Source organism: Brachyistius frenatus, unplaced genomic scaffold (genome assembly GCF_029030835.1).
Source record: "Brachyistius frenatus isolate BFR_SWC_R1_liver_20210118 unplaced genomic scaffold, ASM2903083v1 Contig_6, whole genome shotgun sequence".
Taxonomy (NCBI): Eukaryota; Metazoa; Chordata; class Actinopteri; family Embiotocidae; genus Brachyistius; species Brachyistius frenatus.
The window spans coordinates 6449692-6590720 of NW_027210605.1; the positions used below are offsets into that span (position 1 = coordinate 6449692).

The window sequence follows — 141029 nt, forward strand, 5'->3', positions numbered from 1 at the left end:
CTATTTTATATCCACTTTTATATACAGAGACAGCAGATACATGAGGGTACTTTAGATGATTACTGGGAGAGGAAAGAAGAAAAAACTAATTCGATTTTCAGTCTTAGTGTCTTTTTCTATAATCTTGGATTCTTGGTGACATGATGGATCATTTAAATATTTATTGAAATAAAACAATGTGCGAAGTTTAGAGTGGAAAAATCACTATATTTGCTGGAGCTGTTAACAACTCATAGACACATGAAATGTGAGTAAAGTATGTCTACCTCAATACTTTACTTACAGTACTTGAGTAAATATACCCAGTTACTTTCCACCAATTCTGTGTTGTGTAATCATATAAATAGAAATGTGAGAGGGAATACTTTGTTTACATGACCTTAAAAATTTGCGTCTAAAACAGAAACAAAATATGAAGATAAACAAATCACAATGGACAGAATAAATTGTTACTTCCTGTGTGTGCTTTTAGACCGAAAAGACAACAACTTTGTCAAAACACTTCACGTTACATCCACAGCTATGGCCACTGCAGCGTGGGCTGGAGTTGAGCACAGCGAACTGTCACACAACAAAGAGAAGGAAGCGTCTTCTTGTGTCAGCATAGACTCAGTGGCCTCCTTTGACTGTTTGTTTGTTCATTCCATCTGTATCCCTTCATCCATCCAGCCGTCCCCAACTTCCCACAGTCTAATAGGTGACTCTGTCAGGGAGTGTCTTGACTGTCCCCAGCTCATGTCTTCTCTGAATGAACATTGTGATGTCCCTATCGTCTCCTTGCAGACTGTAGGTGCCAGAAGACAAAAAGCTGAGATGAGCTTGCACCACGTTGTTGTCGAAGCCACAGAAAAGCAGACGTGAGAAACTTGTGTTCTGCGCAGCACGTCGTATTTACGTGAGCAGATCGCATTAGTCTTGTACAAAGTTTACATTATTCTCATGGGACTGTGTGAGAAGTTGCAGTTGTGCTGCTCCCGTGGACGTAAACTCAGCACTCTTGTGTGCAGAACAGTGAGTGCAAACACAGATTTGGGACACAAACGGAAATAGACGTGCTAAATTTAAATCCCTCCAACAAACTAGATCCCATTAGCACGAGTTTGCTCTGAGTACATATAAATATGACAAACTGTAGTGAAGTGGATGTAAGGCAGACCAAGGGCTCGTAGTGAATTATGCACGTGTTGCATTACTTTGGCAAGTTTATACAGAATCAGTAAAAAATCTTGTGTCATCTGTCCATGAGTTTGTAGCTGGCTCCAACAGAGACTTGAAAAGCAGCACAGAGCTGCCACAGTGTGTTCTACTGGTGGCACTGCACTATAGGAAGTCAGAACACAAGAATCTCTTGTGACCGTTCATTGAATTAATACCAATAACATATTTACTGCTGGTTTATAACACGAGCAAACAGGACAGGACATCAGCCGCAGGTGTCCCGGTGAGTCAGGACACGTATCTCTCCTTGACTATCTAGGTTATGCCAGTGGAACAGCTTGTCTCTCCTTCGCAGATAAATATAACCACCGTGTCCACTGAGAGTTCAGCCACAATCTCCGAGCTGATCGTGTTTACAGCAGCAACTGAATTTTTTTTATTATGGCTTGGTTAACTTCTATAGATCTTTTTGAAGAAGCACATGGGTTAAAAATGTTCCATTCATACAGAATGTGTACATCTTTCTTGATAGAAATTCTGAGAAACATATCATCAAATCAGATTTGGAGGACAGAAATTGAAGCTCTTCTGTATGACAATTTGTCATCCCTCTAGTAAATTACACTGTGAACGATAAACCTGCTTGGATCTGGTTGTCGCTTGAGTTGACAGCTCTGGAATAACAGACGATGAGTCCTCCTTTCTGACTTGGAGAAAAAGGCATTTACAGAAAGGCAGACTGTCAGTGTGCGATCACATGAACCAACACATTACACTAAAAGAAAAACAAGCCATTTATTCATTTTCCTGGAAGAGGCATTTCCACTACGGCTGTTCAGGCCCGCTGGTGCAGTCACATTATTGACATTTCATATAGAGAGATAGTAAGATTAACTTTATTGATCCCAAACTGGGAGATTCTCAAATGATGTGCTTGGCAGGCTTGTTCTTTCTCATCTGTACAAGTCTATATTTATAGAGTCCAGGTTTATGGGTCTGGTATTTCCCCCATCCAAAAAAATTACAAAACTCCCTCCACACTGACAAAACAAACTCGTGACAATATTCATCTGTAAATTGATAAGACTGATCGCACACAGACACAGTCTGAATAAAAAAATACAAAGACTGCTACTTTTGCTCCGCGCACCAAAGCAGATCTAGTGGCAAAATCCTGTCGGCCTGCCACGACACTGGATGATGGTCGAGCTCCACCACAATTCAGTCTTTAATGATCGAGCGGTTAAAAAGTTATTGTGGATCTGTTTCAAGCTTGGATGATGCTTTTGGCACTGAAGGCCATGTAGTAGAACAGGATACCGATCAGGGCAGCCACCACCTCAGTGGACACCCATGGGCCGTTCCACGCACCCTGTAGTGAGGGGAAGAAAGAAAAAAAAATACAGATTAGAGATTTACAGAAAAGAGACGAAAACGTACACCAACGAACCAAACACTCCAGGTTCAGCTGGTTTAATGGCGTGGATGACTGCTGAGATTGGAGCTTAATTTACAGAGTACACGATGACTAACTGGAGATCCGTTTCACGTATGTTATTCTTAAATGAGCATAAAATGAACTCATCTTTCTTTTTTTCATAATTATGAAATCAGAAGATTTTCCCAGGTTGTCAGGAAAAAGCTTTCACATGTAATCAGGTAAGGGGTAAATAAGGTGAGAACATTGTGTTGACGGTGAAAACCCTCTTATCAAATTGAATCCGAAAATCCAAACAATGAGCTGAAAGGTGGTGTACAGATAACTGCCGAGTCAGGTGATAATTTCATCACTTCAGGCAAACACCTTTTACACATACAAAGTAGTCTTGTTACTCACTATTAACATACAAGGACTATATGATTTATAACTCATGACTTAATTTTTCCAAGGCACAATTATCATATATATATCAGCATTCGCATGTCCAGTCTGAGGTTCAATAAGAGACTCACCCTGTGGTCAATGTTGACGGAGAAGAGAGGCTGAATGGCATTTACATCTTCATTGTTCCTCTGGGCCTGGATCAAACAAGAAGCACACATATAATTCAATTATACTCATGTTTGCTTCAAAAGACAGCACCATCCGAACCAAGTGGAGCTTACAGGAAGTGAAGTATGAGCTGTAGATGAAACACTAACCTTGCGCAGGGCACTGTAGGACTCCTCATCGAAGAATTTGACCTGATATGTTCCAGAGCTGGCCTGTTTGTGAGGAAGGCTCCAGGACACCTGAGAGAAGAAGGTGTATGTTCATTTGTTTCCCCCCCCCACAAGTGTCAAAATTTAAATTCTTCAGTCTTTACTCAGAGCCCGGGGGTGTATGTTTACGACCTGCTGAGAAATATTGTTGAAATAAGGACATTTACACAAACTGTTGTCTGGATGTGAAGTCGTAAAGAGAAACAAGTGTTTAAAGTTGCTCCAAATGGGAAATCTCAAAAGAGAGGAGATGAGTGAATTTAACAATCACACAGGTATTGTGTCGTAAACCTCGTGACACCACCGGTCATTAGTTGAAAATGAAAATATCTATCTCATCAACAATAATTGATTTTTTTTTTTTTTTTTATAAAAATGAACTCAATATTTGGAAATTGGCCATCTGAGGAGTTATTTACCGTTGAGGATTAAAACCAACAGGTCAAACACATTCTGTGACCTATAATCACCTAAGAGTCACTACACCTAAGATTTTGTATTTGAGACAAGGGTTCAGCGATATTATTTCATTCTATCATTATATGAGGCAAGGTATCATGTGTTTTGAATATCATAGTATCTAGATATAGACTTATTGTCCTTCCTTTCTGATTTTAATGGCAGCAGTACAGTAAAGCGATGTCATTTTCTGAACTTATCAGACTGTTTTAGCCATTTTAATATTTGTCTTTACCCATTTGGTTATTACATCCACATTATTTATGACTATTGATCAAAACTCTTGATATCTAAATATCCATCCATTATCTATACCAGCTTTATCCTGAACAGGGTCACGTGGGGGGAGACGGAGGGGGGGTCCACGTGGGGGTGGGAGGGGGGGTCCCAGTGCGTGGATCAGTGCCTACATTTGAACCCATACCTGGTATTTGCCAACATCCTGGCCTCTCGTCACAGGGAACTGTCTTCCATTGACATCAGCGTACAGAGTCACACTCTGCAGAGGACAGAAATGACCGTCAGTGAGTGGAAACATCGACAACTGACCGTGTCGGCTGTTTGAGGGGATGTCAGGGGGGGGGCAGCTACCTGCGCTCCGTTGGCACAGGCCAGGCTGAGTTCAACGATGAAGACGGACTCGGAGGAGATGACGGCGTCAGAGGTGGTGTAGGCCGACGGAGTGATCACCGGGTCTGTGCAGCTCTCTCCTGTCACCACGGACAAAGCAGAGCAACGGTTAGATAAAGCCTTGGGACACCGCTGCTTCGTCCGGACGGGGGGGGAGGGAGGGAGGGGGGGGTTCATGAATAATGCAAATCTCACAAAGGTTTAAATAAAAGTTAAAAGAAAACTGGAACCGAGTCGTGGGTGATCTAGCGGCTAGCTGAGACCGGTTAGCACGGCAGGCTCGTTAACGCCGGCAGATCTCTTCCTCCTGTTTTTCCCCCCGCGGACTCACCCGAGCAGGCGACCACAAGCAGTGCGAGGAAAGCGGCTACCCGGATCATGGTGGTGTCTGAGAGGTTGTCTGAGAGGGGGTTCTTGTTGTTCCTGAGGTCCAGCTACTGAGCTGCACTGCTCCTCTCGCTGACTGAAGGAAAGAAGTCCACCTCAGCTTAGCGAAGAAACACCACTGCGGCTGCGCTGCAATGACGTTTACCGGAGCGCCGCACAGCACTCTGGGAAACTACTCTATCGACACGTCATCTGAATCGGAACAGAAGGCGGCATTAAAATTTCATAAAAACATCCTTTAGATTAAGTTGTACCGCCGTCACGTTAAATTATCAAAGGACTTTTCCTTTGATAATTTCCCCTATCAAACTGTAATTTACTCAACGTTATTCATAATCATATCTCTACAATTATACACAGACAGTCAAACTTGTGGGTTGTGTATTTATAATTTTGTTTTCTTTATAAGCCTATACGTCATTTACCCTGTGTGTCTCAATTGTTGTTGTTTAAAAAAAATAAAAATTAAGCTATTAATTATTTAGGCTGTTTTGAAAATTACAATACCAAATGACTTGTGTATCTGCAAAAGCCATTAACTGCGAGTCTTCTGGCAGTATTTAAAAAATTTCCTCAAGAAAACAGAAAGCTGTAACTCCCAGCCAACAGTCTGTCTTCACAGAAGTCATGTTGACATGTCAAAACAGTAAAAGCACAGATGCAACAAATACGAATAATCACCAATGATGGCGAGATTCTATTTAGGTGCTCCAGTCCCAAGCAAGGTCTATTGTATACACTGGGTCATTGTGAAGTGGAACAGATGCAGTTAAATGAAACAGTTGTCATTAAGTAGCGCACATTAGTTAGACCTGTGTTTTTCTTGCTCTGGAAGACTTGTCTCATGTCATTTTGTGATAACTTTTGGGAGCTGGTGAATTTTATAATTCTGTTGCCATGATAAACATGTTAATTCTAATTGGCTAGTGTGGATTTTGTCCTGGTTGTGGCGCAGTGGATCAGCTGTTCACCCCTGCAAGATGACAAAAGGATTATGGGGTATCAAGTCTATTGATACAAGCCATGTATCTACCAAGAGTTTCCATAATCTTAGGAATAAGGAAGTGAAACAAAGTTGTTTGGTCTGGCCTCCGTCAGGGTTGTTCTTTGTTACAAGCTGTTTTTGAGCCTTATAGACAGGATTTTGATGATGTATACATGGAGAGAGTGAGTTGTCCAGTTTGAAGACCTCAGATATTCCTCTCTTCTTTATGATGATGTGATTGTGTTGGCTTCAACTGTGCACAACATGCAGTGTAGCAGTTTGCACCAAGGGTGTAAGTGAAAGTCAGCCAACTACAAGATCACGGTTATCTGCTGGTGGGAATTGCCGTGTCCAGGTTGCGAGTGAATGCTGTCCCAAGTGAAGGGGTTTAAGCATCTTAAGACCTTGTTCACAAGTGAGGGAAAAATTGGAGCAAGAGATTGAGTCAGGCAGATTGGTGCGGCATCAGTAATAAAGCAGTTTTTTCGCTGGACTATCAAGTTGGAAAATAACTGTAAAGTAAAGCTGTAGCTTTACACTTCAACCCTCATCTATGATCATGAGTTATGCATAGTAGATGAAACAATGAGATCGCTAATAAGAGTGGCCAAAATTAGTTCACATAGGTTTGTTATGCTCAACCTTAAAGATCGTAAAAGAAGCTTAGACATCCATAAGGAAGTCTCATAGTACAGCCTCCACACTGAAAGGAACCACTTGAGTTGGTTCAGGCATCCAAGGCACCTTCCACCGGAGGTTTTCCAGGGACAACCAGTAGGAGACCCAGAGACAGACTCAACACTGGAGAGGATAAATATGTCATCGTGCCTGGGAATGCTTTAGTATTCATGAGGAGCTGAAAACATTTTGCTCTGGACAGGACTATATTACCTATAATCCCAAATAATGATATTATTTATAATAAAGGTTAAAAAAAAAAAAAAAAGAAAAAAAGTTCTACCCACATATTACAGTGCTCATTTGTTTAAAATAAAAAAAGTGAGAATAAACAAATTATTTATTTGGCAGGTAGTCTAGATATACAGACAAATCATAAAGTGTGAAACAAGTTAGAAATAATTCATATATACAAATTCCTTGCAGTTACTGTATTCACAGTTTTTTTTTTTATCAACTCAGTGACTCCATGTTATTTTGATTGACATTTGATGAAGAATGTGTGCTTAGATATGCAGCTTGTAGGGAGCAAGGATTACAGAAAATCTGGAAACCGCTGAATGTGAACACCCACACAGATGCAGATATAAAGATGCAACACATCAGTGCATTTCAAGTAATTTTAGTTTCCACATTGTACTGCTGGTCTGCAGTCACAACGGAGATCCACTGCACATGACATGAATGAAAGGTCTTTTGCGTAGCGAGACACCATGTGGAAACGAGCCTAAACCAATCAAGGGAACCTCAGAGACAGGACTGTAGGTCAGTGATCTCAGTTTTCTCAAAATAGATGTGCTGAAAGCTACTGTCAGATCCCTTCACAGGACACCTCAGTTTTTATTAGTATCATCTCGCTCTCTCTCTCTTTTCATATCATCTACTATGCTAGTCCCATCAGTCCAGTGGCCCTACTCCTCTCCCCCTGTGTCCATCCCACCTCCCTCTCCTTGGGGGAGCCTGGGCAGAGGTTGAGGAAACAGTGGGGGAGGGATCCTGCAGTGTTTGCAGTGAAACAAGCTCCTTGAAGACCGAGTCCATCTGGCGACAGACCTCCTGTAATATGAAATAAACAATGGTGATGAGAGTAAAAAAAAACAAAAAAACAAGACAAAACTTTCTTTGTTCTCTCCACTTCTCTGATTATTGAATCAGTCATTTGGTGTTGCGTTCTAATAAGACACTCTTCATAAAAGATTTGTCATAATTACTTTAAGATAATAAATATTTTAATGATGCTTTACTGATTGCTTATAAGATGTGTTGGACTGCTTGGTTGTTATAAACCTTTTTGCCTTGTAATTTTCTTCTCTAGTGTTACACCTGCTATCAGGAATCCCTTTGTAAAGGATAGTTCAGCTCATTTACCCTCTGGGAAAATGTTGGAAAGGTGCGGCAAAGGATTTGGACCAAAATCTAGTAGCAGTTTAATCATTAATGATTTAACATTCTTAGTTCCAGATGCCTAACAAAACAATTATTAAACCCATGACTTTTATTTATATAATAATTTACAGATGTCAATTAAATGGTTCATTATCACCCAATGGAACCAGAAGCCTGATATCAAACAAAATTGGAAAGAAGACAGACCTTGTCCACTTTAACACCTATATCCTCAGCAGATGAGTGTTGCTGACATCTGTATGCAGAAAAAGACACAAGTACACATTGAAAATATATTTCTCACTCAGACATATCCTTTAAGCCAGTGTTACTTACTCTTTGCGTGCATAACCAGGAGACTGAACCCTCTTTGGTTTACACTGCGGCCCCAGAGGAATCTGAAGCAATAACTTTCCACCTGAAGCGATGCTGACCCCTGCTGGCCCAGCTGATAACCAGTTGGGGTCTAGAGAGCCGCTGCTGTTGGCTCTGGGGCGCTCTGCCTTTTTCTGTGATCCAAACACGCTGGTGCTGGAGTCAGCTGAGGATCTTGTTTCCAAATCTGTAGCAAGCCACATTAATATATTCTTCTTTATTTTACAAAGACAGCAGCATAGTTTTAATGAAGTGATGAACAGAAATAACAACTCACTGTCTTTGCTATGGGTATACTCCGCTTCGACGTCTCCCTCTTCAATAACAGGCTCACTGTGAGGAAAACACCATCAGATAGTCACTCCACAAAATATTTTTTCCATGTTGTGTGTACATGTGTGTTAGTTTAAAACACGTTTCACTGTACCAGTCATCCTGCTCTAGTGTCATGCATTTCTCGTACACCGGTCCTTGTACTTCACTCTGACTGGGGAAGATGTTTTCGTGCTGGAGGATGATGCTCTTCACCAGGGCATTGATCTGAGACTGCAGGGTGACGGCATCTTCTTCTTGAGCCCCTCTCACCAGGCTGGGGCCAAAACACACGGCCAAATTGTAAGGCTGCATCATGTTCTCATCACTATACTGCGACACGCTGGAGGCAGGGAAGAGAGGAAAAAACATGAGGACAATGATATCAAAATAAAAAGCTGAGAGGCATGCAAGTGACACAAAGAAACAAAAATTCCCTGACGGTCATTTTTTTCGCTTACATTTATCCGGTACAAAAACCAACAAATAGCCTATATAATTTTTTTTTCCACAACCCCTCTTCTTCATTTACCATCTACCATAACATTTTCTACATTTAAACTTTAAACTAGTGATTTGGCCTCCATGTCAATTTCTTGTTTCGTTTGATGGTTTATTAATTACCATGTGAACACAATGTTTTGTGTGCAAGCTGTTTGTCCTTCCTCTAGCCAGTTTTTTTTTTTTTTTTTTTTAATTTATAAAAGGAGCAGTCTGTAGGATTTAGGGGCACTTTAATTTCCTGATTGTCTGATGTGATTTCTTTTTTTGATTTACAATACTCACTGATGAAGGAATGCAAAGAGGTATCTCATGACAATGATGACAGGCTCAGGGTAGGAAGAGATGACTGTTTTGAGCTGAGCTGCTCTCTCAGCCTCGTTCTTTATTTCTGAGAAAAGATGATGAAAGAAAGATAAACTGCCGCTGTACATATTCAGCACCACCCATCACATACACATACACTCATTCACACTCACGGGCATGCTCCAGGAGCTGGCTGGTGCTGTCGATGGGGAAGAGTGGACTCTCCTGACCTCTGAAGTATAGCTTCAACACTCCAGCCACAGAGTCCAGGTCGTACCTTTGCTCAGCCAGGGGGTCCTCTCCTGCAGGGGAAGGTCATGGGACACTGCCCCACATTATTAATGTGCCTCAGTGAGCAGAGCTACTATTTAAGTACTCCTAACGCACACACACACACACATACAGGGCTACCTTGCTCAAATGCATGTCTCAGGTTATTGACCTCCACCATAGATCCCGGCACTCTAAAAATCCCTTCATGGTGGAGACCTAATGGGCAGACATGTTATAATTCCTCATTTCTTTGAACTAATCAACACCTCTTATATCCTTAAAAAAAAAAAAAAAAAAAAAAAGGTACCATGTGTAACATTTGACCTGATTTAACTGTTGTCAGACTATTGAATATGAAGTTATCATCACATGTGTTCCAAATACACAGTTAGGGCTTGTATGGGCTTACTGATACCCCAAGTGGCTCCATTAGGCTGCTCTTAATGATGTATATGACTGTTGGACAGCAACAGATCTTTGTCGTCATGGTAACATTTATAAATACATTGTGACCGTTTGGTTAGGTTTACTTGGTAGCAGGTTTAGGAAAAGATCACATGCCGTGTTCAGACTTTCCACTACATGGCCCACTATATAGTGGAGAATCAAAATACTGGAATGGTTTTGGTGAAAATAAATATGTACAAACGTTATCCAAGTTCACTCATGTACTTAACTTAAGATAATTTATTTTCACCAACAGTATTTTCCTGGGAAAAAGTCCTATGTTTGAACCATTGACCTACCTCCCTACAAGAACTTTTAGGTACTCTTTATACCAAGTCTCCTGACTTCCTCCTTTGTTCCCTTCAAATTACAACATCCACTGGAGGTTGTTTGTAAAAGTATCAGCTTGCCCAGTCAGAACATTAGATCAGTGAATTGAATGGGCGTTAACAACTTTCTGAACCTGCTAGTGGGGTTAGTAGGCCTCTACGAGCCCATATACTTGGGACAGATGTGTGATGATAACCTCCTATTCAACAGTCTGATCCCTGATCAAAGGTAGAAATGTGCATCTGCTGGTTTACTGTTCTTTCAGTCTTGAATACTCACCATTGAGGTTGATAAAGCGAATGCAACTTTCCACAACAATTGGAATCTGCTGTCCTGACGCCTGAATAAAACAAATTAAGGGATGAATTTCAGAAACAAAAAGTCTGATATGTCACTTCTGACTAATACTGGAAAAAGGAAAAATTATACTGAATGCATACTGAAACAGTAAGTGATGCGGTGGTGTAATCATTATTGTAGCTACCTGTATGAAGGAAAGCATGTCTCCGTTGAAAAGCTTGTGCATTAAACTGGCACTTGAGTGATTCTTTCTGACACGCACAGACTTTCCAGTGTGTCTGTAGAACAACATACCATAAGATGAAGACACAATTAACTCCATTTTGTTATAGAGGGACAGCAGTTTTCCAGTATACAACCTTATATGACAATCACAAATAAACATAATGACCCTATAAGAACTCTTAAAACATTCATTCATACCTTGGCTGATGTCCATTAGATGCTTCAGCTAAGAAGAAAAAAGGGATTTAACAAACATAACTGAACCTCTGAGAAATGTGAAATACATCTTAATAATTTGTTGGGTTTTTAAAAAGGAAGAACATTTCAGTGGAAAATAACTCCCCACCATACAGCAGCTGTTCTCAAGTGACAATTTGAGTCAGCGGTTTGCTTTGCGAGAAATGCAGAAGTGTCACCTTTTTCCACAGCCACTTTAAGCAGGTCGTGTTTGGCTTGTAGCTTAGACACCAGAGAGCTGCCAATGAGGTACTCTTTCACTTTCTGTAAAACAAATCAAGTCGTTTAAGTCATTATCATGCTGCCAACATCAGCCACTGTGGATCCATCAAACCAAAAAAAAAATGTGCCAACTATGCATCGGCAGTTCTTCACTTTAAAAGTCGGACTCACGGTGAAGTAGAGGTTTTCTATCTCCTGCAGATTGGCTCTGCGTCGGGCTACACTGGGCTTGAGTGGCAGATTCTCAATGCTGCTCTCCTGAGATGAACCGCAGACACTGCTGGACTCCAGATCAACATCACCGATGCAATCCAGCAGGGAAGTCTGGGCTGCTGACATGTTCTTACTGGCCTATATAACAGGAGGAGGAGGAAACAAAAACATGCACCTCAGGTTGGTTGGCGCAGCGGTCGTGGCAGCCTGTTGCAGCAGCTCCCCCTCGGGATGCTGCTGTAGCAAAAGAATTTCCCCTCGGGGATTAATAGAGTACAATAAAATAAAAATAAAAATAAAAAAACAACAACAACTGAGAGGAGACCTGCAGCCGAGGTGGATGGCTGTACTATACTCCGGTGAGAATATTGATGGTTCAGATGTATACAAAGTACAAACAAGCATTTTGTCCATGTTGCACAAAATACTAGGATCTGAGATGGGTGTCAAAAAAATAACATTAAGTTGCTTTAAAGTGCTTTTTAGACTTCCATCAGCCTACTTAGGAATATAAATTTGTTAAGAGCTGTGCATATGTGAAAAAGAGAGAAAATAAAACAGGGAAGAAGAAGTTAGTGCTTTATATTGTGGGTTTTTACATATTTTTTTCAATACTTCTCCTTCCTATCTTTATTTGAACTTACGACAATTTGACACTATTTAAAGCCTTGATGGTACCACAAAAAAAAATGCTAATGAGGTACTAAGGGATGAGTGATATACTTTACCTCCTCGGTTTCATGGGTAACGGTTTTGAGTCGGCTTTGTATCTGTTTGTATCTAGTCTCCATTTCGCATCTTATCTCCCCCTCTGCACTGACCTCAGAGACCTGAGAGACACAAGGAAATTTTGAGCTGTGCCACACTGCTGTATGATCCAGTCAAAAAGCATTACGTGTAGATTATTCACCTAAAATACTTACCTGGTCTTCGTCATGGGGCTGATAGGGGAAGCGAAGCGGCATAGAGAAGGTGTTGTCGTGGTCCTGCAGGAGGGCGTCTCTGTCCTGGCTCTGGTCCAGCCCGGACACGGTTCCCTGGAGCTGCTGCAGACCAGTGCTCAGGTTCTGCTGGGCCCGCCATCGTCTGGACACGTAGGCGTGCATCACCCGGCCCAAAGAGAGGTGGTACCCTACATCCGCACACTGAAAGAGAAAATGGCATCCCAGACAGTATCGCCTATTTAATGTGGGAGCTTTCAGATCCTGCTGTGTTCTTTAAACATGATATTTTATGTGTTAATCTAAGGCACCATGGGTGTAGTATCAAACTATATTACAACATTTTAAAAGGTTGTTGAATGACCCAATGCGGCGCTAATGAAAAGGCAAGAGAATACAAAAACTGATCATTAATTTCAGTACCGATTGGTCCATAAAGACTAAATGGCTCTAGATGTAGGGGATCTCAAACTTGAATAGTACAAAGTTTATGTTGAATATAAAAGGTAACAGAACTGATACACTCACATCAATGAGAGTAGAGATGTCTTGGAGGTAGTACTTATTCATGGAGGAGTTGGCAGCATCCAGGTTTAGGAGGTACTCGTTTCGGGCCTTGCTGCACTTCCAGTGTATCTCTTTGACCTTACCTTGTCTCTATAGCACAAACATTTATCAACAAGAAATCAAAGAGTCACATAAGAGACATGCGTGTACAGAATACAGCACAAAGGATATTTACTCACCTTCTCTATCAACCTCTCCAGTTTTTTAGCAGCACTCTGCTTTTGCTTCTCCTCCTGTTTCTCTGCCTCCCTCAGCTTCCCCTCTGCACACACATAGTCTGAGTGGTACTGGTGGTATGTTCGCCATGCCTGAACACACAGATACAAAAAGCTGTGCTTCCCTTTGTGTGTTTAGCAAACGGAAAATGCGCTGTGTGGTTGTTTTCTCACTTACAGTTTGTAACTCTGTGGTAACTTTGAGTAATCCATCTTGTAGTTGAGTACAGATTTCTTTACTCTGGGAACATAATGAAGAGACAGAATATGATAAACTGGGATGGTACAACACAGAAGACACACAGTGAGCCACTAAGTATTTTAATGATAAGGATGAAAGTGAGAAATGTTAGGTCTTCTTTATTTTGGAGGTGCACTTGTCTTAAATACATGCTGACAGGTTTTATGTTTGTCGTTGTTATGGTACCTTCTTGGCAAGGCGTTGTGTGTACTCCAAACAGTATGTTAGGGGCTGGATGAGAAGGTTGCTGCAACTTTCACTCAGTCCATTGTGGTCCCTACTTTCTTGGCGGGTCTGGGAAAGCAGAGCCAGCCAGACTTGGGCCGCCGAGTTACAACTGGGCTCCTTCCTGAGCACGTCCATGTAAAAAGAAGACAAAGACAAGTAAGACACAGGGACAAAGAAAGTTGTAACACAGTGTCTTCATTTAATATATTATGTTATGTGAAGGACTGCCAGTACCGCTTAATCCTTGACGTGAACCTTTCAGCAAGTTTTTCCAGGGAGCGGGCGTACTCGCTTTCAATCTCACCCCGTCGCCGCAGGTAGTCTGTCAGGTCTTGCAGCTGTTGGCTCTTCTGCTCAAGTTGCAAGTCCAACACCTTTAGTTGGTCTATGAGCTGGCAACGCACCTCTGAAAGACAGAGAAGAAATCAGGGGGTGGAGGTGTGGGCGGGGAGGGGGAGAATCACAGACAGTTAAAACAGAGAGACAATCATACAAGAGAAAGTATGACTCACTCTGAAAGACTTTCTGCAGATGGGAAACCGATTTACAAGGTCTTTTCCCATAAAAGAACATTGGTTGATCACAGCCAAGATGGGTTGAGATGAAGAGGAAAAGGTTTGCTAGAATGATACAGATAAAAGCTGTTCTTTTACCTTTGATCTGAGTGTCGTAATCCACCACACCAACCCTCTCCTTCCGCAGTTTTACATGAGAAGTCATTGTTGCTCCAACTGGGTGGAATTCTGTAAGTGTATAAATAAAAAGTAGTAAGTAAGGGAATACTTTACTTTGTCAACATCTAGCATGAAATATCACCTCTGTCCTGTTCCTTCTGTCTCTCCTTCAGAAACATGGTGGGGATCTGTCAGCATGCAGACTACTGTTCTTTTTGTCTGACAGTCTGTTAACAAAAATAAAGGCCTGTGACCCACTGCTGCACGCTAGCCCACCTCTACACAAGCTGTCACAACTTCAGTGTTGAAACTCCCCCCTCCACAGACCATATCAACTTCCTCCTGCCACAGAAAGAGCGAAAAGAGCATGTTCATCTTACTGTAACACATGTCTGCAAACTGGCCACCCTCTGCTGTCCTTTCCTTAATGGCAGACAACTAGAAAACCAGTTGGCTTGTGTTTCCTGCTGCAGCGTGATCAGTGCAGCAGGCAACACAAGAATTGCACGAGGTGCAGAAATAGCTCTAGCAACATCTCAGCTGCCCTAAAAATAGGGTGAACCTCAAGGCAACTCAGTGGGGACGTTTGTGTCATGGACTAAAGGGGAGTTTCTACTAGTGATACTCAAATTTACTGATGCACTCCCAAGTATATTCTGCATTTCTACTTATAAAGTGACAAATCCAGCATCTCTGACATCTACAATAGATAACCTACTACTCTGATGACTGTAAATGTTCTTAAGCAAAGTATTTCTACTGAACACATGGGGCACATTTGACTGAGACTTGACTCTAGACAGGATAAACATGAAAATAAACAGCCTCACCAAAAGAAATTCATGTGAGAATTGTTGTTACATGTTATTGCCATTTTTATCATCTTGTGTGACTGAATATTGAAAAAAAAAAAAGGATAGACGAGAGGGACAGCAACACAACAGTTATTTAAACACATGATCATCTGACAGACTTTGACAAATTGTCACCATAGTCACTGATGTCTGCAAGTCATCAATTAGTAGGATGACATTTAATGTATATTAGAAAGGGGAAGAAGAAGGTGCTTTCTTGCTGGATCATAACCCTTTGTACGCAGTCACCACACATTCTCTCACTTTCCTCCTGAACTTCCCTTTTTAATTTTTTTCAAAAGCCAAACATCACTCATCAGCATTCTCCTCAGCTGAAATGTGCACTCTTTGCTCCTCCAGCTGAGATATTTACCAGCTGACCTGCTAAAATGACTCTGCTGCATTTCAGAAAACCCCAAAACTCCCTGTAGAAAGGAGAGTGCCTTTTCATTTTTCCAGCCCGTGTCACCCTTTTCCATTATTAGCCCTTTCATTCTTTCTCCATGGGATCAGCAGTGAATCACCACCTCACGTCGCCACAATCTGCTGCAATATTTTATTACTCTTGTCTAATCCTTAATACAACTACAGCTTTTCAGCTGCTGTTGTTGCAATGCTGCTTGATTCACTTTAGACAAGTACCAACACATAGAGGCTTGTCAGAGCTATGTGCCGTTGATGATCTGAGGGCTATGTCTGAAGCCAACAATAACACAAGTGGAAAAACAAAAATCAAGCAGAGCACTCCTTAACAGCACAACAACATGCACTTTTCAGTACAAAGACGCGTTTATGAGGCCGGAACTGTCTGCCCTGCTTTGGCAAGACAGTCAATAAAAGTTTAATACATCCAGAAAAAAAAGAGTCTTACCTGATGAAGAGCAGTCCTGACAAGCCTCTTCTCCAGAGGCAACTAAATAATGCCAGTTAATAGCACAGTAAGCTCTCAACTGTTTCACCTCCCCCTCACGTTGGACACGGATGGATGTGGGTGGAGTGGAGCTCATCTCTGACTTTTTCTCTCTCGTTTTTCTCTTTCTCTCTCTCTCTCTCTCTCTCTCTCTCTCTCTCTCTCTCTCACACACACACACACACACACACACACACACACACACACACACACACACACACACACACACACACACACACACACACACAGTACTGCTGCTCTCTCTTTCTCACCCGTCATCTCACTCACACATTCAGTATGAGGCATCAGTGCGTGATTGTGCATGTAACGAGTGAAAACCCTTTTGTTTTTTTCTCTTTTTCATGCTGCCTTTTGAGCTCCACGACAGGTTTTCTGTCCAATTAAACACGAGCTGTTTTCACTGATGAGTCCTTCCTCACTGCTTATGTGCCCGCTACGAAGAGAAATCAGCTGCTATGGGGTTTTAGTTGAACAAATTAAACAAAACTAAAAGTTATTTTGTGGGTATTCTTGGCCTAAGAGAGCCACAAATGTGCCTACATACTGTAATGACCACCGTTTATAAGTAATGTAGCAAAGTGGGAAACATCCCATGTCAAGTAAAATAATGAAATAAAAAAAAAACTTGTCACGTTGTAAATTTGTCACAAACAACAAAATACCAGTGCTGCTATGAAATCCCAATGTCTGCAAGATGTGTTAGGTGCAGTGAGGTTGCTATCTTCTCACACCTATACACGTGAAAAGTATTAAATGGCTTGAAGGTGTGAAACTGAGTGACTTGCAGTTCAGTGAAGAGCAGACAAACTGTCTTAAAAGGTCAGTGTGCATAATTTGCTATATACCATACACTTCTTTCACCAGTTTCCTTCCTCTTAACAGACACAATGGTTGGTGTTATGTAATCAAACAAACAATCCCCTTAAGTGACATGTCTTCAGCCAAAAGATGCACTTTGTTGAGGGAAGTCTCTGTTGAGTGTTAATGCTTTATTTATGGTCTGATCAGATTACTTTTGAGCTTCTCGACACCAATAGAAACATGAACAGAATGTAGAGATGAAACATTCAGTACAGAAAGCACTCTTTCATCCGTTTGACTTTGTTCAGATCTCTTGTATCGACATTATTTCATACATTTTTATTTGCAGTAAAATGTGACAATGTTGGTGAAAACTTGTCAGTAAACAAGTTTTCACATGCCTTCAGCGTGTGACTGAATGTGTCTAATGGTGGTTTGCGGAGTTCACTGCTGATAGGCTTGTTTTGATCCCACCAGTAAGTGTCGCCAAAGTTAGAATTTAGCAAATTGTACATGCACTAGGTTTCCACAACCAAAGGGGGATTTAATTTGCATCTTCTATACCTCACCTGAATGTGTGTAACAGAAGTAATGTTTGTGACAGTAGATATTAAACTGTAGCCTTTTCATTTGCTATGAATATATTAAGAGATGAGTTTTCTGTCAGGACAATTAAAACATTATATTGACGTCATGACTACATTTTCCACAACATTGTTTGGCTGTTCGACTGTCTCATGGTTTATACTCTGAAGTAAATAAAAATGCTTTGTTTACAATCACTCAATGAAATAACTGCGATACAGTTTTATTTGAAAGATTTATTTGCAATAATTATTTTCAGAGATTAAAAGAGACCAAATTGAAAAGTACAGGTTGTCTCTCAGTTTAATTTAGGTAACACACCGATTCATGTCATTATCCAAATTTCTTGTTTGTTACTGCAGAAAAAAAAAACCAAGAATTAGGAAAAACCTGTGATGCCAATGTTGGAAAGGCTTTTGGTGCAGATAGCCACAGTCGGTAAAGCCGGAGAAAATGTCAAACCGAGATAAAAAGAGGGAGTGAGGGATGATTTCAAAACTGTCAGGGACTACAGTGTCATTGTGAATCAGAAGAGGAATCTTTAACGTCTGTGCTTTCTGTCGCCTCGCTGACTTCACTCAGCTCTTTGCTCTCTCCTCCGCTGTCTCTCTCGCTTTCTCTCTCCTGGTCACCGGAGGCTGACGGGCTCTGGCCAGAAGGTGCCTCTTGACCCAACACACGCACTCCGGGTTTCCTCAGCTGTCGGGACGCACAGAAAGGAGACTGACACAATTACAATCAGAATCTGCTCATTAGAGATGAGCGGTTCTACATGTAACGCAGAACTGGTAAAAATCATGCCAAAATCACCTCGTCGGCCATGTGGGCCAGGTCTCTTTTCATGGCATAGGCATCCTCCCCATCTGCATAGTATTTAGGCTCTACTTCACTAATCCTGTGAAGGAACAACAAGATGACATCAGTTAAAGTGACAATAACAAAACCCTGTATTCCCCTGTATTTCTTTTCCTGGGGAGTTTAGAAACCTGGAAAGAGTCTTAAATTTAACTACTTTTATATCAAAATAATACATGAACAAAAGATGAAGCAGTTTCTCACCAGCATTGTACAGAAATCTTTCAAACCCATCGAAACATCAGCTGATATTCTTATATATATATATATATATATATATATCACCATATATGCCATATATATATTTATATATATAATATATACATATATTATATATAACAAAAATAATATATATTATTAATATATATATTAATAATATATATAAATTATATAATTATATAATAATATATTATATAATCACCAAGGAGGAGATTTTACAAAACTTGTACACACACTTGGGCGGACTGTAAGAGCCAACTCTTTATAAATTACCTTATAGATATAATAAATGGATAAAGCTCTTAACACAGACAACAAATTTCAGAGCAGGAGGTTCAGCAGCAAATATTGAGTCAGATGAAACTCTGAGAAACACCCCTTGCTCTTATCAGTGTTAAAATAAAGAAGATTCCTGGTGATATATTTCCACAAGATGAGCACACATGGATGGCACAATCTCTGGTGCAGTTTCTTGGAACTTATCAGCTGAAATGTAGTCTGATACCAACATAACTGTAAATTTGTAATATTGGTCAATATACTGCATAAGTCCAGTTGACTTAGTGTTGCAGGTCTTCTTAATATGACCTCAGTACGAGTCCAAGCTGACAACACACCAACAATACCCAGGCAGTACATACACTATACAAAAAAAAAAAAAAAAAAAAAAGGTAATGATGGCACAGAAACAGACTTACTGGAATTTCAGTGTGTTTGAGTACAGGTGCAGAGCTGCTCGGTTGCTGCGGTGGGGAGAAAACATCGGTGAATCTCTTGGTACAAACACATTTCTTTTGTTGAAAAGGGATCAACGCAGCTGCACAAGTCCACAACAAGCCAACAGTGCACGCGTACCTTTTGCGAACATGAAGAGAGACATATTTAGCATTGAAGTTTTCGATCATGGCCCGGCTGGCCTGGTCCATCAGCTTCTGAGCCAGGCCGAGACGTCTGTGGGACCGCTTCACCGCCTGGAAGACGGAAGGAGGGGTTCAATTTCCCCCAAGAGATGTCGGTCAAATAGTCAGTAATGTACAACGTGAACCGTAAAAACGGTGAAAGAAGGGCAGATGTTGTCTTGATCCGTCTCACCAGGGATGTGATGTGTCCATGGGGTACATCATCAGGGTCTTCCTCCCTAAAAGAGAGTGAACAATAGTTTACAACGAACACACAACACACCCGTTCACCTGTCAGCTCACAAACACGGGAGACAGGACACTCACATCTTCGCCAGCACATATCCCACAATTTTCCCATTTTCATCCTCTGCGATGTACGAGAGCTGAAACGAGGAAGAACAGGCACCGAGTGTGAGACAGAAACGGGGTGACAGGAGCAGCGCCACGAACAGGGAGGCAGCTCGGTCGCTCACCTGAGGCCACGACAACCCGTGATAGAAATAGTATTTCATCTGGTAGTTTTCTGGAAGACACAGCAGGTTACAGTGCTGCATATTCATGAGGTCCTCCGGCTAAAAAAAAAAAAAAAAAAGCAAGAAAACAAACGTCGTAAAGTTGCATTACTAAAAGCATCGATGTGCGGTGTCCGGTCAGATGAAGTGCAGGCTGCGGTCTGTAACGTTAGCCTTAGCTAGCAGCGGAAACAGCGTGGCTGCCCGGAGGATTTCAGCACACTCACCCTTGCGTTTCGTATGTTCATTTTGTCGGCTGGTTTCTTATCAAAAGACTTTGGAAACGCAAATCAATTATACTGCTACGATCAAACAATTCATAATAGTTACGCTACAGAGTTTAAAGGTCTAGTTACGCTAGCTCGCTAAGCCGACTCGCTAGCAGGGAGGGGAGGGAGGAAGGAGCGTGCGGCAACACCGACACACATTTCCGGTCGCGGTGAGCCGGGACTTTCACAATAAAAGTTGTAATTCTTGCATCGGGAGTACAGACCATAAATCGAGGGCAGTCCTTTCACTTGAAGTAGCCTACATTTTGCCAATAATACTTCTAATCCTTTTAAATTTGAATGCAGAATAGGCTACTTTTAGTTTTTTTTAGTTTTTTTTTGTCATGTTATTCCAAGTTGTTTTTAGGGGGCAAGTTAAAGTACAGTCTCAAATCAGGTCAAAGGCCATAGAGGGCATGTTTCAAGTCAGTTTTCATAGGTACTTTTTTTTATTATTATTACTTTGACATTTTACCCCAGATACAATCAATTTTTTTTAATGCAACAGCTTCAACTTACACACAAACTCTATGCTGTTTATAATACTCTAAACGCAATTATTCAAAAAAATAAAACGACACAAAATATATTTGGCTATTATGACTACGTTCCAAAATATAATCAAAAATCGATTTTAAAAGAAATTATCCTCAACTAATCAGAATCAACGCTGTACACACACAGTGTGAAATAGAGTAAAATATAATAGAATTGAGTTTTAAAATTCATGATGTTCCAGTGTTTTTTTTGTTTTTTTTCATAAGTGAGCTTGTCATTTTGAATGAATGGCTGCCTTTTCCTGCAAGACTGATATTAGTTGCACTGAATATCTCATAATTGATGTGCCATGGTTGATGTCCACAGTACTTGACATGTAAACTTCCGGAATCCAAACAGCAGCGTAACATGCAAATCAGGCAGGTGTCACCAGGGGGAGGGAATGGAGAACAAACGGATTTTTTTTTTTTTTTTTCCTTAGGATAACACTCGCAGTGTCTTCAACATGTCAAGGGAATAATGAAAGTGTTTTACGTTCAGCTCGAGCAAAGATGAAAACTTTCACATGTCTGATGAGGACTCTGGTGGACGACTGAGGGCGAGATCAGATTGTCAACCTGCTGCTGGTCCTCTCACAGATGTAAAAGTTGTGCGTGTGAAATGTGATCAGGAAGGTGTTTGGGGACGAGAAAGAGCGATGCTGTGAGAGGAAGCGTTGTTCCAGATGGAGACGAATTTGAAGTTGGAGTCAAGTTTGTGGGTCGGGAGTAAAAGATATCGGGCGGCCCTGACTGGCTGGCATTTCAAATGGACCGAGGTAGATAAGAAGAATCATGATAAGGAAACAGGTAAGTGACTCTGAACTCTCCCAAACTGTCTAATATCCATTTAATGGCGAGATATACCAGAATACAGGCTTATAGTTAAATAAGAGCACCGCAAATGTTTACAATGTTATTACCTTGCTTTGGGTTTGTTTTCAACTAACTTGACACATATCATTAAATCATGCACACGCAGGGGAATACTTTACAGCATAACACTTGTTTAAAGCCATCCCCATCTGCGTATACTGGCTTGGACAGGATGTTTAACAGGCAATACTGCATTCATCCTTTATAGGTAGCCAAGGAAACACAATAAACAAAAACATTCATGTAACCCTACATGTCATTTAGGACTATTACAGGGAGGGAGTGCTTCTATTGGGCCTAAAATTGCCTTGTAGAAAACATGAAGAACGAGTTGAACGGCACAAACATGACACCAAACCTGCTGAGGTAGTTTACTGAAAAACACAGGCTATGGAAAAAACAGACACACACACACACACACACACACACACACACACACACACACACACACACACACACACACACACACACACACACACACACACACACACACACACACACACACACCTCCTGGCAAGACACTATAGCCTATGTGAGGTTTATCTGGGAAATATCAAACTTTGTTTGTTTTTTCTCAACAGCACAATGCCTCCAATGTATATATATATTTTTTACCTTCAAACACAATGTGAAGATAAGAAGTGTATAAACAAATCTATAGCACATTCTGATTTATCATACAGGCGTTGCCACTAACGATGACCCCGCTCCTTTAAGGTGCGTCAGAATGCCAGCATGCACAATAGTCCTTTTTCTCACAGCAGACATTTTGGCAGGTGTCCCTAATAACACAAACAATGGCTCAGTTCTGTTCAGGTGTCCCAGTAAGCCAAGACAGTGTGACCCTGCATAAACCACACCAGAATCTGAAGCAGCTGAATAGAATTCGGCTATCTTTGGTTTTATTATTTATACCTGTGCGTTTCCTGCTGTCACGTGTCTTCAGTGAAAAAGGTCTCTAAGACGGCCCTGACTACAGAACAGCTAAATGGGATGTATCTATTATTTATGCTCTTGATTACACCTGTGCATTAACTTCTATGACGAGAAAGAAATACCATCTGTGAGGAAGGTTTACTGTCTTTCCAGGGGTCAAAATGTCCAGTGTGTGTGTGTATGTGTGTGATTCAAGTTTCAGTACCTGTGGCAGAGGTGGTTGGAGTGGAGGAGGGCCGGGTGAAGATCCTGCCCCAGAAGTCCGTTGAGGACTCAGACAAAGATTTCACAGGTGGGTTCTCTTTTGAGACTCTCGAGTATCACAAAGGCCGAGGCCACTGTCAACGCTCAGGTTAACAATAACACAACTTAAAGGGAACCAAGTTTTAGATAGGTGAGAGTTTGAACAAGAAGCATACATGTAGAATTACCTCTTACTCCATGGTGGCTTCAAATACGTGCCTGTACTCCCCCGTGGTGCAACGGTTGATGTTGTGGTTTCACAGCGTGTTTGTTTTTAACTTTCATCCACTTCTAGTTTTCTACGTGAAGCGTAGCAGCGGTGGGGGCTCTTATGGGTTGCAATGGAGACTGGGCCGGACCCAGTTCAGCTGCCCCAGTCGGGTCCTCAGAGACCAGTGGACAAAACACCTCAGGACTGCTCTCAAAACTCACAGTAGGGATGGATAATTGGATGAGGCACTCGGCTGACATTACAGCTCTTATGGGCCACTATGTTACTACTAATGTTCAATCATTTTCAAATCCTCCATCAGCTGCATGTCAGAGGTTCACCAACCTGTCATATTCCACTTTTCTTTCAGGTCCCTTGCGTCCACATAGACTTTTGGTGTTCATTAACCCGTTTGGAGGAAAGGAAAAAGGAAGACAGATCTACCATACTCTGGTTGCCCCTCTGTTTGAGCTGGCTGGCATCAGCTCTCATGTAATAGGTAAAAGGCTACAAGCAAAGACTTCCTTTATCTGTTTTGAGAGAAGTTAATATGTTACTGATGAAGACTTGATGCTCTTCTGGGTGAAGGGTTATATTTTATCTGACAGAAAGCCTAAAACTGACCCACTTGAGTACAACAAATATAATGAATGAAACCAATTTTCAATGCGCTTGTGATCATAATACTCATTGTTTAGTGACTGAGCGGGCGAACCAGGCCAGAGACCACCTCCTGAAGAAAGACCTGACAGGCTTTGATGGGTAAGCGCTCTCAGAACCACAGTGTAAATCCTGCATTGTTACAGCTAAGCTTGCTGGGAGTTGTCATAACAGAAGCTCTTGTGTTTGTTTACAACAGTGTGGTGTGTGTGGGTGGGGATGGCATGTTCAGCGAAATACTTCACGGTTTGATCGGGCGCACTCAACAAGAGGCAGGTCTTTGTGAGAATGATCCCGCTGTCACTTTGCAGCCTTGTCCTCTTCATATCGGCATCATCCCTGCAGGTTACTGTGCTGTTCACAAACTGATGGTGATAAATTCAGAGCTGTGATGCACACAATTTGATGTATAATATCTGCTGCAGGTTCCACAGACTGTGTGTGTTTTGCCACAGTGGGAGTGATCGACCCCGTTACTTCTGCTTTGCACATTGTCATTGGTGAGGAAAGATTTTCATTAAAATGAAGTACTTTTGTCAGTTTGGTTAACTTTGAGCTCCATACTGTAACTTGTATGTTCCCCCTGATTTCGCACAATACCTCGCAGGAGACTCTCAGCCTTTGGATGTGGGTTCAGTTCATCATGCCTCTGCTCTGGTGCGGTACTCGGTGTCTCTGCTGGGCTACGGCTTCTACGGGGATGTACTGGCTGAGAGTGAAAAACACCGCTGGATGGGACCTCTCAGATATGACTATTCAGGTCTATACTCATGACTCATTTAGAGAGCGGAGATGACTGTATGCTCAGTTGCATTAGATTATCTGTATTTATTTATAGCATGAAGTGAAAAATGTATGATGAAACTATCTTTGATATGACGAGGATGAAAGGCCTTCATGTGACCGATGTGCTCCTTTTTTTAAATAATTTTATGTAACAAACTCGCTGTGTATGTTCTGTTTTGAAAATGTGTGTACGTCTGGTGTTTTTAGCTAACCTAATTGCTCTCCTTTGTTTAGGCACCATGGTGTACCTAAGCAACAGAAGCTACACAGGCGTAGTTCAGTATCTACCAGCAGACCCACTGCTCTCCAGCCCCAGAGATAAAACACGCTGCCTCTCAGGGTAAAACACTAACTACTGACAAATAATTACACACAGAACAGTGTTTACACAGCACAGTTAACAATCAATACAACACAAAGACAGAAAAGTGAACACACTAGATTATTCTCTGTATTTTAACTCCATAAAACAGCGTGGGAGTGTCATGTGTTGTGCAGTCTCTACTTCTCCATTTCATAATGTTATTTCCCAAGCACTGAGTATTTATTAGGTTCATGTTATTTCCTCTGTACATTTCAAGTATAACAGAGATTAATTTAACCATGAATTGAGGATCACTGTTCTCTAAACTTCCCGATATGATGGGACTGTGACGTGAAATTGATTTATTACTCACCAATACCACCTTAAGAGTAATGACAAAGAAAAGGTGGCAGCATTGGAAGAAATCCATAGTAACAATTTAAATTGTGAAAAACTTTTACATTTTTTTGGGTTACTAATTCACTCTCAGTCTATCTGTGAGTCCTAACTCAAGTTATCCAAAAATGAGGAGGGTTTTAACCTTGTTGTAATCACTAAATCATTTAATAAGAAATAAAGTGCCAGCACCAGTGAAATGGTTCTAATTCACTGTTTGAGACACCGTAGCTGTTACCACCTGCAGCAGGGACTCAGGTGTTTGATGCACCTTAAGGAGGGTAGGAACCATGGCAAGAGGAACTTGATCTTGATGAAAGGTGAGCCTCGGTCTCCTGTCAGAGTGAGCAGTGCCTTAGTCTTTGTCTGAGGCAGCATCTTCTGACTGTCTGCAAATGGTTTATAATGTCCTCATGAACGGGTGTTAAGGTCGAGGAGCTTGTTATTTCACAGAGCAGAGGGTAACGCTTTGTGTTGTGTGTGTTTGTAGGTGCAGTGTGTGCTCCAGAAGCACAGAAGGACTTTTTCCCCACTCTTCAGCTTCAGGCTCCATGTACAGCTCCCACCTCAGCAAGTTCAGTGTTGACACAGAAGGTAACAGCACAGACACCATAAATGTATGTGAGGTTTGTGATTTGTATGTTTTAGCTCATTTAGCACCAATCATGTATAATTTAAAGCTGCACGTGCTTACGTCATAGGCTCCGCTGTGGTCTCCTCCGTCACAAGTGATCGCAGTTGTAAAACTGAATAATTGTGGATAAATGAAATAAAAGGCATCACAGCCCTCACAAAAATGACTGGTATTACTGTTAGAATTTTATCCATTTGGTCTGACAATATTTGTAAAATCTAGAAGAGCTGCGTGATTGAAATATTCTCTCCTGATTCAAGCAAGCCTAGTGCTAAAATGGAAATTAGCTAGCTTGGCTGGCAGAGGTCTCTGGTGCTCTGCTCATAGAGCATGGCCAGTTTGCATTTATCCAAGAATGTAACACCAGGCAACAGATGTAAAAAAACATCTATACTTTGAGATGTACAGTGATATTTATCTGGCGGTGGAAGGTTCAATCTGCACTATGTGATCGTTTGGGAGGGCCTTGAATATGAAGCCCCACACTATAGCTGTTAATGCAGCCTTTTTGGCTTGTGACCACTTTAAAAGTCACATTGCAACCTCTTGTGAAGTTGTACACTTTTATTTGGATAATGTAAATGAGTCTAAGGTATTTCACTTGAATGAATATTCTAAAACTTAAAAGAACCCTTTTGTACTAGAAATATGCCATTTCTGCTCCCCTATCCTAAAAATCTATTCACGACCATTCAAGTATCTCGCAACTTTTTTTTTAATTTTTTTTTTTTTATTGTAGAATCACGTCTCTCTTTCTTTGTCTCTTCAGGTGAGTGGGTGAGTGTGGAGGGCCGTTTCAGGTGTGTGTCTCTCACCTGTATGTCCAGCTCATGTGCTAAGAGTCCTCTGGGCCTCTCTCCCTCTGCTCACCTGGCGGACGGAACAGGGGACCTCATCCTGGTGTGGGACACTCACCCACTGGGCTTCCTCAAGTTCCTCTACAGGCACACAAGCACACAGGACCAGGTACGGGCTTTTCACATGAAAACAAAGCTGGACTGACAAGTTTAAAAACTGCTTGACCCAATCTCTACTTCTCCTAGTTTGACCTGCCATTTGTGGAGGTCCATCGTGTGAAGGCAGTCCGTTTCTACCTGCCAGAAGGCAAAGAGGAAGAACATGAAGAATTTGTGGGGCAGAGTGGCAGTATAGACGAAGAGAGAGGATCTGTGGACACTGTAAGCAGAAACGGGTCTCAGCTGCACCTGGCAGAGAGAGTCGTGGAGCAAGAAATGACAAACGAGCAGAAAACAGCAACACCCTTCCTGTGTGGTCTGTGTTGCAGTAAAGCTCCTGCTGTGTCAGTGTGGAATTGCGATGGAGAGATTCTGCCTTTCACCGAGATCCTCTGCAAGTAAGAGAGCAAAACTCTACATGCTGTGTTTTTAGTAATCTCTTACTGTGTATTATCCTCACATGTTATGATATGTCAGGTTAAAAATGAATTAAAGCTCAATTACCTGAGGTATACAAAAATGATTTGTCACCGTTTCACTGTATTCACCTCTTGCAGGATTCATGGCCAGCTGGTGCGTCTGTATGCCAGGGGCATTGAGGACGGAGAAGCCATCAACGGCTGCAGCTAGGAACGAGACAATTGTGAAAGAAGATGCTTCTCACACAAATAGTCTTACCTAAACTTTGGATGATGAGGAAAAAAGTGAAGAATGGACTGAGTATGGGGAGGCTAATTTGTGAATTCACCAAAAGAATAGCCAGCCTTGCAGTCTGTCATGGCCAAAGAGTTCCCTGATATTTCAGGTACTTTTATACATTTTCTAATTGTCATAAGGAAAACAACTATTTATTCGTCGATGTGTTTGTTGAATACCCCTCTTTAAAGAGGACATTATGCTCCTTTTCAGGTTTTTATTTTAATATTCTGCTTCCACTAGAACAGTTATCTATGATTCACAGTTCCTTGTTGATAGACGTATGTGTGGGAAATGTGCTAACCATAAAAAAAAAAAAAAAATCAAGTGTTCAGAGCTGTTACTTTTTCATACATTTACCTCATTGGCCACCTTTAAAATGAACATCCAACAGTGTAATATTGTATATGTATGACAGAAAATATGTCAAAGTATAATAGGTTCTCTTTAAAAACACAATTGCATACTTGCTAAATTCTACACTTATCTATAGTGCAGGTTTTTTTCTGCACAAAACTATTTTAACCTGATAATGTATTCAGTGTGTGTGCCAGTTTTTGGTCTGTAAATTTGATCCACATTTTGCCCACATTTGCTTCCAGAGAATAAAGTCAAGGCAAATGACAACAGAAGTTAACGAACAAAAAATATCTTTATACGATAAAGACCTGACTCACTTTATTGTTGTCTACATTAGTTCACCAGTGCTGTTTGTCTTTGACATTGAATATAATCAGCAATAGCTTCCTTGTTTTTAACATGAACAATCATGCCGTTGTAACATTTTCTTTTCTTTTAGTTTGACTCAAACTAATCTGATTTATAAATGAGTAACTTAAAAAATATATATATATATTTTTTAACTTTGCTATGTTCATACTAATGGACCATCAAACTATTATTGAATTTAGTAAATGTGAAAAAAAAATCAAATGAGACGGGAAAGACAGGGAAAGAAGGAAAGTACAACAGTCCCAGAGCTTGTTTAGACACATGTTCGTCCTTTCTGTATTTCCCACAGCCCTCCGAGTACTGGCAGGATCACTGAATGGGCTGTTATTGGTCAGAGAGTGTGTGAGAAATTGTGTGCATGCATGTGCTATTCCAGTCAGCCCACAGACCTGGTAGAGACAAAGTGACAAGACAACATCAGTTTGATGCAGGCAGCTGATAGAAATCAAACTGATTTTAAAATGTAAAAGAGAAATGTTACAACTCACTCATGCAGTTTTAGAAATTAACAACATGTTATTAAGAGTTATTTACAGTTTTGATTTGAAGTTAAGCTTCAAAAACCTACCTGGAAATTGTTCTTACCTGACGCAGGACATTTTAATGTGTCTTCTTTATGACTGTTATTAAGAGGGCCCTCTGTTGTTACAAACCAGACCAACAAGTCGTCCTGGTTTAATAATACTTGGTGTGGCTTTATGTGAATCACATTCTACATCATCATAGTTTAGTGATGACTGTAAACAGAGACCTGCTGATGATAAATATTATGCAAGGTGTAGCTCTTCCAGCTCTTCGTGACTGATCATAGGTGTAACAATTCTTTAAAAAAAAGTACAGACAAAAGAGTGATTGATCATTTTAATTAGTCATTTCAGATCGACATGTTAAATCAGGTTGTTAGTTTTTTTTATATTTCAAAATGTATTCTTCTATGATTAGAGGTAAGTCAGTGGTTTCTTTTGTTCATGCAGACAAAATCAAAAGTGCTACAGCAGTGACTCGGGTAAACGTTATTGTTTGTGAACTTTCTTACAGTGGTGTTAATGTTTTAATGTGATTTAATGCCTGTGACGGACAGCATCAGGATGTGTGGGGCTGCACCCACTTGTATGTTCCCTTATAGCGAAAGCCCACCCTCTTCACAAGATCGTCCGCTTCGTTTGGACCACGACTGTGGACACAACAAACAGGAGGAAGAGAAGTGATCACTGAAAAATGTTCATGTGCATCATGAACTGGACTTGTTTCTGTCTCATAAAACACACTTTACCTTCCATATATGTAAGAAATGGGGTTTGCCCTCTCTTTCTCTATTTGGTGGAGGAGTGGGGTGAAGATTCTCCAGGCCTCCCGCAACTCATCGCTGGGACAGAAAGACAAGCAGTTCAAATGGAAATAACTTATTTGTGAACCTTTTTCAAATCTACCACTCAGCTGAGAGCTGGAAAAAAATGCAGTGTGAATCAGGTTTATGCTCATATAAAACTCTTGAACGCAAGAGACACAAGGAGATAAGTTTGAAAATGTTTGCATCTTTTCTCAAAGAACTTCAACAGCAAATGATGCTACCAACCTGCGGACAAAGTGCATCTGATTTCCACAGAAGACATCCAGTATCAGTCGCTCATAAGCATCTGGGAGCTTCACATTCTGCAAATAGATGGCAGCTGTTGAAAATTACTTGAATGCTTATTTCAGGTTCAGTGACCAACATTAATTACACAAGGATGAGTCCTTCATGATATTCCACTATATCAGTGTAAACAAGAAGAACTACACCCTCAGCCTTTATATTATATTTCTTGGCATTATATTATATTATCCATCCATCTATTATCTATACCCACTTTATCCTGTGCAGGGACAAGGGGGAGGGATTGGAGGGCATCTCAGCTGATATAATAATACATATTTAATAAACGTAATTAATCTCATCTCAACATCTTCACATGAATTTTACATTCAAAAATTAACAGCATTAGTTTTACTTAAATTGAAATTAAAAATTGTGATCAATGTATATCAAGAATCAATTGACATTTGCATTGCTGACAATAACTAAGTTAACACACTAACAATACAAACTTGATTATTTTTAGACTGATAGTTGGACATGAATGATTGATTACAGTGAATACTTGGAGTTACATAAGGCTATAGCACCTTGTATCTGCTCTTGTAGGTGAGGTCCAGCTCAGTCTCCTCAGCGCTGAAGTAAACCCCCGGCCTCTTGGTCATCATCTTCAAGTAAATGGCTTCGTCTGGCTGCACACGCACCACCAACTCGTTCCTCTGACAGCACTCACCAAAGATGTCTCCTGGCACGTCAGTGAACTGCAGACGAACCTCTGCTTTCCTCTCATTTAGAGCTTTACCGCAACGCAGAATGAAAGGAACTCCTGAGGGATGGATGGATGGACAGGTAGAAAAGCAGAGAAAATCAGTGGTGCTGTCATAAAATGTTGACTAAAAGACGAAAAAGAAACAAAGAGCTGGAATAAAGCCTCACCATCCCATCTTTCATTCTGGACATAGAGCACTGCGGTGGCGAAAGTTGGTGTGCAGGAGCCTTTTGGTACAGTGGGATCGTCAAGGTAACCCAGTTTGGACTGACCCTCCCCCTTGGGGTCACCGACATACTGGCCAAGCACCACATCAGACACTGCAACAGGAGCTATACACTTCAACACCTTCACCTGCAGCACAATGAAAAAAGTTAGTAAAAAAAAAAACGCAGGACAATGAGATTACAATGACCTGATAATCTCATTATTGAAGACAAATTCCTGTTAATTCCTGGTGTTACCTTCTCATCCCTCACGTCATCTGGATTGATGGAAGCAGGTTTCTCCATTGCAACCAAACACAGCATCTGAAGGAGATGGTTCTGCATGACATCTCTACATTAAGAGGAAAGGACTGAAATCAGTGTTTCAAGTTTCCATTGTGACAGCAACAGTTTTTTCCACATCTGTCTGAATACACGGTCTCTCACCGAATGATACCAAAGTCATCAAAGTACCCTCCACGGCCCTGAGTGCCAAAGGGCTCCTTGAAGGTGAGGACCACACAGGCCACACTGTTCCTGTTCCATATGGGTCCAAAAATACGATTTCCAAACCTGGAAGTGAGAGAATAAAACACTTCTGAAACTAAACAAAGAATGGAGATATAGTGGAATGAGTACTTTGTAAATTTTGCTATCCTCTGTGACAACCTTTAGGTTTATAGCTGTGATAAAGTATTAAAAATGTGTATGTTGAGCTTCTTACCTGAGTACCATGAAGTTCTGCACCATCTCTTTCCCCAGGTAGTGATCTATACGGTAGATTTGGTCCTCGGTGAACATGGAGGAGAGGTGGGCTGACAGCTCCTGTGAGCTCTGCAGGTCACGACCAAAGGGCTTTTCAACAATGACCCTGTTCCAACCTCTGCCACAAACAAAGCTGATTTTAATAATGCGATCAAAAAGCATGTTCATGCGTCTTTAGAGACTGAACAGATACTAACTTGCTGCTCATGCAGTGGTTTCTGATGTTTGTGCTGACATGGTGGTAGACACTAGGTGGCAGAGCCAGGTAAAAAAGTCGGTTGCCGTCGGCTCCCCCGGGCAGAGATGACAAATGGCTGTCGAGTTGGTCAAAGGAGCTGCTATCATCATACCTGCCGCTCAGGTAGGAGTTCCTACTGAAGAAGACTGATAGACAGTCCCTCTCTTCATCAGTGACCTGGGGGAAATATGGAAAATGATTCCTCAAAACACACTCTGAACAATCCACAATCTTGTTTCAGAGAGCCAAACAAGGAGCCTTAAATGCAACACCTTCATATGAGGCAGACATGCTGCCTTGATGTCCCCGACCGTCAGGTTAGACCGGGCATAACCCACAAAGTGTGTGTTGTCTGGTAGCAGGCCATCTCTGAAGAGCCACCTAAAGAGGGACAGAGTCAGTCAAAAGCAGTGAATCAGAACACTTTGACCAATGGTCAAACTCCAAATAATATGAGGGCACCAACAATCTCAAAGCAACTCTGTCGTCACTGTGTGTGTTGCAATCCTTCACTCACCATAAAGTTGGATAGATCTTCTTTCTAGCAAGATCTCCCTGTGAAAATAATACAATAAACAACACAGAACTGATCATTAACTTCTCTTGCTAATCACAGTGACATAGTCCAAAGAGTAAGTACATTTTGGAAGAAAAAAAACAGTCACAGTGGAGTGAGAGGATCTGCTGAGTAATACGAGATAAAAAAACTAACCAGAGATTTTCAAAGAACTTGGATCACACACTTCGAGCAGGATTCCTTTGGGATTTGTTCCTAGCTCAACACTACGAACAGTCAAAATGTTTTTGCTCCATAATGATCCCCTTTTACTGGCGCTTGACAAATGAAATAGTAGATGCAGCACATTTCAGTTAACATGTGCTCATTCCCTGGCCTTCATTCTCTGATTACCACACTTCAATATTGCCCAGTGAATTGTTCTGCAGTGAGGCTTTGTGTCACCTCTGTTGGGCCCCTTTCACTTCAAACACTCCACTAAAACTGTTTGGAATTTGTTAAGTCTAAAAGGGAGATGTGACAATAGAGCAAACAAGAGATCTTTAAACTGTTAGAAATGGAAATTGTATTAGTAAGAACTTCGGAGTTTGTACTCACAGACGCTCCCAGGATGATGAATACGTGTGTGCTAGAATGACGTGACTGCTCCTCTCCATAGAGCTCCCTCCTGAGCTGTCCAAACACCTCAGAGCGAGTCAAAGGCTCGGCGCTCATCTTGTGGTCCATCTGCTCTCAGTCTGTCCCTACTGTGAACACCTATTTCCCTATGGCTACCTGACACACATTGTGTGGTGAAATTTCAGTTGTCCTCCTTGCCTTGCAGAAAAACTCAGCCACTCTCTGCTGCCACCTATTGTTGCAAAGAAAAAAAAATGCCCTCATGTCAAGTACAACTCAACATGAGTTGTACTCAGCCCCTATAGTTCAGCAGGTTGTGTGTATGGTACACATTATAAATATCTATAGTACTCGCATTCCATCAGATCTGGGTTGGACATCCTGCCCATTTACTTTCACTTTCAACCCACATCTCAGGTCTTTTCAGATGAGGCTACAATTTGCCAGGAATGTTTTCTTGCTCCTAAACTAGTTATTGAGTAAATGTTGCGCAAACATTAACAGGTACCTCTGACAAAGTCTTGACACTTTGTTTGCAGAGAGAGTTCTTACCAGGACATAAACTCCGGCGTGGTAGTTGACACAGGTTGTAAATTGAATCATTAATCTTGTCACGTTTCCAGGCTGGTGACTTAATGCCCCCGTGGCTTGAAATCCCAATGATTTAATATTTGAATAATATTTAAAACGACTTTTTGTGGTGGTTACTGAACCACCACAAAAAGTCGTTGAGTTGGGTCATTCCTTCAGGAAATAGTGCACTTCATCAATCAATACTGACCAAAACCAAGGTTAACCATAAAAGGAAAGTTCTAACACTATAATAAATTCAGTACTGTATACACAATGTAATTGACCATGACTGACCAAAGACATTAGTAATAAATCCAATATTTACCAATGAAACCTTCAGAAATGGTGTTCTAGAAAACTTATGGTACAACAAATATTCATCATTTATTGTACACAAATGATCACTGGTCAAATGAGACAGAATTTCTTATTTAAAAATCAAACATCTCTCACTCTTTGTGCATATTGTTACCTTTTTAACATTCACCATCAGACAGCATCTGTCATTATTTGTTACTCTCCAAGCTGGAGTGTAAATGCAGTGAATTAAGAACATTGGCGTTCAAAGCCTTTTCATGTTTAGCTTTGCCACGATGAAGCTGCTGCTCCTAAATGCAAAGTCCACACTCTGTCTGAAGATCCCCAGCCACCGTCAAATGTCCATCTTGAGCTTCTTTCATAAATACATTTAAAATGAGTTAAGACCAACCCGAAGGTTTTCAACAGATGTGACTGTCTTTCCTTCGTCCACCTTTCATTGTCCATTCAGTACGGCCAAATGTCCAAAGCTCCACAACTACTGCATCAATGTTGATCTGGCTTCTTGGTGCCGAGTCTGAGGAGGGGGACACAAGGTTCCAGGGGTCACCTGATGTGCAGCCTCGGAGGTCAGCTGAAGGTCCAGTGCTGATAGAGATCAGCAGCATTACAGTGGTCCATCTGAATCTGGGCTCCTTTCAGCTGTAAACATTTCCCACTGCTAGGATTCTTCAGAAGATTTTGCTGGAGATTAACATCAGACAAAAAGAGAATCAATAGCAAAGCTTAAATCAATAAATAAATACACTTCATAACATTTGTATGTATTCAACAAAGAATGGTTAAATGAATAGTTTGACATAGGAGAGGGAAATTCCCCTTATTTTTGGAGTTTGATGAGAAAATCACTCATGTCTGTCTGGTACATATTGAGCTAAAGCCAGTAGCTAGTTAGCTTAACTTAGCATACAGGCCTCACCCGGAAACATTTTGAGTGTATAACACACTTACAACAACTACAAGTATCTAGATGGTGTTCTCATAACCAAAAAATTAAGTATGAAATGCTGGACACTTCTCACACTTGATGGTTGCTATCTACGTAGTAAAAGGGGCAAGACCACAAACTTATTTTTAAATTGTGGTGGCAAGTGAAGCTGCAGCTGTTGTGGAATGTCACAATATATCGATGTTGCACACGTCCGGACAAAAATGTTTATTTTTTTTATCAAGTAGCAATATACTGTCGATGAATATAAACCATCCGTATATTTATTGTGTGTATGAAACAGAGAATGAAAATAGCCAAATCGAGCCGACAGTTATGCAGGTGATTCATTTAAACGTTACATCCATTTCCGGTAATTTCACAACAGCCGTGTGCATTCTTAGACAGCATGCAAGAGGCTTATAAGCCACAATGTTTTTGCTGGTTGCACTGACTTTCCAGACTGCACACTGGTTGTACAGCAATCTCGAGGTGACAAGCAGAAACAAGAAGGTGGCATTTTTTTCCATGTTTTAAGTCACTTTAGTAGGCATAGCTAACTGGCAGATAGCTGTAGCTTTAAATTAAACAGACAGATATGATCATGTTATCTATCCTGAAAGCAAATAAATACATTTGCCAAAAATTTTAAAGTTTTGCTGTTGTCCCAAGTCCTCCTCACCTCTGTGAAGACCCACTCCTGTTGTGGTGTCAAACTGGTACCCTTCCCCTTCAGATGGCACAGCTCAATCTTCACTGGCTCTGACTGGGCCGCTGCATGAAGACACAGCTGCTTTCCAATGTTATGACGCAACTCCTTATGAGATGAATATTCAAAGTACTGGAAGACACCATCATCAAGTTAGATCCAAACTGCCTCAGCAGGCATTCAACTATCTTCAGTTCTTAATTTTACATCGAGTCATGGTTTCTGTACCTGGTTGCCTCCCATGTTGTGACACTGATACATGATCACGGGTTTACCTCCGTGATTGGTCTCACCGACATCCAGGCAGGTGTGAGACCCTGAGTTTCTAATCTGGTGCAAACATGAGCACACAATAACAGTGAGATACAGTCACAGTTACGCAACACATGCAGCGTGCTATATCTTTGCTATTCACAAACTTGACTCACTGCTCCAAATTTCTCAGGGGTTAAGTCTGGAATGAAGGCTTCTGGGTAAACTGTGTTTAGGTACCACGTGAAGTTCTTGCACTGAAGATTCTCTCTCAGTTTCAGGCGTTCAGAAATATCCCCATACTTGTGCTATAACAGTGAGAAAGGGTATAAACAATTAAATTAATATATATCAACTTGTTGCATCAGTCAAAATGTGTCATGGGAATGGTCATAAACTCGCACTGCATCCTTGAAAACAGACCTCACTGGCCATAACAGCAGCATTCTTGTTGCGGCGATAGAAAATGTTCTTATAGTCGTCCATCCAGACTTCCGCCAGGCGCACTTGGTTGCGAGTGATGACTTCTGTGCCCTTGGGGAAGGTGTGGGGACTCTTGGTGCGGAAGACGTGGCCCACCAGAGAACAAGGGAGGATCTCTAGCTGACCCCCACACTGCCACACCTGGGAATCACATATGACACGGTTAGAAGGCTAGATTCAGACTCAAACTTAAATCATCACAGGGACACTTATTAACTAATATGTGGAACTGTGACAGCATAGACAGACACAGAAGCTGACCCTGAATGACATTTCCACATTTTCTCCGCCCCAGATCTCCATCTTGTCGTCGTATGTTCCAATTTGTTCAAAGTACTTCTTCGACACTGAGAAGAGACCACCGGCAAAAGTAGGCGTCCTGACGTTTGCAGACACAAAAGCATTAGGCATTTAAATGATTCAGGATGTTCAAAGTGAAACCAACATGATCCTTCTTACTTTACAGGGTAGGTTTCATCCTTGCGCAGCTTCTTTGCATCGTCAGGGATCGCCTCCCAGCCGAACGTCAGGCTCCAGTCGAAGTTGCCTCGGTTGAAAGCGCGGTTTGAGGCCACAGGTTTATGGAACTGAAAGTTGTTCAGGTCAATGGTGCTTATTTCTGGACTGACCACTGCAGTGGGCTCCTCAACAATGCGGGCCAACAGTGGCTCCAGCCAACCATGAAAACACTCACCTAAACAGGGAGAAAGAGAACGGGATAACTTCAATGTAAAATTTTAATTACTGCAAATATTCAGGATCATAGCTCGGTATCACAGGTGTGCTGGTATTATGCTAAGCAGAATATTTTGTAAAAAGAGGCAATTATTTATAAATTTGTTTGTGTCAGTATCGTCACAGATATTAAGAGCAAAGTACTTTAATATATCTCCGTTGGTAGAATTGTTGGACTAAAATAAATAGAACTCAAACAAGCAGGTGAAGAAAAGTGGAGGATATAAAAAGTAACTCACCATAAGAAGAGTATTTTAGAGAATAGATTTTTTTATTCTACAAATGAAATTGATAAAGTGCCTCAAATCAGGCACTCCCTAATTACAAGTTCGTTTTCTGACTAAATACAGATATCTGCTTCAAGTATGTTATAACTAACCCCCCTCATTTTCCAGTATTAACTGGCTGTAAAAGATATTTAGAGTGAATCTATTCATGCAAACGATTTTTACTAATAAGCATCATGTGAAGGCGAAGGTAGTTTTCAGTGGTCCAAAAACATGACAAATGATGGATGGATCTCAAAAGTGTATAAGAAAATTAATCATAAAATAATCTTGATCATTTTGCCAAAGTCAATGTATTGTTGTTGTGATGTTTGCGTGTGTGTGTGTTTCCTCACAGTGTGCATCAAGGAAGGTGAGAACTTCCCCCTGAGCAATACTGGCACCCAGCAGCCTGGCTGTGATGAGGCCCTTCCTCTCCACCTGCCTCACGACCCGGACAATCTTCAGCTGACGCACATACTCCTCCAGTTGGCTCTTCAGATGCTCTGCGGAGATAAAACATCACGCGAGTCTCGTCTTGTCTCGATTTAAAACAAAAGCCGTCTTACGTGGCTTCCAAAGTGTACTGAGGGCAGAGCTTGACATCACTGTTGTCAGCGCGACAAACTTTAAACTTAGTGGTCAGTGAAACAACTCGGCCTGGTGTTTCATGAAGCACCTCACTGTCCCCGAGAAGAACAAGTTAAACATTCATCACATTTATACCCAGGCGACGACTGTCAGAAGAAATAGCAATGAAGTGGAAACGCTGCTGGTAAAACTGGGTCACACTTCCCCTCTTAGCGCTTTTACAACCACAATCAACGCCACATGTTTCTCACGAGTTTCGGTTTGAATGAATCTACAAACCACACGCCTTGAACGGTAGGGGAGAAAGCTGTTGCTCTTGTAGCCAAAAGACAAGTTTGAATACAGTAGGAAACGTTTAAATACACATGAGAGTTAGGTTACGACAGAAATAACTGAAAAAAAAAAATATTTCAAGCTCAGCCACTGAATATTGTCTATAAAAAAAAGACGTATTGACGTTTCTGATAATACATGTGGCTGTGTGCATGACTATCTATGATCACTCAAAATCATTCACTCAAGAGGGGTGGTCGGTGTAACAGTAAATGTTATGGAGTGTGTATTCAAGGTGTGAATACAGAGCTGATAAATCACTGAATGAATTACATCTGCAGTGATCAGTATTTTAAAAGGCAATGCACTCTCTTAGGTTCTCTTGGCAAAAGGACTGAAATGATGGGATTAAATTAGATTCAACCTGCCAGTGAATATGTAACAGCAACATGTAACAGTACATGCAGTTTAGCAAAATAGTACATACAGAAGGACTGATACACAGGTGGGGTACTTTGATTAACAAATGACATAACTTGAGCATATGCGGATTTTCTCTGCTGTACCATGTGTACAACATATTTAAAAAAAAAAAACTAAAACACAAGAGCTTCCTGGTGATTTTCTTCCATGTCTATTATTTACAATAAGTGTCAGTGTTCATGTCAAATATTACATTAAATTATTTTTGTATTTATATTAAAAAAAAAAAAAAATTCAATTTGTAAAGCAAAACTAATGCAGTACCCATTGGAAATATGGTATTATTGCCTGGCTTATGGTATTAAGTAAGTTACGTTTATTTATATAGGACTTTTCACACACTGTCATTGCTATGTATTTTTCTTGAGAACAGCTCACTACGGACATAGGTGAAGACATGCTGAAATACTCATTTCATGAAGTAAATTATATCAATTTTCAATATTTAAAAGCAAAATAAATATTGTTTGCATCAACTGTTGCTCAGAAACTACTGGTATTGCATACTATTACTCACCTGTAGCGTAGCTTTGGCAGCTCACGTTTCACTTTCCCTCACACAAGCAATAAAACTGAACTCTAAGCCTCTAATTGTCTATTGTTAGACAATTGCTTCACCATTGAAGCAAGGTCATGTTTTTTTTTCCCCACCTGCAATACTGGCATCATCTACCAAGATGATTTCTTTGAGCATGGCGGCAGGGGACGTGTGCAGGACGCTGTAGACCGTCCTGAGGAGTGTGGACCAAGCCTCGTTGTGGAAGACTATAATGACACTGGTCGTTGGCAGAGGTGGACAGCGACGAAACTTCCTCTCCACACACCTGGGCGAGGTAAGCCACGTCAGAACAGACGGAGAGACAAAGAAGTGAGTGAGAGGTATATCTGATGAAATGAAAGTCACAGAAGGTCTTGCAGAGACACACATAACACACCATAAGGCTGCTCACCAACACTGAATAGCTCAGTGTGCGACATTCACTCACTATCAGCTCGTATTTAAAAGCCACTTGGAGAAAAATGTCTCAAGGCCTGTGAGGGTGCACAGATATCAAGATGGACAAACATTTTCAGTCAATGAAGGTATTTAAAACACCAATAATGCCTCAGTCTGAAATATCTTGTGTATTGCATGCTGTGTGTGTTTGAATGGTCACACTCTGATTCGACTTTTTAACTAAGTGAATTTTTTTTTAAAGAACATGAATGTAATAATTTACCTCCCTGAACACAACCCTGGCTGGAATGCAAGGTATTATCTGGCCTGTGTACATTTCAGCATACTTGTTGATAAAACAGTGATAAGTCAACTATGATGTATTTTTCTGAGAACATGCACTTACTCCAAAGGCCTCGTGTCATCCCCAAGATTACGGCTGAGTGAGATTCGGTCACTGGCAAACTGGTTGAAACAGTGTCGTGTCATGCCGTCCTCCTTCTCCTTCTCCTCCTCTGGGGTCATGTGGTCCTTTTGAAATGCCTTCCCACCTGCCCCGGGGCTTTGGGGGTCCTGAGGCGGCCTCTCTAGGTGAGGTTTGAGCTCAGCCTGAGTGTAAAATCCAGTGGGGCAGTTGACGTCCTGGGTGGGCTGCTCCTGCACCGGTGGAGGCTGTGGAGCTCTGATCTGGAAGCCAATGTTGTGGACAGCCTCTCGGACCATCACCAACACTTTGTCCTTCTTGTCCACCAGCTCCTGCAGCCAGGGGTCCCCGCCAGGCGAAGAGCCAACATCCCTCTGGAGAACCACTAGGACCACCATGAAGAGAGTTCCCCCAAGGAGCACCAGTTTTACGGGGGACATTCGCCGGCGTAGAAACAGCCGCATGTTTCAGAAAGGGTGTTGCTCTTCAGGCTGTGAAACAGACAAGAAGAAAAATTCTGTACAAACTGGCTGACCTGAAGGTATACCGCCTAACACACGCTCCTCTGTAACCTTTACCTGCCTTTTCTTGCTACACAATCGCTGAGCTATTCCTGTAGTAAAAGTAAAAGACAAGCATGAGAAAAATCCCTCAAAACTGGTTTGTGCGTCCATGCAAGTGTCATAGCAGCTGGTGATCTAGCCAACCCTGCGCCTCCTCCCTAGCCGTCTCTTTAGGAAACAGTCCCGCAGGGCAGGTACAGAGAACAGGGAGGAGGGGAGTGTGAACAAACACACCACACCTCTGAGTACACACCTGAATTCACCTGCTGCGGCCAAGGTCCTCCAGGACCCATGTGGCAGCAGGTGAGCTGTGACACTGCAGGCTCCACCTGCAACTGCTAGTTAATAAGTGACACACAATGCCTTGCTTAGACATCTGTCATCTGCAGCAGGAAGTACACTTGGCTACGTGGAGCATGACACAACCATAACTTCACCCAGCATTGGCACAATAGGAGGCGGTTTCCTGCAATGTGAAACAGGATATAATTGCAATGCAGGACATCTACGTGTCCTTAGGTGATCACTGTTCAGCAAGAGACTCACTCTTACTTGGTCATAATTAATTAACTTCATTCTCAAGCCAGCTGCCTTCATAATTCAGGAAGATACTTTTTGTATTCCAGAGGATGGAAACAAACAGACGCTCTGGGTTGTCTAATGGACATCCACAGTCATGAAGACAAGTCACACATACAGATAAAATCAATGTTATGTGGGCATGTACATCTGAACATAAAAAAATACAGTTGTGCCATACAAGTTAGTTTATTTTTTTCAGGGAAGGGCATAACAGCATCATTAACAAAAAAAACACATTACTCATCACTGTACGGCTTTAAAATAACTTGTGGCAGAAGTGGACAGACTGTAGTCAGACAACAGACAAGAGTCCGTCAGCAAAACGCATGAATGAAAGAGGAAGAGTTGGTTGCACACATCCTGCTTTTACTTGGCCCATTCAGGGCCGTTCAAAACTTGAAACATCACGCGAAGATAAACCTTATCTTATCTTTTTTCAAAACCGAATTAAAAATCACATAGTTGTCAAATAAATATCTAACAATCAGGGGGTACAAATGTCACGAGACACGTGCAGATGGATAATAACGACTTTCGACCTTCTGAAATACCGTCTCTTACCTAAAACTGAGGAGCAGTCGTCGTCTACACCTGTTCCGGCTGGCCTGGTATTTCTCTGACTGGATGTGAAGCTGTCAAGTGTTCACGTTTCGGCCTTTCCAGTTCTCTGAAGTTGTGAGACAGGAATTTACAGAGGACCGGACTCCCGGCTTTTGCTTTCAACCCAACAGGTGCCATTTGTTCAAATAATTAGTTAGAGTGAGTCCCCTGGTGGCCGCTTGCGTCCTGAACGTCCGTGCATTACGTTAAAGGCGGATTTATAATGGAAACAGCAGGAGCTTCTGGAGATGTTATACAATTTCAAACAAATAACCCCCCCAAAAAATAACGTAATATAATACATACTAATAGTTATATAACATATAAACATATGAAGATATATATATTTCTTTGAGTCACATCTTTTGTTATTTTTCCGCACTTTGAAATACATATTTCTACAGTATCGTGGTTCTTGAGTGCAGTAGCTGTTCCTCTGATTGCACTCTTCTCAAATGTCGTTCCTATAATCTGCCGGAGATTCTCTTAATTTGGCGGTCCAGCCCCTCATGCTCTTATCACCACAGGGGCCACTTTGGACTGAACCTCCCACATCTATATCTATTGTTCCTTCAATCCCTGGTGCTTTTTGACCTTCTTATGCTCCTCCCCCCCCCCCCCCCCCCCCCGATGATACGGTCAGGTTTGCCACATCTATCACCACTGCTATCTTCTGCGCTTTGTTAACCATCACTATGTGGTTGGTCGGCCAGCAGCTGCTTGTCAGTCTGGAACTCGTCCCACAGGATCTCAGCTCTTATTTATTTATTTATTTTTTAAAATAATTTTGTTATTAATTGCAACACAAAAAGACAATCCACGAAGGGAATAACACAAAGACAATAAGAGCAGTCAATAACAATAAGAACAGTCAATACAGTTATAGTTTGTGTTAGGTGTTGTGTGAGTTGATGTTAATATGCTGTTGGTGTTAGTGTAGCCTTTGTGCTTGTGCATGTGTATGTGTTTACTAAGCAGTCAGTCTAAGTTTGGTGTGAGTGTGCTTAAATTATGATTGTGGATATGCAAAGAAAACTAAAGAAAGATAACAGGATAGATGGGATCAAGTTTGTGAGAAATGAATGAGAGATGACCAAACTGACTGAGGTTCTCTTGCGGAATTTTTGATGGAGGATGATCAATTTTCCATAGAGAGGTAATCTATTTGATGGGTTTTTTTTTCCAGTGTGTAATGTGTATGATGTTCCTTGATTTCCAAGTTCATGAGGATAGTTTTCTTGGTAATAGTTAGGGCCACAAGGAGCAATCTACTGTTTGTTTTATTCAGTTTGATTGTTGATAGGTCACCTATTAAACAGAGTGTGTGTGTGTGCGGGGGGGGGGGGGGGACGACGACGATGGGATGTGGCAGCACAGGATGATGGGCAATGACTGTGATTTTTTTTTCCCAAAAGTGATTAATGGGTGTGCAGTGCCAGGTGGTGTGAATGTAGCTATCCTGACTGTTTTTACGTGCAATGTGAACAGATATCTGATGAAAATCCCATTTAAAAAATGTTTTTGCCCAGTATAATGAATTATGTGGAGTATCTTATATTGTATGAGTTGAAGGATGGTGTTTTTTGTCATGAAGTAGATGTTTTTGCAAATTTGGATCCAGAAGTTGGCATCAGGATTAATGGACAGGTCTTGTTCCCATTTTATTGACGGTATGGATAACATAGTGTCGGACTGTAAAATGATTCTGTATATTTTGTAAAGGAGCTGTTTTGAAGAAGTGATGTTAATTAATTCTGAGGTAGAGGGAGGAAGATGTAGATTGGATGGGGGTGGGGGTATGGGTTGGGGTCATTGTGAATAAGTAGGTTATTTTGGGGAGTATTGTCATTTTAATGGTCGCTATTCTGCCCATAATGGATAGTGGAAAGTTCATCCTGCGGAGGAGGTTGTCATTTATTGTTTTAAGTAGTGGAGTGAAGTTGAGTCTGTACAGCTCTGACAGCCTGGGGGAAATATTAATACCCAAGTATGTGATGTTACCTGGATCTCAGCTCTTCTGTTCTCAGCCACTTTCAGTAGTGTGTCCCATAGGATCCTCTAACCCCTTACCATTATCCCAGCCACTTTGGCTATGTATCTCAGTATATGCTGTCTGGGCTTGCATCTTATATCCTGCTACTCTGAGCTGGGCTGTCTCAGGGGTATCTCTGCACAGGCTGCACCTTGCGCATGCCTCTATGGATCTGATGCCTGGGGCCTGTTCTTGTGCTGCCACCATCCGAGCCTCTGTACCAGCCTTTTCAGCCACTGCTAGGATTTCTTGATGTCAGCCACTTCTCTATCTGCCGATGTTACATCCCAGGGTAACATTAGTGCTTTTTCATCAGGGATTAGGAGGAATTTATGCCACTTAATTAATGTTCAGCATAGAGTGTTGTAAGTGAACATTGCCATTACCTCAACAGAAATTCATTATTCATGAGAAAGCAATTAAATACTCTCTCCTGTATCACCCTCTTGAAACTGTAGACTGATTTATTCAGAGAAGGAGATGAAGGCAACTTAGGTTACTGTCACAGGGACAAATCTTGATTGCAGGTTGCTGATTGACATGAGAGCTAAATTAAAGCTAACAAATATAGCACCACTACGCAGGCTAACGCTGTGTTGTGAAATTAACCTTTTGTTTTGTTTTTCTTAGAGAAAAGGTTAAGTGTGTATACTGTAGATCTAAAAACAAAAATAAATAGCAAACCAACAAAACACAACAAATTCAAAAACTGCCATTTATTGATTTCTAAACCAAGGGGAATTTAATCAAATCAACCATTGCACTAGTTAACGCTGTCATTATTTAAAGGAAAATGCAACAGTGTTTCATGGACCTTTCATTTTAAGGACAGGGAGAGACAAGCCAAAGTGAGGATCTTTTTTGTAGCCTATGAAGGCAGCAGTTTTGGGCTCTGACAGAAAAGTGAGCGTAACCACACCAAGTGTAAATTTAGTTTGAATGTAAAATATTCCTTAACCTTCAGCAGACATGTCGTCAAATCAATTTGACCTGGAGTACAAAGATTCAGTTCCTTCTTCAGTACCAAAGGCAATACAGAGAGTAGTTTTCTTCAGTAGTCTCATTGTGGAGAGAAAAATTCATTATTACATACATTCATATGATAACTCCTTCAAACGACTAATTCTGGGGAGGGGGGAGGGAGGGGGGGGGGGGTTACAAGCCTCCATGTGCCAAATACAAAACAGGGTGAAACACTGTTATGTAAAATTGTGGATATTGGTCCATGAAGTATGCGGACATTGGAACTGCATAATCTCAAGGCAATACAGAGCAGACAGAGAATTTCTGCATACACTTCATCCTGAAGCTGTCAGGAAACCAGTTTACCTTCACATGTTGTAACACAATCCAAAAAAACATACGTTTCGTAGGCTTTCGCTTATTTCAGTTGGAATGAAATCAGTCAAAATCACAGTCCGGTAAAAGGCGCAGAAGACATAATTCTCTTCAAATAATCATTTTGAAGAAAACTAAATCAGGAATGGACACACAAGTCTGAAGAATAATATAAAACATGCCTCGCAGCAACCAGTTTGGCAAGAAAGCATTATCATACAGTATCATAAAAACCTCACAGTGAAAAGTTACAGTATGCCCCTTTATAGATAAAGATCAGCATTCAGTTACATGTGCTCACGCCCATACATACAGCACTAACACACACACACACACACACACACACACACACACACACACACACACACACACACACACACACACACACACACACATTGTATAAAATGTTTCATAACAGTTTAACAATCTCTCTTCAGTTCTGTGACACTAATGCAACTGTTCTTTCTTCATTTCTTACTTCTTGTTTTTGGCTTGAACCCCCCCCCCCCCCCCCAAAAAAAAAAAAAAAACACTGCAAGGAGCGAGTGTTCAGTCATACATTTGAGTGAAGCCAACAGCTCCATGTCCAGACTGTGAAGAATCACAGGCTGGAAGAAACAAAGAAGGCCCTGATAAGAAACAGAGAAGTCCAAGCCAAGGTTGTTTTGTTTTCTATCTGCGTATGTGTGCGTTCTCCTTTATTATAAGTCCACAGCAAAAAAAAAAGAAAAAAAAAAAGAAAAGAAAAAGAGAGTTCAACTCTGTCAATGACAGTGACATTTCCGTGGCCTTTGCTCTCAGAAGATGAATAATAAATTATTTAAGGTTTCTGCACTTTCTGAGAAGAATCATTAATGTGTTTTATATCAAACATTTGTTCTTTGGTTATTGTCATTCTTCATGTTGTCCTTGCATATTTTGTTTTTATGAAACATAATTTTCTTTCACGAAAATAAATAATGACTCCAGAGGAAATACTTGTACTATTGCTCATAAACACAAGCATATAGCCACTTCAGTCCTAAGGCAACTGGGCTTCATTATCTCTCGGGCAGCTCGGGGAAAAGCCTTCAAACTTGAACGATGCCCTGTGTGTGCGGATCTGAGAAACATACAGACTCTTCTCTGTTGGTGGTCTCCTGACCCCAGTGTGTTTGCACTGTGTTTCAGTGCTCATTGCCGAGCTGACCACGCAGTCTCTCTGCAGTCTCTGCCTTGTCAGTGCAGTGGGAGTCACTGTGCGGTCGCCTTGTCTGTTGTTAACTGCCCGGGGGGCCGCTGGTGAGGAAGTAAGTGGTCATCTCCCCCTTCCCCTTCACCTTCACAACACCTCGACAGTCCAGCTGGTATCCGTTGTTGACCAGCACGTGGTACAAGTCTGTGGTCACCTAAGAGAGGACACGGACATTTGACACTCGAGATATGAGACATTCAACCCTTCACCAAGAGAAAGTGTCAGCCCCAGTTCACACTGAATTATCTCCTTAAAACTAAATGATGGACGCATAATCCATAATAAAACCAATAAAATTGTAAGGAAAGCTAGGAGAGCTTGAAAAGTAGAGCATTTAGAATAAAATTTAATGATTATTTTTTTTAATTGATTGATCACCTAGTCAACTGACAGAAACTGTATCAAAAAAATGTCAAGAATTGATTAGATACAAAAAAAAATCTAAAGCTAGGAAAAAATAGCTATTATTTTCATGTTGTTTTTTATTTTTATTTATTTTTTAATATTATTATTATTATAAGCTGGAAACGTTGTTTTTTTTATTGGATCAAAATAAAAGACATCTGATGGGCATTTCATTTTTATTTCACAGACTTAATGATTAATTAATTAACCAAAAAAATAATGTCAAGATTATTTAACATGGACAATAGTAATTATTTGAGGCCTGACTATTTTCAGTATACTGTATACTGTACTGCGTTTTGCGCAAGGTATTTTGATTCGCAATAACACACATTGTCCAACAGATGGCAGCACTATTCTATATAATCTTTACAGAAGTCAATTTATGGATTTGATTTGGGGGCAACTCTAAAGCACAATGAAACTACGTTGCTGTTGCTCACACATTTCAAAACAAGTGTCAACATCTACTGTACACCTACAAATCAGTTTTTCTTCTCAAAGGAACATGCAGTGACTTTTTGCCACTGAAGATGATAATATTGTGGTAAAAGCATGGTCTCTGCAGGGCTTTCACATTTAACGTTCTGCCTTCCCTCACAGGGACATTAGCACACCAAGAGAACAGCCATGATAGAGATCCTTGCTCAAGGGCACTTCTGCAGACTAGATGTCTGAGCCTAAATCCTATAAGCGAGTGAAGGACTGTGAACCGATTGCATCTGTAGTATCGGTATCTGCGGTGATACTTTCATACAGACCAAAGGTGTTCTTTTAGATTCCACAACAATACTTTCAGTTGTATGCGCTGTGGAGTGAGAAACATCGCCCAGTTAGAGGAAAGATGTCTGAGGTGTTGACATTGTTTTCATAATGGTTTTGGTATGACTAAACACAAGTGACACACATGTTGGAAAAACCTCTGCTAACCACTTAATGACTGATTTCATAAGTAACTGGATTGGTATTCTGAGTTGGCTGACAATAACTAAAACTGCAAAATGCTTCTTATGAACACAAAAGTACCAACTGCTAAACTGTTACTGAGACCAGTACCTGGATGTAGTCCGGTACTCCTGTGCTGTCCATCCGGCTCGCCACATTGACCGTGTTCCCCCAGATATCATATTGGGGTTTCCTGGCTCCAATCACACCTGCTACCACAGGTCCCATGTTCAACCCTGAGAACAAATCATCTGGCTGTGAGACATCATACCAGTTACACCATTTTAACGAAATATTAATGCAGTTTCTAAGGTAGTGGATTACTGTAGTTCTCCATTCAATAAAACCTATCCAAAGATTTATCAGATAAGGTTTCAAGATCAATTTCCACTACCTTCAAGGCTTACCTATCTTCATCTGGAAGTTGTTGAAGGAGTGCTCATTAATGTATTTCATCTGCTCTCTAAGCCGCATAGCATAGTCGGCCAAAGCCAGAATGTGTGAGCGGCCCTCTCTGTCGTAGGTGGAGTCGTTGAGGCCAGAGGCTGCCATGTAGGTGGAGCCAATGGTTTTGATTTTCTCCAGCTGACGGAACCTATCCTCGCTGATGATCTGGGAACAAGTGGTCGGCCGTGTAAATGAAAAGGAAATGAGAGAAACAAAAGCAGCATACTTCAGCAACAGGTCAACAGAATGCAGAAAAACACAGACAACCAGGAAAATGGTGATTATTAGCTGCATAAAACAAATACCAAATATTCAAATTCTAAATACCTTATCAAATAAATCTTCCTTACATTAATTTAATTTGCAGTAATCGTATATTTTTCCTTTCTTCTCACCTCGTCAAAGTCAGCGATGATCTCATTGAGCAGCCTGAGACACTCCACCCCTTCGTTGTTAGCCTCCAGCTCCACGTAAAACTCGGAAAAGTTGCTGATGGATGCGAACATGACAGCGACACACTCACACGACTGGTAGTATAACTCATCGTTCCGCCGCTCCCGTGCAAGGAAGTGGGCGGCTACGTCCTTGGGTAGGATGTTGTGGAGCAGGCGGCGGTTGTAGGCCTGCAGCTCCTCCATCTCCTCCTTCTCCTCTGTGGCCTGAGCAAGGACAGGGAGAGATGTGGTTGCTTTGTCACATTGTCAGGTAATTGTTTTTCTGAAGTGCTCACAGCTTTTGATATGAGCTTTTGTCACACAAGAGAATGTCAGTAGAGAAAATGATTATTATATTGTATTATATATATTATGATACAAATCAAATGAACGTTGAATTCCATTGAACTCCCAAAATTTCAGTGCCGATGTCGTGCATGCTGGCTCACTGACATAGTGGCATAGCTTATATAGAATAGAGCCATTGTAAATGTCATTACGAACCCGTGCTTTTCCTGCTATAACAAGTCAACATATCTGCTGCGAAAAACACATTTTGTTGAGTTTAAATTGTAGTGACTTTACTTTTGTTTCTGGTTTATACACAAAATTCTTTCATTTACCTGCAGCTTCCAGAGGAAATCAAGGCGTGCAGTGGACTCCACCTGCTGGCCGTGCAAGTAGAGAGCCAGAACAAAAACTGTCAGGATTACAGGGGTCATGACCTTTAGGGATACCTTGGTCACACTCTCCAGGCTGTGGGGGGAGGCAGGAGTCATGAGTGAGTGTCTTGCATGGGAGTAAAAATGTGTTATACCAGAGTGAAAGCTACTTACCACTGTTCTGCAGTTTCATTGAAACCAAGTCTGGAATATGGAAAAGAGAAAATCATGTCTACAAACCATATGAGTCATCAAAATTAAGTACCACGAACCATAAATACAACTTACTGTTGCTGGGAATCATTTCCAGGTGATAATTGCCTGAGGAAAAAATGAGACCATATTCAAAAAATAGGACTTAACATGAGAAAGTAGGTCTTTTACAATTTAAACCTTATCATGAAAAAGTAGGCCAATTCCAACTTTACATTATTGTGTTACAAAAGCTGAACTATTCAGGTTACAAGTTGGGAAAGACTGAGTGCATGTGTTTGTAAGACTGCGTGTTTGTTCCTAGCAGGGGGACTCACAGGGTGTTGGCAATGACCAGCAGGTCTGCGTTGTCAAACAGGGCCACCTGAGGCCACTCCACCAGCAGGACGAAAGTGAGCTGGATGAGCAGCATCAGAGCCAGCTTCCCTATGCTGCTGATGTGGAGGAACATAGAGCAGGCCAGCAGGGTCAGCACTACGCTGTAGCTGAAATACTGCAGCACGGAGGAGACAGAAAGCATGGAGGAGGAAAGTTCAGGGTGAATATTCCAACATACTTTTCATGCACACAGAAAAACAAACATGAACACGAGCACATGGACACGCACCTGTGCCTCCGTGTGCACACACAAAAGGCAAACACTATCGCACACACAATGTTATGGGGCTAACCTCGGGGAAATGGCAGGGCATGGCCTGGCTGGAACACAGAGTCAAACCATCCTCTGCTGTCCTGGTCAGGTTGTGCAGCAGGCAGAGAGTCACTGATGTGTTCAGCTCCTTGGATACACAGTCCTGCAGTTTCTCTCTGCTGCAGGTAAACTGGCAAGAAAGGAGAAAACTGTCAGTTATTTAACAGTCTGTCAATGACGGGAATCAGCAAAGATGAGAAATGCACACAAGATGCTGAAAACAGAGAGACACAATTATAAAACATGGACATATTTTATTTTGCACCTATTGAATGACAAAGGAGCCCAAATGGTACTGGTGGTTTCAAGAGGCAAAATCCATGTTTATGGATTTGTAGTATGTCTTAGCACATAGTACAGCTTTCATAAAAAAAAAAAAAAAAACATAGATAATGGTTAGTAAATAATTCTGATCAATATGTACCTGGCTGGACATTTTAAAAATAGTTATCAGTGCTCTCTGATGAAAACACATAATGGTGTTTTGAAATTACATGAAATATTCTACATCTTCCAAAAATATACCAATGAATGGGGCCATGTTCTAGCAAACAGCCCTGAGGCCTGTCATAAGTCAGTATATCATTCCTGAGGTGTAATTTTAAAGGTTTTGACACTGTTAAGCTGCCTAACAAAACAAAACGCTGCACTGTACTGTAGGTGCTCACCTAAATAATTTTACAAATTTTGAATGTATCACAATACTGTAGAATAATAATGAAACTAAGAGTCCAAAACCTGTGCAGACTGATCATGTCAGTCAACAGCAGCTGCTGGACTGAATAAGCAACCTGCTGAATAAGTAGTTATGAAATCATAAATTGCCCAATTTTATGTTGGAGCTTGAAGTGTATTTTACATTGAGCAACCAATCACAGACTGGAACAACCCTGTAGGCAGCCAATCAAACATGTGGATTAGCACAGAAAGCTGTAGCTGTAGCATGAACACAGACAGCAACACACAAAGTCTACAATCAAACTTGACCTTTTGAAAAATAGATCAAGTAAATACAGTAAAAAAAAAACAACAACATCTTATCCAAACTGTGATCACAGCACAGCTCCAGTTGGACAAACATTTCGCATATTTAATGTTGACTATGGATAGAAGTGACATTACAAGTTTTCCTCTGCCTTTCTCTCAACCATGGTATATGTAGTGTGGCCCAAAGTGGCTCTGGCATTTAATCCACACATACGCAAACAGAATGCTATATGAGCCTATATAATGTTGATAAACAGTAGGATGGTTAAAAATAGGCTGATTTCTACAAACCCATGTGTCACAGAGGCGGATTATGATTAATTACAACTCTGCCTCAAATTATAGCGCCCCCCCGGAAGCAAATTGGTCTAATTTTAACATGAAGATGTTGCCGAATTTCTTCAACTGTCATAAAAGTCTGATCGGCAACGTTTCAGAGTAAGTGTGTGATCGATTTATGGGTGAACATATCATCATGTGGGTCATGTGAAAAGAACATTAGCATGAAACACTGTTTTACGAGGTGTGATACAAAAAAAATTACATGTAGACTTGCGCTCTTTACCATGTTAGCAAAAGAAGTTATGAAGAGGAGGAGGATGGTGAAGACGCCCACCAGTGTGCTGTTCGCTCGAGACTGGACTATTTTCTTGGTTAACGTCTGCAAGGCAGCTGGGAAGAGCTTTAAAACAGGAAGCAGGGTGAAGATCAGATAAGAGAGTTAATACCATTAGTGATGCTGACTGAAGACATGTAATAACGACTCTTATCTAAAGATATCTGCAAGAAGAATCATACGAGTGGTGAGGGCCTTTGTCTCTTACTTTGATACAGGAGTAGATGGCACAGATGAAGAGGATGTTGGCGAGGATGATGAAGATGCTAATGTAAAGGCCAAGCATAAGTGTTGTTCTGTGAAAGAGAAGAAAACAGGCTCATTAGGATCTACATCACTCTCGTTAACTCTTCTTAAACTAATCAAGACCATATTTCCTGTCCACAATTTAGTGTAACTGGGAAAGACAACTTGTCAGAGAGAGATACTTACTTTGGGAAAATAATAATCTGAATGACACAGATACAGCAGAAGACAAGAAGTGTGCACGCCACGTATCCCCCAAAACGATCATCCACCTTTTTGGAGTACTGAACACAGAGAATCACTGAGAAATGAGTTGCACTGCAGCTCAATCGAAGAATAAATAATCCTTTCGGTTTATTTTACAGAGGATTCTGGTGAATTTCAAACAAATTCTCGTCAAACACAAACCTTTTTCTCAAGGTCGACGGTTTGAAAAGTGAGCAGAAACTTTTTGACGTGATCTTTCCTTAGCTGGTCAATGCTGCGCGCGTCAATGGCCCGACCAAGGAACTCATCCACCTCGTCCTCGGGGTTCAAGGTCTCCTGAGCACAGCGACTGTGAGGTACATGGAACGATAGGTCACGGTGTGTTGTGTGTTTGTATCTGTGTGTATGTGAGGGAATTGGCCTATTCTGTGACTGGCAGGATGACTCAGAGCTAATATGGTATTAGTGCTGTGTTGGTTTAGTCTATATGAAACCAGTGGCGGCCCCTGAAGTTAAACTGCTACAGTGACAGTCTGTCAATCAACCACTGATAACAAGAGCTTTCCTAAATACAAAAACTGGGGCCGAAACACTTACTTGTCTTTGCTGGAGGCTGCATCAATGCCCTGAGAAAGACAAAAACAGGGACAAAGTGAAAACGAGCAAAAAGCAGAAAAAAAAAAACAGGGGAGGAAAGGCAGAGATTATCATGTAGCCACAGCACAACTGAAAAATAGACAGAGACTCTGACATCTGCACAGCTAATCCCTGTGAGCCAGACTGATGTTTTAATTAATGCTCAGAGGCTTCAAATTACACCCTATTTGCCCCTGGGGCTCAAACCCTCTGGGATGGAGAGGACAAAAGGAAGAGGAGAGGAAAAGAATGTAGGAAAGAAAGGAAATGAGACGTCACCCATAGAGGGGAGAAGGAAGTGAGAAAAAAGTGAGTGAGAAAGAAAACATCTACAACTGCAGCCTCATCAGATTAGTTTAAGTACGATGAACTAGGAATCCCTGGGAGCCCTAATATGACTCCTGTTCGTTTGACAGAAACAGATCAATATTCCCTCTCACATTCCCATTTATTCTTTAAGTCCTGCACCATGAGTTCTGTACATATTTGTCAGATTCTGGCACTAGAATTCACAATTTACAGAGCACCTTCCCAAATTAATGTTAAGGATACTCTAAAAGAAGAAAAAAAAAGAGTGTACAGCTCTGTTAGCAGCTCTGCACGGCTGTCCTTAGCCAACTTTATGTCAGTATGCTGACATACTATCAAGAGCGATGCTAACATGCAGGTATGCTCACTCTGAGCATGTTAGAATGCTTACACACGCGGCGAGCCTGTTGGGAGAACAGGGACATTTCCTGGTGGTTAACGCCTGACAACAACAGTTATCCGGACCAGCGGTAGTATAGCAAGCAGTACCAAGTTGATAGACCACTGAAAAACTACACATCAGGCGCGACTCTCACTCTCGTAGACTTAAGGTGCGAGTATTATCCCAATTTCTGCCAGCCCACAAAAAAATTGCAGGCACATTGGGTGATTGGCTCCACCTTTGGCAAACAATGAATCTACTTTGTGACCTGATTTCTGGAGATCTGTGAACCAAATGGTTTTTATCAGCACATAGTTTGGGCTGTTTTTTTTGGACAGTCTGAATTGAATACATTTATAATTGCCTAAGCTTGAGAATAATAGGGGATGCATTACTCGGCAGCAACAATTATATCAGCAGAATCACCTTTTAAGACTCAGTAATGAGACTTCAAATTAAAGTTGGGTGGGAATTGGTTATTTAAACCTTATTCAATCGACTTTCACAGTGTAAATTAGAACCGCCAAATGAATTTGTCCATATTTAAAAAGTTGAGATCCAAAGTTAATCTTTAAAACAGAACATAAATATTGTAGGCTGAGCAAAAATTATAAATAATATTTATATAGTGTAAAAAGGCCTATGTATTTATGCTATATTTATAGTATAAATATTGAGAAGGAAACCATGTCATGTAAATTTCAGATACTTGTACTTGTATCAAGGAGATGCAAGTATTAGGGCCGCCAAGTCTAATAAAATACAAATAACTCTAAATGTTCAAAAACTACAACATTTCATAAAGTTGATCATTACCTGGAAAAAAAAATATTACATCGTTTTAAAGAAATCTTTACAAGTTCTGCTATCCCCTTTAGCTGTACGCGGTCCTGCGAGGTGTATGCTATCTTTGACTGCATGCAGAATTCGCCATTTAAAAAAAAAAAAAAAAAAAAAAAAAATGATGTCATTATGTCTCCGTGATGGACATGGCATCAACTGTCAATGTGAGACAAATTTTTCGCTGGGCGAAGTGGACTGTTAGAAGAAATGGAAACATAAAGCAGTGGCAGAGGATAAAAGAGACAAAGAGTCTTGTCACAGACGCAACTACTGTACATGCTGTAAAGTAAGCGACACGTTCGTCAGTAAAGCAGCAATTTAGTCAAAACCACGATCTAAAACACACAGACACGCGCCGCACACGCTAGCTAACAAGTAAGTAACAGTGTGTGAGACAGTGGCCCGCAGGCTGCACTGTTTGCACGTCTTCGTGGACAAATTGTATCATAGCAATTAGTGCCTATAATATGACTTTGAAGGCATTATGTCTCAACTAGTAAAAAATAGTAACACAATTATAATATATCCATGAAGGTAAAACAGTGGCCTGTGTGTGATACAGGCAATGACAAAGATCATTAGTGCCACTTGTAGGTACACTATAACACTACAAGTTACAATCATAACCTACTTTACAGTATTCATGAAACCTACTGATACACTAATGCCAGTGACAATGATAGTCGTGTCTTTTCAAATATTTTAGGATCTTAACATTTGCCGTGTATTGCGTTATCTTATCTTATTGACACTGTTAAAATTGTGCTCTTTTTAAATTGTTTCTGTTTTTGTGTGGACCTCAGGATATCCTCAAAACTCAGTATTCATATAGGCTGCTAGTTGGTCAGTCCCAAGTTTTTGTATTGTGTAATCTGGCTACCTCTCTCCTGGATTGACATGGAAGCCACATTTACTAGTCTGGTACCCTGACATCAATAAATAAGGTTGGCTGACAAAAATCTAGTTTGCATGAACAGGGTGCCCTGAGATGGAGTTCAATTCCCAGTCTAAATTATTGTTTCAGTTCACCTACAAACCTTAATGTCTTTCACTGTATGTGGCTTGTGTGTGAGTGACTGAGTGATAGAGTCCCACCACTTTGGCAAAATGCTGCTTGACTGTATTTTCAAATTAAAAGCCTTTGTTTCAAATTAAAACCTCTCTAGCATTTTATACACAGCACAGCCAAATACTAGGTTTTAACCTAGTCTTGTTTATTGGTGTAAAACAGTAAACGGAATAATTTTGGTGATATTTTGGTGCCTGTACTGTAGCAGTGACCTAAACTGGTAGTCATTGCTAAGAAATTAACAGCATTAAAACGTGTAAAAGAAGTACCCAGAGTGCCTGTACAAAATTTCATATTGTTTCGTGTACTTATTGAGATATTTCAGTGTGGACTAAAGTGGTGGACTGATCAACTGGTCAACCTAGCCAACAATCGACCTGTGACTGTCACCAAACTGCTACTTTGAAGAAAACAAAAACAAAAAACAAAACAAACAACACATTTTCCTTATCTGTTTTCAGAGAGGAAAGGAAGTTATTATATTAGTGCTTGTTTATTTCACCATCTTCTTGTAGACTTTGGACTCCTTGGTTCTGGAGAAAGATCTGTCAGGTACCCATCGTGGCATCAGTCCCTCTGCAGAATTTGCACGTGCTCGCTGCATCTTGGCCATTATTGCCTTCTCTTCTTTCTGGAGGTGAAGAAACCCCACCAGAGGACAAAGGTCTTCAGTGCCACGTGACAAGCCATTAAATTGTTTGTGTGAAATATGCCACTGGTGTGATGTTTCGAAGAGGTCAGGCAGATCATCAAGGCTGCGTGTGCGTGTTTGACCGTGCACTAACCCTTTTTTGGCTGCAGCCCAGCACCAAGAAGGTTTCAATGTTGTGCTCCTTCAGGTAAGCGTTCCTCTCTCCTCCAAATCCTGGTTCCACCTCATAGTCCCCGTTAAGGTACTGCAGTGTTGCTTTGGTGATGTGGATACGCCTACACACAGACAAAAGATAGTGTCAGAAATGACTTATGCTGTGGAAGTATACTTAAGCGCAGGAGCAGCTGGAGTGGGTGGGATTTACCCGGCCTCTCCCCCGGCCTCCATTTGGTTGGCGAGCGTCACGTCATTGGACCAGACATCAAACTGCCACTTGCGCAAGCCCAGCACCCCGCAATGAACGCGGCCGCTGTGGATGCCAACCCGCATGTTCACGTTAACGCCCGTAACCTCTCTCACCAGCCTGTAGACGCACACGCACACGCACACGCACGCACACACACACACACACACACACACACACACACACACACACACACACACACACACACACACACACACACACACACACACACACAAACTGTTGTCAAAAGAAAACTGGCGTCGTATTTAACTTCGCAGGGTCTCTTCCGAACTGTGTGGCAACAACAAAGCAAGATTTGTTTTACTTAACATTCAGTGAAATATTACTATGTGTCTGTCAGAGTGTGTGCTTTTGATTTGAGTGCATAGAGCTTTGCGTTTCAGTCCATTAGTGTGCGTTTCACTTACGAGATGGCTTCAATCATGTCTACTCCCATCTCTACACAGCAGTGGGCGTGGTCAGCCCGGGGCTCAGGCAGCCCTGACACACAGTAATAACAGTCCCCAAGGATTTTAATACGCAGGCAGTGGTTTTCCTGAACAGCAAAGGCACACAACACATCAAATATTAGACCTTCAATAACAGCTAATTCACAGCATGCTCATTTCAAATATAGAGCTTTTTTTTTTTGTTGCACAATTTAGATGACTCATCAGTCTCTGCATAGTCTAATTGGTGTGTTACACAATGCTTAAGTACCCCCCCCCCCTCCGCCCGCCTAACAAGCCCATCATGTTGGCTTTGTAACTTTCTAACAGTGAAAGCTACAGACTGTACAGTTACATAAGAAGAAGCAGCGGTTCAAAGCACCGCTGTGAAAATGGCGGCAGCAGGTGTCAGTGCTCACCGAGGCCAGCTTGTCAAAGCGGGCGAACAGCTCGTTCAGCGTCATGACCAACTCCTGGGCCGTGCATTGAGAAGCCAGGCTGGTGAAGCCCTCAATGTCCGCAAACAGTATGCTGCAGGAGAGGTTATGGTGGTAGGGGAGGGAGATGGAGAAAGGGTGAACCGAAACAGACAGAGGAAACAAAAGACAAAAGTAGACAGAGAGTGAGACCAATCAATAAAAGTATGAAGTGAGTTAGCATGGTCTAGCGCCTCCCTCCCTTCTCACTGTCCAGCTGCCATGGGAGCTGGGGAAAGAGAGAGGCAGACATTTGTTCAGCTCTGGCTCTCATCATGTAGGCCAATGTAGGTCACCTCCTCCAGTCCTTCCCTCTGAGAACACCCCCCCCCCTCCCCCCGTGCCCCTGTCTGCATGCCTTTCATTGCAAATTTTTGATAGTAATGAAAGGCGAGGATAAACAACACCAGAGACAAAAGTTCCAGTTGAAGCCAAGAGATGGCGCTGTGGGTCCCGTGAGGTCATCCACTGGGGGAGAGCTGGCCCTTAATTACTGTACAGCAGTTCAGAGCTTGTCTTTGTCTCCCACTGTGACTGAGGCTGTGAGCAATTATGCATTTGTTTATCTGTAAAGGATGGATTCACCCAAATTTTAAACAACCTGCTGGTGGTATTTCACCATGCAGTGCATGTAGTTGTGGCATGCAATCTTATTTGTCCATACACTGAGATTTCTGCTCGCCAATGTCAAATTTGATGTACTTTGCATTGTGGAAATAACTATACAAACTGATAGCAGGATTTGTTGATCAGCGAGAGATGTTACTGCGTTGTTTCAGCAATACGAACATCATGGTTGAAACTCCATTTACCTTCGCTGTACTGGGTTGCAGCAATAATCTGGGCAAAGATACTACTTTGAGTAAGTATGAAAATGGGTTTTTTTTTGTTTAGGTTTTGCCTTTAAAAAAAAAAAAAAAAAAAATCCAATTTTCTGTTTTATCTCAATCTCTTAAGTGACCATAGTTTGAACTGCAGCACTGTTTTTCCAGCATCAGTGACGTAAACACATTTTCAGCGCCTCAAAACATGAATGACTCGGATTCGGTTTTTGTCTATTGTTAGCGCTGTTATAAAATGACCGTGTATTCATTTGGGACAAAGACAGCAGGTTTAAATCTTGTGTTACTAATGGATTGCTCCCGTAAATTAACACCTTGGTAGAGCAGTGGTGTTGCAACAGATTGTTCCACGCAGTACATCGCCTGTACCTATTTGGGTCACCTCTGACAGGAGATTTCTGCTGCAACCTTGTTTCATTCTCCCCCACCATCACTACAGCCTGAACAGCAGTGGCTGGGCTCAGCTGTAGGCTAGTGTATGGAGAGTTTAAATAACCTGTTAGCATTGACTTAGTGATTTCCACTCCGGAGGGGAAACCCAGTGGTGAGGGCTGAGACAGAGGGCCAGCAAACTTGAAGTCTGCCTTCTATCATTTGCTACAGAAAGCACAGCTGTCTGCCTAAGTCAATATCGTTACTGCAGACGGTGCTGTCAGTGTCAATAAACAACAACATGCATAATACATGCTGTCAGGGAAATAGCTGTTGGAGTGACTCTGTAACTGACACATCAGTTAGTGGAGTGAGGTCAAAGCCACTGGTGCTAGCTGTGAAAACAAAGTAGACCAACACTCCCAACATCTTCCTGGGTGTGTGTTTGTGTGGAAGCATGTGTGCGTGTTTATCTGCCTGTGTTTACCTAACGTTGTCGTGTTTTTGGATGTAGATCTTGTGGAACATCATATCTTCCTTCTTGGCATTGATATCAGCCTTCATCTCCATGGCAACATGCCTTGGCAGCACTGACAGCAGTAAGCGCTCCTGAGAGAGAGACAGAGAGAGAGAGAGAGAGAATGAGAATGAGAGAATAGACAGAGAGGAATAAAAAAAATAATAATAATAATAAAAAAAAAAAAAAAGAAAGACAGTGAGCGAAAGAGAGTCCATTCATTTTCATCATTTTCCACTGTTCGAATGTTCAATGAGTCACCCTGCCGCATTGGCATCTGCGTGGGAACGTGTTAGTCAAATGAAGAGGAGTGAAGGTACGCGTGTTACTCCAGAACATATTATTGACCTTGAAAATGGAGATAAACAAATTAGACTAGAAAATGGATCTGCCCATTTGTTGCTCTTTTGCATTTGTGTATGTGTTTTCCTTCAGGATGTGGGCATGGTTGGCTTCCATTCTTATTTTGCTTGAGCTTGCAGGTGACTTTGTGCGTGTGTGTGTGTGTGTGTGTGTGTGTGTGTGTGTGTGTGTGTGTGTGTGTGTGTGTGTGTGTGTGTGTGTGTGTGTATATATATATATATATAAATATATATATATACCTGCTGCTGGTTTTCCCTCTGCAGGTGTAGTCTGGCCTGTATGTATCCTCTTGTCTCCTGGAAGGCTTGTCTCTGGGAGACCTCAGCAGGGTAGTGGGTACAGATCCCGATCATGTTAGTGCACAAGAAGATCAGCACGTTGGCACTGATCTGAAAACACACACACACACACACACACACACACACACACACACACACACACACACACACACACACACACACACACACACACACACACACACACACACACACACACACACACACACACACACACACACACACACGTGACAAAGAGGAAAGAAAAGACCCAAGTATGCACAGGTCACATCACGAGAATACAGTTAACTCTGTCTGACCTGGGTGAGGTCACTGAGGGAAATTGATAACACTCTATGTCATTGGAATAACTGCAAGGCGAAAAATTCCTCAAACGTCTGAGGGGCCATTAGATGTGATGTGGTTAGAGATGATGAGCGTGGCCTCATGGTTGCTCTGAAAGAGGACATTTTTGTCACTTCATGTTCTGAATGGAAGAAAGGAAGCCGAGAGGGTTTGGGGTGACACACGAGTGGAGACACATGAAGATTGTGTGACCCCCGTTTTTGTTCAATTTCAGCTGAACATTTATATTGTCTTTATTGTGTGTGTGTGTGTGTGTGTGTGTGTGTGTGTGTGTGTGTGTGTGTGTGTGTGTGTGTGTGTGTGTGTGTGTGTGTGTGTGTGTGTGTGTGTGTGTGTGTGTGTGTGTGGAAACTATTCATTCAGCTTGTTTGTCAACAGACAAATACAGATGATATGACCCAGCAAAACAGCTTTTTCTTGTCCGATTGGAGCGATTTGCAGAAGGACTTAGAAACTTTCATGCAACTGGTACTGTATCTGAATGTAAATAGAAACATGAATGTAACTTTGCTGTGTTTACCATTGCAGTGAGCTATGTTGGTTGAACAATGGGGCTCTGAGACTGTAGTGCTCAATCTGTATAACATTATCTGTGGCTTGTGTAAATTAAGTTTAGCTGCAGTGTACGGTTAGCTTTGTGGGGTCATTGACCTTAAAGGCATTCTTCTGTGCTGCTGCAGCCACTTTCTGTGTGTTTTTGGTTGCGTGTGCTGAGCCAGTGTTTGAGTCTGTTAGCGATTTCTCTTCTCACTAGTCCACAGCCAACGCCGAACATCAGAAATGGAGCCTCAAGCTCTGGACTTCCCCTCTGCTGAGAAACACATGGACATGCGCACACACACATCCTCTCCATGTTCAGAAACACGCTCCAGCCTGGGAAAGTCACTTGACCCATGACCAGAGCACAGACTGTTTCATCTGAAGATGATATCATCAATAATTAGAAAAAGACGTGCAGGCACAGTACAAACATAAAGGCTGGATTTCAAACCGTCATAATGATAACATTATGACTAAACTTGAGGACCTACAAAAATCTCATCACCAGTACCAGTATGTCTGAGCCAAGCCTGGTATGTTGCCAAACCAGTGGGTTTGTGTGCATGCTTGTGTTCATCAGAAGGATGGCAGAAGAGAGATGGAGTGTGGAGATAGAAGATTATTATCTGTATACATACATACACCGAATATTTTTAAGGGATGTGACCTTTCTCTTTTCAAAAGAAGAGAAGTATGAAACCTCCGAGGCAGCATCCACACGTTACGTAAAACCCAACGTGAGAAGACAAACACAGCGTCAAGACTCGTAGAGTGATGGGAGACTTTCTTCCACGGTCCTGAGATGAGGTTTACAGTGTATACACAAGAACTTATCATTTGTTGTCACAACAAGACAGTAGAAAAGATAATCTAACAACCTCTGTTTGAAACAGAACACCATTAGCACAGGACAGTGGCATGCAAATGCCACTGTGTATTTGAAGGGAGAATCAGTGTTAGCCTCCTATTCCACTTGAAAACAAATGGCTAAACTAGATTAAGAGCACAGCAGTAAGCAAAAATAAACACACTGATGGTTCACAGGTGCAGCAGCAAACATACTTTTGATGTATTGGGTAAATACCAATCCCTGATGTAGCAGAAGCAAGCAGAGAGCCACAGCATAATTCAGGAACTAACAACAGAGCATGGAAAAATATATCCACATTTTTTTTTTTTAATTCTGAGGCATATGCATACAACCAGATTAATTTTAAATAGGTTTTTAGGTAAGTAAGAAGCACTTTTGTCCTGAACTCTTTGATGCAGTATGACAGAAAATAGCTGATGACTATCCATCAACTTTCAGGGGGGACATGTTAAAGCTGCCGAAAGGTCTAAAACATGGTTATTTATGATCAGGTATAAGGACCTCCAAAGGGCATACAGTCATGTTCTTTACACATGTGATTGTTCTTTAAGTGCAACATTACATTTGTGCCACACCAGCGATCGATAAATGATTAGCCTACTGTGTTCATAAATCACTGACAGGCCAGGGCTTCCTGATAAGTCCCACATTGTAATGTTATAGACAACCAGTGGAGACCTGACACTCCAGTCTTGAACAGCTCTGATATAACCTGATCACATTAATCCCAAACAGATGGCTCTGAAAAGAGTGAGTCAGATAATTTGGTTAAGTGGCCTGTCTGAGGTACAGGGCCATTTGCAGCTACCAAGACCACACTCCACTGCAATGCACTCAATTTACATGCAGACAATTCAGCTGATTTCGACCCAAGTAAAGACAGCCGTAGCAAATTGATTTATTGATAGTTTGGCAGTAGACACACAGTTCTTCAATGCAGCTTAGAAGGTCCAGCATTCAGAATTTAGTGTATTTTTGTTAAACAGGAAAACTCATTATAGCGCCGTGCTTGCATGGATGCACATTTGTTTGCAAATGTGATTCAAATGTCGGGTTGTGCTTTTGTGTGAAAGTTGCAAAAGCCCCAAAATACCAGCAGGTATACGGAGGCACTCTGGTTCAGCATTGTTGGAGCTGCAACAACTGGCTGACCACAGCCACAGGATCACATCCTGAAGGACAGCTCAATATAACAGCCTGATCGATATGAATAAGTGAAACTGACTTACGGGGAAACCTGATGAACAAAGCTGGTGTTAATGCCAAATTATATGCTTAGTCACCACACGGTCTAGAGATTAGAGGCACAAGCATTCACAGAGGTTTTGAATGAAACTTGAGCGTGAGCTATGCATGCGTGTGCGTGTGACTCCTTTTTGGACTGGCAGGCCTTTGATCCTGAAGCCTGTTGTGTCTGTTGCTGCGCTTAGATCACCCAGGCCTGCAAATCCAGCACAGACCCATGTCTGACACTCCCCTCTCCAAAACTTGATGTGGTGCAAAGAGAGCAGAAGCATCTTCTCCCCATTCGTACAGTGCCACTCTCGTCATAAACCCTAATCTCTTCCATGGACGTCTCCTGACCAGTCTTCCTGCAGACTTTTGGCTCTCTAAGATGAGCCTCGCTCAACATTTACTTAAACAGGAACTTCTTGGCGTGGAAGTTAAAAGGAGTCCAAACATTGGCTTATAAGGTGCGGCTCAGGCAAGGTGCTTTACAAAGTAAGACAGAAGGACAGCATGTTAAAGAACAAATGAAAGAAGGGGATGGAAAAGATTTCTATGTAAACACACAGCAAATCCATTTGGTCTTTATTAATATCCCACCGGATAATTCCCTCAAGCTCAAGCACGCTGGAATGCACATGTGCACAGATCAACTTCCGACAGCCAGAGCATTATCCATTCATTCAGACACAAAACCAATCCCACAACTGACATGTTCTATTGATCAGTAAGAGATATGCTCATGGCATTTCATGGCAGGCCTGCTGCACTGTGTTAACTCTACAAGTGTTTCTTTTGTTTTAGATTAGTTAGTGAAGTTCATCAGAGGTGACTTTGGAAGCTCAGACTTTAAGCAGAGCTGAGGTGGTCACATACTGATAAATTTGTAACTATATTAACTTCATTGACAATACAGTGAAGGGAGTTAAAAACTAAGAACTGATAATCACAGATACAATTTACTGTCACTTGTATAAGGGCATTGTCCGCATGATCAATGTTTGGATTTATTATCAGAAGTATTTAGAAAGGCTTGCAATGAAAGATAAGTTCAGATATTCCACTCACCCCGAGCTCCACAAAAGCTGAAGTTTAAAGTTTGAAAGGCTACATCCCAAAAGTCAACACAGGCTCTTGGGACACCGACCGGTGTTGACATGGGGGCTCCTCTCCAGCTCGTGACCTTTGATAGGCATCTGGAGCTTTTATAATGTCTTGGGAAGATGAAGGTCAAAGCTCAGTGGTGATCGTAGTCTGAAGAGACAACATGTGGTACTAGAGTGCAAAAATAGACAATACTTTGAGACTTTGTTGTACTCATCCCGATCCAGTCGGGGGTTACTATAATGTGTACTTATTGACATGAGAAAGAAGCTATTCCTTGTAGAGATAAATGTTGCAGTGGGGTGGGGGTGTCATCTTGGGTCCCTGCCATGTGGATCGAGAGCTCCGTTTTTGTAATGACTTGGGCCAAACCAAAATTGGTCTCAGACGACCAGTGAGGCCACGGAGTAATATTTGTGAAACGCTGGAGCAAATTCCACAAAGCTAAATAGAGCCGGACCCAAGCTGCACATCTGTCCCAAAAACAGATCCCGAATTTATACTCGCATGAGGAAAATCTTCCAGCTGTCCTAAAATTACTGAGTAAAAAGAACAAACTGTAACCCCCAACTTAATCTTTATAATTTAATCAATATATTCTTCCTCAAATCTAAAGATTATGATGCTTATTTGTCCTTCTACTTCAATATCTCAACTTTCAATTTATTCTAGACTGACTAAAGTTTAAATTAGCAGCTCTTGTTGAGGACAGGAAACATTAGTCTGGCTATGATTTCACTACTTTTCTTGTTACTGTGTCTCTATTTACCTTTAGAACATCAATAAAGACATCGAGGCATCAAGATCTAACAGAGCAACAGACGGTTTACTGGCTCCAAAGAATAGAAATGACAGAGAAAGAGAGGAACAACTTTGGTAAAACTGGACAAGAACACTCTTTGTTGTTTCATTTTTATTTGATAATCTTGAAACAGTCTTCAAAAACAAAGCAGGAGGGTCACGTTGTGGTTGATTATATGTGGCTGAAAAATATCTTGTAACATCTTTGGGGTTGGTCTGCAAAAGTAAGTTAATCATCCGTCCCTCTTCCCTCTCTTTCCCAAGATTTTGTGTCTCTTTGCACCCTCAACTTTGGAAGGGTTACATGCACATTGCTTGACGTGTTACTAATGCTTTAACCAGTGTCTGTTTTTCTTGAAATTGAAAATTTTAAATAATGATTATTTTCTTTTAGTGTTGAGTTGTGTAATATAACCATAGTGCGCATAACTCAGACATTTGAAATTTGAAACTTTTCAATCATTTAACACAAGTAGTAAAATCACTCTTTCAGGAAGCTGAAATGAATTAATATTTGGAATTTTTGCTTAAAGGTAACAGTAAATAGTCAATAAAACTGCAGTTTAATTACCAGTTAATTGCCCAACAGATAAATTGTGTATTAGTTATTGTTTAGTAATTGCTGTTATTTTACTTCTTTCCCTTACATATCCATTTACTTACCCAATGCTCATCTTTAATTGTTGATCATGGAATAAGTTTTTATATCTTCTTGTTGTTATATGTTGGTTTTATCTGCGATAAAATTCTATTTATGTGAAGGCTTTATTTTTTGGCACAAATGTTTAAGTAGACTCGAGGATGAACTGATTCGATGTTGGTAGTCAAAGGTCACTGTGTCCTCACATCTGTCCCATTCTTTTGACTGCAAACTCAGGAAGAGATCGGGACACTGTGACCCCATTTAGCCTCTGGTCAGATATTGAATTGGTGACCCTCGTTGTGGGTGTCCACCTTGAAACTGGTGATTGCATAGATCTTCTGTGCTGTCAGGTTGAAGACGTGTGTGAAGCATCCACGTTTTAGAAATGCTAGCATATTTGCCGAGACATCAATATCAGAAGCATTGTCTACTGTCAATTGTACAAGTTCTTTCGGGAGCTCTGTTGGCTAAGCATGTGAACACATGAGGATTCCTTCCAAGTCTTCACTAATATGAGCTGAGACAAACATGGATATTTGCAACTGCAGAACAGCTGCAACTTAACTGGCTGGCAGAGGCATACAACTGTGAGGCAATAATTCTAGTTAGTTTACATATTTAGTCAAATATATTAATACATATTGATTGACAAGAATATTACTGTATTAACTGGAGCAATAGTAGTATGAGTTGTAGCATTAGTAACAGCACCAACTGCCATTGCATGTTGAAGCGCACTAGTTGCTGTTTGTCAGTGGTCTTGGCTGCTCAGTATCCTGGGGTCAGTGTTTGGCTGGACAGATAGAGAGAGGGAGGGAGTGGGCAAGACTGGTCCTCCCAGCTGTGTCCTCACTAACGCTTCACTTCCTGCCTACTCACACCCTCACATGCACAGCTGCAATTACAGCACAGCGGCTGAAGGAACACAAAATGTGCTTAATTAGCTAACCAACCAGCCAACCAGTTTTGCCACATGAACTCTTCTCTTGGCTGTGCTCATCTATTTGTGAGTCCAGACCTTGAACTGTGTGACTGTAAGCTAAACATCCAGGAATTCCCTTTTTTAGTGGCTATTGCATGTCCTGTTAAGTACAACATGATCCCGGGGCCACCACTTCACTTAGACAGAGACCAATGCAAAATAAATATAAAGAGATTACTCCAAAGCAGAATAATTCCTGCTAGGCCTCAGCTACTAGTACAAGTACACAGTACATAGTGCTTGGTTATGTTTTTTATTCTTTTGAAAGGGTTGTCTATAAAACTGTGTATTGGGGAGAGGACATTAAATGATATAGTGTGTATGTGCCAATAAAAACACACAAGAGTTTAGACTAGTGTTTTGACTGTCAAGTTACATTAGCATCTGCTATCAGTCACTGCAGTTGCAAACACTGTCTGTCTCTGTTCTGTCTCCTCAGCCATACACAATATTGGCTTTTACTACAAAGCACACAGATCAATACTGGGACAAAAACAGGTTATCGTTTAAGCAGCAGAAAAGACCTGTCTTCCATGATTTGCTCAGTCAAGAATGAGCTGATTACTGAACTTGTGCATATTACACACTCGCCTCCAGGGCCAACTTCAGGAAACATCACGTGACATTTTTATGAGGGCTAATGCATAAGCAGTGTTTCACAAGCATAAAAGGACAGGTGTTGAGTTTCAACAAATTCTTAGAAAACAACAACATGAACTGCTTCTGTATATGTCTCTGTTTTCTGGCCTTTTACATTTTATCCTGATCATCTTTGCACAGCCCATAAAGGCTGTACATACCAAAACAAAGACTCCTGGGAATGTGATTCAGACATATTGAATGTTAATTTTTTTTTTTTTTAAAGGAGCTCTGACTTTCCAGTAAAAGCTGTTTTTCCTGCAATTTAAATGACAAGGAATTAATTTTGTATGTCTGAGGAGGAAGCAGCATAAAAATAATACAATTAAGACAAAACAATACACTTTTTGAGCATTTTAGTGGGAGGTTCCTGTAAAAGCACATTATTGGTTTAACCCCGAGTGTGTGAAATTATAATCATGGGACCAGGGTCTTGTTATTGTATGACATCATTGACTAAAAATGTTAAAAAGGCATACTCGGAGACACCAAGTCTCAGCAGATGGAAAGTAGCAGCTAACAAAAAGAAAATCTACACGAGATAGACAACATCATTAGAATGATCTGCTCTGTCCATTTAATAAGCTTTTTGGGGAAAAGTCAAAGAGGCTGTGCAGGTTTTAAAGGCTCTATAATGTCTTTAACTATAAAGGCATGGATTGTGAAGAATGGTGTGGATTTCAGAGAGGGGAAGGTGTTGCCTATTTGTACGCTGATAGTAAACTTGTTATTACAGCTTCACTCCAGTAGCGCGTTCTCCTGCTGGCCTGACATATGTTGTCACGGTTTTAACAGTGTAATTGTAACTGGGATAGTGTGGGATAACAAGACAGTTGGCTGGTGCGACGTTGACCTTTGACAGAGAGCCCTTCACCTTCCCTTTACCAGCACTAGGACAGGCACTACACTCAACGGGATCCACAGTAAAAATGCCCTTCAGAGCCCTGGGGCATGCATGCCACACAGATCAAGATTTAACACCTCTAATGGATTTCTAATATATATCTCTTGGCTGTCTGCCATGGCAGTTCATACTTAAATCCCTGTATCTACTTTTTCAGAGAGCTGAGTTGTTAGTAAACCATGAACTGTTTTTAGAAGCCTGCACTTCCTCATCCCTGAGTCACTCAGCTATTATTAGCCTGGCTATTATTTCCCTTATCATTGGCTGTATTTAAAGAGCAATGTTTCGCCTATCGCTAATCCTAATTTCTCCCACCTGTGTTGATGGAAGCTATCCGGGTTTATATCATTGCCTGTGGTTGTAATACAATAAGTGGATGAGTCACAAGCTCGCTCCCTCTCAGCGAAGAGGTGGGGTTGGGAGTACAGGGGGGAGCTATTATTTTAGCCACTGCGTTGTTTGGGACCCAAAGTACCTGACGGTGTGTTCTCACCATCTGATAGCAGCCAAGTGAGCTGCTCCGATCCATGCAGACAGACACAGATCGCGCATTCCACTTCTGCATGCATTTGACTATACATAACATGTGTATACAAGTACAATATAAGCAGGGCTGGCTATCAAGCTTCAATACTTAAGAGTGCTGACCAAAATATGTCATGACATGTACTACATGTTGGCTTAAAATGCATGAGCAGATTCTTAGATCTTGTTTACTTGTTCTTTGATCACAAATTTCTTGATTTATCGTTTTGAATCTTATGTTAATTGATTTGATTCACTCTTTGCTCTATTTGATTTAAGTATTACTGCTGACACTTTAAGAGATCAAACAGTCTGTTTTGTTGTTGGTCCTAAAATAATGATATTAAAAAGTATAATTTTGGTTTCAGAACTAAAATTCAGGCTCTAATTGGCTCTCCCATCTGAAATAAATCCAAACAGCAAGTCCCTGTGACCATAGATTGGTATTACCAGAGCAAACTTCACTGTAACTATATTGGTCTGACTGGGCTCTACTGGAGATTGTTTCCAGTTGCATCCTGATGGAAATAGGCCTCAGGTTCATTTTGATATTAATGGAGCAGCCTTTAACCGATTGCCATTGACCACCATATCACATATAGTGTGCGCCGAAACTCACCAAGCTGTGAACAGTGAATAGTTTTAGGCGTTGTTCTTGCTTCGGCTTCAACTCCTTAACATTTGCTTGCATTGCTACAACAGTTTGTATTGGTTCAGGTGCTACCACTACCGTCATGGTTTCAACTTCAACTTGAAACAAACGCTGGACTTCACCATCATCACACTTAGCCACCCTCACTGGTTGTCGACTGGTCCGCCCTTCAGATTGGCTGAACGAATATGCAAACAGAGTTTCCAGACTATAATCACAGCTGCTGAGGTTGTGAGCAGCAGGCGGGCGGAGCCAGGCTGCTGTGACCTCTGACACAGTTCAAAGAATATTAAGATATATCTTGTACATTGTTTGTGATGAGACAGAGAATATACAATTAATGTCTTGATTCAGTTTTAGTATCACTTAGAGCAAGAGAGCATGGGGTATTTCCTTACAGCTCATGTGAGTGTCAGACACAGCTCTTGTCAAACTTTCCAGGCAAGCATCATAAATCACTGCATAAAGGTTAAGGTAGCTTGTGTATCTGCTTTCAGGTTTTTCCTACATAACACCAATGTTCTGGCCAAAATGCATCTCGCATGCCTCAGTCATGCTTGTGACATTTCATTGATTGGCATCTTTTTCACCAGTGTTAAGCTGAGGGATCAGTATGTTTCCACTAGTCCCACATTCGTTGACCCCATAACAATCTGCCAAAGGAACAGGTTTTTCCTCTAATGCCGCATCACAATAACCAAAGCACGGACTACATGTGCCATTGAGACTTTTCTCTGTTTTTATTGAGCCTGTCAATTCCACCTCTTTGGAGCAGTATTTGGTTACCCAAATTTATCCTACTGCACGCAAAAGTAGAACCTCTATAGTTCCTTGTTAATCCATGTATGACATCATGATATACACTGGGTGGTTATAAATTCTTAGAACCAAACAATGGTGTGGTAAGTCACATAATCCCACTTAAGACATAAAGGTATATGGATGCACAGCTGGTCATGCTTAATGTATGGAAATACATGTACCAAAGCAAAGATTCTCTGCACGGCTCCAGATGCCAATCGTGAATGTTATCTGTTGCTTTATCTACCCACAAGAGAGGGTGACATTACAAAAACACTTGGGACAGGTGGTCTGTGATGTGTGTGTGTGTGTGATTGTAACTGCCTGACTTCCAGCAGCAATCCAAGTGCTTGGTGCCATGAGCTAAAATCATAACTCAGGTGACTGGAAAACAGCAGACCAGTGAGAGAGGGTGTTATCAACTTATGATGCAGTTAAATTATTTTGTAAAAACTTTAAAATCACACTTCTATGCCAGCATAATGACGAGAAGAGGCGATGGAAGTCAGATACAGTCAATTATTGCATGCATGCACCAAAACCTACACACAAGAAAACAATGAAGCTCCTGGAATGTAAGATGCTCAGTGCCTCTGGCTCTGTTTGTTGTGTTCATGTGCTCAAGTGCAGATCTGACAGCAGGATGTTCAGGGTTCAGTAGACGAGCAGAGATGTCAGAAAACCAAACATGACAACAAATACTGACATCTTGAAAATTATAATTGGAATTGGATGGCTTCTTCTAATCTAAAGACCGCTGGTCATGAGCCAGCTGTCAAGATTTGGGAATAAAAAAGCTTTCACAACAAGGTCATCTGTCACAGCCGCCTTTTCATACCAAACGCAATTATTGGGATGAAGCATGCAAAATCTTAGGAAAAGGAAATATTAAATTGTCCTTTCTGTGGCCAAGTTAGCACACTGGAGGGCTTTCAGCCAATCAAGTATCCATAGAGTTTCCAGCAACTTAGGTTGAACTCAGTTTGCCATCAGGATGTGCCATCTGGTTTACAGTAAGTGAAAGGGAAAAAAACAAATGGTTAGAAACAGTAAAAGTGAAGACTAATGAAGTTGTGTGAACTGTTTCAAAGTGGTGAAACAAGCTGTATTAGGATGAGAACATTCTCATCACTCAGGACGAACATTATTACTGTACATATACAGTGTCGACTGCAAGTTCAGCTGAGAGTTTTAATATTAATTGACACCACAATTGTGACTTAAACTAATTTTAGGAGGATAACGGAGAACAAATTGGATGTTTTGAGGAGAGAAGGCTTGTTTTTTCTGGTTTAAAAACTGGGAGAAAAATAACAACGACAAGCCAGTGAATGATGATAAACCCTGAACTGATGAAGCCCCAGCCCGTGCCTTTTGAGCCACCACAAACCATAAACTACAAAGTCAATACATTGCTGCAACAAATTTTTCCCTTAAAATCTTGACTGCAGGCACCACCTGTAAGAATGATTGAGTCCCCTATGAACCCTGCACATGTGGGATAGTGGACGCACTTAAAGTGAACAGGGGCAGTGTAACTTGCTTCTTCCTGAGTGCAGTTACACCTTCATCTCTGTATTAGTCTGAGAAGGCCCTTCAGAGCAGCGCAGAGCGGTGAAGCATGGAGATCTATGGAAGCTATCCCCATGAATAGGGTGAACTCAATCTCAGCCGGTTGTGAAATAAAGCCACTCCATCTGAGAGGGATTTGGTGAGAATGGAATTATGACTCAGAGAAAAAGAGTGGAGGGAGAAAAAAAAAAGATAGAGGAGACTGGCAGCTCTTTTACAGCTGAGTGAGTCAGCCTCGCATTATTTCATGCTCTCCGTCCGTGGTTGTCCCCTTGTCACCACTGTAACCTCGACAGACCCCCACCTCCCCTGCTTCATCGTGGAGGTCCCTCACAAAGAGCGCTTTTGTCCTTGCTGTCATCAGTTTCACATCTTCTCAGCTCTGATCTTGCATGAATATCTCCGCAGGGAAAATACGAATAAGGGAAAAGGCCGGGACACACAGAGGGCTGAAGGATGATGAGGTCCCAGAAGAAGAGCGACGCCAGGAGTCATGGAGTTTGTGCAGGCTTACATGTCCGATACAGACAGTGTGACAGCCTCAGTATTCATACAACTGAGTTGCTTGAAACCGCACTGAGAGGCACCTGTTGAGGCTGAGAGGTGACTAAACCATGCATTGTGTTCTTCTTTTTTTTAGGCTAAAAACAAAGAAATCATCCTGAAATTCATCTTAATTTGAAAAGATTTACGTACTGATGAGCGGGATATGGTTCATTACAACAAAAGTCTTAAACAACCCTAAGCCAACCCGATGTCATTTCCTCAATCTCGACTAAAAGTCTGTGAGCCCCAAAGAGCGCGAGAGAGTCACGCTCAAGCAGAACAGTGTGATGTCCACGTCCCATCATTGATTGTTCAGACCACTGGAACATACTGTGTTGAGGGTCCAAGCCCTCAGGCAGGGCAGTAGTCCATCATCAGAAGACCAATGCAACCAGCCAAGGCCAGAGCACATAGTGCTTTTTCCAGACTGTGACTGTAGTCACGTTGTCTAGTCTGGGGCATTTAATACACAAGCTCACTGGACCAGTAGAGTTATGTCAATATTGCCTTATTCCTAGTGGCACCACATTCATCTGGTTGCCTAACAGCAAGGGCTGGTTGAGAAAACCAATAACATATCAGAGGGTTCAGTCCTCATGTGTTTTCAGAGTTATCTCGTTCAAGTATTTGTTGCCTTTATTAACTAATAACAGCCAGTAGGCCATCATGCAGACATTAAAATCCCCTCTGACACATGTACAAATTACATTTTTTTTTTAATTATTATTATTATTATTTCTCTGCACTGCTCTTAATGTCAGGGTAAGCTATTGCACTAATTAAACGGCAGGAGAATTGTGGGGGTACGCACATACAATAGACCCAATAAGCTGAATGTCAAATTTAGTTTTCAGAGTTGGAAAAGTGAAGGCATTACTACTAATGGAGCGACGCTTGCGAGCTAGTTCAGGCAGTCAACTCGAACTGCTACGCTCTACACCACCTGACATGCCACATACCCAATAATCATCTGACATGTACGCCCTCCAAATTTGGCGGTCAACAACACTGCTGCCTGCATCAGTTCTGCTGGCTGTTTGCTCAGCCCCACCACCACCCCAGCATCCACCTGCAGGCTACGGTGGGGTTAAGATATTTGCTCATCACTCCCCAAATATATCTGTGTAATGCCATCGACGGGGAGTGATGAATCCGGAGCCTAGACGGCAAACTCAAACTATGTTCTGCTGTTGAAATAAACATTTCAAACATGAGTTGTCTGACTACCAAAGGCTTTGATCCAATTCAGCGTAAAATACGCTAGTATAAACAATTTTAGTACCATCAGTTAGAAAACTACAATTTAAAGGTTTGGTGATGAACTATTGTCTATAATCTAATAATAGATCAACAACAAAAATTTCAAAAGTAAATTTAACAAAATAAATTTGCTTGTTTCAGTTTCAAAATTTTTCTTTTTCTTCCATATCATGGAAAATTCAACAGATTGCTGTTTTGGACTGTTTTTTTGGACAAAAAAAACAGTTATGATCTGCATTTTGTACTATTTTTGACATACACTTATCACAATCAATTAATCATAAAGAAGCTTGACAGTTTAATTGTTGATAGTAAATAATTGTTAGTCGTAGACCTATCAAGGAAATTCATTGCTTCTGTTTTGGCGGTTTATATTTGGATTTTGAAACCTTAAGTACGATTTAGGAATACGGTCTGCTTCAGTGTACATCTAATTACTACAAAAACACTGTACATTATGAGAAAATCAATGAATGACTGGTAGCACGTGCAAAAAGAATAAACACACAAACGTAATGAAGAAATATTTCCACTGTGCTGGAAGCTGACGCATTATAAATGTCAAATTCTGCTCTCTTCTTCCCAATATGAAGAAGTAATCATCTTGTTTTCCATAAAACTCATTGCACAATCCAAGGATCCCCCTCCACCCCAATTCATTTTACTACAATAGCCTCCTTGTTTTAAGGGAATTGCGGCCTGACTGGCACCATGCTACATTATCATGATATTCCTCCACAATGCTGCTAAATGGGCTCATTCAACCCTGATGACCTTCTACAAACCCCAAAAGAGTTGCCAATAGTTGCCCTGCAGCACAAAACATAGGCTCATTAAAAATCTCATTTGAAAAGCTGCGGAGATCTACAGCACCATCTACTTTTAGTACAGCACCTTTGACATGGAAAAGTGGTTGAGGAGTATGTACAATGTTTGTCCTATATTGATGGGAAGAGAAAGTAGGGCGTTTCCACTGGTGAATACAGTAACAACATTGTACTCAATTGTATGGAGATAATAGTGGGCCTCGACTAGCACGAGTCTGACATATTTTGCCTTGTTTACTCATAAATGTTCCCTTAAACTTTCACAGATGGTTGAATATTTACCACCAAATGAGAAACTCAAAATGAATATCAGGAAAAAAATGTAAAACATTTTATATTTTCAGGGTTTTGGTTTTTAAATATGAATATGACTGTCGCTACAAAAAAGTAACACTGACATGCCCATATGCACAGTACCAAAGTTACTGGTCAGGGTTACTCCTGTTTCTGCTGGCTGTGAAGAGATCCTTTCCTAACATGACTTCATTGAGATGGAGAACCAAATCCACAGTTGTAATTTTGTTCAATTATGCATTGTGAAGACAACTGATATGAGGCTTCAGCACAGACTCTCACAATGAAGTGGCTTCTTCTAAAGTTACCGTCATTTTAGGGTGAATTGTGGAACTACAAAGGCCATAACACTGGAAGATACCCACTTGATTCGTTAACCTCGGGTTTGGATGCCTAAACTTTAGGAGGATTTTTTTCTTGTACAGTAAAACTGTAGATTTTGTTTACCATCACAAGACTTTAAGAAGCGACCAGTATAGGCAGGCAGAACATTTACAGCTACTTTTGCTGCACATATGGGTATGCGAGTAGTGTACTAAGATGGACTTAAAAATGTGAAGAGTAAAGTGCTTAAAGTATTAGTAAAAGGGGCTTTCAGCTCCATTATTTGCCTAATCTCAGAAATGTTGCCAACCATTTATACTGAGGTAACCTAATGCTTCATGGCAATATTGAACTTTTCTGCATAAATACAATAGAGTACTTCAATTTGTTAGTTATCTAATGGACAAAAACATTAATCTTCATGTTTTATTTTATCTTCATATGTTACCTGCAAACACACTATTTTCACTATCTCAGTATCCATCAACATTTCTTTGAGCTAAAGGTGACACACTCAGATTTGTTTTGTTCAATGAACAGTCAAGCGATTCAGTTTTGCAATTATATGAAAAAAGAAATATAGTTGAAGCTCATACCTGCAAATGTTTGTTTAAAAAGTGACTCAAATTTGTAATCACTAAAGAAAATAGGAGTTGATTACTTTTTTGTCAAATGATTTTTTTTTTTTTTTTACCTATAGTCTCCATGAATTTTTAAATCAAAATACAAAATCAAATATTTTGTGATAGGGGAATATCTATATGGCCCACTCAATACAAACTAACAAATGTAATGTGTCTCCATTTGCAGAACTGATTTCTTGTTCTCTATTCTTCCGGCTGTCACGTACCTGTTTGGAAATGAACTTGTCCTCTTGGTTGAGCAGCCAGGCAGTGACTATGTGTATGGTGGACAGCACAGCTCCACTGAGCACAGCAGCTCTCATCCTGACGGGCAGCAGGGTGTAGATAATGTAGATGAAGAAGACCGTCCACCAGATGCCCTCTGAAGCACTGCGCGGGTACACCCTCAGTACCCCAAAAACTTGCACTACAATCAGCACCACGATCACCAGGTAACTCACAATCCACATGTAATCTTGGTGGAAGCCATTGCGATTGCACACCACCATCATTGCCAGGAAGAGAGCCATGGCCACAGAGAGTACCGAGATGTAGGCCACATTGACGGATGTGTGGATGCAGTGGAAGGCAAGCATGACCCCACACACCACCACCAGCACTCCCATGAGCATGGTCAGAGAGCTCTGGTTGAGTCTGAAGAAGTAGCGCTGGTACAGACGCTCCAGCTTGTTGGACTGAAACTTCTTAGATTGGAAAACCCACGCAACCCGCATCCAGCAGTCTGCAGCCGTCATCGTCTTGCAGCTGCTCTCTGCTAAATCCCCAAAGTCTTCCCCTTTTCTGCCCTTCAGCTCACCGTCTTCAAAGCCCAGGTCCACAGCCTTTAGACCCAGATCCCCACCACCAACCATCCTTTTCCCATAGTGGTCCTCTTGCCAGCCGCAACGCAGGCCAAAGCTGCCCCCACTAGTACCTGCTCCGCAGTGGTAATGCTGAGAGGCCGCATTAGGGGTCTCTAAGTCCTCCGGGTCCCTGAGGCAGCTCATGTAACGTGGGTTGCATAGTGACGAGCTGTCCTTCCTCTTTTTGCCATTGCGCTCTCCCCACGCTGTCTTTCGTTCGTCCACTCTGCCTACGAAGAGGCCTCTGGCCCACGACATCCTAGCCAAAGTGTAGGGATGTAAACAGAACGTATGAATGGAAATGCTCCACATAAAATAATGATGAACATTTTAATCTGAGCATTCTGGATGCAAAATGACAGATGGAGAGATGTAGAAAGTGAATGATCCTCTTACCTGTGTGGGCTTTATTCTGTGTAGCAACTCTGCGCTCTTCAGCCAGGCCACTAGTTTATCCCAGCGGGCACACACCATGAGCTCGGACTGGCCAGAGGCATCAGAGGTGTGTCTGTTTGAGCCGTCCTTCTTTTGTAGTAACAGTCAGTGTCAAACCTATACACCACCAAGTGCCCCTTCACACCACCTGTTGTCCTGAGAAAAGAAGCACACACAAAAAAAACGTGTTGTTGATAAAAAAAAAAAATACAAACGATAAATCACCTTAGGAAATATCACCTGGGGGTCAGGATCATTATGGATATGTAAACATCAGAGATAACCTGTATTTGTTGTATTACTTCTGCTATTGAGGTTCTTTGTTGTCGCGTTCATGTCTTTATATATGATTCCATGGCAGAAAGTTTGACAATCCTCAGCTGAAACAAGATAATATGTCTAGTAAATGGCTTGTCCCTCCCTCTCTCCCTCATCATCATCTGCCCCTGCAGGCCTGGGACAGCATTTCTGTGGAAATTATTTTCTGTTTTGTTTGCAAAACACTTGATTGTAATGGCGTAATCCACTTCAGTTATTGCCCCATGCAGCAGGTACCATTGGTGAATTTTGTCATCAAACCATAACGATAAATTCAGTCCCAATTCAACAAACTCTCTACTGACTTTTGGGTTTTTGAATAATTACCATTGAGGGGCTTTTGGACAACTCTTGTTGGTGGATAGCACTCTGCTGCGCTCTATCACTGCAATCTGCCCCTGACTTCTTGAATAGGCAGGGATGGGTGTGCTCTATTTGACAACAAAGGCCTACTGAGTGGGCACCATCAGAGATCAAGAGCTCTCCAGTCCAGATTAAATTGTCCATGCTTCCCCCATTAGCTTTGATGACTCACTATGGCTGGCTTCTGGCAGCACATGTCAAGGACACTGCTAACCTCTAAACTTAATAAGCAAATCTCTGCTAGGCTGACTGAGCTGAGACTAATGGTGGGAAGAGCCCACATGAACTGCACACATGGACATGTTTATCATCAACAGCAGTTTGTAATATGAGTTGCTCAACCGCCACACAAAACAATCTAATGGAAGCAGTAGCTTCAAATACACATCAGGGTTCAAAGATTGTCTTTCAAATACATACGTCATAAAAAAAAAAAAACTTCTTCAAAAGCTATAATACAATAAACTCTCTCTTAATAATCTAAACACAATAATTACAAACTAGTACAATAATCAGCATGTTGTTTCATATTAAGTGCATCAGTTTGGCACATGACTTTCTCTGGCATAATGCAAGTGGCCAGTTCACCTTCTTCTTCCGGCATGGATAACAGGTCAGGCTCTTATGCAACACAAGCATGCATCTGCCATACATCATAAATTGAATCTGTACCACACACGGGCTGATCAAAGTCAGCCATCCTGCATAGAAATTAAGAGGGTGATGCTTTCACTTTATAATTCTTCTTCTTTTTTTCCCACGCATTACTCTGACCAGGCTGCAGTCCTGCTGTCATCACTGCTAACACGAACCTCTGATATTAAAAATCATGTTTCGCAATTACGCGTGTAGGCCCTGGCTGTCTGGTTGCGGGCAGTCTGCCGAAGCGCATTACATAACAAGACGCTCAGAGTAGCCTACAGGGGAAGTCGACAGCTCTCCGTGTTCAAATGAAGCCTCTTTTGAACGACCACAATTCACATGGACACGGTGTAGGAGCGGGATAGCCTGGACTCGGTCTGTGGACTGCAGAAGAAAGTGCAGCTCGACACACACATCACCGCCTTTTACCAACTTATCAGGAGTCAAATATTCCGTCGGGTAACTTCATTGCTGACTGTAGACCCCCCCCAACATGGCAGGGATGTGCAGTCCAGCTCACAGGACTACTGATAAAGGGGGTCCACTACTGGGCCTGTCCAACGCAACATGACCGTCATTATGTTTGGACACCAGACAGGTCACAGTGAACGCGGAGAGTCGCTGTAGGTCTGTCACACAGCTGATTGACCGTGGCTTCGCGCTAAGCAAAGTGCACATGAATCGCCTGCATAAGGACCAATGTTTGTACAGTCCTGCAGGACAGTTCAGGCAGCTCAACACCGCCGCAATCATCACAGCACAACAATGTACTACAAGTCAGCTGTTGGGCATTTTTTTTCCGACTATGACAGCCTTTTTCAATTTAGGCGACCTGCAACAAATTATGGTTTTGCAGAGCAGTTACCCAACACAGCCGCGCCAAAGCTCCTCAGAGCCAGTGTACTTACCATTGGATATCCAATAGGAGTAAGAGTAACACTGCAGTGGGACTCTAGTTTAGCCTTGTCCTCTGTCTTCACGCAGCCGCCGCGACACGCTTCAGAAGCGGATCTGTCCGCCTGGACAGGGTTTTGGGAAGCGGGGAGAAACTGCGATCCTGGCCGGACAACCTTCGCTCTTCCCAGCCAGAGCTACAGTACTACATTCCCAACGCCTCTCTCTCTCTCTCTCTCTCTCTCTCTCTCTCTCTCTCTCTCTCTCTCTCTCTCTCTCTCTCTCTCTCTCTCTGTCTCTGTCTCTCTACACACACACACACACACACACACACACACACACACACACACACACACACACACACACACACACACACACACACACACACACACACACACACACACACACACACACGCATTCCCACTCGTGAGCACAGGAGTCCCCCTAGAGGTGGCACGAGCCTGCCTCTGCCTGTGGTGTGATTTCTACACCTCTGCTGCCATGCTGTCCATTATCTAACTACTTCTTTCTCACTTTTACATCAGCCCGCAGTGTCGCACAATATGCAGCTCGGAAGCAGGCATGTGGCAGAGAACAAAATGAAACTGAGACAGTAATGTCAAGCATCGTATTGCAGATAGTATTATCAGAGCACCACCTAGTGGCGAGATCTCGTACAATCACCCCCAAAGGTCTCCCACAGAAGACACTGAAAATCTTCCACATTGTTTTACAGCAAGTGTTCATACTCATTAAGACGTGGCTGTTTTTAACAGTAACACAGTGAAGGAGAATAGAATCCGGTTCAGTGGCTGTACAGCCAGCCAGTTAGCAGGCAATCACATGATTAAGTTTAATTTGTAAACCAGTGAGGCAACTCTGGTGTTGACACAGAAGAATCTGTTGACTTTTCACCCTTTAAAACAACTACACACCCTAACAGATCCCATCAGGAACATTAAACAGCACGCTATAGTAAGTTATGTCGTGCAAAAAAACACCTCATATTATTGTAAGTATAGTTTTTTGATTGGCTTGTAGAATCACTTTTCTATTACTGTGTACTTTACTGTGTAATTTCTGTGAATGATAATACAAGATCCATGTATTGATCCCACAGCAGCAGAGTCAGAGGAACTCATGAATTGACAAGTTACTTCTAAAAAAAATTAATAAAAAGAAAGGATTTTATTAAATACAAAAATGCTATGTTAGGGAGTGAAATTTGGTGGTGGGCAAAGAAAAAACATTTATCTGAAGACAGTAGTGTTAGCAGCATAGAATACAGTTTCACAGTGTATTATATAGTTACAGTTAGTAGAAGTTAAATAGCCTAATCATGATTTACATTAGCTTTGTACTCACAAGTATGCATACAATTATGTTAGTATACAGTGCAAAAAGACTCAGTCCTTGTATTAGTCAGATTCTTTTTGTTATTTAGATATTTTATGTCCACCTCTTTTGACAGTTCTTTGGAGAGATGTCTGCCATTCTTCACTCATGATTCATTTTAGTTGCTCTTTGCTTGAGGGTTTTACCTTCCAGTTTAAGATACTGCAAAGCTGTTCTATGAAAACTCTAGTATTGGAGCATTTTTAACCGCATCATAGTTTTCACTTTTTCTCCATTAAATCTTCTCGTGTTGCTGCAGTGTGTTTGGATGATTGTCAAATTTGAAACTCTCTGGTGGAGCCTCTTGACTCTGGGACTTCATTCAGTAAACAAACTTGTGCATTAGTGCCATTTCTAAATGTCGTCTGAACGACACCTTCTGCTCTTATGTGGCTCCATATCAGCCCACTCCCACCTCCGAGTTTCAAGGTTGACACCGTGCAGTCACTGTTGTAGTCCTGGCCGGGTCCACGTCAAACACACTGGACCCCCTCTGATCCAAGCAAATTTAATTTAGTTTCATGTGACCAAATTTGCTGCCAACATTCATTATTTTCATATTCTCCATTATTCATCATCTTTCACGGTCTTTGGCACACTTTGTGGTTTTGTGGTGTTTTGTGACCAACTATTTCCTTCTTGGACATCGTCTGTAGAGGTTTGCTTCACGCAATGTCCTTCACACTGTCTGAGCAGTCCCTGCAACACCACGTTCCACAAATCATCCTTGTGCCAAGTCAGAACATGTACCATCTGCTTTTCAATGCAAATGCATAAATAGCAGCCATCTGTTATTGTATGGCTCTTCTACTATCGCCTAACCACTGCTGCCGCTGTTTTTCAGCCTGTGTTCAGATGCTCCTGTACCCACATTAAGAAAGTTGTGGTGTTTGCAGATTTTTTTTTAGCCTCATGTAAATGTGGTAAATTTGGTTTACCTTAGCTGAATTGATTCTTTTGATGTCATCTATCTGACCATGTTTGTTTTTAATTATACATTCAATTCAGTTTTATTTTTGAGTGCAAAATCAGCTTGGTCCCGATACCCTTTAAAAGCACAAAAAAGAGAAAACAACCACATTGATATATTAATGTCCAGACAAGCTAGAACAGAAATGTGCAAACAAACATGAAAAAGTGTCATCCAAGGTCTTTTCAGCATTTGTCTAAGTATAAGCATCATCAAACAAAAAACAGTCAAAGATCCTTCACATCAACTTCAAACTGATATTAATTATTGTAAGATAATAAAAATTTTAATCAGTTTTTGTGACGTTTCACAGGAGTGTACACTGAATGCACACTATGAATGCACATTAATATTGGCATGCTTGTCAGTTTGCCCAGCAGAGGGTGCCGTTGGTCATCGACTGTCTCACACATATCTTGTGTAGGAAGACCTATTACTGTAAATTATTTCTCTGCAGTGAAATTAAAAGGCTTGAGGAAACAGAAGATATAAAAAACAAAACATACAAATAATAGTGTGTGTGTCTGTGTGTGTGTCCAGGTGAGAGAGAGTTTGTTACTTGGTGTGAAAATCCAAGAGTTGATAGTCCTTTTGCGCAAAAGGTCTTTGTTGCTGTCTTACCACCATTATTTTGCGTTCTGTTGGGCGAAGCCCTGTATTCAGGATGGATAGCTTCAAAAAGTGTGTTTCGCCAACTGTTAAATGGGATATTTGATCTTCACTGTGCAAAATGATGCCTGTACAGAGTTTGACTCTGCATGCATTGTATCTACAAAGGGGAGAATGTTTGTGTTCACCTTGAATCTGAGCTTACAGACCTTTATCATTACGGCAGACATTTTGACTTGTCATTGTAGGGAAAACATAGGTGTATCAGAGATGGCTGTTCCATTTGGTGTCCCAGTAAACCTTGACAGTGAATCAACATGCACAAACACAGGACTACTCCTGAGTGGAATGCAGCCTTCATTAACACACCTGTGTTTTTCCTACAACGACAAGTCAAAATGTCTGCTGTGAAAAAGGTCTACAGCATCATTTTGTGATATCACAAGTGGACAAACTAGCTGTGGTCTAACGATTCCCCCAAAGTAATTAGGAATCTTGAAACTGTGGGGTGGCACAGTGGAGCAGTGGTTAGCACTGTTGTCTCACAGCAACACGGTTCAGGGTTTGAACCTCAGCTGGGGCCTTTCTGTGTGGAGTTTGCATGTTCTCCCTGATCCCATGTTGGTTTTCTGAAGGTACTCTGGCTTTCTGGCAATTTTGAGGGGAAAACCTTATCAGACACTAATTAGGCCATTATAGGCTACTTTTAAGCACACTCCTTTATGTCTTATGTCTGCAGTGGATCTTTTCATTTGACCTTGCCTTAAAAGTAGCTACATTTATTTGTCCCTGATTGTCACCAAGCAGCAATGCTGAGATGTATTCTTAATCTCAGCCAAAGCAAATCAAAGGCAATATGAAACAAAGCTAACCAGTTATGGTGCTTCAATGTAGTTTCAGGGCCCCCTCCGTGGCCCGGTGTGTGTCTTTGTCTGCGGTGACTCTCTCCTGTCTGTGTGACATTGGCAGTGTACTGTATAGATGCTACCTGGGGGAAGCAGTCGATTGGCCCTTTGTAAATGGAAGGAGTTTACAGGATGTGAGGGGGCCAAAGTGCTGGATCGGTGAAAACCGAGAAGAGCTGAATCCAATCTGATCCCGAACACAGAGAATCTAAAAACAGCATCCCAATCAAACATAGCTCCATGAATCTGTGGGCCTACAGTAAATATAAATATCTGGATGTGTGATAATTCAATAAATTGACTTGCATATTTACATGTGACATTATAGACTGTTTAATTTTCTTCCAGTATGTAATGAAATTTCAGGCTGATCTAGGGTTTAAATTAACGGCACCTCCCATTACATTAATTTCATGCTGAGCAATAAATCCTGCTGAACCTTGAGCTTGAGGGGCTACATATGCTTTGTAAACATTTAAAAAAAAAAAGCTGGTTTGAAAACATATTGAGCCACACACCGAAAGGAAAAAACACAAAACGTCCAGTTTCACATATATCAGTTGGGACACAAATTTAAGAGGGCTGACACCAAACTCCCTAATAATAATCATGTATTTCAGATTCAAAATAGAAATCCAACATGAAGCCACAGAAATCCTGGGGGACTGGGCTGTGGGAAAAGTGCAGGTCTTGCATAATTTATTACTAAAGCTGTAATCTATCCATCCGTGTGTCCGTGCGTATATGGCTTTGTGTACAGTCATTGATCATGTCGTCCGTGGACCCAGAAACTGGAGATTTTGCAGCGCAGATGCTGCCGGAGATCCACATCCCCATGAAGCGCTGAGTCGCATCCGAGCCGTCTTCTCTTGTGAAAATGTTTGGACTAGGCGCGGTGCTCTGCCTTTAAGTTGATGCATTGCACTGTAAAAAACTGTAGCTTTTCACTTAAGTTGGGCTGTGGTGACCGAGATCCCTGTTAACTGCGGATGTCCCTGACCAATTCAAGCGTCTTTCTGCTGAACGAGGTGGGCTATTTTCAGTGTTTTCCTCTTCTTTTTGGATCTCCTTAGAGGGTGATCAAGGTAATTAACGGTTTTGATTGTCACTGTGCTGTATGGTTTGAAGCAGCGTGCGTCGTGCAGTCCTTTATTACTGTACAGTCCAGACATAAATAAGCGGCGAAGGTAGGAGCTGGTCCGTGTTGCGATACTGGTAATTAAATTAGACAGTCTGACCTCACTGGGAATCTTTCACTTCGGTGTGGAGGAGCCTTGACATGCATTGGCACTGTCAGTGTGCCAGCAGAAATTAGACACAGATGAGCTGGGCTTTTAAGTGTCCATGATATCCATTTAGACCAAAATAATAGAAGTGGTCAGCTGGAGCAACAGATGGACTGTGGGTCTGTTTACGCTCCCACTTTATCTTTTATTAGGTAATCGGAGAATAATTGCGTTTCTGCTCCAGGATAAGCAACAGTAATTGCATTCAGATTAAAAAAAATTTTTTTTTCTTTTATCACATATCCTGTAAGGGTGTGATAAAACTGTTTAACTCTCATATTTGCATGTGAATAATTTTCAGATTGCTGTAGCTGTACAGACTGTCCGTTCCCAGCTCTCCCTCACTGCTTTACTTAATGAGACTCGCAGTGCCTTCTGCACATTTGAACTTTTTTGCTCATAAAGTTAATGATGCAAACCAGCACACCAGACATCTAGTTGTGAAAACCTCAATTTAGATTCTCATTAGTCTTTTGCAGGGAGTGACATCAACAAATCTACAAATGCAGTTTTTCAAATAAAGACAAAAACCGTCACAAGTGAAAGCCATGCCTCTGTCTGAGTGACAGGTGTAAGGCAAAAATAAATAAATGAAATGCTTAAAGTTTCATATTAAGGTTAAGTTCCCACTGTAACATTGTTGTATGTGGCAAGTGATGATGTAATAGCTGTGCATTATATGTAATAACATTAATCTGAATATTAATAGTAATCAAAGTTGTAATCTCTTATTTTTTTTCATTAAAAAAATACTTTTTGATAATACTCATAAAAGAAAATTAGTTTTTTACATAGAAAAGTCTGATAACATAACGAGATAGATGTTGTTGCCGAATTGCTTGTTTAAGCTTAAGGATTTTCAAATCAAAGGAAATCCTGTCGCTCTTTAGGTTGTTCCCTCATGCTGGTTTGATTTCTGAAGACTTGATAGATAGAGAGACAGATACTGTATCTTTTCTAATGAACGCAGTCTCTATAGGTTTGAAAAGTGTGTTTTACTGATGAGATAATCCATCATCCTGGACACCATCAGGGCGTCCATCTGCATCTTGTTTCCCACCCAGAGGGTCTGGACTGTGTTAAAGGTGATTGAAAAGTCAAGACACACGGTTTTGACCATGCTGTCAGTGTGTCCATCATTTGCTTCAGTGTGTGACTGGTAGTCGTCATCAATTTCAGCGGAGAGCCGATTTAATAACATTTTCAAGATTGGTTGTGTGGATTTGAAATATGATGTTGTCATCCATATTTAGCAATTTTCATTTAAGTTACATGAAGACCACCTTTATTTTGTTTAAGGCTTATAAATTACCCTTTAAAATTTGTCATTTATGGGAACAGTATTTAAGGCCACAAAAAAACAAATTTGAAGCTTGCAGCATATGTGTATATAATAATGCCCATGTTCCTCATGGTCAGCACCCGTGTAACACATTTACACTGCATAAGTATGTTAATATTATTATACTCCTCTCTTACAATACAGTCCATGCTGCTTGGTTTAACAATGTCATTATCAATCAAAAAACATAATTTTTTGTGACTTCAGACTAATGTGCGTTTTCTAAAATTACACTACATTGGAAGTTTAAGTCAACTTTCTGCGTCATGGTTAAATTACCTGCTCAGTGAACGACCACAACACCAGAGATTATGTATGTGTGTGTGTGTGTGTGTGTGTGTGTGTGTGTGTGTGTGTGTGTGTGTGTGTGTGTGTGTGTGTGTGTGTGTGTGTGTGTGTGTGTGTGTGTGTGTGTGTGTGTGTGTGTGTGTGTGTGTGTGTGTGTGTGTGGCTTATCGCTACAAAATGTACAGTGTCTGTTTGAGATGCTGCTTGGTGACACTCTCACTCGCTTCAATGGCATTCCCGGTCTGTTTACCTCCTCCCTCCTCTCTGCCTGTACACTTCAAACAGGGATCAGGTCTGCGCTGGAACACATTCTGTACCTGCATGTCTGAACCCATCAAGTACTGTACAAACCTCATGAAAGGATTTGGCAGCAGCCAGGTGTCATCTCCCTCCACTCAAAAATCAAAACAGAGCATCCCCAGCGCCTTAAAATAGCCCCTCATCCATAATGCACCAGCAGCAGCTCTGCCCACAGAGGCGCTTCATATGGGACAGGCTGACAGACATCTGCACTCAATGCTTGGGTGCAGCTCCTAAAGCTGCTCTCTCCTTTTTCTGCCTTTTTCCTGCTCAGTGCAAAGCACAGTGGAGTTTAACTTTCCAACCTTCATTCATTCATATTTTATTCACATCTTCTGCTCATGCAGAATTCGAATGGATGCCTCCTCCGTCTCCCTCTCCTTCTATTTTTTTTTTCTCCTCTGCTTCACTGTTTCCCGCAATCTATCCTATGAATTATGAATCTCAGCCTTGCTGAAGATTTCACATCACCCATAGTCATGGTTTTATGGTTTCAGACTGGTTGGTTTTTAGATGCATGTTGTTTGATTTTACACAGTATCTAATGCAAGGCGTTCTGAGCACAAATTAACACACAAAGAAGACACACCCTTCTTTTCTTGGTTGGTTTATACGGTAACAAGAAGTATCTGCATCTTTACACAACCATAACGCACACGTTTAGCCGCTGAGCAGCTGTCAGAGTACAGCCAGCCATGACATCTTACAGAACACACCCGGTGAACAAAGGGCTGCGCTGGGGATGCCGCCACATGTCGAACATAGCCCTCATATCCCCTCATCAACATCAGACTCTCTCCCCTCTCTAAACTTTTGACTTTTGACATGTTGAAATCCACAGTGGCCGAAGAAAGACGTGATGGGACTGTAGAAATGGTTGATGTTCCCCTCTGAGACTTTGTCTTTGTGTCAGTGAGTTACACTTCGTGGTTATAAACAGACACTGCTGTCCATTTAGTTGTGTGTGTAGCTTTAGTCTGGGTCCATTTTACCTGGTTTTGGCAGGGACAGTTAGTTTTAACACAACCCTAATGATCCCATACACAAAGTGACAGAAATATGTTTTTATTTGTTGTAGAAGAACTTGACTTACCTGCACAGTGAAGAGTGGGGCATATTGATGCAAATGGTTCTGGAGTGATATGTTCAGGAGATACTGTATGTATGGGTGTAATATTCAGGTGTCCACATACTTTTGGCTATTATGTTCTTGTTGGAATTCTGAGAACTGACTAAAATTAAAATATGTTGCTTTATGAATACTTTGTACTTAATTTTTGCTTGTGTGAGTCTTTGGATCATGAAGTGTGTTGTGACTTTGCAGTTTTTGTATCTGATTGTGGCTGTACGATACAAACAGCATCCAACATACCATCCCATGGTCATCTGAAACAGCGCAGTGGTCCATTATGACAGAGTCCTGAATGAACTTAGCATGTGCTTGCGATACAGAGTCCCATTGGACAGGCGAGGTAGAGAAGATGGGAAGGGAGGAAATGAGGAGAGAGGGTGGGAAGGATGATATGCGGAGCAGAGAGAGCCTCACTGACGTAGCAAAGGGTTGTGTACTGAGAGTGGTGGAGAATGGGAGAGGAGGAGGGTGTGTGTAAAGAAAGAGAGAGGGATAGACTGCTTACAAGCACGCTACAGTACACTTTAGTGTTACCCAGGAGAGAGCGCACACCATGACTGCCTAGCAGAGAGAGCAAGCAAGAGAGACGGGGAGTGTGCTCTCCAACCTCTATCTGAGTGAGTACACTGCTATCTCTTCGACATCTAATCTCTGAGCTGCAAATTGCAAAGATAGCCGCGATAAACCAAATAATCGGTCTCCATATGCTTTTTAAAGAGTACCTGTTCAAATGGTATCACTGATGTAGGTGTACTTTGGAAAATCTTTCAACTTGGTTGTGTTAATTTTGACTGAAAGTTTGAAAAATGTGGTTGATGCATGCAGCTGTCAATGAGGAGAAACACGATTTTTTTTTTTTATCTACATTTGAGCATTTTCAACAAATCTGATAAGTATCCATATTCATCACCGTCAGCACTGACATGTCTGTGGAAAGTTTGAATTGCATTAAAGCAGAAAATGGCATTTAGTGTATTTGTGTGACAGTGGAGCAGTGTTGGGAAGCTGTGGGCATACTCGCAGGCGTTCATGCTTTCTGTGTTGGTGGGGGGAAGGAGTGCATTTGGGACCGCTAGGCTTCCTGTGTGGGGTCAATTAAATACTGCATGAGACAGAGCACTAAAAGCCTGTCCCGTGAGGAGCGAAGTGCTTTGTATGTGTGTGTGTGTGTGTGTGTGTGTGTGTGTGTGTGTGTGCGTGCGTGCGTGCGTGCGTGCGTGTGTGTGTGTGTGTGTGTGTGTGGGGGGGGGTGTTGGCACTTCAGTGTGCAATGCCTTGATTAAATTTGATGAACCAGCAATGTTGGGAGGGCCAAAGATTCCAGTTCCAGCATCTTTGAGTTCCTGTTTAGAAGCTGTGTCTCAGTGTTTTTGTAATTAACTTACTACACGAAAATAGTCCGCACACATGAAAATATGCTCTCATTTATGCATGCGATGGGTCTAATCTAGGACAACTTTCTATTCTACCTGATCAAACATCTCTGGTTTTTCTTCATCTGGCTTTCTAAACTGTAACATCTGTAACATCTGCAATCACAAATAATTAGTATTCTGATAGACCAAATGTGTAGTCACTGAAAAGGTTTAAGACTTAAAACGTTTAAGACTTGAACAAAAGCGCAGTTTTTTTTCCGATGTAAAGCTGGAAAGTGTGATTATGTAGGGCACCATTACATATTGATAAGTCTGACATTCTCTCAGTTAGCTCAGCCCACTTGTCAAGATGCAGCAATTAGGCCTAACTCAAACCTAGAGCCTAAATCAGGTCAGCTTCTAACAAACACATCTGATTTAATGAAGGATGCGGCACTGTGCAAGTCTGCGCTGCACCGTAGGTACACAGCTTTATGTGGGTTAGCTCCAGCCTTCTCTGCGCTTTGAAGCAGTTTGGTGAAGTCAGGTTGAGGGATCCCTCGGGGGATGAAAGCCTAAGTATGCACAGCGTAGCCGGCAAGGCCAAGTTGACAGCGTGGATGAAAGATAGCGATTCCCAGCTTGGCTCGCTGCGTCCTGCTTCTCTCCCTCCACTGTATGCCATCTTCACTGTCAACCCATCTGTGATGATTCACATCTTTACATCGTCATCGTTGCATTAGTGGCACTGTGTGGTTGGCTAATACGAGATGTGTTCTGTCCTCCACATAGACTGGAGTTACGGCAAGAACTTGGTGTCCTTGGTGAGAAAACAGTTAACTTGAAATGATTTGGAAGTGCTTATTTATAGGCTGCAGGGCTCATTACAGACCGGGAGAATGTATTCTGAGGTAACAATAGAGCAGGAGGAGGGTGGAGCTGCTAAGGACAGTATGGAGTATCAATTTGGGTGGCTCTCGTATTGATCCACTCTGCCCTGATCTGGTTGCACTTCTCTCTGCCTCTGAATGATCCACCTCTGCCTGTAATGCTGCCTCAGCTCCGACTGCACACAGATAGCAAGGTGCCTCTTCACAAGTTAAAAGGCTGGAAACACGGACAAGAAGATCCTGTGCTTAAATCTCCAGATTTTTGGGGAAGATCTGGAACTCAGTTTGTTCTGAAGTGCTCATTCACAAGCCACTTGTTCCCAGTTGGTGCAGACCTTTTCAGTTTCTTGCAGAACAAGACTATGGTTGTCTTGGATGGCTTTGCAGTGCTCAGCAAAAATTAAATTAAGGGCTGGGTATCAAACCTTAATACTTTGTTTTGGTACAAAATGTACTTTCAGTACTGAAAGTTGGCATTGAATCCAAGGTCAGATTTGTACCCATTCGACTTGTTCTGTTCAAACAACTTCTTCTAATGTTCAGACTGCATTTGTTATTTGAGGCATTTTTAAAATGAAAAAAGGGAACCTGTGAACAACAAAAGAAAAAAAGAAATGTTGTTGTCACCATTAGAAGTCTATTTTTGTATTTTGCCAGTAGATCTTTAAAAATAGCCATCCCTTGATGAGAGTTGGAAACAAGCATGGCTGAAATACAACAAGTTTTAAAAAAAATTGTTCCGGTGTTTGCATACATGTTTCTCTCTTTATCGTGATTGCAAATGCCTTTGTGAACGCTAAAGAAAAGTCCCCCTGCATCATCGTGTAAGACTTCACTGCAGAGACAGTATGCATGCTGTTAGCTGATTAGAAACAAGTCTCAATGGCTGTCTGGTCTTGTTTTTCCATATCAGCACTTAGTTCACATTCAGATGGGCTATCTGGCATCAGTGAATGCAGCTGAGCCCGTCTCAAATCTGCTTTGCTCTTTCTTGAGGGAATTCATCAAAACTCAGTGAACTTTGACAATCCTCCACTGTCTTCTCCCCACTGCCAATCCCAGTCTGTCAGGAGAGGAGAGGAGAGGAGAGGAGAGGAGAGGAGAGGAGAGGAGAGGAGAGGAGAGGAGAGGAGAGGAGAGGAGAGCTAAAATTAGAGCATTTGAACAGCAAAAAAAATAAAAGATTCTCCTGTTAATCTCTCGTCCTGTTGTTCCAATGGTTTCGTAGCGTTCTTCTCTTTTCTCCTTAATATCTATGTATTTTTCTGATTCGTTCACCATTTCCTCTTCCATCTTACTCTGTCTATTTCACTTGAGTTTAAAATAAAAAGAGAAGAATTACCCATTCCAAGGCAGATAAATGACATGATCTTAAATATTTATTACAAATTCTCGTGTTTTAGTTTTCGGTGTTGCTCCGTTGTTCAAATTAGCATTTTTTTTTTTTTTGCTCCTCTCTCTGTTTCTAGCTCTATTTTTTTGTCTGCTCTGTTTTCATTCCTCTGCTATTGTTTGGTGCTGTAACTCAACAGTGGCTTCATGCACAGCACTAATGATGAAAATATAATCACCACATCTTCTTTGTACCAGAGGCATCTGAGAGTTATTGCAATAACTACAATAATGTGTGTGTGTGTGTGTGTGTGTGTGTGTGTGTGTGTGTGTGTGTGTGTGTGTGTGTGTGTGTGTGTGTGTGTGTGTGTGTGTGTGTGTGTGTGTGTGTGTGTGTGTGTGTGTGTGTGTGTTTGTGTTCTTGCCTGCTTACTTCCCTTTAATTTTAAAAAGCCGTGCAGAAATACAGCCCTGAGACATTTTTGCTAAAAGCCTTGGTAGAGTGCACTTAATTCTTAAGCAGGCAAAGTTGAATGAGGGTGGGATGTGAGCACGCTGCCAGCATAATGGACCCCAAAGTAGGGTCCTCAGGTCCCGGGGCGACCTGAAGAGCAGGCAATACAGCTCCGGCTTCCCAGGAACTACGAGGCTGTCTCCTACAGTAGAGAACTCTCCACTGGCTTATTAAGACATCTGATGGGCTCTGGATGGCTGCTTGCTGACTCACCGCTGCATTTCTGTTCTGTAGGCTCATGCATCACCTTCCTGTCAGGAGGATGGTGCAGGGCAGGCAGACAGGCAGGCGGGCACAGCCCTGCCCTCCTCTACTCCTCTCCTCTCCCTGTTTCCGTCTCCTCACTCATGTCACCTCTCTTTCATCCATAACTTTACTCCGACTTGGTTTTAGACTTCAGATTTTGCTATTTTGCTGTTTTTGTTCAGCAAAAGGAGACACTAATTGACAGCAGAACGACGGTGACAGATTATTCCTCAGAATTTTCTCGCTCATCATTGTTATTATCACTTAGCATGGCTGACGTGTTCAGTCTTTGTTCTGTTTTATTTATAGATGCTCTGTTTGTGCCGGTACAGTGAAAAATGATACTCTGCAGAGTAAACACCAGATTTTATTTAATATTCTCAGGATCTCTATACTCAATTCCTGACATGAGAGGAATATATGTAAAAACTTGAAAGGGAAGTGATGCTGGAGAGGGATATATCAGATTTGAGGAGAGGAGAGGAGAGGAGAGGAGAGGAGAGGAGAGGAGAGGAGAGGAGAGGAGAGGAGAGGAGAGGAGAGGAGAGGAGAGGAGAGGAGAGGAGAGGAGAGGAGAGGAGAGGAGAGGAGAGGAGAGGAGCTCCCCCTCTCACAGGAGGACTGGCTCGAAGCTAGAGAAACCCACCACACACTACCAGTATGCGGGCGTGTACCCAGCAGTGCTGCAGTCAGGGCATCAATTTTGTATAGGAAATGACTGTTGAGGCAGCAAAGCAACGGTCGTGAAGCACTTAGGCTGAGCGCGCCTCCCTCTCTCTCCCCCTTGTAACCACGGGCTGACGGGAGGAGGGTTCTGCTTTTTTTTTCTTTGCAATGGGGGGAAGAGAGCTCTGGCAGCAGAATCATGTCTGCCTCCGACTCGAGCGCTACAGGACTCATCTGTAACAAGGTACGCTGTTAATGCTCCCCCCCTTTTTTTAATCACTCTGCATGCAAACTCAACCTTTTCTTCCATGAGTCCCCCATCTGTCTGCTCTGAGACATCTCCCTCCTGTTTTCCTCAGCTCTCCCACCCCTCGCACTCTTGTCTCAACAGAAGTCTACTCTGGTTCACTCACTTTGCCAGCATCTCTCGCCACTTGTCTTCTCTTCCCTCCCTCCTCCTCTTCACCTTCTTTGGACATACATCCAGTTTGTTTTTTAATCTCAACTCCGCATAGATTACTGTTGCTGCTCTGCAGAGCCCATCTGTTGTTATGTTCTCCTTTTCATGAAGTCATTCCTACCTTTTAAAGCACAAACTTGTGGTTCTGTTTGCTTTTTTATGTTGTTATTTTAGATGTGCAACAGCTACTTACACCAGTCCACTGTGAAATAAAAAAAAAAAAAAAATACAAAGACAGGATTATAATTTTTGAAAGAAAATACAATAGCTATTTAAATAGATATACCATATATACATCAATCCGCACGTAACAATTCTATACATTTGCCAAATATTGTACAGTCTACCTCAAACATGAATGTTACGTTTAAACACACAACCATTAGTCACTAAAATTGTGTTGTGTTGTTCACAGTTGGTTCTTTGATAAAGGCAAGTTGTCTGTAATGTTCCTGCTTCCCTCTGCTGGTGAAAATCTACAACTGCTGCAGTGCCATCATCTCATGTTTCAGTCTCTAATTGGACTTCCAGCATGAGGGATTTCTCGTTACCCGTCTTTGTTCCTCGTTTCCTCGCTTTGAGGACGTGAGTGGGTGTCTGTTGTTTTTAGAAGTCCGGACAGCCAGAAAAAAAACAATGGAGTTGTGAGTTTGCCAGACACATTAATGCTGTTTCAACACTGAGACTTGTGTGTCTGTGATTATATTACATTCCACTATTGATCCCAGTATAGTGTGGTGAGCAGAAGGTGTTTTTAGAGTGAGGTAGAGTGAGTTTGTCTGAGCCACTGTGGTTAGATATATTGTTGAATTTGATGATGTGGCTTGATTTTTTTTTCCATGTTGCAATGATTTCTGCCATATTACTAAATACTGCCATCCAGTATATTGGATTAATTTACAGTAATTTGACACGGTATCTTAAAATGTTAAAGAGTTTATCCTTCAACATGCACACACCAGGTATGTTTTGATTTATCTGATGATGACGATACATGGATTTTAGTCTCTGTTCTGATGACATTTAGTTTCTTAAATTATGCACATGGAGAGAAAGACAAACCAGGCAATAGTCTGAAATGTCTCTGTCTTTGTTTGGTTTTGAACGACAGCACAATGGGATGTGCCGGACTTATTTAGGTGATGTTTGTCAAGTCTACGCTGGCTACATGCGAATATCAAGCACGTATCATGTACTGTAGTTGAAAGGCACTGAGGGAGAGAGAGAATGAAGGGTAGACAGAAAAAGAGCATCACAAAGGCTGAATCAGTTAGCAGGAGATCATTTAAAAAGTCTTTGACAAATTTCATTAAACCTATGCAGGCTAAAAATCTGTGACCTGCAACTTTGCTGTTACTCTTTTCAGCACAAGCTCAGACAGTAAGCCTATAAATAATTTGGAGGTATTGTCAATACTAGCAGGGTGACACCACTCTGCCACTGGTAATGAAATATACACTTATTGTCAAGTGATTACTTGAACTGACTTACCTGTAATCATTTTACTCTACAGTCTGACACATTCTTGTCAGTGGAGGCCACTTTGAGACCTTTGTTAGAAACTGTAGATATATGGAAACATTATGTTATTTTTAATGTCTGATTCTCTGCATCAGCCATGTGAATTTCTGTAAGACTCTTGCACGACTCAAAAGAAAACAAATAGGCAGCAAAAAAATTATATTTTTCATCTTGGAATCAATTCAGTTTTAAGCAGCAGTGTGATGGATTTAAGGACCTACAGTGAAAAAAGGAAAAGGACCGGTGGATGCAATCTCTATCAATGGCGATAATGTATAGATAGTGTGTGCCAATGAGACTCAGTACCTCAGAATATCTGTCCTCTTCATCCATCTGCAAAACTTTACGTGCTTTAATTAGGTTTTGTTTCTTCTGCTTGTAGACGCCTCAGATTCTGTTCCACCTCTGGCAGGCTTTGATATTCAAATGATACCCTCAAACTCTGCACTGGATTCAGCTAAAAACTGTTTTGGTTTTTTTTTTGGGGGGGGGAGCGGGCGGGGGAAAAGCAAAGGCAGGAGGTGGGGGTGAGGGAAGAGAGAGGGGAGGGAAGAGAGAGGGGAGGAGGAGACAGGTGGGAGAAAAAAAGGTAAAAGAAGGATGACGTTGTTCTGGAGCTATATTTGGCTGTCTTATGTGGGTGCTCCTGTCTGGTACGTGAGGAGTCTTCCAGTAGCACATCCAACTGGGACTGCAGCTACTGGGGAAGAGCACGGGGCTGATGGAGTGAGAGGACAAGCGTAGAATCTATGAGGTGATGTTTGTGAGTTTCATTTACATATAGATAAAGTCAAAAAGGGTGTTAAGTTCTGTATCTTTCTGGAGTTGTCGTACTTGAAAAAAAACCAACGTCTTTATCTGAATTTGTCTGTACTGAATTAATATGTACAGACAGATTGCAGCTGAGTTTAGGAAATGTCAGTTTGTGTTCTCTCAAAATTTAGATGACAATTTTACATTTAGAAAGTACTAATAGTAATAGTCTTATTTCCACTAACTGAAAGGTGGTTTGATTACTTCTGTAACTGTTTTCTGTTTAGTTATTAATCATAACCTCATAACAAAAAATGTGTCTTAAAATGTGACAGAAATGCTGAATTTTATTTGAACTACAATTGTGTCTGAAAATATGAAAAAAACTACTTTTATGCATTCTCTTGTAAATATTCTTTTTTTAATTATTCTTATTTAAATTACAGCTATTTTTTAATTTACATAGAAATTTATAACCCAAACTTTAAACTCAGACCATGTATTTAAAATGTGTCTGTCTTGTGACACAATTCTTATACCACAACTTGTGTTGATACAGATTGGAGTTCAGAAAATGGTTAGAAAGCTGGATATTGTAGCATTAGACTATCTGACAAAATGCCTGGTTCACAACTGGACTTTTGACAACATATGGTGTGCCTGGCTGAGTGGATAAGTAGACAACAAGGTTGTGTTGGTTGTTAGTGTTGCAGTACTCACGCACATGTTCCCCTGAGAGAGATGCTTTGGAAAGCTGCAGGCAGGTGCAGAGAGAGGTGAAAGACACGGGAGACACAGAGGGAGATGTAGTCGATCTGTTTGGAGCTGCATCGTAGGTATTTGTGGTGAATCAACATATATATTTTAAGGGGGATTTATTTACTCTGTCTGGGCAGTAATAATTATACTCCTCTCCTCTCCTCTCCTCTCCTCTCCTCTCCTCTCCTCTCCTCTCCTCTCCTCTCCTCTCCTCTCCTCTCCTCTCCTCTCCTCTCCTCTCCTCTCCTCTCCTCTCCTCTCCTCTCCTCTCCTGTCCTCTCCTCTCCTCTCCTCTCAGGGTTCAGCCGATTCCTACACTAGTCGACCCTCTGATTCCGACCTGTCCCTGGAGGAGGACCAGGAGGCGTCTCGGCGTGAAGCCGAGCGCCAGGCTCAGCTACAGCTGGAGAGAGCCAAGGTGAGAGCTTTCAAGTCAAAGGTCAATGCTTGTCTTTAAATTCACCTTCAGTTCATGGAAAACTGTAAGTGAAATGTGTGAAATACTCAATATTTAATAATTATCAATCATCATAATAGTGAGTGTCACGGGAAATATACTGCATATTGCCATATATCTCATTTATATTTTCTTACTTTCTTTGTCTTCCAACAGTCTAAACCTGTAGCATTTGCAGTAAAAACCAATGTGAGTTACTGTGGTGCCCTGGATGAAGATTGTCCAGTCCAAGGTTCCGCTATTAACTTCGAAACCAAAGACTTTCTGCACATAAAAGAGGTGAGAAGCTTTAAGATTCAGGACTAATATTTTTCCATTACACTACTACTAATTTAGAATAAAAAAAAATAAAAAAATGAAACTCAAACCATCTCAACATATTTCACAGCATAACTTCTGAGTCATAAAAGCTGTTTCACTTTCACACAGAAATACAACAATGACTGGTGGATTGGTCGGCTGGTGAAGGAAGGGGCAGACATCACTTTCATCCCGAGTCCAGTAAAACTGGAGGCCATGAGGATAAAACAAGAGCAGAAAGCAGCAGCAAGGTCAGAGGTGACCCAGCTCTGGGAGATCTCTCTTTTCCTCCTCCTCTGGTTGTCTCTGTATTTTTGCCTTTTCTGTCACTCTGTTGCCCTAATTCCACCAGCTTCCTCTCTTTGAAAACTTTCTTTTAGATGTAACTAGTTCTTGCTCTTGTGTTGCTCTGTTTTGGAAGTCCTTCTCTCTAAATTGCCTCCTGAGGGGATTCACGCATAATGAAGCTTTGCATTATGCTGCTCCACAGGAAAGGAGGGAACGCTTCATCCGGAGGCTGGAGGTCCACCCCACCATCTGCAGGTAAGTGGGACTGAAGGAGTCCTGCTGCTGAGTCTGCCTGCTGGGACTGCATGACCTCACAGGGTCAAATTTGCATAAAGTAACTATTCCTGCGCTTCAGAAGTAAAACATGTTTCAAAACTTCCTCTTGTTTTCCTCTTTACATCAAACTAAGCTTTATTTTTATGAGATGACCACTGAATTGAGATCAGAGCTCGTGAATTAACACGCACTTAACAAGAGGCGACAGTCATTAAAAGTTATCTTTGTGCTTTTACAAAGCCTCAAATCTCCAAATATTTTTACTGAATCAGTGACTTATTGTCATATCTTTTCTCCTTCTGGCTCAATGTTCATTCTGTTTGTTCTGAAAGCCAAACAGAAGCAGAAACAGGTATGTTTGCATTTCCTCTGGGTATCACTGAGAACCATATTAAGTACTCAGCTACATTTTTCTGCATTCTGATAGTGACAGGAACAGCTGATTGTCATTTTTATGGTGTGTTATCTAATTGTGTGTGTCATCTGCATCCCTTCAAACGTCCATCCGCTGACTGTGCAGACTGAACATGTTCCTCCATATGATGTGGTTCCTTCTATGCGGCCAGTGGTGCTGGTGGGACCCTCACTGAAAGGCTACGAGGTGAGTCTACAGTTCCTCAGTTATTCCTGCTCGGTTCTACTTACTCAAGTGTCTCCTTGTGTTTGGAGTAATAACCTGGATGTGGTCAGATGTGGAGCATGAGTTGAAATTATTTGTGCAATTAGTCAATAAAAAAAAAATTCAACATGTGGATTCCTTTAAATTTATGTTTAAGAGTTTTGTTTGTACAAGACATATTATAGGATGTCAGTGACAACTGGCGCTGTCTTTCAGTCTATTAATCTCAGTTTCTCCGGTAAGATCAGATGGAGTATCGGAGCATATTGCTGTCAGCTACAGTGTCTCTTTTGGTGGTACCGTTAGGGGCGACAAAGTGAATTTTTTTATCCTAACCCTTTGAGACTCAAGTTAATTTAATAATTAAAATACCAAACATCGAGTGCAGAGATATGAGCATTAACTGAGTGAAAACTGATAATGCTTCAGTCATGCTAGCAGCATAGCTCTAAGGATGGCAAAGCTGGTCTGTTGGTCAATCACCACTTTGGTCTGCACTGAAATGTCTCAACAGACAATCAGAAAATTCAGACTTTCATGGTGTGATTTTGGTGATGCCCTAGTCGAGCATGTTCTTGCACATTGCATATTATCTGGAGCAGCGTGGTCCTTGCGAAATAGTGTCAGAGGAGCTTTTGGTGGAACATTTGTTTGTGGGAAGATGAGCCCAGCCATTAAAATGGCTAAATCCTTGCAAGAGACTGTAAAGAACCAAGCAGTTCTGCCTTACTGCCGGATCCAAACGTGAAATGCTTGTAGATTTCTGCTTCGAGTTCCCTGTAGTGATGGAGATCTATAAAACAGACATATAGTGAAAAAGGAAAAGAATGTTTACTGAAATAGTCGGTCATTGGAAGGTTTATACCAACATTCTTCATCGGGTCTGTCAGCCTCGGGATCCCCTACCTTTTTCAGTTGGGCTACTTCAAGGTTCACACTTATGGTTTTGAGGAAAATGTCTTCAAACTCTTGCTATGAAAGTTGATACGTAAATCCATGTTCTCCTGAAGATGAATCACAATAAGTTTGGCTGACTGACTTTTCATTTACTGCCATTATCAGGTGAGCATCTGAATTTGTACAATTCTTTGGTTTATAACAAAATACAGTCACTGCAAAACTAAATGAGACTCCCAGCAAACTCAGCTGTAATTTGTGTTTAATTATCAAACTGTTATTGTGAGCATATTAGTAAGCTGACATAAGCACTAAGCTCAAAGCACCACTGTGCCTAACTGCAGCCCACAGAGCTGCAATATAGCATGGCTATAGACTCACTCTTTGTTCTAGGAAAAAACAGGCTATTTTGAGGCGTCATGGAAAACAGCAGTAATTTGAAATGGGAATGTATCCATATTTCAAGCCTTTTATTTTCTATGATTTGATGAATTGGTAGATAAACTATTAGTAAATTATTCAACAATGAAAATAACAGTTATACACACATTAGACATATTTAACTGTTTGAGTTTGTTTGAGTCTAGCCTCTGGTCTTTTCTGCTCTGGACTGCCTTTGTTTGTTCCAGTTTAATCTGGACTGTATTTTCTGATCCAGAAGGACTTGTGTAGTTTGCCTCCATTATCTCATTAACAGTTCTACTAAACACCGCAGTCACATCCTGATGAAATTATAGCAAACACAACAAGCATCTCAGATCCATTTGAGTGATACAGATTTGCTTTGTGTGCCACTTTATATTAGTCACTGTAGGTGAAATTCTCCTATACTCAACGCACACATTCACATGCATGAGATATATGAAAACACACTGCAGTTAAACTCAGAATACGTCAGTTTCGATTGACTCTGTGGATGAATATGCTGAAATGTGAGGCATGTAATTGAACAGTGTCTCTGTGCTTCCACATTTTCTCTCTGCCTTCGTCTCTCCGCTGTGACTGCGCAGGCTGTGTGCCAGGCCGTTTGTTTTCTGCGTGTGTGTGTGTGTGTGTGTGTGTGTGTGTGTGTGTGTGTGTGTGTGTGTGTGTGTGTGTGTGTGTGTGTGTGTGTGTGTGTGTGTGTGTGTGTGTGTGTGTGTGTGTGTGTGTGTGTGTGTGTGAAATATTTATGCATCGCTCTGGTGATGTGCTTTGGGGATGCTCCAGTGGTGAACGGCAGCCAGCCTCCTTTTCTCTCTCCCTCACATTCTCTTTCTCTCTGCTTTGTCTCTCTTGTACATACTATTTTCGTCCGCTCACCAGTGTTCATCAACATTGCCTCCCCCCTTTTTCCTCTTTTGCACTACCGTACCCTCTCGCTGTTTCTCCACCTCTCTGTTGCACTGAGGAGGAGCAACACCACTGTGTGCTTCATCCTCTATTCCAAAAGGCTATCCATTTTTCAGGACTGTTTGAAAATAGAGCACCTCACGAATCCTCACAGTGCACATGCAAACATACAGTATGCAAGCAAACACACGCTGTCTCTGTCCAAGGTTTTTCCACCTAACTGTTTATTTACTAAATTAAAGTCCTAAAATTACATCTACTCCATCTTCCTTTTTGAAAAATCCAGAATCACTGAATATGTAAAGATCGCTTAATTTTAAAGTGTAACTAATTGTTGTCTCTTACTTCACTTAAAAGCCTGGTCTTCAGTGTGTGTGCACAGGAGCCATCCAGTTTCCACATCACACTCGTCTAAGTTTACATACTAGACCTCAACTGGCTCTCGTTGTCATATCACACATCCTGCTGGTACATTAAGCTGATTTAAGGTAAACACGGAGAAACTCTTCAGATGATGGATTTGAAATCAGCCTTCATCCAAGTGATTTAACATTAAGAGAAACAGTGGAGGGGGTCTGCTAATGGTGCTCACGTTCATGTATCTGTCTGTTCTTCCTCCATAGAATGAAATTGTTTTAAAATGAAAGGATGAGGTTACTTTAATGTTGTTTCAGTCCTGTTATATTGTGCGAAATGATTGTGTATATTTTCGTTAATTTTTTCCATCCATTGTCATTTTAACCATTTCACCCTTCTAAGAGAGATAATATAAATCTCATGATGATTATTTATAACACTCAAAAATCAAAGCAACACCTTACTTTAAACCTCGTTATTTAGTTATACATTGTATGTATAGAAACATTGAATAAATACTTTTAGCAGTAAGCAGATGTAACTATTATTAATGGTGGAATAAAGGGTGGGAATTACCAAAGGCCCAATTATACAATATTATCATATTATGACTTAAACAATATATGCGCAGTGTTGCGATAATATATATATAGATATTTTTTTTTCAACTACAAGTTATTGCCTCAAATGATACTTTATTTTACATTTGTCTTATCTGATGAAACTAAGTTTTCAGTCTGTTCATCTCACTTCAGTTATTTATATAGCAGCACAATGGAGTTGTCATTAAAAACCTGACATAAATACAGAATGCACCTGACAAATTTATTTATTTACGTAATAAAGTATGGATTCTTGGCATCCGAGTGTCAATACAATATTGCCACACAACATATCGGGATACTATGCTGTATCCATTTCCTTTCCCTAAAGCCAGGCATCCATAAGTTAAAGCTAATAATATAATGAATGACAATATAATAATACACAGGAATTATTTAAAATGTGCTTTCATAAAAGATAATTGTTGAGAAATACTGTAAATTAATAATCTAAAAAAAAAAAGGGACCTTCTAGTTCTACAACTGCATTATAGTGTGTTATAAATGTATCATATTGTGACCATCAATGCCAGATCGAGAGACTTGAACTAAGGTGACAGTTAAATCACAGGGGAGTGAAACATAAGAAACAATGTGGGGCTAAGTATGTTTGCATTGATATATGTATTTTTCATAACACGTGTCTCTCCTCACTTTTTCTGTTTCCTTCTTCCTGTCTCTGTCTCCTAGGTAACAGACATGATGCAGAAGGCCTTGTTTGACTTCCTAAAGCACAGATTTGACGGCAGGTGGGTTTGGCTGTCTGCGTTGCTCTCTGCAGATGCAGCTCAGTGTACAGCATCACTGTGCCTGAGCCGCAGATATGTTTGTGGGATTCTGCCTATCACGTTTCATGGTCGATAGGACACATGATGATGAAGATTTATTTTTAGCTGCTAGAGAGTACAAGTTCATCTCCTCCTTTGAGATGGAACAGTTGTGGATGTGATGTGATAAGATGCTTCTTCTGTAGGATCTCTATTACACGGGTGACTGCTGATCTGTCACTGGCAAAGCGCTCGGTGCTGAACAAGAAGGCCATATTGGAGAGATCCAACACTCGCTCCAGTCTGGGTGAGTGATGAACAAGTTGTCTCTGATCTGTTTTTGCGAAATAAGGATTAATACCGGCTCAGAATAGATGTCTCTTCTGTCTTTAATGTCAAGTCTTTACTTAAGTAAGTGGCTCATATGTCTCGCTGTCTCTCTTTGGTTTGTTCAAAGCTGAGGTCCAGAGTGAGATAGAGAGGATCTTCGAGCTGGCCAAGTCTCTTCAGCTGGTCGTCCTGGATGCAGATACCATCAACCACCCAGCTCAACTCCTCAAAACCTCTCTGGCTCCCATCATCGTCTACGTCAAAGTCTCCTCGCCTAAAGTAGAGCGCACATGAATTTCACTATGACATCCAAGACTCGACTTGCACATATATTAGTTAATTATTACAAAATTTTGAGCCAAAGCACTAGAATAATTAATTAGTTTAGCGAGAGAAAATTAAATGGGAATTAATTTGTGATTAAGTGATTAATTATTTTGGTTGCTTATTCAAGTAAAAGTCAAACGTTTTCCGGTTCCAGCTTCTCCAGTGTGGCAGATATTATAGATCTTTTAGGTTTTATTTCACTGCAAACTGAATGTCTTTGTGTTTTGGACTCAGTCATCTGAAGATTAACTGTCACAGCTTGTGATGAGCATATTTCGCTTATTTTTTTTAAAATAGATGCTTAATCAATGAAAAAATGTAATGTTATGTTCATGTGGGTTTTAAAATTTGTGCAAGTTGACCCTCCATAGAGGTTAAAATGAGCTTTGAGGAGGGAAGAATTTGTTCAGATTTCCAACGAGATGTCCCAATACTAAACGAAAAACAGGAAACATTCAAATTCAAATTAATAAATTGAATAAATTAAGAGCTATATTTGTAATCATCTTTTTTTCAGCTGCTTGAATATCTTTGTCTTTGGCTCATCTCACAGGTTCTTCATAGGCTGATTAAATCTCGAGGGAAATCACAAAGCAAACACCTCAACGTCCAGATGATGGCAGGGGACAAGCTGGCTCAGTGTCCACCTGTATGTCCAAAAGTCCTACTCATATTGATCAGAAATTACTCTTGGAAATACAGGTGAAATTTATGTAATGATCTTTTTATGGTGTAACTCCTCTTTTCTTGTCTTTTGACTCATCAGGAGATGTTTGATGTCATCCTGGATGAGAACCAGTTGGAAGATGCATGTGACCACCTTGCAGAGTATCTGGAAATTTACTGGCGAGCCACACATCTCCCCTGTTCTGCCCCAGTTAACCCCTTACTGGACCAAAGCGTGATCACCCCACCTTCAGCGAATTCCAGCCAACAGGTAAGAGAATACACAACTGATGCTGCATTTATTAACATTTTGGCTGCATTATTAATTTTTCTGCCTCCTGTGTCCATGATAGTTTTCTGAGACTCAAGAGTTGATAGAATGATCACTACTGCAGACATAGGTGAGTCGACAGGTCTTCCTCTTTTTCTTTCTCACTTGGGCTCAGATCTTTGTTTATTGTTTTCTGGTAAGAGTACTGACTCTTGAAAACTACCCGTCCTCTCTTGCAGGAGTATCCTGTGCTGGGATTGGACCAGGAAGTCATAGAGCACAGGGACCAGAGCGCCACCAGGGGGCAGCAGCAGCCCTCATCTCTCCAAAGCCAGCCACCACCTTCTCCAGCCGCACCTGAGGCAAAGAAGAGAGAAAGAGCAGCAGAGTTCCTCGAGTGAGAAAGAGCAGGAGGCTGGTGAGCTGGGAGGAAGAGAGGAGCAGCAGAGGGAGAACAGACCGAGGAGCCTCCACCTCACTGCTGCCCCCTCGGCAAGAGCTCCCTGCTCCCACCGTCACGCGACAACTCAGGGCCGCTTTCTACAGCTGCACACACACTGGTAACCAAAACCAGTACAGCAGTGCAGTCACTGTTCACTACCTGCCCCCTCCCTCCACCCTGAATTGTTCCCCACTCCCTGCTTTCACACTGGAAGCCACATCCCACCCACCTGACAAAGCTGAGGCAGCCCATGTGTGTGCAGACACCCAGAAGCTGCTGTCCAAAACACACATGGGCTGATTCAGTTTGCGCTGTAGACAAATGACACACCTGTGAAGTCAGAGTATGTTAGCATACAGTGCTGTAGCATAGCAGAGCTGTCAGTATAGCATCCATATATCCTCCCAGTGCAGGGTTGCCAGGATTATATGTCTGATACACCTCGCTTCCCTCCGGCCAAAGAGTGCAGAGAGTGACAGGAAATCAATTCTGTACGTCTTCCATCTCTGTAGCTCTCCGTGAGCTGTCGTTCCAAATGTTTAACCAAATGTTTTCTCAAAGGCACAATTGCTCCTATCAGAGTCATGGTGTCCCCTGTGTGGGGAGACCCAAAGAAAACCAAGGAAAACAAAAACATTCTTCCTCATTTATCACTTTCACTCCTTATTTATCATGTAGCCTTTTAAAATTATTCTTTCTATTTACATGTTTTCAGTATCTACCTATACTACTTTCGATAATTCTTTTGCTCTCAGTATAGCTGATCACATCTGTAAGCAACAGTAATGCAAAACCCATGTACAGTATAACAAGCACAGAACATGCACACAGTTTATATGCATTTTTGTCACAGCTGTGAATGTATAAGTGCTGGCCCACTGGCTTCAGAAGGATTATTTACAATAACTGGTTTGTTTGCAGGGTGTCGGAGGCAAATCCTAAAACTTAGTTCAAACAGTTTCCTGAGACAGAAAGTATCTTCCAACAAATAATACACAAGTGCAAGACTAATCAAGTTTGGCTTCAAACATAATGTAATTTATCATATCTAGTGTAATTATTTCTTCTAATAATATATCAGTTACTGCTCTGTAGTATTGTTTTTTGTTTTTTATCCCAAAATGATTCATTAAACTCTTCTATATGACCCAATTTGATCCACCCAGAAACATAATATGTAGCATAAACAGATTATCAGAAGATTCACTGATATTTAACACATTTGAAGGTTACTCAAAAAAAAATACGTACAAAAAGTATTCCTCAAGTCTCAAATTTAACTTAGAAAGGCTTTTAAAGATGGCTTTTAAACTTTTAATTATTTTTTTAAGTAACTTTACTCTTTTAACCAGATTTTCTACATTACTTTTTTTTTAGAACAACATAATAAATTGATGAGAGATGTAAAAAACAAAAGATGATTTAATCTTGAGTTTTCTAAAATGGACTAGAAAATATAAGAAAACTCCTCATTCAGTGGACTCACTGTATGATTTCCAACAACAATGTACAGTACTATAAACACAATCAAATGTGACCTCAACATGTGTTCTAAATGTCATTCTTGATGATATTAGCGTCAGAGTTTAGTTGCTCAGTGATAAAGAAGCCAGTCTGCTTAACATGGAGGTTTCTGAGCAAATCAACATGTAGTAAAGGGTTACTTCCTAATAAACCTAGCAGATTATTTTATTATGTTTTGACATGAAAATCAGCATGAGTAGTAAAGGCTTCTCAGTGGATGGAGGATGACCTCCATGCACTCCATGTATTTCTGTTGGCCGAGGTCTTTTATCCACTGCTAATTCTCTGGTCAAACTGCAAGATATATATTATACATGTAGCTACACAAATTAAGAATATGTACAATTTCCAAATTTTGCATAGCCACCAATTGCCTCTCTTTTGCCTCCATTTTATGTCTTACAGTAACTAAAAAACAAATCTCAATAAGCACTAAAATACTCACTTTAATGCAACTGCTTGTATCATGTAAAACTACAGAGTTCAGCTAACATACCATACATGTAAATAATCTAAAGTATGTGCATGACACATTGTATTGCTGTTTCATCAGAAGGGCTTTTTAGGACCATCCTCACACGAGCCCTGCCCTTCACTCATCAGAGTAAAACATAACCAGTTACATATGCATTATCAAGGCTGAGTTGTAAATACTGTAATATTCAATATGCAGACATTAATATTATTATTATCAAATTGCACAGAAACAGCACATGCTGACAGAGTGTAGAGGGGTTTTAGCCACAGCACACAGTTCTATATTCAAGCCCTCAGAAAGCATGTGTTTATGTGTACTGTCCTCTCTTTTTAGAATGATGCACTGCTTATTTAGGACCACAGTACACGTTGCTTCCACTGGCACCCACATTCATTTCTGAAGGACCAGGTTTGAGATGCATAACTTCTGCTTGATGAAACACAGAGAGCACAGTACCGTTTTTTTCGATAAAACCTCCGATATGTATCAGCTTCTCCTATTAGCTTGGTTTTTATTGCAGGAAATTTCTACAAAAAGTGAATTATTCTTTGGATGTCCAAAGCACAATTTTTTACAATTATTATTTCCTATTGCGTTTCACTCGCCTAAATTCTGTATGCAATACAAAGTATTGACAAGACACTAGCTGAGACTATCAAGATATCTCCTCAGTTATGATGGAGTATATTTGCACTACTATCATTTATATGTATGATTTTCGATGCAATAAATGCACAAAACGTTATGCTGTACCCACCTCCAGTACTGATCAAGCTGTCCCGGCCTCATGATGATGTCAACAAGTCTCGTGGTTTCAACAAGAAAAATGATTTCCAACAGTGTCTGATGATGATGTGTACAGGGTGCATCTTTTGTCAATAGCACATGTGAAGGAGGGGGTGATTAAAAAACATTTAAGTAACTTTTTTCCCCTGCTGTTTTTATTTCTCCTCAGTGATTCATATTTCCACCACCAGGGCACAGAAGTTGCAACACAGCATTATACAACCTGAACCTGTCTTCAGGTTGTATGATGCTGTAGAACAATTAGTGCAGCGTAAAAACAATTTTGACATATCTAAAAATGAAGGATTTTTTTGATGTAATCAGATTCAATAATAAAAGGGCTAGTTCACCCAAATTCAAATATACATATTAACAAAAAGATTCTCTCAGCAACCAATATGTAGCCAAACAACAACTTTCTTTGTTTTTCTGTTCTAGGAAACAATAAAATAAAAAAAATAAAAAAACAGCACCTGTAAAACCTGCACAATGAAGTATTGTTGTTTTTAAATGTAGGTTTTTATCTATCTAAAGTGGAGGCAGAAATTGTACCGATTATATTTTACAACTTGATCCATGATGAGATATAAGTTGGATAGAAATCCAATTTAGATAAAACCATTTTAAACAACAGTGTACTTCATGGACGGCTCTCTCATGTTTCATGACATGACTGTGCCCTTGTGCACAAAGCCATGAAGAAGGTTTCCCAGTTTTGAGTGGTGCATCATGAATCAGACCACCAAAACATTTTTGCATAAACTGGAACTGGGGTTTTGAATCTAGCCTTACGAACCTACACCAGCTCCTGACCACACTTATGCTCTTGCAGCTGAAAATGCTTTTTGATGAGGTACATGACATCAGTCTATTATAATCAATCATAAATGGATCCATCTGCCACCGGTTCTGATTCATCTTGTGCTCCATATTCTACAAAAAGCCATAATATTATTACCTCTATCTGATCATAATTATTATTTACCGTCTATCCTGTACTTGTGACGCCACATTACATCTGTCAGTAGCCTAATATCACTTCCCTCTTTGGTTTGATCCATTCCCGGTCACACTCACTAAACAGTGTAAACTGCTGTGTTAGTCCAGAATATGACGTGAAATTCATGCTAAAATCCCTGGGTTACACCACCACCTGCTGGCGACTTAGTGAAAGAAAGATTTTGATGACTCTTAGCTCACATTTCTTTCAGTCTGAGAATCTTTATTAAGCTATTTTCTGTTTCCCTGAGGCCATGTGTAGACTGCTGTCACGCTCTCTGATTGTGTTGATGCTAATTACAAACACTGTCACCAAATATATCGAGGTGTGATAGCTTAAAGTGTCGATGCTGTATCCTGCCAGTAGTCAGCCTTCCTGCCCAGCCTCCTCCTCCTCTGCCTCCAGTTCCAGCCATATTGGAAGGTGTCACTTTATGCCTGATAATTATTCAGAGCCACCTGTCTCTCTGTCCCATCAGAGGAGCTCTGTGGTGGCTACACAGGCATCCATGTATATACTGCATTAAGTTTAAAGGGGTCAGAAGGAGTTCATAGTCTGCAACTTTTTCTCTTAACTGTTTATCAGTGGAGAAATGTTTGTACAAGTGATCAGTAATGAAGTATTTATAATGCTTTAATGTCACAATCTAAAATCTCAACATTATTCTGTCCTCTTTTCTCAACATACTTGTATTACTGCGTAAGGTCACAGTTTTCAGGTGGTCATTTTACCCTAGAACACAAGACAAAGTTGGAAAATCATCAAACTCTGGCCCGCACATTGATAAAGGATTAATGTGTCACTGTATTATGAAAGACAACTTATGAAGACTTCACTTGAATCATGCTTTATTGGCTGAATTAAAGTGAATTAAATTAAAGTATTTAACAAGTTGTAGGCTGGTTCATACCAACATATACTGTAAGTGGCATATAATACCACCTCGCGGTTGTCTGCCTTCACCAGCTAGTCAAGCTGCGGCCCGTATCCAGGACTCATATTAAATGTGTAGTGAAAACTTTGAGGGATTTTGGCCAATAAAGCTGATCCTGACAGATACAAAAAAATTGTAGCCGAGACAGTAAACAAAGCTTCAAATATGGATGATGCTGCAAAGAAGCTACAAATTCTAAAATGTGGATCCTTCACACACATCTTCAGGCTGACAGCACAAAAGATCTTTACCATCACCACAGTTTCAAGATGATCACACAAGATTAGTGTCACCAATTCAGTATCCGACTGTAAGTGAAATATGGTTGCAATCTCCCTATCTTTTTCTGAATGACAACAATGGGACAGACTTGAGGTCACAGTGACCTTTGACCCCCAAAATCTAACAAATTCATCATTGGGGCCGAGTGAACGTTTGTGTCAGGTTTATTGAAAATTCCCTCAAAGCGTTCTTGAGTTATTGCATTCATAAACCTGAGATGTACGGACAGACAGACACTCGAAAACATACTGTCTCTGGCTACAGCATTAAAAATTCAATCTTAATATTAACGCCGCTCGTTCTCCCGCCTGCTTTTCTGCACCAATTATTGTGAGGCATGGAACTTGTTGGATTGATGTAAAATCGCAGCACGTTCTCATCACAGAGAAAATTTGAATAGAGAGAACGTGAACCTGATTGATGGTTATTAATGATGGAAATGAAATGCTAACAGCATTATAAAACATTTCCCCCTGACATGCCGCACATCCCCCACAATCATAGTGCTATATGATGACAACAAGACATATTGGGGCTGTAAAAGACAGACGGGTCCCAGCATGTGGGGGTATGAATGATATGGGCTGTTTGTGAACAAAGGCAAATTGCTTTGACCCACAGGGGCAAAAACTGCCAGAGCTGTGATTGGTAACAGTAAGTAAATTAGCCAAGAGGCTGCCAGATACAAAAGAAGACAGTTAATTGACTTTTATCTTTTAAATCTCCTTTTCCTAACAACGAGACACCTTTTCCATGCAGTAATAACCTTCAGGGAGTGAAAGTCAGTGTCTGAGAGTCTCCACGGGTATGAGCAGCACAAGTGAGAGAGAAGACCTCTGACTTGACCCTGTAGGAAGGAAGCTGGTCACTTATCAGGGGGCCTCACACCAGCCCACTACATGTCAGCATGGTTGTATTACACCTAACAGAACACTAACACAGGCCAGACCTCTGATCAGTAAACACTCACTCATATTATTAAAATCCTATCTGTCTGCAGTTTTACAAAGTTGGTAAGACATACTGGATATGAGAACTCAATCATCACTGTTAAATACTCACTCACATATTAAAAGATGATAAACTACTGCAGGGAATTTCAGAACAGTTGGCTCATTTTCGAAAAGAGAGAAGCCCAGTTGGGCTGATAAAACTAACTTGAGTGAAGTGCAAATTAAAGTAAACTAATTAGTCTGCTGTAGATCGGTCTATCAGTCCCATTGTCCTCAGTCAGTGATGTGCTATTGATTAAGTGAGTCGAGTCAATTTAATCAATGAGTTTGCAGCAGGCAGACAGGATCCACAGGTGACAAAACAGACTGGTGAAAATCAGTGCTAAAATTGAATATTAAAGCACTTAAAAAAAGGAAAACCCATGATCGAAATAGAAGTTGAAATTTCTGTAGTATTACCAGTGGCGTGGCAATACTAATAAGATCTGATTTTATTATTTTTTTTTTTTTTTAAAAGCTATGTAAATCTGTTAAATTCTACTTGTTATCATTTTTCACAATAATCTGGACTAAATCTTTTAATGAAACCGTCATTAGGCTGTGTTTGTTTTGTTTTTGCTCTCTGAGAACATCAGAGTTGGAGCAGCGAAGGGACGTTAGAAAGCCTGTGGAATGGTGAGCTCCTATTGGCTGCTGCGCTCCTGTATAAAGAGCCGCAGTGGCAAATTCAATCAGATCAACTGCGGGCATCCTCCGAGAGAAAGGAACCAGGACGCACTATCACACTGGGAACATTTCTGTACTCTTCTGCTGCTTGTTTTTATATATTTACTTCTTTAAAACAATCCACACTGGACCATCATTAACATCATGAAGGAAAGGAGAAATACGCAGCCGCTGGTGGTGAGATGTAAACTGGTTCTTGTGGGAGACGTTCAATGCGGAAAAACGGCGATGCTGCAAGTCCTGGCGAAGGATTGCTATCCAGAGGTATGCTCTAATGTGACTCATGGTTGTGAAAAACGAACTCATGAATGCACAGAGACCGGATCTTTATTTTGTTCACAGTCGAAGTGATAAGTTCTCATAAAATGATTGAAAATGGCAGAAAGAAAACGGTGCGTCTATTGCAGATAGTGAGGTTGCATGCGCATTTCACTAAAAATTCACGGTTCTAGTTTATTTTGTATTCACTAACCGTAATACGTAGTGTTAATTACATTAGCGTTTCATCATATTGCAATTTAAAATGTAGATTCGTCTCGATGCGTTTATGATTGTTCCATAGTATTGGACCGTGCTGTATATTTCCTGCAGCTGCAGTGATTTAAGTGATTGATGCAATAATCTATCAAAATTATAGGAAAAACATTGATTTAGTTTATCGTTTGACTGAACCCTCAGTGTGTGTTTTCGTGTTGTATTAATTAGCTAAATAACTTTAACCATTACCTGAAGCTGGCTGATTGACACCTCCTTACTAATGGCACCATGTTGCTAATTGCTCCTCAGACCTATGTGCCCACGGTATTTGAAAACTACACAGCCTGCCTGGAGCTGGAAGAGCAGCGAGTGGAACTCAGTCTGTGGGACACTTCAGGTAACTGATCACCTTTTTCCCTATGTGTGTCTGGCCTATATAGTACAGTATGTCCTGCCATCCTACCTGCAGCACTGAGGTGCTGGAATATCAGGCAATGCCCTGTTGTATTTAGCAAGTGTGTGTCTGAGCTGTAAGGAGAGCTGGCCTGTGATTTTCTTCTTAGAGATTCCTCTTTGTCCTGGCACAAGGAAATTGTCATGAGACTTTATTTGGAATAGAGGGGGTATGTGAAAGTGTTGTAAGATGATGTTAACAGTTGTTGGCAGGCCTCTTTGTTTCCATCCATTGTTGTGCACTTGTTGAACTACAGAGCCTCAAGCCATTTTTCAAATCTCCTACTTGCTCCTGATTGAATTTACTCTCATATTATCTGATGTCTGTTTGCACATGGCTGGATAAAGGACTGAGAGATCCACAAGTAGATTGCATTTTTTTGTGCCAAGTGTCCTTCACTGGAAACTAGGCAGAAAAACAGTGATTATTCCGCTTCACTAGTTGTTAATGCTGACTTTGTGCGTCATATGTTCATTTACACTAAGCGTGAAAAAGAGGGTCAATGTGTCATTGTGGATCTCCCGGGAGATCTGTTGTTCAGTGTGTTGACCTGAATACTGCGAACACGGGTCTGCGGCACCTGTTTGAGTCCCTTCATGCTCGCTGCACAATGGTTTCTCTTTGCAAACCACATTCCTCCCATCCATGCTCTCGTTGGATGTATCTGCGGCCTCTCTATAGGTCACCGTGGCTGAGCAAGCTAAGTGCGTGTTTTTTGTACATATACGTGTACAACAAATCCTTTATGTAACAGACCCACTTGTATAAGACGAGGCAGTATTTATGGTGTTCTCGTATATATTTTCCTCATATTATCATGAAGCGACGACAGGGGGAAAAAAGTGAGTGTAATTTCCCCTCCAGACCAAATCCTGTTTTTTAATCCCAGACTGTGGACCTTTGGTCTGGCCAGCAGGAGTGGGCCTGGTGCCGAGGGATGATGGGCACACAGAGACATCCTGTTGAGCAGGAAGGTTTTCTGGAGCAGACAGATAGGAGGGAGCTCAGAACTCTGATGACCTGCATTCTACTCCATATGCTTCCCCGGGTCACCCACTCATACATGATGATACGAGGGATTAAGACTGTGAATAGGACCACGGGGCCACCCCTTCTGACTGACCCAATGAGTTAGAGATGCTTTCTTTCTTTCTTTGACTCTTTTTTGCTCTCTTTCTTTTTCTTTCTTTCTTTCTTTCTTTCTTTCTTTCTTTCTTTCTTTCTTTCTTTCTTTCTTTCTTTCTTTCTTTCTTTCTTTCTTTCTTTCTTTCTTTCTCTCTCTTTCCAGCTTCTCTGCCCTCAATTACACTGTCTTCCTGCCCATCTCCATCATTTTTAAACATCCTCTTCTCTCTGTTGACCTCTTCGTCGCTTCCTTCAGACAAAATCCCAAATTGTTGTTACCCTCTGGCTAATTTGCATACGTCACCCGCTGACACAGGAAACAATGAACACAACCAATAACAAACACATACAGGAGTACAACGGATACAAGAGACACGGAGTACAACATATACTATACAGTACACAGAGCAGACAATGAACTCCCAAATTTGGCCACAAAAAGATACAATTAAGAAGTTATTCACAGTGATGAGTGTATTTTTTATTTACAACAGGTTTAATTTAAAAATTATTCACTCTTGTGTTCCACTGAGAGGAACCTGTGTGTTCCCACTCCCCTCATCTTTTATAGATGACTCTTTTATCAGAAGTACAGTATCTGCTGTCAAGCTCCTGGTGATGAATGACACTCACAGGGGGCTATTTGTTTGTGGCAGCATCCAGTTTCCTCCCCTCACTGTAATTTGCTCTAATTGCGTGGAGTTGTGCTGCAGCGGCCCCACCACACAAAGAGGGTCTCCTCATTATCCCAGCTCCCCTTCATTGATTGGTCTGACCTCATCACCGGCTCCACATGGCAGGCAGCTCCTTCTCCCAGCTCCGCCATGGATTTAGAGACGAAAATCAATCCACCGGTTTTAATCAGCCAGATCTGATCGGACATGAAGGGGGGGAAGAGAGAAAGAGGGGATGGCGAAAACCATCCGGTGGCTGTAACTCATGAATAGTGAATAATGAATCTCGTTATGGTGTTGGTGACTAATTTATTTCAGGTTCAATGAACTTGCTGATAAGGCCTTTGAGTTTCAAGGGATACTTAATATATATATATATATATATAATATGTTATTGTATGATATATAAATGAGATTGATTTGGAAGAAACCCAATATCCATTTAAGCTGATGAAACAATCTGTATAATTGTAAAATAGAGGTATTGTTAATAGACAATAATCATGTCAATAGTCAGCAGTCGTTTCTAATGGCCACTCAGCTTGTTATCATTTTTGGTTTGTTTAAGGGCTACAGCTAATGATTATTTTTATTATCAATCAATCATTCTTAAGATTAATCAATGAAGTGTTGATATTTCATAAAAATAGGAAATCCTCTTTTTCGGGAACTGGAACTTGCGGTGTCTGGTATTTTTCTATTATAAAGATGATAAACTGTCAAAATCAATATGTTATTGGAAAGTTTTCTGTATTTTCTGATCACAATTATTTTAGCAGTAGAAGTTTATACTTAAAATAAGTCAGTCAATTTATATAGGTTGTTTAAGTAAAGTAGCATTACAAATACATTTTTATCTAGCATGTATTAATTTTCACATTTGAACCCTTTTAACTTCAACATGTTGATTTTGCCTCAAACTGACTTTGTGACGGAGTGAAAAGATCTCTGAGAGTTCTCGTTTCATTCAAATGCAAATCAAGGCTTTTATTTAAACAATCTGTTGTTGGCTCAACTTCAAAATCCAGAATGTCATCAGCTTTGACAGTGTCTAAGTAAAGCTTGTTAACAGTTCCAATGTGCTGATGCTCAGGAACAAAGAGCTGTCCTCCTCTCTCTCCCTGCAGGGGGCCTCAGCAGCGATTCTGACTGGCTGATGTGAAAATAGTGAACAACTGTCTGATGCAATGTAGTGTGCTTTTTGGTCAGGCGGTGAAGTCCGTAGCAATCAGCTGCAGCAGCAGCAGCACCACAGCTCTTAGTAGGCTGAGTGTGGGTGGAGGGGCAGGCCTGCTCTCATCCCCAAATCTGTGAGTCATCCCATCACTGGATCATTAATCTGTCTGACCCCTGCATTCTCACTGTGAGAGGAGGAGTGCTAATGATGAAAACGGGCTATGTCACTCACTTGATTTAGCACACATGCAAAAAAGTACACTCACACGCTCACTCATGCACACACAGAAGAGCGGATCCTCCCCTCCCCCACCTGTATGCTCCAACACAAGGCCTGCCGTCTCAGCCTGGGAAGCCTACTTCCACTCTGGCCCAGTTTCCACCACGACACTCGGCTCTGGGCACCGCACCATCAAGACGGATGAAGTTGAGCTCAGCCACAAGAATTTGGTTATACTCTTTTCTTTTCCTGCCATTCCCCCAGTTAGTCAGCCTCACTCCCCCATGTTTCATGCCTCAGAAACTCTCCATCTGTTGTACAGGCATTCTGTTCAAGAAAAAGAAGGATAGAAAACATTTGGGCCGTGCTTAGGGCACTGAACGGGCTTCGATCTGTCCATGCAAACCATTCTCTGGTTTGTTCCTATGAAAAAAAGAAGAGAAGAGAGTGAAAGAGACAGACACGGGTACCCTGTGATATCAGACTGCAGGGGTTGAAGGATTAATGGCATAGGAGGGCTCTTTGTGATGTGCCTCAGTGGGGTACACTCTTGCTTTCCCTCCTCTCGTGCTCGTGTCTTTTTTCTTGTCACAATAGAAACAGCTATTTCTTCCAAGATTAGAAACTGGGTCCTGGAGAGCTTGGAAAGAGCTGCTGAGGCTGCTACTGTACCCAAGTAGCAGACTGAGGCAACATAACTACTAATATTTACACATTGATGTAATTATTTATTCTTTCTTCTAAAAAAAAATGTGATAAGTATGTTTACTGGTTCGTTCTTTTGTCCGAAACGAGAGATATAATTGATTTTATGTGAGGGGTGGACTCCTGGATGTCCCCTCCATCTCCCTCCCGTGTTGGCAGGGTAACTAATTTGTCAGCTTTAATTGTAAAGGCTCTTGGATCGCCGGTTCAGCTTTCCATTGATCGCTGCATTTAGATCAGTGGCCGTTTAATGCAGAATCACACCCTGTTTCCAGGCTCTTTGGTAACCCTTTGCAAAAGGTCGAGAAGATTTGTAGAGCACCCTGCCTCTGACTCTCCTCTGAGACACCTCAGAAACACAACACACACTTTCATCATCCCAGTGGTGCTAATTTTTCTGACTCTAATTTGTGTCAATTTTCACACTCTGCCAACACAAAGTTGTGTGGCTTTTCTGCTGCAGCCCCAGGTGTAAACGATGTTGAGGCAATAATGTAATTTGCATTCTTATAATGGTAACATCTGTCGTCTTTGTGGAGCTACAGTCGTCGTAAATCGTTTGCTGTAATCAAAATGTTTCAGTTCATTTCTATTTAAGAGTAGAACAAATTCATTTCTGTTGTTAAATGCCTAGAAACAGAGTTATACCAACAAGCTTGTCCTTTTGTTCTTATGCAGCCGTGTTTACTTTCTTCAGGACATTCAGTCCTGAGGAATTTCATCACAGCTTGTCATTATTCCACTCACAGCACCCGGCAGCTGGCAAATTCAGAATTACCCTTTGATACTGTGGAAAATCATTAACTATTCATGAAACTGATCTATATGCACACATCCATGTTGTGTGTGCTTTTTTACATTTTCTTCTCATGCATGTGTTTTTTTCACGCTATAAATCAATTAGGATGGTTGTGTAATGTCTAATGAGTGGTTACACAGACTGCTTTTGTTATCTGTTGCTATAAGAGGAACACCGACTCCCTTTTGGGATTCACAGAGACTAAAGTAAACATTGAGCGGGTCCACTTCTGTTTCATCTGATAACAGATTCGGTTTACCTCTGGCTGCAGCCAAATTTAAATACTATGTGTTTTCAGGTGTGGTGTTTGTTGTTGTGAATGTATGTCTTTTTGTGTTGATGGATGCATGTCTGTAGTCCCCAACTCTGCTGCAGAGCGGAGGAATGTCCCCAACAGTAGGTGGGTGGGCAGTTTGTGGTGTAAAATGATTGATTGGCAGTTAAGGCGAGCCTTTATAGAGAGGTGGGAGGAATGCCTGATGTAGATGGTGGATTCCAAGGCTGTTGCTGTGGTAACAGAGGGACTGGAGGTATTGCTCGCCGAGCAGAGGAGTTTTGGGGGGGTGGGTGGCTTACTTAAGGATTCTGAGCATGAGTGGGAGCGTCTGCCTGCCCCGAGCCCTACCGTTCCACTTGCGTAATCTACTGCAAGAGAAGATCAATGAGGATTTAGTGCTCGATTGTCATCTTCTCCCCCTCTGAAATGCCAGCAAAGGATATAGGGGCAGGGAAAAAAGCAGTTTCAGGAACAGCAAAGTGAAGCTCAGCAGGAGAAAGTGATGCCGATTGCACATAATCCCTGCAGCTGTGTTCTCCCGCTCTGCCTCTGCTGTCTCAGTCACACTTTTTTGCCATGACCGAATAATACTTGTTACAGCAATTGACACCTGAAACAATTTTACATGAATTGATTATTGCCTCAGCACATGAACTTCTACACATTTCACAATGCAAACTAAGCCTAAAGCCTTGTGCCTTTGATGTGAAAATGTCCTTTGTAAAGTGGCACAGGGAACATATGTGCATGTCCTCACAGTTTGAAAAATGCTAAAAGACTGTGTAACATCAAACATTCAACAAAAAACTTTTGGAGGAGCTTTTAAACGATAGTAACCTCAGCAAAGAATGGCAACACTGAAAGTTTACTTTGTAAAAGACAAAAATGTTTTTGAGCATCTAAGTATTTATAAGAAAAGGTGGGATGGCACATTTAAAATCAGAGATGCCTGTGCATATTTTCAAATTTAGTCTTGTTTTTTTATCTACATTAACGACGCTCTCCTCTCTACCTTTCTAGGTTCTCCGTACTATGACAATGTGAGGCCACTGTGCTACAGCGACTCGGATGCAGTTTTGCTGTGTTTTGACATCAGCCGCCCGGACACTGTGGACAGCAGTCTGAAGAAGGTAATGGCTTCAGGACTTCACTGTCATAATAATTTTCTGTTCTTGCCTGTTAAGATTTCTTGTCATGCAAGTGTACCTTAGCGTTGAACATTGTATTGTATATTTACAGGTTATTGTTTACTGTACACTTTGGATAAATAGACCCACTAAAGTGATTTGTGTCCACAGTGGAAAACTGAAATCCTGGACTTCTGTCCGAGCACACGTATCCTGCTCATTGGCTGTAAGACCGACCTCCGCACAGATGTCTGCACACTGATGGAGCTGTCCAATCAGAAGCAGACTCCCATTACCTACGAGCAGGTGAGACAAAAAAAACAGACATAGTTTGTCAGGAATATAGTCCGTGTTGAATCAAGACTATTAACAAAAAACATGCAAATATACTTAAATGGTACAGTTACAGTTTTTCTTTTTAGAAGTTATCCCGTCACTTACTTTTATAGAAGGGCTGTCAAGTATGTAAAAATAATCAAATTAGCTTTACTTTGAACTTCATACCCCACATGTTAGAGGTTATTTTCAGTTGCATTCTGAAATGTTTCCAAAACAATTTGAGGATTTTAACTTATTGATTGCTTGAAATATTTATTCGCAACAATATAATTAGTAACCTCTTGGAGTCAATGGGGTTTCATTTTACAGCATTTTTAGGACTTCACAAGTTTTCGTAGATTCCAGACTATATGATAATTTATTTTTTAAGTGAAGTTTAGCGAAGGATATTCTGAACATAATGACATGATGATATTCCCTCAATTGATTGCAGGGCTCTGCTATGGCCAAGCAGTTGGGTGCAGAGGCGTACCTGGAGTGTTCGGCATTCACCTCCGAGAAAAGCATCCACAGTGTTTTCCGAACCGCAGCGATGGCCTGCATCAACAAGCTGCAACCTCTCCCGAAGCCCAGCCCCACCCGCCGCCTCTCCAAAAGACTTCTCCACCTGCCCAGCAAGTCAGATTTGCTCTCCTCCACCTTCAAGAAGGAGAAGGCCAAGAGCTGCTCGGTAATGTGAGTGGAGACCTCTTGGGTTACAGTCTTCACATGCGACCCCCATCCCCTGCCTCTTTGGTCTCGGGGAAGGGGGGGTGGGCACGATGGTTTTATCAGGGTTACCTGCTGAATCCTTCCCTCACCCTCCCACAAATCAAACACCCCTCAGAAGAGGTGGACACCTCGCTGTCCACTTGCTCCTGAACCTTTTAGCGCACCTCCATCATTTTCCACTGTTTATCTTGCTTTCAAACAATCAATACCAGTCAAGGTTTGATCATCGAGCTATCATTTTTCGCCTGTAAACAGTATGCAACTACAAATGGTGTTACATCTCTCTGATTTTACTATCTATAGGCACATGTTGATTTTGTCCAAAATGGAAATGTGCAACGTGTGACGTTTAATCTTGTGATGTAAATGCCTCTCGGAGAATTCAATGGATATTTTTCTCAATACAAAAATAAATCTAGCATGAAATCGTCAGGAATTACCAAAATCCTATACATCCCTCCTAGTCAGGTGTGTGAGGTGTAAAATAACGTGTCCCTGGTTTCCCCATTTAGTGAAAGTACAGAGATGTACAGGGAGTAATGGGACAAACCACGGTGAGAGCTATTAAATGGAGAACTGTTCTTATTGTCTCAGTGGTGATGAGAGCAGGGATAAGAGCTGTGAGCGCCGGCTGCTGTGCAGAAAGCAGTCTAGACTATATCAACATGCATGGATTGTTGATGCATGGTTGTGTAGCTCTGGACATCACTGCTCCGCAGACTTTCACTGGACTAAGTTGAAGAGGCTGAGGAGGCTCTGTGTATGCAAAATGACTGCAGAAAAAATTACTGCAGAAATGAGGACACTAAATATAAGCAGAAGTTTAGCTGGGCTTCCAGTGTCTCTGCTGTCACTGCTGGAGTCGTAATTCTGGTGATGGGACAGACACATTGTAATAGACGGAAAACGATGCCTTTGTTGTGACCAGCAGCGTAAAACACAAACGGCTCAGTGTCAAGCTGTTGGGTGTTATTTATGAAGCTGTGGCTGGTTAATGATGCCAGTCAGAGTGTTAGTAGGCGTATTTAAAAGCATAAGATTACTCCTACCTGAGTCGGACTGACTGGTAATATTCAAATATTCTTCGGGAAAGATTTGTAGCATTGTGTTGTTGACAGTTTTTCAACAATTCTCAAATCGTATGCAGTTTCGAAAAATGCCTTTCATATCATGTTCCCAGAAGTCATTGAGATTTTTGAATACTGTAATTGCTGTAATATGCCTGTGGATTCTCACATTTGCATCAATCCAATGTAGCACTCCAAGCCTGACTCAATTCTTCCACGAAGACTCTTAATTTTTGTTTTGCACACACTTGTTAATCTACTGACCTCCAATAAGCCGCACTTACTGTAGGTTACAATGACTACGGAGCAAAAAATTGGATGCTTTTCTGAGCTTAAATCTTTGGCTTCATGGTTATGTGTGTGTGCAGCATTGATCTCTGTGCTTTTAACCATAAAGCAATAACGATTTAAGTGCTTGTGATGCCAGATAACCTGTGTGGCAATAAAGACGCAGCTTTGTGATTACTCTCATGCTAAAAGTGCTCCATGGACCGACATGTTATGGATTGAAACCATCTCTGCTATACAAAACAGCTGCTGATCTGTGTTTGCCGCTCCTTCTCCGTGTAAGTAGCCGCTGGTATATAGAATAACCAATGACAATGTTGTGCTATAAAATAGGTCAGACTAAGTGAATAAGAGGGAACAATGCTCCTTGAGCTGGAGATGTCAATTTTACATAAACATGATAAAAAAAATAAAAAAAAGCACAAGACTTGCTTGAATTGTTGAGTTGACAATAACGTGCTTTTAAAATTGGAAATATGCTTCAAAAGTCCAACAACTATTAATTAAGGGTTAGTGTGAGGGGAAAAAAAAAGAAAATAACGTGGGGAAAAGGAGAACAAGTAAACAAAATGCACAGGCTGGCCCTGTCCAAAGAAAGCTATTTTTCCATTCTTCTTTTTGTGTACGTGTATTTTTGTGTATTTAAAAGCATGATGTGAGTCCCCGTGTTGTTTGGAATTATTTTCCTGAAATGGCTGTCGTGTCTCTTTACGGAGCTGTAGACTGCCCCCGGTAGTTGGAGGAACCTAAAGTGGTGATTTGCACAAAGGCTTCCAGTTCATGGTCACACACCAAATTCCTTAGCATTGCCTAGCAACAATTCAGCGCAGAAAACACAGAGAGCAGCTCCTGGGTTGGTTGTGTGGACAGATAGGGTTAGCTCACGAGCAGACATCCTCACATCCGTTATTACAGCTTATGCATTTATTGCCGAGCTTATTAAAAAAACATTTCTTGATATTTTTCTTGGGTTAGGGAGCTGATGTTCGTCCCTCTGAAAATGGGTTACATGAGCGTTTCGATGACCATGTCAGTTAATATGCAGCCTTTGTGTTGTAGTCAGTGTGTGGTAAAATGGTGCAGTCAAACTCCAAAGCATGTCCTATTAAAGTTGTATGATTGTACATACCGTCTCTTGTTTTATAGTCATTGTAAGGCATCTTGAGGGATGTCACATGGGAATATTGTTGCTGATGTGAATATTTATTTGGTAGCTGCCTTTTTTGATCGATATGTACACTTGTTTAAAATCTATTTTGGAAATTTGATTTTTTTGTTTTTTGTTTTGTTTTGTTTTTTGTTAATTGCTGTGTTAATAAAGCTTGCCCTATCCGGCACCCTATAAATGTTGTTCCTGTCAGTGTTTTGAACGCATGCTTATGAAAGTGTTTCACTGATAGTGAACAGATGTCTTGGGAAGCGTATCTCTTCAATCATCTCTGCAGGAAGTGAGGTGCTTAGCTTTTTCACTCTATCAGTGCTAATAATGGCTTTATTAGGCCGCGTGTCACTGGATGCATGCAGAGCATGTCTCATTAAAGATAGAGCAAATTTAAATCAGGGTGGAGGGGGGATTACTGTCATTTTCCATTACTTAAACCCTGATCTCAGATCAAAGTCACTGTTCAGGGAGTTATAATCACAGACTGATAAAATAAATAACTTGTCAAATGTCAAATTGAGAAGTGCTTAACTGGATAATAAACACAATGGGGATTGGATAAAAACAAAGGCTTTGATATCCACAACTGTCAAAATTAAGATGCCTACTTTGAGTAATGGATTAAAAGAAAACAAGTATGTTTGTGTAAAATAATAATCATATATTACAGACAGACAGACAGGATACAGACAGACAGACATCCTTACTTCTGAAGATGCACAGGACTGCTGCTCTCATCTGTCTTCAAACACACCACATCTGGCCGCTGCCAGCTGCAGAGGTGACTTAAACTGGCCTGATGCCACAGAATGTGGCAGTGGTGCTAGCAGGCCAGCCAGCACATGTGCCCTCACATTTCCTGTCAATGCAACAGACTCTAACTAGTGTTAATGAGCTCTAATGAGACTGTGCAGTGAGTGTGGCGTTTGCAAGGGCGCAACAAGGAAAAGTAATGTCTCTCTGGCCTTTTGGAAGTGAATTGGTCACAATGGAAGTGTCCATGTTTACAGTGCACCCTAAATTTGAACATGTCTACATTTTTTACCTATACTTAAGGGCATATTAATCAAATATACAAACATGTCATCACTTTTTCAATTGATATGAAGCAAAATTGTTATTCAGTTGAAGTCAGGCCACTGAATACATTCACTCTCTTTTTGCTCTGTCTTGCTCTCCACCAGCTCCTGGGTGAAATACCCAACTCTTGAGATATCATAAATGCGATATCGCAAGGACACCTCAAGGGAATTTCTTCAAATGTGGCCCAAACATTCACTTAAACTGAAGGATGCAATTATTATTTGCAATTATTATAATTATTTGTTTTTCAAGGTCAAAGGTTAAAAGTCAATGTTAACTCATGGAGAGAACACCAAATTATCAGGTGAGGTAAACCTTTTCCTTGGGATACAGGACATAATTGTGTTGGTGTTGAATATCTGAGATGAACTCATCAAAATGTTTCGAAACACTGGGCAACTGGTGTGTGGGTGTTGGACCCGAGTTGCACCGAGGTCAACAAACCTCTTGCTGCTTTTTGCTAAAAACAAAGTGAATTATGGGCCGTTAGAGGGATGAATGCTGGCACACCTGGGGCAGAGGCTGACATTGTACACATGCAGACACACACACACACACTGGGTGTGAGGACATGTAAATGGGCCACATACGCTGCTAGTCGTAGTAAATTAGGCCAACATCTGGACAGGCACAGAGAATTCAATTGCCCACTCAGCTGTAGCTTGTACCTCGAGGGCTTGGTTAAGGAGAAGTGGCATCATGGCACAGTCCAGTGAGCTTCAGGATCAACACTGCCACTTTGTTGATACTTTGCCATCCACAGCCACCTTAGAAAACCTTTGTCTCCGACACAAACATCAGGCCACTTTCACCAAGGATGACTGCCTCACCATGGACAAAAGCGGTGTGTGTGTGTGTGTGTGTGTGTGTGGGGGGGGGGGCACCGGCAATTTACTGTGCTTTGTAACACCTTGGATTCATTCTGATTCACACACATTTTCAACTAATCAGAAAATCCCTCCACATCACAGAATTACCTTCACAACAGTGGCAACATTATTATCCTATATCTTGATGACATTTAAATCAATAAATTTAAATGTCTAATATAGATTGATGATGCACCAACAACGCATATTCTGATTTTTTTTTTTTTTTTTTTTAATTCAAAGGAAAATGCAACCAACAGATGAATGAAGAAATAAATATGACTGATGATTTAGTGCAGTGCGTCAGTGTTCATGCTGGACTGGACAGTTTTCCTGCAGGTCTGGATGGTGGTATAAAGGGTGATCTGAGGGGAATTGTGCAGCACTGAGTGGACAGCCCTCAGTGCTGTTGTGTAACATTAACATCATGTTCTAGGTCCTCATATAACTCTCAGCAAGGACACAGCAACACAACAGCACAGTCCAGAAGTAATATGTCACTTTGTTTCCTGTTTGTGTGCAGACAGATTCAAATCAGTCATAATGATGGTGCACATGAATGCTAGAGCAAAAACAAACTGTGTCCATCTCCATCCGTCTGTGCAGATATGTGTTCATCTTTGATTACTGATCAGGTGTGATGAGGTATCGAGGCCTGCAGTGTGTGCTCTGTCTCTGTGTCTCTCTTGCTCGCTTACACACAACAGATTCACAGCCTCTGCCGCAGTGCAGGGCAAGGCCAGAATATCCAAACCCATCAGCTTCCTATTCAGACAGTTGTACACACATAAAGGTGTTTTGTGACTAGAATCAACAGGACATGGTCACAACACCTCCTGCTTTTTACCCTACAATTTCTGGTGATAGAGTTTATATTTTTAAATTATGCCTACTTTTTCACGGTAGTCTCAGAAGAAATCATGTAGGCAATAAAGATGAATATCATGAGCAATTCCAAATAGCTTTTTATATCACTATTTATCTGTTTTGTTTTTTTAGCCTTGCTGGTGGCATGACTGTAGAGAGGCCAGACTGTCTGTTCATCTATTTGCTCCAAACTCAAATATTTTGAACTTGATTGCTATTAAATTAGATACGGATGTTTATGAGGATAAATTCTACCAACTTTTTTGATTTCCTGAATTTTACTCTACATGTACAAGACACATTTTTACAGAATTTTGTATAGACATTTATATTTCCTAGAAGATGAATCCTCATGACTCATGGCGATCCTCTGACTTTTTTAACCACCACAAGCTTGATATTTGAAGATCCGAGTGAAAAGCCTCTTTAACGGTTTGCCCTGAAATTTGCTGCAAACCTTCAACCCTTACAGAATGCCACCAGCATGTCTGTATTCTTGTTATCAAATCCTCATAAAGACATAATTATTTTACACACATACACAGCACCAGTAACCATGTACCTGAAGAGATTTTCGCTGTCTGTCTTCATGCTCATGGAGGACTAAGCACTATGCAGCAGCTCCTCCACAACCCCCTTCTGTGTGTGACCTCTGACCCTAAACTCCCCTCTGTGACTAAATCTACGGCTCTCTTGGAGCTCTCTCTTGACCTTGTGTCTCCCCTGCAGCACCACCAACGTGCTCAGTCAAATGTGAGCAATTGTTTAATCTTCCCTGTGGCCACAGTGGGAAAGCGCAAGTTGTTTACCTGAAGCTGAATTGTTTTTTGATTTTTGGTTTGTTTTTTTAAGGAAGGAAGGAAATTGAGAAATCTTGCTGTTTTCATCATGCAAATCATGCAAACTGAGCAGATGCTGTTGAATGAGTAATCATCAGTTTATTCCTCTCATTATACACTATTTGTATGTGTGAGTATTGCCTCTGGTAAATGTTTTCCTGATCCCATTTGACAGAAGAGCAAATTCACACAATTTTGTTAACATAAAATGGCAGCAATTTATTGATAGAAAATACAAATGTTTGCATTATAGTTCAGAGCTTACACGGGAGATTAAGTTGTGCATGACGTGGGTGCCTGGTGCCAAGTTTTAGTGTTATATGTTATATGTTTTTATCTTTTAATCCAAACATCTGATGTCAGACATAAAAGGTCCATTGTCATGTTTAATATTGTACAATTCATTACAAATAAACAATATAAAAGATTTTTAAATGTATATAAGATTTTAATGCATGCATATACTGTATATATATCAGTTTGATACTGAGGATTTTCCCCACAGAGAGAGCACCAATTCAAACCTTACATCTAAAGCATAAAGTAGAGACACAGACAAACAACATGCACATGCTCCGTGCCCTTCTTTGTGATCACTGGGCAACCGCACACAAAGGCCAAGGCGTGCTCTGCTGCGCACAATGTGACACTGTTTGTGCACGACAGGGTGAGCACTGAGCTGTACCGTTAACACACAGACACACACATAGAAACACACACAGTGGATTTGGCTACAGGCCACATCCTGCATGTGTCTGCACAAGCCAAAAGATCCAGCACAGTGCCCATAAGCACCATCCCCTCAGCTGCACCAGCGGAGAAATAAGCAGGGTCCGATGCTTTGTCCTTCATGCTGATTAAAATGCTAGATTAGGTTGGCTGCAGCAGACTGAGTGAACAGCAGTAATAATTACTCCATAATTACACCATATTGTGTCTCTGGTGTGTTTCCGTTTATTTGTTACTCTGTGGTCATGTGCATAAGCACTGCTTTAATTTCACAAATCAAGGCAGCCTAAATTGATAGATGAACCTCCTCCAAAACCCAAATAAAACATGAGCATCCATTAAAAAGACTAGTTCATTCCTCCAAGGAGAGGACATCTCCATCAGTGACCAGTGTGCATGCATGTGCGTGCATGTGTGCAACTGTTATCCTTAAGGTCCCTGCAGCTATTAGAGAAGTATTAGCGGGGGGAAGGATGGGAGACAGACAAAGAGAAGGCCGAGCTTACTGCAGGCTGCACTCTGCTCATTTTTGTCTCCGCCACTCCTCTTTCGGGAACCATGGCTACAGGCAGGAGCATGTGCTTTTAGTGGTCTAAGGGAGCGTGAGGTGTGTGTGTAGCTTAGTCCGAGATGCACACGGGACCAGAGGGCCCTCCCACTGAGCAATAACTCTCCTGCTCCTACTTCGGTGGGGGGATGCAAAGATGGGAGGATATCTTCTCTAGCTCAATGTTTTTAAATCTGACTTCAAAATAAAGGGGACTTTGAAAGGGGAGCCGCTCCATACATGCCCTGCTACAACAGATACGGACACTGGAGTGTTAAAGAAACAGGGGTGGGTCTAAGAGAAACACTGAGAAATGACATTGATCCTAAGTGGCAAGGGAGCTGTAAAATCACCGAGAATATACACACTAGAGGGATGTTCTTGCATGTATATACTCAAAGGGGGAACTGAAGCATAGAGCCAATGCGGATTACATAAGCACTGCATTAAGAAGAGGTCCTTGTAGGCTGGCAACATCCAAAGGAAACTGAAATGAACCAAGTTGCTGTGAAGATTGACAACATTTGAGAAAATATAACACTGGCAAAGATGGTCATTCTATCTTTTAAGGAACGCAAGCAAGCAAGACTTTACGATTAGAATAATCATTTCGCTGGTATTTGATTTACTGATCTGCGACATTTTCATTCTGGGGATGACTTGGGTATGGAGTCATGACAACGACAGGTATCATATCTATAAGAAAAACATGTTTCCTTTTTTTTTTTTTTTTTTAACATACAGGAGGAAGAGGCAGATGAACAGTGCAGGGCTGGGGGTTGGGAGGAGGCAGTGGAGCTGCACAGATACCTTTTTAAAAGGAAATATATGAGCCCTTTTTTACCATCTTACAGCAGAGTATATCTTCTTATCTAATTATAATAGAGATGTATCAGATCTTCAGTGACTCATAGCAATATCCCCCAGCACATTCAGTGTGTACTTTATATACAGAGGCAGCACTATTATACACACAAGACAGTTTATGAACTCAGTACACTAGTCTGGCTGGATATGGCCTCTTGCCAACTGCCAATCTGAGCATCCACATAGCTTCTGTCAACTCCAGTGACTTCTAGGAACGGGAACACTATTAGTTGACAAACCTGGCCATCTTTTGAGAGGAAATGAAAAAGGTTATGACACTGTGAAATCATTGCATTTGTGTCAGTGACTAAAAATATGTGCTACTCTAAAACATACAGATAACAAATTCCAGATTGTGTAACTCAACAATAAATATTTGCCTTGACCTCTTGCAGATTGACAGGTGGTGCAGTGTGTGTTTTCTTTTTATTCTAGATGAAACATTTATTTTTGTTAGACATTCTATATTTAGCCATCACCTGTCAGCCGGTGTCCACGCATAAACAATGTGATATAACATCTAGTTTGGGAAATACAGAGATTACAATTTTCAGGACGGTACCATGATGCCCTACTTTCTGCAGGATTGCTCAGCTCATTAAACCGAGTTCTGGATGTGTGCTGCTAAAGGCAATAAGCAGGGCTGCATAAGATGAACACTAGGCCTACTGTTGGTAAAAAAAGAAAGGTTGAATAAATATTTCAAGGAATAAGGACAGTGTTATAGGGATCCTGTTTGATGATGCTATCTGGCAGAGGAGAATATCTCCTTGCATTATTCACCTTTAAAATAGTGCAAAATTAAGCACTTTGAGATAAAAGAGAAGTTTTCAATCAATGCAGTGTCTAGATACTTGCCGTCTGTTACTGTGCAACACATCAGCTCCAAAGATAGTCCCGCAGAGGATTTACATCCGCCATCTGTCTGTGTTCTCCCTCTGAAAGCTATTTCTTCTTTTTTTCCTCTGTTTCTTTCCCCTCCTGTCTTTGACTCACATATTCCTGGGTTTTTGATTCACAGCTGCTTCAGGGAGGGCATCTTTGAAAAGTAAATATGCATTCTCACTGAGTTGCTATCCTTTCTGCAAAGATACTGACTGTTGAAGGCTTAGAGGCACCTTTCTGACAGGAATCAGTATGCCACACAGGCAATATTCAAATGCTCTCTCTCTCTCCCTGCTCTCCATTTTGAATTACTGTCATGGCCTCTAATGTTTTAAAGAGCTCTCAAGGGGAGACATAGTATTTATAAGTCTACATTGTGTTTAACTAAAGAACTTCATCGTATTCATCTCATTTCTCAAACATTTTTAAATTAATTTTTTATTTTATTTTGAGGCTCACAAATCAATAGCTTACATTTTGTTTGCATTAAGATTTATACAGTATGTATGAAACGACTTGTTCCACGGCAGTTTGTGAGTGGTGCCATATTTGCTGGAATAATTTATTCCTGCCAATTTATTAATTTCCTGGACTGTTAGTAACTGTATTTCATAATTCTTAATTTTCCCCAATATCCAGTTATATTATAAGTGGGGGGAAATAGTTGTGTTCTGAATATTAAAATGTACCTTTGTCATAGTTTTGTCTTTTAATATTGTCATTACACTGGGTGGAAGAAAATATCCAACCTATTTTAATAACCACACCTGAAAGCTTATTAGCGCTCTCAAGCATTAAGTCTGAAAAGTCATCATGCAGGCAGGATATTGTGTATAAAAAGTTTCATGTACCTCTCAGGTTCCATAATAGGAGATTGGATATCGCTTAAAAATATTATTACCTGTCTGAGAAAAGGACACTGCACACACTGTAATAAACATATACTGACAGATTGCAACAAGTATGACAAACGGGGGGCGGGGGGATTCATGTCAGAAGAAGAACACGAAGATTTTGAAATCATCATCTCTTATGTCTATTTCCTTCCTGCCTCTGTGTTTTTACCGCCAGTTCTTGTGCTCACCTGTGTCTCAATTGCCCATCAGCACTGTGTATCTGCAGTCATCCAGCCTCCTCCCACTTCAGTTCTTATTCCATTGCTTTCCAGGTATTTACTCTCTTCCTTTGTGATTTTTGTCAGTTCCTAATTTTCGTTTCTTTTATCTGCTTGCTTGTGTTTGTTTGCTTAAAACTGGTGAAAAATGATGTGAGGAAAGCTTTGCTTCAACCTCCGCCTCTTGTGTCGCGAGTCTAAGGTCCTCTCTCTTGTGAACCGAAACTGTCTTATGACTCATGCTGATTGCTGAAAAATGGCTACTCACAACGCTTGCTGTAATTATCTGACATGATTAAGCCTTCTGTCTGCTCTTATGACTCAACTTCCAAACTGCTGAGTCAGCTGTTGCTACATTGTGCAGCTTTTTCATTTGCTAATTGTAAGAACTCCCGCTGAGCCCTCAGGAAGTCTCCACATCGACCAACCTCAGGTGTCTACTTCATGAGGGTGAGGATTTTCTCCTTGACACACACTTAACCTTGAGGTGTTAAAAACCCAGTGGTTAATGTCTAATTGTTCTACAGGTTTAACCAGGTCTCACATCTCTGCTTGGATGCATAACCAGGATTATTGTACAAGAAATAATATCTTTGTGTGGCCCACAGTCTCTGCCAACATGTGGACACGAATGCAGTAGCCTCCACCCTGACACAGCAGTATAAAATATACAGTTGTGCTTGAGCAAGTCCATATTTATATTTAGAGTGTATATTCAATTTGTGAAGCCGTAACAGTTTGTGCACCCCCAAACCCAATGCTTTATATTATCATGATGTTTCAATCTGGTAGTAGTGTGGAAAAAAATAGCAGGTAAACCTTTTTAATTATTCTTCTGCCCTCTACAAATGTAAATAAATGTGATTAAATCCATAGATCATTATTTTTTACTCGCAATTATACAAAGTGTACTTTCCATTCACTGAGATCTATGTATTTATAGATCACATACGATAAAGGTGGCACTGGAAACAGCCTTCCCATGTAAAATGCGGATATACATTAAACCCAGTGAAATCCAAAATAATCTGAAAACTGGCACAGTCTTTTAATACCTGTGGAGATGAGATGTGCTCAGTGTCTGCCAGCTTTTGTCAAACTGAACCTATTTCTGCACTAATGTGACAAAAGCTCCAGCCGGCTGTTGCAGATGTTCAAGAGAAAGACAGACCTCGGCGAAGAGTCTTGTTAGTAAAATGATAGAAAGGTTATGCTAGTTGTCATGACAGCCACAGCTAATTGCTCTTACAGGAGGCAGTCGGAGAGTGGATGGCCAAGGCTGAGTATGCAGAAAGGAAGGACAACAACAGAGTTTGGAATTCCTAAATGCACACACTCGGAAAATATTTCCTGCCCTGTACTGTAATTTTATTTTTTTTATCAGCTTTTATTGAATATTTTTGTTTTTGCTGCATACCCTGTTATTGCAGTTTCACATGAATAAGACTGCTATGACCAAAAACATAAAGAAAAACTGTCAACGCTGTTCCTGATTTAAGTTTGAAGAAGTAATTACTGGATACTGTTTAAATGTCTCTCAGAGGACAGATGACGGAGCTGCTATTCTCATATCGTGGAGAAACTCGGCTGTTGCTAATGAAGAACAGCTTGAGCAGAGCCTTCAATCTGTGACGCCGACAACCCCACCAAAGACCCCAATAGTTGCCAGCACTGTTGTTGTGTCCTGTCAGTGAAGTAAGTCAGTAAATCTGTCAGCATTACTAAGAAAAGCAGAGGGTCTGTTCTGCTAAATCAGGCAGACAAGAAGCCATGTAACCCCGGCTATGAATCAGGGAACAGAATGCAAGAAACTCTCTCTCACACACTCACACACACACACACACACACACACACACACACACACACACACACACACACACACACACACACACACACAAGCAGTCAAGGGCACACAGACAAAAGCCACAAAGCACAAGCACCCACACACCAACCTTCACTTTGCTGTTCTTAAGCAAACAGCCCAGGGCACAGTGAATGAGCATGTCAGCGGTGTGGGCTGACATTCTGTCACACAAAGAGACTGTATGGGGACAGATGCCTCCTCAGCCTCCTCCTGTCCATTTACCTAACATACAACACACAGCTACAAATGTCATTGTTTGTCCTTTATGATTTGATTATGGCCATTTTTAATTCACTTTAAAAAAAAATAAAATAAAATAAAAATAAAAAGGCTTTATCTCAGTCAGGTTTGGCATTAAAAGAGGAAATTGGGTGAAGGCCTAAAAATATACTTTCAAATGTATGCAAAAGTAGGTTGCGTCTGGAGGAGTTGATCCTCATTACAGTGAAGGGGGAAGAGGAGCAACGTACCCGCACAGGTATATCTGTGATTGGGTGGCTTCAGCACCAGAATATGAGTAGGCAGGCAGGCAGGCACGCAGTCAGGCAGGCAGGCAGGCAGGCAGGCGATGTGCCAGGGTTCTCCACGCAGCCAGAGACACTCTAATTAAGGAGCACAGTCGGGAGAGAGGGCAGGAACAACAGCTCTGCATTGTCACATAATGATTTTCTTATCATGTCTAGTACAGGAAACACTGCACATCTCTTGTCTGATGGGTATACACATCTGTGCGTTCCTTTGGAGCCCCTTCTGAGCAGCCACCTAGTCACACATAGAAACATGAAATCAAAGTCTTGGTGCTATTTTCAGTGCTAGAATATTCAGGCTGTTCTGCTGCAACATTTGATGGAAGCAAATGAAAGCAGCGACAGATGCTTCCATTTTAATACATACAGTTTATTTCCACTCGGTCATCAATCCACTTTATAAGGCGGCTTGTCGCTGACCATCTCCATTGATGCATGTTTAATCCACCCACAATATTGCTCTGCATAATCATTCATACATATTTATAGCTCTGGTTTCATTTCTGTAATTCTTTGCCCCTATTCCCAGATGGACTGACAGTGAAGGGATATACCTGCCAAGAGGGGGCAAAGACTCATGCATTTTTAATATAAAATCTGGACCCAAAAAGTGAAAACAACTCTGAGAGTTCATGTACTTTTTCTTTGAGTTTAATCGAGAATATAATTTGCATTTAAACAATATTGCATGAGGAAGCGTCTTCTTATGGAAACAATTCTGAAGAACATGTAATATTTTATGTACAAATGTAGGTTACATCCACTGAACTGAAAGTACATTTTGGAGTTGACATACTTGCCCTGTATCACTATCAATTCGCTTACTGTCGTTTGGTTTAGCGCTCCATTTTTCTTTCACACAATCTTTGTCTTTCTGACATTCTGCTACACTACAGTTTTCCAATTCGTAATATATGGCAACAAAATTGTCAATTATGCCCTGAAATCTTTATTAACTAGATACAAACAGGTGATGCTGTATGTGCTTTTCATATACTCAACACAAAGGGCAACAACTGGCATAGAAAAAAAAAAAATCACATAATGGACAGACAGTTAATGGGAAACTGACGAAAAGATGAATGATGACCAGAAATTTATGGATTTCACTGATGACTTATGGGAGAAAAGGCGAGAAAAGGGGGTAGGGCGGTAAGTTTGAGCAGATGGGTCCTGGTCTGCTTTGTGAGAGCAGCAGATCCGAGGCCACAGAAATGCCCCCAGACGCCAGAGCGCTAAAGGGGCAAAGCCCAGTAACTCCGCCTCGTCACATGTGCACTCTCTTTGATAGAAATATAGGTTAAAGGTATTACCTCATGAAATAACTTTATTGTTGCCACTGAGGAAAAGATCAGAGGGATATAATGCATATTTAGTAGTAACTTAGTAATTGGCTACTGGTTGAAGGGGTAGTAGGACAATATTTGTAGGTTTATTTGCGCTGGTGGTGGCTCGGACACTTGTTAGACATTTAAATAATGAGTACAAACAACCCCACAAACTGAAAAATAGCTAGATTTTTACATTTTTTTGCATCCTTCCCCTATCAATGTAATCTGAGTCTTCTACTCAGATGTATATCGCTGCTCAGCTTTAACAGTATTTACACTGTAATCAGAAATCCAGAGATAATCATGTCAATGTGGGCAAAGGGTGAAATCCTCCCTTTATGTCATGTATAGTGTTGGCTGCTGCTAAAGCTGCCCCGACCACTTTAGAAACACATGATTCATCATCTGTAGCAGATGCTCTGCTCCTCTCACTGACTTTGGGCAATGAGTTTTGGGAGGTGCTGTGGGTTTGTGATGATGATAGAGCTGCATACCGAGCAGACCCCATCACACACTCTTCTCTGAGGAGAGCATCGACCTCTAGTGGACCAGAGCAGGGAAAGGCAGGACGGAAAAACATCCAAGACATTTTTGGATCGATACATGACTGGACTCCTGGCCCTTCTTTGGTTTTGACACCTTTTTTTGTGCAGTATGTTGACAGATATCATCTGAAGGCACAAACTCAATGAATATGTATCATTGCAAAGCATCAGGCTGAAGATATTTCAGACTTTGATCTCCCCAGCAACAACATCAACATGCTGCTTACACACTGATGCTTCAGTATTAAAAATCTAATGATGTCATAAATAAAAAAAATATATTAGTCAGATGGACCAAACCAGAACTTTTACTTTAATTCTTCAACTACATTTTTCTGCTCATACTTAAAAAAATGTTTTTACCTGGGTAGAATTTGTCATGCAAGACCTTTACATGTAGTTGAGTACATTGCTTCTTTGGTTACTTAAGTAAAGGATCTAAATATGTCTTCCACCACTGGTTTAATACATTTCTTTTGCATAATTAACAGTTGAAAAGTCTTTGGGAAACTTTCTCATTCAATTTAACCCTCTTGCAGAGAAAAAAAAACAAAAACTGAACGTGTCAGTGATGAAGATCCCTGCACAAGGCCAGCAAAAAGTGCAAATTTGAAATAAGGAACTTTGTTACAATACATCTATCTAAAAGACGTCTTCATCCATCATCCATCATCCATCCTCTGTAACTCCCTTGAGGCGAAGCTCCTCTTGAACCCTAAGCAAGTATTCTGGATCTGGATATCCAAAACTGTGATAGAAAGAGATGAGCAAGTACAAAATGTAGTGATTGATTCTCCAGAACAAGAATAATAACTTTCTTAAGAGCTTGGTGCACTGGCATTTTTAATTTTAAAAAAATTAGCTTATAAAGGCATTGCATCACAAAAAGTACTAAAAAATGTACTTTTCAAAATCTAAAAAAGAAACAAGGACAGTGTGCTACTAAAACAGTAATCACACGCCTTACAACGCATATTTGTGATTTCCTCTACATTCATCTGTGTGCTTTGTATTTACTAATATTTATCCCTACTTGTCTCTCAAAAAGCTTCATCTGCCTAGTGGTTGATCCACCACTTTGATCCAGACTGAAATATCTCAACAGCTTTTGGATAAAGTGCAATGACGTTTTGTTTTGATATTCATGATGCCCAACAGATTAATCCCATTCACACTGGTGATCCCCTGAGTCTTCCTCTATTTGTTTTAGGACCATAGGCCTCCTATACCTCTGACACTCCCATCTGTCCTAGTTGCACTTTGTGCTCTTTGATAATAAACAAATATTTGCTTGGCAACACACTAAACTAAGAGGGTTAACAGGGCAAACATTATACCTGCTGAATATCAGCATGCTACCACCGTCACTGTGCGTGTTACGCATGCATCAGACATGCATAAGTACAGCTTCACAAAAATGCTAGAAGGGCTGCAGACTCTTCGTATTGATTATTAATACCCATTAGGCATAAATGCTTATATCCTTAGGTGCGGTTTTTTATACTTAATATTATGGATTTTTGCTGACAAGGAGTAATTATTTAAAACTACATCTGATTAGATTGGGATTTAAGAGGGACATGACTTGCATAAAACTGGACTTTCTACAGCTAAAATGTATACAGTATATACCTCTGAGGACCACCGCCCATGTTGGTTTTGTGGTGAATGTCGTTCCAGGTGATGACGTTGTTGAGGCCTGTAGTCGCAGATCGTCCGATGGTAAAAGTGAGTCTCCTGTCGAAGGCTTTCCTCAGCAGCTTCATGACTTTCTCTCCCTCCTCACAGGCCGGCAGGAAGGCAGTACGAGACGTGCTGCTGTACCTTACACCAGGGTTTGGGTGCTCAGGCTGTAATATGGTAAACAAAAAACACACATGATATACACTTAACAACTGTGACCCATTTGTGTTGACTCTTAATCCCAATTGAAAATCCTCCTTTCAGGAACTGTGGGAAGTTTTTTAACCAACCACTGTAATTGTGACTCGTATTACATCTAAAATACTCCTGATATCAGGTAAGTAAACATTTCAGAAACTTCTAACAGTGCTGCACAGCCTCCAAAATCATAACGCTGTCTGTCTCACTGTCCCTGCATACATCATATCTCTTCCCGTCATCATCAGCCCTGATTTTGTTTGTTAACTTGCTACATCCAAATTGAAAATCAACGCTTTAAACATCATTATTTTGGTCTGCATCTGACCCCCATAAGAAATATTGTCTAAAATGACCTGCACATAAAACTGCCACATATTCTAAATATGACTGCAGCTAAAATTATGATCCCATTAATCAATTAGTCAACTGACAGAAAATCAATCTGGAATAAATGTCATAATTAATTGTTTCAGTATTTTTCTTATAAAACACCAAACATCTCAAACGCGAGAACTACTTTCCACTTTTTGCTATTGCTTTGAACTAAACATTTTTGCATTTGGACTCTTAATCAAACAAAACAATCTGAAGAGATCATTTTCGGCTCCTGGAAACAATGTTTTTAATTGATTAAATTAAGAAAATAGTAATTAATCAAATCGGTAATGAAAATTAGTTGCATCCCCAGTTGACACGTTAGCCCATCTTAAATATTAGCCAAAATATTTTTGGATATTTTAATATAAAATGGCAGGTCATGATCAGTTAGCCTCTTCCCTAAAAAACATTAAAACAAAAATATAAATTTGTAGAAACTGGCAAGGGGTGGAAATAATAAAAGAGAACATCTGTCCACCAACCAAGAAACAAAATAATAATAATAATAATAATAATAACAATAATAATAATAATAATATTGATTATTCCTGGTAAAAGGGAAAGAATGTTATATTCCTATACAACAATCCAAGTGGTGGATAAATAATCATGGCGTGTCCTCAAAGCGCTACACTGTTTCTATGGCAACAGAGCGACGCAAAAGGAAAACCACTTCCATGTCGCTTCACAACATGTCCACGGATAAACCGATTAAAAACCTTAGATTGTGCAGCGCATGTGATACCATCCCGGTCTGGATGTAATCAAAGAAGAACTCTCTGGGGCGCATAAAAGTTGGGTGACGCCTAACTGAACCGGCAGCCATTTTAACATACCTAATGCAGGTGCTTTAAATATGTCTTACGCGTGGTAGTGGGATGATTAAGGAGACAACACTGTCCTCTGGTGGACAAATATTAGGGGGGTGGAAAAAGTGCAGAAACATGGAGCCCGCTGACATCAACCCTGTTGACGTGCCCGTGCGTTCAAACCGTCAGTCTCACCCCTTGTATCCCCGCCGGGAAGTTGTACTGGATGATGAAGGATCCGCAGTGCTCGAAGCCGGGCGGGCTCTGCCAGCTGCGAGTCACCGTCATCGTGCCCTCCGGCTGGGTCCCCGTGTACACCCCGTGGTAGATGTTGCATATCGGACAAGCGGGCTTCAAACTGAAAAGCGAGTCGATACACTCGGAACAAAAAGAATGAAGGCACTTCAGCGTTTTCTTCTCCTGAATTACGTCCAAGCAAATGGCGCAGTCTTCCGCGTTGTCCCTGACTCCACTGTTGTTTGGTGCTCTCTCCATTGTTTCTCGGTATGTGACGACAAGTAAGCCAAATGTTGCATTTCCGTGGACGGGTGCAAATATGAGGGAGATTTGTCACGTCCAAATAAGGAATGTGCTTCATCTCCAATGGGTGAGGCACATCCATGTGCTCGGAAGTGGTGCACAACTGACCTCTGATTGGTCGGAGTTTTATTTCGGTAGCTCAGACGAGAAAGTCTAACCCAGATTGTGTCAGGCTGTCACGAACACTGTAAGTAAACTACACTCTGCTATTTTGAGGTAGTTGTATTTGAGTATTTTAATGTCATACTACTTTGTTGCATCTACTGCTACTCCTTTACCTTTAAGAGAGAAATGTAGCCTATTTTTTTAATCTACAACTATTTTGACAATTTATTATACTTGAATACTATATTTTGCAGTATAATTTTTTTTAAAAGCTGACCATATAAAATGCAGAAATTCTTATTCAATTAAACCACCTAACAGCAAATAGCTCCAACACCACCAGCTAATTTTGTAGACACTTGAATAAACATATGGATTGTAATGAGGGGAGAAATGCCCAAAATATAGCATTTTAAAATTCTAATAAAGTTCTTTCTTATTTTATAATTTAAATATATTAAAGTAAGTTGCCTATTCGTTGCCTATATGAACTGTACGTGGCAAAAAACTGATTGATGCAACTGAATCTTCCACTGCAGGTTAGGATTTGTAAGCATCTTGCCTTTCCGAGAGATTTCTGAGAGATTGTTTTAGGAGTGCAGAGCAAACTAAAATCCGTATCTGACTGTTTCATACCTGAAAGACAAGTTTTAATAATCATCTATCCAAAGTATTTATTAAGTAAGTGAAAGAGTTATTTCTTAATGTGTCCAAATAAGTGTTGACCTCTTCAATCAGCCACATATTCAGTACTGAGCTGTGGAAAAGCGTGGAGCCACAACAGGTATATGTCTTCATGAATCTGATATCCACAATAATTTACACACCTTGGAAAGTAGAGCCATGAGTAGCAATAAATGTGCTTTAAAAGTTTGATCAACTGTAGGTCGTATCATTACCAATTTGCAAAGTTGTTAACGGATAAAATAAGGTATAGTTTCAAGCAATTATGTTGCCCATTAGATGGCACAAATTGCATTGGCAGAGTTCAGTATCCTGATTAATACGACCAGGGAATGATGCAGATCCAATCTTGATTAGAGGTGACAACCTGAACTCATTCCCAACGAATCAGCACTAGTTTTAGATTCAGCTCGCTATGATGCACCTTGTTTTATCTGCAGCCTACATTGAATATCCAACACACACCCAAACATAACTTTTTATTCAAGTATTAAAATGTAAAGCACATTATTCTGAATATCAACAAAGTATCAATCAACACAATTAGAAAAGCAAAACTCAACGTTTTCCTTAACAATCAATTTGTAATATGTGTAACCTCTCGACCTCACTCTCCTGACTCCTCCTCCGTCATGTAATGCATAGAAATGTTTGCACAGTAGCTTTAGTAAACTACAATCCTGTGTCCCAAAACTATTTCATTTGGTCCCTTAACTAAAATACAAAGAGGATGAAAACATAGTAAAAGGATTGGATGAATGGATCTGAGCAGTCACATTAATCTTAAATTTGCCACTAGCCAAGCAGGTTACTGCACTTAGCAAAGCACTTTCACACATACAGATTTATCAATTCAGAGGTGTTTTTTTTTCTGCATTTGGACTACAAGAATGTTTATGAAGGAGAGGCTAATTCAATAACACATTAGTATACACATTTTAATGAATTGTGTGGTATTTGTACTAAAAGCCAGATAGCTACAAACATAATGCTGTGCACCTATCAAATGACACCAAAGTACGCCCAAACTGTTCACCATTCATCAGAAACATGCTTGATTTTTATCAAAAGTGAATATAAGAAAGGCACAACAAAATGAGATCAATATCCCACCCTAAATCAAATCAATTGTTCCCGCAACATTTTCTGTTGTTATTTTTTTTAACTGTGTATCATGGATTATCTATGAAGATAAATTTACAACAGTTACCTCATTTTAAATGAGAAGATTAGCAGGCAAATCTCCCAGTTTGATAGGGACAGAGGCATAGATATTTAAAGAGCTTTTGTGCCTTGGATTTGGTTTACGTGGTCTATATGCCCTTCATGTTTGACATCGTCATAAATCTGGTAATCAGAGGAGCACGTTGCTAACAACTGAGGTAATGGGCTCAACACCTGGGAGACATCTTGAAATAACAGCAGTGACCAATGGAAAAACCCAGTGGGAAGTCCTAATGCATGTTTAAAAAAAAATTTAAAAAAAGGTGCTGCAACGAGACATCATTTAACATTCTTCCTATGCAAGTAAAAACAGGCGCGGGGGGGGGGTTGAAGATCACACACAAAGTCCTAAGCAATTGACATCAACTTGTAGCCAGCAAACTAATAGCTGATGGCTGCACGAACCTGTTTACCCCGAGCACTCTTCACAGAAAAGCAAAAACCCTCTCTCCTACTTTACCGAAAAACTGACTCGCTCACCAAAGTGCCTGTGAGTGCTTCAGATTGCAATAACTTCAGAAAATAAATTCTGTTTATAGAAGCAGTGCTATCCTGCCATATGAACCAAAAACTATCCTTACAACAGGTAATTAGTAACAATCAAATTAGAGATTTACTTAACAAACATTTCTCGGAAACCAAGGATGTGTGCTTGTAAGAAATAAAGTAGCCCCCAGAGTAGAAATAAACATTATTATAACATAAAATGTCTTCATAAAATTAAACTTATATTTCCTAAATAATATATAAGTACCATGAATTCCAACACACCACAATGCTCTTAAATAAGTGCATCAGATATCAGTCCTATTGCCAGCAGTGACAGTTAGAGGACTTTGAATGCACGGCACTCAAAGTATTTTTTTCCAAGTGTAGCACTGGGATAAACTGAACTCTGGCGGAAAATGAACAAACAGAAGAACAACTGGTGGAGTGATATGGGCTCTGCTGCAGCATTAGACGCCTGTCTGCTGAGGGTCTTTGTCTTCAGCCATCTTTTAAGGGACGGGCAGTCTCAGAGCACAACCTGGAGCCGAGTCATGTCCACTGCGAGGACACTCGGCAAGTCTTACAAAGACCTGGAAGAATCTGTCATTTTCTCGCCGTCAGTCCGCTGTGATGCCTTTCTCTCTGAGCTCTTCTGTCACTCGTACCAAGTAAGTGGGGTCAGGGTAGCCAAAACTGAAAGGAGAAATAAAAAGCCATCACTACACCTGTATGAGCTGAGGCAGCAATAGTGACATCTAGCCAAGGACATCAACCGATATCATTCCCTTGTCAGCAACCCATATTAGATCTGTCAATCTTTACTGAGCCCTTCTCTCAGCCGCCTCATCTCCCAGCAGAGTCATTGAGGTATTACAAAACCAAATCTCACAAGCCATCCAACTCCTGATGAAAGCCAATACGTACCAGCGTGGCCCGCCCCATATTGAGGTCTTGTGGTGAATGTCATTCCAGGTGATGACGTTTTGCATGCCCGTAGTCATGGAGGTACCGATGGTGAAGATAAGGCGCTGTTCAAAGGCCCGGCGCAGCAGGCCCAGCACACGGTTTCCCTCAGGGCTGTCAGGGAGGTAGGCCACACGGTCAGTTCCTGGGTACCGAACACCCGGGTTGGGGTGTTCTGGCTGTTAGCAACAAAGGAGACAAAACAGGATCAATTTATAAGGACATAAATAGCTTTAAACATTCAAACACGTCTGTCTGTTGGTGTCTGGGACACTTTGTGACACCAATGACTGTGTTGCCATGGCCAGGTCTTTTATTTTTAAGTGTGTTTGGTTGAAGTTTTTGTGAGCTGTGTGTTTGCGTGTGTGCGTGTAACTAATTTTACTCAAAAAGGTCACTTTATTTAGCTATGATAGTGTGACACTGTAACAGCTGTTTAAAGTGCCTCCTGTGGAGTGGAGTTTTCTCCGTTCCAGAAAGTAAAACCACTACTGGTATCATCAGGTGTCATCTCGGCTTGGGATCGGAAACTATGTTGTTACACAGAAAGTCTGCATACAAACTGCCATCATGGGGTTTGAAAAGGCCACTGACTTCACCAGGCAGTCTTGAGAAGATCTCAAAAGATACTGTTAAAGGAAATGTAGGATTCTGCATTGTTAAGAGTTTGACCAAAAAAAACAACAACAAAAAAAATGTCACTAAAGCTGTGCTATTAAATCACTGGAGCACCCCCTTAAAGTAAAGTGCCTCAAGAATTACTGGGACCACACCAAATACTTGATTTGACCATATTAATTAGATTTTAAACAAATCCCTGAGGAGTTTGTTATAATAATGAACAAGGGATATATTTTACTTTTGCCAGTGCATATTTACAAATTCATGCCTGTTTTACTGTTTTTTGTTTCACCAAAACTTGTGATATAAACACGCATAACTGAAGCTACTGTCAAGTATTTCTCTTGTGCATTTAAAGACCATTGATTTGAGTGAAACCACGGTTAGATCCTGTTATTCATCTAAGATTGAACCTTTAATTCAATGTATTTCCCTCTAGAAACTGGAAATTTGGGTTTTCCATGTAACTCAGGA

At 41.1% G+C, this 141029-nt stretch overlaps 11 protein-coding genes across 18 annotated transcripts in view; 3 read left to right on the plus strand and 8 right to left on the minus strand.

Annotated features, from left to right (window-relative positions):
• Nucleotides 1–1939: 1939 nt before the first annotated feature.
• On the minus strand, nucleotides 1940–4947 carry ssr4 (signal sequence receptor, delta). Its single transcript, XM_069688857.1, has 6 exons — nucleotides 4781–4947; nucleotides 4411–4529; nucleotides 4244–4318; nucleotides 3301–3390; nucleotides 3112–3177; nucleotides 1940–2530 (listed from the first exon to the last, which is right to left on the minus strand). The coding sequence occupies exons 1-6, from the start codon at nucleotides 4827–4829 to the stop codon at nucleotides 2426–2428; spliced, it is 504 nt and encodes a 167-aa protein (XP_069544958.1). The 5' UTR covers nucleotides 4830–4947; the 3' UTR covers nucleotides 1940–2425.
• A 1874-nt stretch (nucleotides 4948–6821) lies between these two features.
• LOC138615319 (SLIT-ROBO Rho GTPase-activating protein 3-like) lies at nucleotides 6822–16492 on the minus strand. 3 transcript variants are annotated; one of them, XM_069688854.1, is made up of 23 exons: nucleotides 14873–14960; nucleotides 14635–14719; nucleotides 14472–14561; nucleotides 14053–14224; nucleotides 13777–13939; nucleotides 13528–13590; nucleotides 13314–13442; nucleotides 13096–13224; nucleotides 12550–12771; nucleotides 12355–12456; nucleotides 11585–11764; nucleotides 11371–11455; nucleotides 11153–11180; nucleotides 10914–11007; nucleotides 10709–10769; nucleotides 9791–9868; nucleotides 9553–9681; nucleotides 9359–9464; nucleotides 8688–8915; nucleotides 8538–8593; nucleotides 8222–8447; nucleotides 8093–8141; nucleotides 6822–7555 (listed from the first exon to the last, which is right to left on the minus strand). In XM_069688854.1, the coding sequence occupies exons 2-23, from the start codon at nucleotides 14669–14671 to the stop codon at nucleotides 7397–7399; spliced, it is 2586 nt and encodes an 861-aa protein (XP_069544955.1). In that variant the 5' UTR covers nucleotides 14672–14719; nucleotides 14873–14960; the 3' UTR covers nucleotides 6822–7396. The 3 variants fall into 3 exon arrangements, with proteins under 3 accessions (XP_069544955.1, XP_069544954.1, XP_069544956.1); XM_069688853.1 differs by lacking the exons at nucleotides 14635–14719; nucleotides 14873–14960 and adding an exon at nucleotides 16218–16492; XM_069688855.1 differs by lacking the exon at nucleotides 14635–14719 and having other exon boundaries at nucleotides 14873–14957.
• Nucleotides 16493–17881: 1389 nt separating this feature from the next.
• naa10 (N-alpha-acetyltransferase 10, NatA catalytic subuni) lies at nucleotides 17882–20559 on the minus strand. 2 transcript variants are annotated; one of them, XM_069688859.1, is made up of 8 exons: nucleotides 20379–20559; nucleotides 20113–20211; nucleotides 19964–20022; nucleotides 19830–19875; nucleotides 19593–19708; nucleotides 19436–19480; nucleotides 18474–18558; nucleotides 17882–18362 (listed from the first exon to the last, which is right to left on the minus strand). In XM_069688859.1, exons 1-8 carry the CDS (start codon nucleotides 20397–20399, stop codon nucleotides 18180–18182), a joined length of 654 nt encoding a protein of 217 aa, XP_069544960.1. In that variant the 5' UTR covers nucleotides 20400–20559; the 3' UTR covers nucleotides 17882–18179. The 2 variants fall into 2 exon arrangements, with proteins under 2 accessions (XP_069544960.1, XP_069544959.1); XM_069688858.1 differs by having other exon boundaries at nucleotides 17882–18386.
• Nucleotides 20560–21410: 851 nt separating this feature from the next.
• LOC138615325 (ceramide kinase) lies at nucleotides 21411–28355 on the plus strand. The gene is made up of 13 exons (XM_069688862.1): nucleotides 21411–21766; nucleotides 22965–23060; nucleotides 23307–23444; nucleotides 23593–23721; nucleotides 23921–23984; nucleotides 24082–24227; nucleotides 24308–24382; nucleotides 24490–24642; nucleotides 24903–25008; nucleotides 25859–25962; nucleotides 26772–26968; nucleotides 27046–27356; nucleotides 27516–28355. The coding sequence occupies exons 1-13, from the start codon at nucleotides 21643–21645 to the stop codon at nucleotides 27586–27588; spliced, it is 1716 nt and encodes a 571-aa protein (XP_069544963.1). The 5' UTR covers nucleotides 21411–21642; the 3' UTR covers nucleotides 27589–28355.
• A 34-nt stretch (nucleotides 28356–28389) lies between these two features.
• On the minus strand, nucleotides 28390–33245 carry LOC138615327 (glucose-6-phosphate 1-dehydrogenase-like). 2 transcript variants are annotated; one of them, XM_069688863.1, is made up of 12 exons: nucleotides 33055–33245; nucleotides 32458–32495; nucleotides 32213–32321; nucleotides 31900–32117; nucleotides 31662–31820; nucleotides 31385–31510; nucleotides 31196–31289; nucleotides 30899–31085; nucleotides 30553–30788; nucleotides 29963–30039; nucleotides 29660–29752; nucleotides 28390–29560 (listed from the first exon to the last, which is right to left on the minus strand). In XM_069688863.1, exons 1-12 carry the CDS (start codon nucleotides 33181–33183, stop codon nucleotides 29470–29472), a joined length of 1557 nt encoding a protein of 518 aa, XP_069544964.1. In that variant the 5' UTR covers nucleotides 33184–33245; the 3' UTR covers nucleotides 28390–29469. The 2 variants fall into 2 exon arrangements, with proteins under 2 accessions (XP_069544964.1, XP_069544965.1); XM_069688864.1 differs by lacking the exon at nucleotides 31385–31510 and having other exon boundaries at nucleotides 33055–33244.
• Nucleotides 33246–34007: 762 nt separating this feature from the next.
• On the minus strand, nucleotides 34008–41907 carry galnt6 (UDP-N-acetyl-alpha-D-galactosamine:polypeptide N-acetylgalactosaminyltransferase 6 (GalNAc-T6)). Of its 2 annotated transcripts, none has more exons than XM_069688860.1 (11): nucleotides 41754–41907; nucleotides 40030–40538; nucleotides 39338–39510; nucleotides 37696–37845; nucleotides 36798–37032; nucleotides 36600–36717; nucleotides 36279–36479; nucleotides 36032–36163; nucleotides 35832–35933; nucleotides 35577–35735; nucleotides 34008–34650 (listed from the first exon to the last, which is right to left on the minus strand). In XM_069688860.1, the coding sequence occupies exons 2-11, from the start codon at nucleotides 40509–40511 to the stop codon at nucleotides 34537–34539; spliced, it is 1866 nt and encodes a 621-aa protein (XP_069544961.1). In that variant the 5' UTR covers nucleotides 40512–40538; nucleotides 41754–41907; the 3' UTR covers nucleotides 34008–34536. The 2 variants fall into 2 exon arrangements, with proteins under 2 accessions (XP_069544961.1, XP_069544962.1); XM_069688861.1 differs by lacking the exon at nucleotides 41754–41907 and adding an exon at nucleotides 40626–40681.
• Nucleotides 41908–44525: 2618 nt separating this feature from the next.
• LOC138615328 (adenylate cyclase type 6-like) lies at nucleotides 44526–79089 on the minus strand. The gene is made up of 24 exons (XM_069688865.1): nucleotides 78868–79089; nucleotides 76598–76792; nucleotides 75566–76460; nucleotides 59802–59951; nucleotides 59170–59291; nucleotides 57412–57523; nucleotides 56972–57099; nucleotides 56505–56663; nucleotides 56274–56415; nucleotides 55991–56119; nucleotides 52847–52875; nucleotides 52451–52598; nucleotides 52229–52326; nucleotides 52005–52092; nucleotides 51746–51862; nucleotides 50174–50323; nucleotides 49820–49995; nucleotides 49578–49610; nucleotides 49464–49493; nucleotides 49251–49383; nucleotides 48589–48852; nucleotides 48154–48358; nucleotides 47858–47982; nucleotides 44526–46550 (listed from the first exon to the last, which is right to left on the minus strand). The coding sequence occupies exons 3-24, from the start codon at nucleotides 76457–76459 to the stop codon at nucleotides 46422–46424; spliced, it is 3561 nt and encodes a 1186-aa protein (XP_069544966.1). The 5' UTR covers nucleotide 76460; nucleotides 76598–76792; nucleotides 78868–79089; the 3' UTR covers nucleotides 44526–46421.
• Nucleotides 79090–83594: 4505 nt separating this feature from the next.
• Nucleotides 83595–106431, plus strand: cacnb3b (calcium channel, voltage-dependent, beta 3b). Of its 3 annotated transcripts, none has more exons than XM_069688868.1 (14): nucleotides 83595–83760; nucleotides 95875–95994; nucleotides 96190–96312; nucleotides 96463–96584; nucleotides 96824–96876; nucleotides 97230–97249; nucleotides 97418–97498; nucleotides 101395–101453; nucleotides 101678–101778; nucleotides 101929–102080; nucleotides 102682–102777; nucleotides 102895–103065; nucleotides 103148–103195; nucleotides 103305–106431. In XM_069688868.1, exons 1-13 carry the CDS (start codon nucleotides 83722–83724, stop codon nucleotides 103175–103177), a joined length of 1167 nt encoding a protein of 388 aa, XP_069544969.1. In that variant the 5' UTR covers nucleotides 83595–83721; the 3' UTR covers nucleotides 103178–103195; nucleotides 103305–106431. The 3 variants fall into 3 exon arrangements, with proteins under 3 accessions (XP_069544969.1, XP_069544970.1, XP_069544967.1); XM_069688866.1 differs by lacking the exon at nucleotides 83595–83760 and adding an exon at nucleotides 92069–92327; XM_069688869.1 differs by lacking the exons at nucleotides 83595–83760; nucleotides 102682–102777 and adding an exon at nucleotides 92065–92327.
• Nucleotides 106432–110191: 3760 nt separating this feature from the next.
• On the plus strand, nucleotides 110192–120979 carry rnd1b (Rho family GTPase 1b). Its single transcript, XM_069688874.1, has 5 exons — nucleotides 110192–110454; nucleotides 110977–111064; nucleotides 117118–117227; nucleotides 117396–117530; nucleotides 117997–120979. The coding sequence occupies exons 1-5, from the start codon at nucleotides 110335–110337 to the stop codon at nucleotides 118240–118242; spliced, it is 699 nt and encodes a 232-aa protein (XP_069544975.1). The 5' UTR covers nucleotides 110192–110334; the 3' UTR covers nucleotides 118243–120979.
• Nucleotides 120980–133150: 12171 nt separating this feature from the next.
• Nucleotides 133151–136542, minus strand: LOC138615330 (probable E3 ubiquitin-protein ligase DTX3). The gene is made up of 3 exons (XM_069688870.1): nucleotides 136125–136542; nucleotides 134491–134708; nucleotides 133151–133606 (listed from the first exon to the last, which is right to left on the minus strand). Exons 1-3 carry the CDS (start codon nucleotides 136422–136424, stop codon nucleotides 133528–133530), a joined length of 597 nt encoding a protein of 198 aa, XP_069544971.1. The 5' UTR covers nucleotides 136425–136542; the 3' UTR covers nucleotides 133151–133527.
• Nucleotides 136543–137724: 1182 nt separating this feature from the next.
• The window catches only part of dtx3 (deltex E3 ubiquitin ligase 3), a 5644-nt gene continuing 2339 nt past the window's right edge, over nucleotides 137725–141029 (minus strand). Inside the window, exons 4-5 of the mRNA XM_069688871.1 lie at nucleotides 139896–140113; nucleotides 137725–139664 (exon numbers count right to left, since the gene is read on the minus strand). Coding sequence (XP_069544972.1) covers nucleotides 139589–139664; nucleotides 139896–140113 — 294 coding nt within the window. The 3' untranslated portion in view covers nucleotides 137725–139588. The remainder of the gene's footprint in view (nucleotides 139665–139895; nucleotides 140114–141029) is intronic.

Coding starts and splice junctions, on each gene's coding strand:
- galnt6 (XM_069688860.1), bottom strand. CDS start 40,511: ATGCGGCTGTTTCTACGCCGGCGAATGTCCCCCGTAAAACTGGTGCTC. Junction 39,511..40,029: donor GATGACACGAGGCCTTTGGA/GTAAGTGCATGT, acceptor TACCTCGCCCAG/GTGTGTGGAGAGGAAGTTTC. Junction 34,651..35,576: donor AGGAGTGGGTCTTCACAGAG/GTGAGGAGGACT, acceptor GTTAATCTCCAG/CAAAATCTTCTGAAGAATCC.
- cacnb3b (XM_069688866.1), top strand. CDS start 92,283: ATGTCTGCCTCCGACTCGAGCGCTACAGGACTCATCTGTAACAAG. Junction 96,585..96,823: donor GAGCAGAAAGCAGCAGCAAG/GTCAGAGGTGAC, acceptor GCTGCTCCACAG/GAAAGGAGGGAACGCTTCAT. Junction 101,779..101,928: donor CAACACTCGCTCCAGTCTGG/GTGAGTGATGAA, acceptor GTTTGTTCAAAG/CTGAGGTCCAGAGTGAGATA.
- LOC138615330 (XM_069688870.1), bottom strand. CDS start 136,424: ATGGAGAGAGCACCAAACAACAGTGGAGTCAGGGACAACGCGGAAGAC. Junction 134,709..136,124: donor TCCCGGCGGGGATACAAGGG/GTGAGACTGACG, acceptor ACCATATTACAG/CCTGAGCACCCAAACCCTGG. Junction 133,607..134,490: donor ATGGGCGGTGGTCCTCAGAG/GTATATACTGTA, acceptor TTTCTATCACAG/TTTTGGATATCCAGATCCAG.
- LOC138615327 (XM_069688863.1), bottom strand. CDS start 33,183: ATGGACCACAAGATGAGCGCCGAGCCTTTGACTCGCTCTGAGGTGTTT. Junction 30,040..30,552: donor CCTACAAGAGCAGATACAAG/GTGCTATAGCCT, acceptor ATCTATTTGCAG/AATGTGAAGCTCCCAGATGC. Junction 29,561..29,659: donor ATTTCTTACATATATGGAAG/GTAAAGTGTGTT, acceptor TTGTGTCCACAG/TCGTGGTCCAAACGAAGCGG.
- LOC138615319 (XM_069688853.1), bottom strand. CDS start 16,353: ATGAGCTCCACTCCACCCACATCCATCCGTGTCCAACGTGAGGGGGAG. Junction 11,181..11,370: donor TAAAGTGGCTGTGGAAAAAG/GTGACACTTCTG, acceptor TTTTCTTCTTAG/CTGAAGCATCTAATGGACAT. Junction 9,869..10,708: donor TCGCTTTATCAACCTCAATG/GTGAGTATTCAA, acceptor TCTGCCCATTAG/GTCTCCACCATGAAGGGATT.
- ssr4 (XM_069688857.1), bottom strand. CDS start 4,829: ATGATCCGGGTAGCCGCTTTCCTCGCACTGCTTGTGGTCGCCTGCTCG. Junction 3,391..4,243: donor AGGATGTTGGCAAATACCAG/GTATGGGTTCAA, acceptor TTCTTCTCTCAG/GTGTCCTGGAGCCTTCCTCA. Junction 2,531..3,111: donor CCGTCAACATTGACCACAGG/GTGAGTCTCTTA, acceptor CCCTCACTACAG/GGTGCGTGGAACGGCCCATG.
- naa10 (XM_069688858.1), bottom strand. CDS start 20,399: ATGAACATACGAAACGCAAGG. Junction 20,212..20,378: donor TGAACATACGAAACGCAAGG/GTGAGTGTGCTG, acceptor TTTTTTTTTTAG/CCGGAGGACCTCATGAATAT. Junction 18,387..18,473: donor TGGCCCACATGGCCGACGAG/GTGATTTTGGCA, acceptor TAATTGTGTCAG/TCTCCTTTCTGTGCGTCCCG.
- LOC138615328 (XM_069688865.1), bottom strand. CDS start 76,459: ATGTCGTGGGCCAGAGGCCTCTTCGTAGGCAGAGTGGACGAACGAAAG. Junction 57,100..57,411: donor GCTTTGACAAGCTGGCCTCG/GTGAGCACTGAC, acceptor TTTGCTGTTCAG/GAAAACCACTGCCTGCGTAT. Junction 52,327..52,450: donor CCGTCGACCTTGAGAAAAAG/GTTTGTGTTTGA, acceptor CTCTGTGTTCAG/TACTCCAAAAAGGTGGATGA.
- rnd1b (XM_069688874.1), top strand. CDS start 110,335: ATGAAGGAAAGGAGAAATACGCAGCCGCTGGTGGTGAGATGTAAACTG. Junction 110,455..110,976: donor CGAAGGATTGCTATCCAGAG/GTATGCTCTAAT, acceptor ATTGCTCCTCAG/ACCTATGTGCCCACGGTATT. Junction 117,228..117,395: donor TGGACAGCAGTCTGAAGAAG/GTAATGGCTTCA, acceptor TTGTGTCCACAG/TGGAAAACTGAAATCCTGGA.
- LOC138615325 (XM_069688862.1), top strand. CDS start 21,643: ATGGAGACGAATTTGAAGTTGGAGTCAAGTTTGTGGGTCGGGAGTAAA. Junction 24,643..24,902: donor TCTCAGATATGACTATTCAG/GTCTATACTCAT, acceptor TCCTTTGTTTAG/GCACCATGGTGTACCTAAGC. Junction 25,963..26,771: donor GTTCAGTGTTGACACAGAAG/GTAACAGCACAG, acceptor TTGTCTCTTCAG/GTGAGTGGGTGAGTGTGGAG.